The sequence below is a fragment of the Protopterus annectens genome, chromosome 5.part0, assembly GCF_019279795.1.
Source record: "Protopterus annectens isolate FY-2018-M chromosome 5.part0, PAN1.0, whole genome shotgun sequence".
Classification (NCBI taxonomy): Eukaryota; Metazoa; Chordata; order Ceratodontiformes; family Protopteridae; genus Protopterus; species Protopterus annectens.
Genome location: NC_056735.1, coordinates 1,633,178,307 through 1,633,322,485, shown reverse-complemented (window position 1 = coordinate 1,633,322,485; position 144,179 = coordinate 1,633,178,307).

Below are 144,179 nucleotides of genomic sequence, written 5' to 3'. Positions count from 1 at the left end.
AAGCATGACAATATTCATAATCTCAAGAATAATTAAGAATTTTATTGCCAGATATTTTCAATTAATCCTGTGCTGCTTACTCATTTTTCTGTAACCAGACATAGCTTGTCTTCGTCTAGGCTACCAGTTTTCAGATAAGCTGATATTGTCATTTATATAAATATATTAACTCTTTAAGCACTGCATTATATTAACTCTTTAACCACTGCATTATAGATGGTGAAGTATGCTGGTTTACCTGTTTATTTATGGTATGCAAATCTGTGAGATGTAAACTAACCACATGGACATTACATACATTCAACTCTCAGGCAATCTATGATCTCTGAATCAGTGCTGTACAGACCATCTTTTAAATGCTAGGCCATACTGTCATCTTGTGGCCATATGTGGAACTTCATCACTTCAGCCTAAATCACATGTAAACTTTTTCTACCAGGGTCGTCAGTCCCTCTGTTTAGGTGGCCTGCAGCAATATTAATGTCAGTATACCTTAGTGAACAGTTACCTTTGTATAACACGTACAAGTTTGATTGTAATAGTTTGTTTGCTTGTTACACTGCATCTTAACTATGATGTTCCTCTGATTTCAAGCACTAAATAAAGAGCATTCTATCATCCCATCTGTTCACTCTCTTCATAAGCAGTCTTCTATCATGCATACTAAAGACAGTGATAATTCTGTACACAGAAGACATAGTCATCTGTTGATCAGATACTTCTCACACTAATATCAACTGCAAAACAACTTTAATTCAGATACTTCTCACGCTAATATCAACTGCAAAACAACTTTAATTCCCTCTGTCACTAGCTTTTAAATGTATTCTCAATACCTAGATCATAGGGGCACAACAAAAACTTACCCCTATCCAACAGGATTGGCCAATCATCCATAATATATAGAAGAGATAGAAACTACCCCTCACTTTAAATTCTAAACCTCAAATTTCCAACACCATATCAATATAACAAAAGCCAAAATAAAGTGTCTTTTCTTCTGGACTAAAACAATATTGCGCTTCCTTAAAGGCCATCAGTAAAGGGGTATTACTAATTCGGCTTGAATATGGTCAGTCCCTAATAGTCTCAACATCTAAGGAAAAATAAGTCCAACATCCAAATTTCAGCCACACATATATATGCAGATTTATCACCCTAGTCTCTCAAAAGCATGGCAGAGTCCTAAGTAAAGCCAAGGACTGCCTGTAAAACAAAGATCTAAATAAACTTTTCCTACCCTCTCCATGTCCAATCTCAATACACACACACACACACACACACACACACACACACACACGTACATGCACACGCACACACACACACAACTCCCATCTGCAATCAAAATCTACCTTCTGCTCAAAGTTAACCTTAAAAAAAATCAATATATATATATATATATATATATATATATATATATATATATATATATATATATATATATATATATATATATATATATATATATATATATATATATATATATATATAAAAGAAATTATGATTCTAATATATATATATATATATATATATATATATATATATATATATATATATATATATATATGCAAATCACTTCAGAGTAACAACTGTCTACTTCCAATAGACATTATAATATTATCTAGGCCAGTGATGGCGAACCTATGACATGCATGTCAAAGGTGAAGTGCCACAACGTTTTGGATGACACAGCAGGGTTCACCAATACCCAAGTTACCAAAGAAACTGAATGAACTAAAATACAAGAAATATATGACCCTGCACTTATCTATTAAAACATAGCAACAAAAAAGTAATTAATTGATGTAATCAAATCGAATGCATATTTTTTTCAGTTCAATTCAAAATTACTGTTAAAAGTAGGGTCATTTTTGGTGCATTGTTTTAAGCCCAATTATCAGTGCACATATTGTTTTCTCTATTGTAAGTCACTGACTTTTCTTTTACCTTTATAAAACATAGCAGCACACATGATTGGACAGTATTTTTTAAAAATAAATGAATATGTAAAGAATTGTTTCTTTTTTGTTCTGAGGGGTTGACATGCCAGCATAGTCAAGGTAGGCATTTTCTGAGTTTTTGACACGCCAAGCCCAAAAGGTTTGCCATCACTTACCTATGCTCTCTACTGTACTAACTGCTATTCCACTACAGTTGTTACATCTTATTGAATTCTAACATGTGAATATCTCTTCAATGCAACATTTGCATCTAATGTCATTTTACCTCTTGCTGTACTAGCATGTTTTTCACATTTCTGTATCTCCTAAATTGTAAAATATATGTGTAAGGATGATTTACCGTTAGCTGTACAAAGATATTTTCTCTTCAGCCTTTGTATTGCATTTTTGTAATTGTCTCCCATGCTGAGCCTGACAATGCATTGTCCAGGATGACTAGTGTTCTACCCGCAAGGCAACAAAAAATAAAACAAATAAATTGAGGAAATACTGCAGCCGTACCCTGTAAGTCCCTTTCAGTTCACAAACATATGAATGAAAATAATTTCCCAGTCTGTACTTCTGCTGATTTACACTTCAGGCAGCTGCATTTACCCAGTAAAGCACTCAGGGTTAAGGTTGCAGTGGTATTTAGCACCATCCTGTGAATCTGTGCCTGTCCCCGATCTCATCAGAGTACCATGGTGTATAATAATTAACTTTTATTCACGTTTTTGTTGATGTGAGTGGGCTGCACCAAGTGCCCCTTTAAATGAGTATACTTTAGTAATATATGCTATACAGATCTTTTATTAATACAGATATGTTAGTTTCATTGTTCAAATATTTGCAGAAATCTGAGTCTGTATGTCTGTTTTACATATTTTTTCAAACAGCAGATGTAAGTGCAAGAATACACATATTACAAAACATTCTAGATCTCATTACATCCGATTTATGCTTCTAGGTGCATCAGCAGTTAACTCCTACTGACGCCTATAGGCATCAAATATTGCTTGTTCATATTTGCATCAATAATTCCAAAATCATGCTATGTACAGGCTTTTAAAATATTCTATCTTAAAGCAAATTCAACTGCATTAATATCTGACTTCTGACTAGTACAGGTAACGAGATATTAATTGTTGTTTTTATGATATTAATTTATATATATATAATTTTCATATTTTTCTAAATATTTCAACAACCAAGTAACACATACAGAACTCCTTAGTCTCACATGAAAGCTCTCAGCTAGATGAATAAAACGCTGCTGACAGTATGTGTGTAACTTGAGTGGTTGCTGAGATATTGTAATTTGTTTACAAAATATTACAAATGTAATAGTTACTTTGTTTACTGTGACTTATACAATTCAGTTTAATACCTAGAACCTAAATAATACTACCATTATAAAAATAGTTTGTGTTGAAAGGTTTGCCATTTATACTTCTTTCATAACCCCTATGGTTTCAGACATATGAACATTTCTTTGAAATGTGAAGACATAATTTGATCCTGTCAAAGGACCTACACTCTGCCTATTGGAATTGCAGTGCAAACTTCCTGAGCTCCATTGGAGTGAATGAGATATTCTTCACATTCATGAGACTGGAAGTAAATGCATCACATATACATGGCTTTTATTAATCTATGTAAGTTATATTATTTACAATGAAAGTGGTTCGCCTGATGTGAACATCTGTTTGAAAATTTATTTTCTGTGACCTTGGAGTACAGTGACTGTTCCTTTGTGTTGAGAGAAGTCAGTTGATGTTGTTTGGGCATCTTATGAGGTTGTCCACTGAATGCCTCTCATGGAAGGTGTACCAGACATTGCTCATTGAAAAGAGGTCTCACTACAGACCCAGGACATCTTGGCAAGATTTTTATATCTTAGTTTACTTGGAAACACCTAGGGAATATTACAGAGCAAGATAAAGACTGCTGAGGGGATAAGAATGTAAGTTCACAGTGCACCCTCTGTCCCAAAGGAAATAGTTAATATCCTACATTATAAACTTAGTGCAAATGTTACTCAACCCACAGTTACAGCTATTCCACAGGTTCCACAATCCCAGCTATTATGGAACAAGTACTTGCTGCTCTCTTAAAAGCTAAGAATGCCTCATTCATGGTTCCTGATAATATACAAGATTGTCTGGTTATCAGTAATAAATATGGCCTATCTGAACTCCTACTTAACCTGTTTAATTTAAGCTTCTCCACTGGTTACATCCCTGAAGGATAGAAAACAGCCATTGTTATGCTATTACACAAGAGTGGCCCAACAACAGACCCTGTTAACTATAGACCTATTAGTTTTACTATCCCCAAATGTAAAGCTATGAAGCAAATTATTTCAAATACATTAATCTGGACATTAAAAATCTCTTTTTTTTTCCCAAAATCTCTTTATTTCACTTTTCTTTTTTCAAATAATAACAACAATACGGTAACTCAAAAACACAAATAAACAATACAAATACCTATCTAAAGAAAACAGACAACAATCTCATTCCGAGAAAATTATACACACACACACACACACACATATATATATATATATATATATATATATATATATATATATATATATATATATATATGGGTCTACTTCTTTTGACCTAACTTTCATTTGCCTGACACTCATTTGCCTGAGACCAAACGAGTGAAATTTCATTTGCCTGACACTTCATTTGCCTGACACTTCATTTGACCGACAAGTATTATTAGCAAGAAAATGGAATATGCCCCCTTCCCCACTGCAGTGCGACCCTGGAGTTATAATATATAGTAAGGGGGGGTGTGGGGGGCACAGCCCCCCGCAACGGGGGGTGTGGGGGGTGAAGCCCCCCCACTTACTTTTCTGTTACTAAGCAATATTACATCAAAAGTTAACAATATCATATGAAATGAAATGAAGTGGGGGGCTTCGCCCCCCACACCCCCCCCCTAACTATATATTCTAACTCCAGGATCGCACTGCAGTGGGGAAGGGGGCATATTCCATTTTCTTGCTAATAATACTTGTCGGTCAAATGAAGTGTCAGGCAAATGAAATTTCACTCATTTGCTCTCAGGCAAATGAGTGTCAGGCAAATGAAAGTTAGGTCAAAAGAAGTAGACCCATATATATATATATATATATATATATATATATATATATATATGTGTGTATAATTTTCTCGGAATGAGATTGTTGTCTGTTTTCTTTAGATAGGTATTTGTATTGTTTATTTGTGTTTTTGAGTTACCGTATTGTTGTTATTATTTGAAAAAAGAAAAGTGAAATAAAGAGATTTTGGGAAAAAAAAGAGATTTTTAATGTCCAGATTAATGTATTTGAAATAATTTGTTTCATAGCTTTACATTTGGGGATAGTAAAACTAATAGGTCTATAGTTAACAGGGTCTGTTGTTGGGCCACTCTTGTGTAATAGCATAACAATGGCTGTTTTCTATCCTTCAGGGATGTAACCAGTGGAGAAGCTTAAATTAAACAGGTTAAGTAGGAGTTCAGATAGGCCATATTTATTACTGATAACCAGACAATCTTGTATATTATCAGGAACCATGAATGAGGCATTCTTAGCTTTTAAGACAGCAGCAAGTACTTGTTCCATAATAGCTGGGATTGTGGAACCTGTGGAATAGCTGTAACTGTGGGTTGAGTAACATTTGCACTAAGTTTATAATGTAGGATATTAACTATTTCCTTTGGGACAGAGGGTGCACTGCAAATGAAGTGTCAGGCAAATGAAATTTCAGTCAAATGGGGTCAGGCAAATGAGTGTCAGGCAAATGAAAGTTAGGTCAAAAGAAGTAGACCCATATATACATATATATATATACATATATATATATATATATATATATATATATATATATATATATATATATATATATATATATACATATATACACAAGAAGTCACTACATCGTCAAGTAAAGTATGAGAATTCTTATGTTCATTTGGTCTCATAAGGGATAGTTAGAGTGGGGATAGTCTATATATAAAGTAAAAATAGAAATGTAACCATTTATTTGTATGTTTAGGGAAAATATCTAGTTACACATATACTAACAAAAGGGAGAAGATGCAAGAAAGACTGGTTATACAACATTCATTTTTTATTTAAAGGTTAGCTTTTCATGACAATTTGTAAGCAAATTTTATTTGTCAAGAATTGTATCTAGCAAGTAACCCCAATATTTTTGGTAATAGTGTTTGTTTTTTGTTTTTAAATAAATTAATTTGTGAGATGATATATATTTGATAGCAAGATTGCTAAAATTTTCCCATGTAATTGGTGACATGACATTCCAATTCTTTGTAATAAAGAATTTAATAAGGGCACATATCGTAATAAAGACATGTTTTAATATTTTTGGAAGTTGATTGATATTAATGTACAATATAGCTGTCTCCCAAGTAAGGGTTGATTTTTCATATCCCATCTTCTCTAATCTTACTCTCAAGGAACACCATAAGTTGTGTATCTTAGTACAGTTCCACATGACATGTAAAATATCAGCTGTTTGATCTGGACAATGGGGACATATAAGCGAAAAGTTAGGATTGAATTTATTTAATTTAGATAAGGTATAATATAGATTGTTATTTACCATAATTTGTGTATATAACAGCTTCTTGAAAGGAATGAATTTGATTGTATTTTCAATGGCTAGTTTCTTATTTTCTTCAGTCAGTGATTGATTTTTCGTTTGCCAATAGTTTGAAAATAATAAAGAATTCTGATGTTTTGCACTCATTACAATTTTATAAGTCCTAGAAATTGTTTTCCCTTTAATCGCAAGATTTTCAAGTATTAATTTAACTAAATCTATGTTCTGTAAGTCAATGTGTATTTGTGAGAATTTAGCATTTATAAGATGATGAAGTTGGTTAAGGATAATACTATATTTCATAGGAAGTTTGAGTTCAAGTCTCATTTGCCCCGTGTTAGAGTCTTTCCATTGGTATATATCCCATATTGTGTAGTCTTTTATCAGGGGGTAGTTTGTTAGATTTACTGGTTTATTATTTATTAGTAAATTAGGATTTAGGTGTAACGGTTGTATAAGGGCAAAAGCGTCAGCTAATTGCAATGATTTAAATAGTTTCTGTGTTGTAAGAATCATGTTTTTAATTAGTGGGTGTAAATTCTTGGTGTATATGCTAGCCTGGTTTAAATTCAAGAATGGTAAGGATTTGATATTACAGCCAACAAATCTCTTAACCTTGGACTCTCACCAATGTGATTTTGTCAAAGGAAGGTCCTGCCTCTTTAACCTAATTAATTCCTTTGAAAGATAACAGAAGTAATGCAGAGCAGTTGTGAGGTACATACAGCATATCTGGGTCTGCCAAGGCCTTTGATATTATTCCCCATGCCAGCATTACTGACAGACTTGTAAATCTGAATATAAAGCCTTACTTTGCGCAGTGAATAGCAAACTGATTGTCTGTATAGAACCCATGTGGTTAGAGTAGCAGGTGCCACTTGTGAAATCAAAAAAGTTACCAGTGGTGTACCACAAGGCTCACTGTTGGGCTTTCTCATAGATGGCATCTATTTTTCAGACCTTTAGGGTAACACTTCTGGACAACAGTTATCTAAGTTTGCAGACAACTGTAAATTGGGTGTTGTTATTCAATCTTCCACTGACTCATAAGTGTTTCAACATGGATTAGGCCATGTTAACACTCAATACTAGGACAATGGCCTCAAATTAAATGTGAAAAAATGTAGCATAACTAATTTTGGTAAACAAAGCTTTTTCACATACCATATAGTTGATAAACCCCTCCAATCAGACACTGCTCTAAGGGATTTAAGCAATTTTGCTGATAATTCTTCATCATTTAACTATCATGTCTCCAGAGTCATTTGGAAAGCCTTCTACCTGGTTCTTCTAATTTCCAAAGGCATCTCTACTAGATCCACAGAAGTCTTAACTTCCCTTTATTGATATCTCATCAGACCCATTTTGAATACAATGCACCTTTTGGCACATATTTGTCTAAATATATCACTCAACTTGAAAGACCTCAGAGATTCATAACTAAGAAGATTAGTGGCCTCAAAAATCTTAGTTATTAGGACAGACTGGCATCTCTATCTCTCTTTATTCTGTCTCTTATAGACTCCTCTAGGGAGATCTGTGTCTAGCCTTTTGAGCCATTAAACATTCAACCCTGTTTGAATTCCTATTCGTTCACAGGTCAAATAGTACCTCAAATACCTGATCAAAGGAACTAAATCTTCATCAACAGATCAATAAGACATGTTGACACAATAGAATCATATCCCAACATATCCTTCACATCTGGAACCAAGCTTCCATTACATCTCAAACAGAATGGCATCCATGTCACCTTCAGTGTAAACCTAGATAATTAGATAGGCAGCCTTAAAATCTCAGTGGTCTATCTTGTCTTGACTTCCTTGAGGCAAAAACATTTTTGAATGGAGTTTTTTGGTTTGGTTTTTAATGGTCTACAGATTAATTGCCTAATATTTGTCTGTGAACTGTGTTTAACCTGCCACCAGCTGTGACTCTCACCAGAACAAGTGGTTAAAAAAAGGAATGTCTGGATGACTTGCGTGGGATCAGCTGGGGATCTCATAGGATGGAGAATGTTACTGGGCATAGAAGAATTTGATCTACCCTGCTCAAGTTGCCACCACTGCAATCAGACCTGGATCATGGTCAAATGTGGCCCTAAGCAGGGTAATGGACCAGCCCCCCCACCAGCCATTCCATTGTCCCATTACTTGGCTGCCTCTCACTAGTTACCATAAACACTGTTTAAACCTATCAGTGTGCATACTGTTTTCTTTTTTTACTTTTACAAAGATTCAATATTTGAATTTCATTTAAAACTTGTATTTCAAATTTTATAGGACAAACATTGGTGACCTTTTGCTAAACAAAACAAAACAAAATACAACACTCTGACACCGAGAACAGATTTAACATGGACAACAATAAGTTTTTATTCCCTTGAAACTCAGAGTTATTGAAAATGCATCTGGCCAGTGGTAGAGTACCTTGTGCCCGGACTATTTTCAAACCATGGGCCTCTTCACACATTTATAGGACTATGCATAAATGGCATGTGTTCTGTGATTCTCCTTGTGTAATACAGCAACATTTGTTACAGTGTGTTTAAAATTGTAGTTTTGAACATTTTTTTCAGTAAGCAGTGGAATAAAATGTATGAAGCAATAATTGCAAAATTACTCATTTCAAAAATTTCGACTATAAAAGACCACTCAAAAGACTAACATCATAATTCACCACTATCAGTCAATATGCCCAGTCTCTGCTGAAGTAAAAGTCATCTGAATAATCCCACATTAAAATAATTATTGCTAATGCAGAAGTTGCTTTGGCAAACAACTTTGCATTTCAGTACTTCGTTTACAAATACAGTGCCTGCTGCCCTTGAAAAATAAATTGCCCATTTTAAATTGAAAAATTGGTGTACTGATGATATTGTTGTAACATTTCCTGAATTATCAGTTATGCAATAAGGAATGGCTGGCAAACAACAACAGGTTCATAGTTACTTGGCATGCAGTCCTGGAGACCATTAAGGAGCCTAGCCCAAATTCCCACTTGCTTCAAAGCACTTCCTGGCTAGGTGACTTGCTCAGTGTTACACAGCAGGTAAATGAAGGTAGAAAGATTCAAGCACTGCAGCCTTGCTAAAGGAAACAGCTCATTAACGAGTTTAAGTTTTAGTCCTCTGCACTAACTGCCAGCATAACAGTTTTGAACAAATGCTGAAATTCTTTACACTCCAAACTTGTAGAGTCTATCACAGTAATATGCAACCATGATTACATAATGGACAGATGTCAACCCTGTTGCTGGAGGCTGTAAAATAGATGCTGCAAAAATATATTACTAAAATGCAAAATGTTTAGACTGTATTACGCAATCCAGGGCTACTAATGGATGAATTCATTCTTTATTGCAATGAACAAAACAAAGCACTGAAAAGACAATGCAAATGCTGCAACAGCTTTTATTCAACAGCCCACAAGTCATACAAAAATCAGAAATATCACTACATCCGACATTGGGGGGGGGGGGCTTATATGTTTGCATTATACCTACATCTCATTTTTGACTTTCCTATATATTTTCTGTCATTAAGAGTAGCTGTCTGATCTGGCATCACTCAGTACTGACCTGACCAACTTGAATGGCTAATAATGCTATATTATTACAGAATACACTATCAGAGTCAATGTTACTAGATCATGGACAAATGGAGCCCTATGCATGGTAGTGAATTAGGCCCCCAGCAGCCATACTCAGCTGCCTCTCCCCAGTTATCATAAATAGTGTTCAAACCTGTTAGTGGACATACTGTTTTCTTCTTTACTTTCACAAGTATCACAAAGACATGGATTTCATTTAAAACGTTTATTTCAAGTTTTACAGGAAAAACACTGACATTATTTTCTAAAGAAAACAAAATGCTCTCACAGTGAAAACAGACAGCGTAGGAAATAGTCAACTTATTTTCCCTCAAAACTCACATTTAATGAAAATGCATCTGGGAACCCATTAAACTGCAAGAAACATGCTGGGATTCATACTCAAATATATATTGAAGTTCAATTATTGAATATGTAAAGGGTGCAGGAATTCAAAGGACAAATGTGTAATGCATTTGCTAATGGCCAAGGACAGCTCTCCCTTTTCAGGAGCAGCCCAGGAGTACAGTCTAGTGAAGTAATTTGGCAGAGTCATATGGAAGACAGATGATGGCTGAGGGAATCAAACCATATACTACAGGAAACAGCTCTTTAACACCTCATAGCTAAATGCTAGACCAGCAGATGTAAGATGTAACCCAAATACACTGCATTTCATGTCTGTGTGCCTACAAAAAACAAGCTAAATTAAAAATGTATTCATATATTAAACTCATAGGAGCATGCACTACCTACTACTGTTACTTTTTACGTACTTTAACCCCCCCCCCCCAAAAATTAAATATACCAATTCCAAGATCGCACTACAGTGGGAAGAAGTTATTTCCTAACCCCACTGTATCAAGCCCCCCTGCAGAAACATAGTAAAAAGTGTGTTTGGTAGTTTGGTGTTGTTATATGTGGAGGGGATGTTATTTTCATGTGATTTGTAGTGTTAGATGTTATGAAATTCGATGTTATGGGTTTTAGATGTTTTGGGTTTTAGATGTTCTGGTCTCAGTGTTATGAAATTAGATGTTATGAGTTTTAGATGTTTTGAAGGGGACCCATCAAACTCATAGACTTCATGCTGTCTGATTTACTCAAAGCTAAATAATAAACACAACTGTCAACGTGCAACAAAACAAGGAAACCAAGAACCATATCCAAACAATGTAGCTCATATGATGATGCTCCTATTTACTATTGCTCCTGTTTACTACAATCAATTCCTTACTTTACACCATAAGTACTCTGGTTTATAGATAGTTATTAGGTTTGCAGTCCAAGGGGGCCATTGAGGACCCTAACTCAAATTTCCAGGTACCCCAAACTATCAGGTTAAGTGACTTGCTCATGAACAGGGAATAAATATGACACAAAACTCAGAATGTTCTTCAAAACTGGGGACAGATAAGAGCAGTCTACTCTAAATCAATTAAATAATTTGTAGAACACAAGGTTTTGCATCAACATGAATTTTAGTTATCCTTAAATATTTGGGTTACTCCCACTAGGCTAGTGGACTCTTTCCAGGGAAGTCCTGATGTGGTATTCATACTACTAGGAGAAATTAGTCCAGGGCATCAGGGAGCTTCCCCTACTTGTCATTGTTGTGAGTGGGAACCATTTCGGAAGAGAACTTCCTGTTTCCATTTCAGGCACAAAGATGGCCTGGAGAAACAAGGAGGCAGATGGAGACAGAAGGGGATGATGGAATTGTTAAAGAAATGAAGTAGAAAGCAAATATTGAGGCCAGAGAATGTGTGCAGGATTCAGAGCAAATGTTTCAAAGAAACCTGTTTGATAGAGATGAGTCAGCAAATGATGGATGTATAACGACAACCCTCCAGTCTGGAGGGTTGCAGGATGATTTACTTAAAGAAATGGTGGTGCAAAATGAGCCAGAAAATAAAGGAGATGTTTCCTGGGGGACACTATGGAGAAAATACAAAAGGAAGATGCAGAGGCAATCCTGAAGAATAGTGGTGAGATGGAAAATAAAACGGATCCACTTTTAAATCTCGAAATACCAAAATCTCAAGTTTTGAGATACCAAACTCAAAACATCGAGATTTCGGTATCTCGAAACTTAAAAGTGTAAAAAAAAACTCACAGCTAAAATAATGTGTGTGCAGGGGGGAAAGGCCCCCTGAAGCCCCCCACACCCCCCTACTTAAATAGACCAACTCAGAGATTGCGCTACAGTGAAGAGAAGAGAACGGTAATTCTCCTGTTGCACTTACTGTTCTCTTCACGCTAGCGCAATCTCGGAGTTGGTATATTTAAGGAGGGGGTGTGGGGGTGCAGGGGGGTTTGCCCCCCTGAAAACACATTATTTTAGTTTTTTTTGGGGGGGTCCACTTTTAAGTTTCGAGATACCGAAATCTCAATATTTTGAGTTCGGTATCTCAAAACTCGAGATTTTGGTATTTCGAGATTTAAAAGTGGACCCAAAAAAATATATCCAGAGAACGTAAAAGAATGCAAATGTAGAGCAGCAGAAAAGAATTAAGAAGAAAATGAAAAACAGAAGTACATTGTAAAGATTCAAAGTAAAGGAGACAAAAAATGGACAAGTATGATGTGTGGGACAATTTAATAGCTTCTTTGGGTGTAAAAGCACATGAAGTAAGAGGATGTTTTCTTATTAACAAATTGGCATTTTGTGACATTATATGTGATACTTTTTTCTCAAAGGAATTTTTTTCTTGGAGAATATGAAAAAAGAAAGACTGTAACCCATGGAATCTTTATGTGATAAAGCATTTAACAAGGAAACAAAAAAGCAGACTCGTACAATTTTGAACAGCAGTAGAAAGAAAGACTTTGAAAGGACATTTGAAAGCTTTATTTAAAAAAGTACTAGACATTGCAAAAGTTGATGACCAAAAGGGTTTATGGACTGGTGGCTGAGAGTGAAACACTGTGCTAAAAATAGAAAGAAAAAAAATTATACATATACCAAGCATGATAAATGTGGAGGGGAATAGGGATGTTGTAAAATACTGGGAACATTCCAAAACATGTTTCTTTTGTGGAAAAGAAGGGTGTTTGATAAGTAACTGTGACAAAAGAAAATGTTATATTTGTGGGGAAATGGGACACGATGCAAAAAATGTGAATTGAAATATTATAAATATAATAAAATTGGACATTTATGGATGGATTGCAAAAATGAAAATAACAGTAAGCAAAAAGAAAATGAAGGGAACATTTTAGAAGTTGTAGAAATAGAAGAAATATTAGATGAGAAAAAATTATAAAGAGGATATAGAAGAAGGTTCTGAAATAAGTGATGAAGAGGACATAAACTGGGAAGTAGTAAACGGGGAAAAACATAACTACTGGTAAAAGGGTAAAAGACAGAAAAAGAAAATTTAAAGGGACAAGTACAAGAGAAAAAAAGAGAGGAAATGGATGAAAAAGAATATATACAGCTAAAGATTTGGGCTTGGTATAGTGGTTAAGGTGCTTGACTCACAGATAACAAGGTACAGTTTTTGATTATTACCTTTGGAAAGGAAACTGGTTAGGCTTAAAATGGCCTATTAAGAAACCCTAGTTTGTGTACAAGAGGCATTTTAATTTATAGGAAAAGTTGGAGTCAGCTACAGTAACTGATGTTATAAATATTTCCATCAATGAGCTTAAAGGAATGCGAAATTGAGTGTCCTGTTCACAGTGCAAGTTTATTTTTGTGGGCCAAACTTTAAAATTGAAAAACATTCATTTTGTGTTTAAAATGCATCAACTTTGTGATTGTAACTCTTCTAGAATTGGTTTGAGATGGAGTTGCAATATATATAAAAAGACATACACACCTCCAGAAAGGTCAAATAGTATGATGCAAAGGAAGCACTCCAGGTGCAGTTAACAATTGATAACACCCCTATTCAAATCATAGCTAGCTATAGTCTCCAACTTTGACTCAAGATGCCCACTCCACCTATCTTGACCTCTTTGAATCTATCAAGATTAAACCCTTTACCCTGATCCTGGGTGACTAACTATTCAGCCATAGATTGAAAGAAATACTCATGCCAAAACACAAATGCCCAGAGATTCCTTCATTTAGTCAATGCAAATGCCTTGGACCAGTTGGTCGACACCCCCAGAGGTGAAAATATCTTGGACTTGGTATTAACCAACATGAGTAACCACTGCAGCATCCCTACAGTGTCATCATTCCTGGTACGGTCTGACCACAAACCATCACTTTAAAAAGTCATCTCCCCCAACCCCCCCACCCCAACCCAGCTAGGGTCAAACAAAAAACTTCTCCAATGCTGATTATAACCTCCTGAGGGAAGGTATAAACAACTTAACAGCCCCCTCCCCCTCCATAGGAACTGGCACATATGTTCAAACCTACACCAAAGTACTATATGAGTATGTATATAGCTGCATGGAATCAGGAATACCCAACAGGATGAAATCATCCTCTTCAAGGAAGAGTAAACCTGTCTGGTAGACATCTGCAATAAATAAACTCTATAATAAAAGGAGAAAATTGCTGTCCAGGACCAAGAAGAAGCAGGTGCCTAATTAGAAGCAATCTCTCCTTATCCTGAACAAGCAAATAAGAGCACTAGTGAAATCCTTCAAAGCAAACTTTGAGTCCAAACTGGCCGCATCTACTAAAGACAATCATAAGGTCATCTTCATATATGTCTGCAATCTCAAGGGAAACACCCAGATCTGCTCAGAACTGGTGGTCAAGGACACCACATATACAAATGCTGTAAATATGGCCCCAACCTGCTGGCATACAGGTTCAGTGAAAACTTCACCCCTCTGTCCCCCCATCAGTAAAACAGGACATCCCCAGTACCTGCCCCCTCCCCTTACCTCTAGGGAGCAAGTCATCACTGCCCACTCAAAGGCAAAAATACAGCTTCCATGGGACCCAATAACATCTCGGGCTGCATCCTACATGAACTCAGGCAGGAACTTACAGCACCATTAGGCACCCTATTCAACCAAAGCCTGAGTACCAGTTTCATCCCAGCCAAGCGGAGGAGGCTACTCTCATTCCTATCTTTTGAACTATGCAGTTAAGTTGAATTCTTATATTAAAGACACTTTCCATTTTTTGGATAAAATAAAGAATGTTAAATGTGATGAAGAATATTACTGGATAGTTATAGATGTAAAAAGTCTCTATACAAGTATTACCCATGAGTTAGGTATGGAAGCTGTTAAATTTTTTTCTAGATGATAGTCCTGTTAGTAATTATGTGATGGAATTATTGTATTTTTTTGAAAAATACTTTTTTTGAGTTTAATAAGCTCATTTATTATCAAGTACAAGGTACTGTCATGGGTGCATCTTTTGCACTCATGTATGCTAACCTGTTCATGGGCCTTTTTGAAGTTGAGTTTTTGTATAGATTGAATTTTTTAATAGTTATGTTATTTTATATTGTAGATATATAGATGATTTGATTTTTTTTATGTAAGGTGGTGCTGAAATAGCCCCCCCAGTTTATAAGTGATTTAGACGCAAATTGCTTTCAGATAAAATTTGATGGCTTACAGACAGGAAAAATAGTTAACTATATAGATGTCACTTTGACTATTAGGAACAATAAGATAGTAAATCAAAAGAAGAGCACAGTGTTGCGGGTCCACGGATAATTTATTGTAGAAAACACATCCATAAATGAAACAAAACGTAATTAAAATCCACAATGGTAGACATCCAAAATGGTTAAGCGCTTTCATCAAATAAATTGACTTCCTCAGAACACAATGACTAATAAAGTTCAGTTTTAAATACATGAATTCTAATTAGTCAGAAATTCAAAATGACCAATCATGTTCAATGACAGCTCCCTCCTCATGAATAAATATTCCCTCCTCATAAATATGTTAAATACATAGTTGTTTAAAAAGAAAGAAAATAGCAGTCTCATCATAAAATACACACACATGAATATTTCATTTCAATAAAAAACTTGTAATGAAAATATACACTACAATACACTAAAATGTTACTACACTAAACCTGCCTTTTCTTTTAAAATAGGCATAATAGAGATATGTTCATTAAGCCCTGGGAGGGAATCAGCAGCCAGCCGCAGTTGCCACAATAATTCCTTTTTATACAAAACATTTTGCCAGTCCCCACCCCTGGCTTCAATGGTGACAAATTCTAATATACCAAACTTGTAAGACTGAAAATTACTACAGGTGACACTATGTTTAAAGAATGCACTAGTATCTTTTTCATTTTTGATATCATACAAGTGTTCGTATATCCTATTTTTCAGTTTTCTTTCCGTCTTACCTACATAAAAGGAAGAACAAGAGCTGCACTTAGCTATATATACAAGTTTAGTTGAATCACAGTTGCCACTCATTAAAAAAATATAGCTCTTGTTTTGATTGTCAAGAATAATAATATTATCTTTTAAAATATATCTACAATAGGAACATTTACCACAAGGTTTACTACCCCCCTCTCTTAACCCTGGTGTTGTTCAAAGTATAATCCTTCTCCAATATTGTCTTGATATTGGGTCCAACCTTGGTGGAAAAAATAGGTTGTTGGCCCAATATACGATATATTTCAGCATTGGTTCTAAAAATATTCCAGTTTTTTATTAAAGTTCCTTTTATGTAAGAATACAGGGGACTGTATTGCACCACACAGGCATGCTGGAAATCAGGTTTATCATGAACTTGGGTATCTTGACTTGTATCTTGACTAACAGGTTGGGATCCTAACCTACCCACACCAAGCAGTGGGGTATACACCTTGCCCCATTTATTTAAAACCTCTTCAAGAATAGGGTCAATAAAATGTACAGGATACCCTCTCTCTAAAAACATCTCCCTTAAATGCTGAAACTCTACTATAACATCATCTTTCCTAGTGGTCATTCTAACAACTCTTATAGCTTGACCCTTAATAATACTCTTTTTCTGATGTATAGGATGATGGCTGGTGTAGTGCAAGTAACTATTACAGAAAGTCTTTTTACGATAAATTTTAGAAATAAAATTATCATGCCCTTTAATGATTACAGTGTCCAAGAAGCTAATTTCTTGGGAATGAAACTGATAAGTGAATTTTAAATAATCTGTTGTTTGATTCAAATGCTGGACAAACTCAACAATCAATTCAGACCCACCACCCCACACAATAAAAATATCGTCCAGAAAGCGACCATAATATTTAATATTAGAAAAAAAATTATTATTATGAAAAAATATACTTATATTCCCAACCCAGAAGCACCAAGTTAGCATATTTATGAGGAGGGAATATTTATTCATGAGGAGGGAACTGTCATTGAACATGATTGGTCATTTTGAATTTCTGACTAATTAGAATTCATGTATTTAAAACTGAACTTTATTAGTCATTGTGTTCTGAGGAAGTCAATTTATTTGATGAAAGAGCTTAACCATTTTGGATGTCTACCATCGTGGATTTTAATTACGTTTTATTTCATTTGTGGATGTGTTTTCTACAATAAATTATCTGTGGTCCCGCAACACTGTGCTCTTCTTTTGATTTGGTTTGTTTTTGAGCACTTTCCACTACTTTTTGGATTTCGTTTTTTGTTTAGTGGTTGTTGCTATGGGGTCTCCGGAACCCTTCAGCTTCTCTCCAATAATGGATTCCAGCCAGTCTGAAATCTTATCCTTGAAGAAGGATGTGGCTGAACTAAAGGGTGAATTAACTAAGTTAATCGAGCTTTTTTCACAATATTCTAACAAAGATTCAGTTATTCTCCCTCCACATAACTCTAAAAATGGCAATGTTACAAGTAAGGATAATATACCTGTTTTAGAGCCTTGTGGATCACATTGCCACTTTAAGAATAGCGATGATGTCATCACGACGGTGCAAATACATCAAGAGGAACAACGAGGATGTCCCCCTTGCTATACTAACAGTGCTTTTGCATTGGAGGATGGCGTGGGACCAGGTCGTTCTAAAAAACCTAATAACAACAATTGTGTGGTTCATTTTGAGGGTGATATTTTGGCATCACCGGTTGAAGCTTCTAATAACAAACGGACTCGCTGTGCAGAGTGCTCCAATACAGGTACTGTTTGTGCTAAGGCTAATGACAATAATTTTTCTGACTTTAATTCTGGCGTTAACAATGCACTGCCAGGGTGTAGAGAACAATTTAATGGCAGTAAAAGAAGTGACTCTCGCTTTTGTAATGATGAAAATGCCATCAGAAACAAGAAGGAATGTTTCAGTAATTTATTTCAGAAACATTTTGTTTTTAATGATCCAAATTCAAAGAGGAGTACAGGTGTATTTGCACCTAGTACAAACAAACAGTTTGACTTTAATTCTATTAAAGACATGATATATAGTTTTGAAAAAAAGTTGTTTAAATTTAAGATGTGCCAAATGGAAGTTTGTTATTTAAATGAATATATTAAGCAAAAATTAGTTCCGCAAGGCCTGAGAGTTTTTAAATTTCCTTATGGTATATACTGTGATGCTGATATTGTGAGGGGTTTTACAGATATGTTTGATTGATGGGTTTTAGAATTGTTAGGTAAAACTGTTTCTTTATATGAGGGAATGGAACAAAAGTTAAATGATGAAGTGAATTTTTTACATGAACAAATTATATCTGATTTATTGTTTGACCAGTATGAAAGTTTGTTTTGTAAAATTATTTCCAGGGTGGACCAGAAATGTGATAATATTTTTAAAAAAAAGCTCCACAAACTGGATAGGGATATCAAACAGTATAAATTAGAACAAGTTTACCCAACTGATAAACTGTTTTTTTATGATAGAGAAAGTGGTAATGACAAGAGAGGTATGGGTAAAATGGGCTCTAATTTTACTCTTGAACCAAGTGGTGATGGTTTTGAGGAATTTGAGCCAGAATGTTTTGTTGACCCACAGGATTTTCCATTACCCAGACGCTCAGAAAGAATAGCAAATCGCAGACAAGGAGTATACAAAACTTACAGCAGGGCAGCCCAACAAACCTACGGACACAACAAATGGTAGATTCTGAGACTCAAATACAAAGTGTGGACAACATTTTATACAGTTTGGATGGGTTTAATATATATAACTATTCAGATGTACCTGTCACTAAGGATTTATTTTCATTATTTTCCAGAGGATTTAAATTTGTGCCAACTAAAATACCTGATATAGGTCAAGTGTTGGTGGATTTACAGATATATTTTAGAAAGTTAAATTTAAATATTATGTTTTCAGATAAAACTCATCTTGAGGTACCGAGTGTTACTGTGAAGAGAAGTAGTACCTTTAACCCCCCACTACATCCGTTAGTTACAACATATGAAAAACTAGTTAAGGAGGATTTATACAGAATATGGGGTGAAAAAAGAAGGGTGTTTGCCAATTTGAACCCCAAGGAGAAACAATTATTGGTTAGCTTGAGGGAGGACAAAAAGATCAGAATTATGACACCTGATAAAGGTGGGGGGGTGGTAATGTACAACCGTGAAGATTATACTAATGATATGCAAAATATTTTATTCCAGGTTGATAGCTATTCTCCATGTTCAAGGAATGAAATACACATTTCATATAGTAGACTGGATAGCTACTTATATGAATATCTTATGGATCAGAGAATAACTAGGGATGAGTATGATTTTTTGATGAATAAGTTTCCGAAAATTCCAGTAATATTCGGTATACCAAAGATACATACAAATTTGAACAAACCACCTTTTAGACCTATTGTGGCAGCAGCAGGCTCTAAAACCCACAATTTGGCGTTTTTTGTGGATAAGAAATTGAAACATGTCTTGAATAAATTTCCACACCTTTTAAGAGATTCCTGGGATTTTCTTGGACAGCTTAAGAAAGAACTATGGTCAGTGGACTGTGTCCTTTTGACTATAGATGTTCAGGACTTATTTTCTTGTATCCCAAAAGCAGAAGGTTTGTGTTTTTTTGAAGAGGCCCTATTTTGTCATTCTTTTTTGAGCTCAGATGAAGTACTGTTGGTATGTGAGCTTATGAATCTCATTTTGGAGAACAATTATTTATTTTTTGAAGGTGAATATTTTCAACAATTAAAAGGTGTTGCAATGGGTGCTGCGTGTGCACCCTTGTATGCTAACTTGGTGTTTCTGGGTTGGGAATATAAGTATATTTTTCAGAATAATATTTTTTTTTCTAATATTAAATATTATGGTCGCTTTCTGGACGATATTTTTATTGTGCGGGGTGGTGGGTCTGAATTGATTGTTGAGTTTGTCCAGCATTTGAATCAAACAACAGATTATTTAAAATTCACTTATCAGTTTCATTCCCAAGAAATTAGCTTCTTGGACACCGTAATCATTAAAGGGCATGATAATTTTATTTCTAAAATTTATCATAAAAAGACTTTCTGTAATAGTTACTTGCACTACACCAGCCATCATCCTATACATCAGAAAAAGAGTATTATTAAGGGTCAAGCTATAAGAGTTGTTAGAATGACCACTAGGAAAGATGATGTTATAGTAGAGTTTCAGCATTTAAGGGAGATGTTTTTAGAGAGAGGGTATCCTGTACATTTTATTGACCCTATTCTTGAAGAGGTTTTAAATAAATGGGGCAAGGTGTATACCCCACTGCTTGGTGTGGGTAGGTTAGGATCCCAACCTGTTAGTCAAGATACAAGTCAAGATACCCAAGTTCATGATAAACCTGATTTCCAGCATGCCTGTGTGGTGCAATACAGTCCCCTGTATTCTTACATAAAAGGAACTTTAATAAAAAACTGGAATATTTTTAGAACCAATGCTGAAATATATCGTATATTGGGCCAACAACCTATTTTTTCCACCAAGGTTGGACCCAATATCAAGACAATATTGGAGAAGGATTATACTTTGAACAACACCAGGGTTAAGAGAGGGGGGTAGTAAACCTTGTGGTAAATGTTCCTATTGTAGATATATTTTAAAAGATAATATTATTATTCTTGACAATCAAAACAAGAGCTATATTTTTTTAATGAGTGGCAACTGTGATTCAACTAAACTTGTATATATAGCTAAGTGCAGCTCTTGTTCTTCCTTTTATGTAGGTAAGACGGAAAGAAAACTGAAAAATAGGATATACGAACACTTGTATGATATCAAAAATGAAAAAGATACTAGTGCATTCTTTAAACATAGTGTCACCTGTAGTAATTTTCAGTCTTACAAGTTTGGTATATTAGAATTTGTCACCATTGAAGCCAGGGGTGGGGACTGGCAAAATGTTTTGTATAAAAAGGAATTATTGTGGCAACTGTGGCTGGCTGCTGATTCCCCTCCAGGGCTTAATGAACATATCTCTATTATGCCTATTTTAAAAGAAAAGGCAGGTTTAGTGTAGTAACATTTTAGTGTATTGTAGTGTATATTTTCATTACAAGTTTTTTATTGAAATGAAATATTCATGTGTGTGTATTTTATGATGAGACTGCTATTTTCTTTCTTTTTAAACAACTATGTATTTAACATATTTATGAGGAAGGAATATTTATTCATGAGGAGGGAGCTGTCATTGAACATGATTGGTCATTTTGAATTTCTGACTAATTAGAATTCATGTATTTAAAACTGAACTTTATTAGTCATTGTGTTCTGAGGAAGTCAATTTATTTGATGAAAGCGCTTAACCATTTTGGATGTCTACCATTGTGGATTTTAATTACCTTTTATTTCATTTGTGGATGTGTTTTCTACAATAAATTATCCGTGGACCTGCAACACTGTGCTCTTCTTTTGATTTGGTTTGTTTTTGAGCACTTTCCACTACTTTTTGGATAACAATAAGATAGTAACTAACATACACAGAGAGGGAATTGGAGATTATAATATTTTGGATAGAAGCAGTTGCCATTCACCACATACTTTGAAGGCACTACCTTATAATGAATTATTGAGTGTCCCAGGCTATGTAACGATGAAATGGGCCTAGAAAAGGAAATAATACAAACACATATTAACTTCAAGCAAAGGGGGTATGATGAAAATGCTATTTTAGATGCCCTTCATAAAATAATAGATACCAGCTTACTTCATAATAGGCCTTTAGTAAATAAGATAAATAATAATAGAGAATTTAATACTGTACAGGAGTGTAGAAAAGTCTATTTTGTTACTGTATATAATATCTTAAGTGAGAAAATTATTGATGCCATTAGATAGTATTGGCCCTACTTAATTAATACGGAATGGGTAAAAAATCTTTGTAGAACTGTAAATATCTCTTTCAAGAGAAGTAGAAATATCAAAGACATGGTGGTACAAAATGGATTTGTTTCACCTGGTGAAAAATGAAATCTGCAGGTTTTGGAATGTGGCACCTTCCCTTTTGGAAGGTGTTCGGTTTGCTACATTACCAAATATTTTGAAAAAATAAATGGTGTAAAATTCTGTTCCACTTCTGCTTTTTCGTGTATAACTAAGTCAGTGGTATATGCTTTGTCTTGCCCCTGTAACTTGTTTTATATAGGGGAGACTAAAAGAATATTCAAGTTACAGTTGCAAGAACATATTAGAGACATAAAAAACAATAATGCTATGAGCCCTACAGCTTTACATTTTTTTACTTGTCATAGCAGTGACTTTTCACTGTTAAAAGCTTGTATTTTGGAACATATATCAGAAACAGATAAAGTGTTAATAAAAAAGAAATTATTGTACAAAGAGACTTTATATATTTTAAAATTTAATACATTATCTCCAGCAGGTTTAAATAGTGAATGTAACTGGAGAGTGCTTCTTTAAAATGTATATATGATTATTTTAATTGATGGCTGATTAATTAGGTGATTGTGTGATTAATTGTATTTAAGTAAATATATTTGTGTGTGTGTGTGTGTGTGTGTGTGTGTGTGTGTGTGTGTGTGTGTGTGTGTGTGTGTGTGTGTGTGTGTGTGTATATATATATATATATATATATATATATATATATATATATATATATATATAGATGTATAGTGTGGCATATTTTGTAACTCCAAGAAGGCTGTGCCTAGGTGCCAGAGTGTTATTCAGTGTGAATAAACTATTTAATACAAGATTGGTGGCATCTTTTTTCTTGGCTTTGTAGTCCGGTGTGTTTTAACACTTGTTTGGTGTTTTTTTTATATAGCCACTGTCATCCCTTTGCACAAAGGTGGAGTGCCCACTGATCCAGGAAATTATAGACCTATCAGCCTAACTAGACTGATCTGCAAGGCCATGGAGTGGATTATCATGGACCTCATTAACAAGGACATTGGCAACCTCCAGACACTCGATCTTACACAGTTTGGTTTCATCAAGGGGAGGTCATGCTTGTTAACTTTTGTTGACTTCTTTAAGATAGTCACCAAGGCCATGGACAAGGGGAAGATGGTACACATCACCTACTTTGACCTGGCCAAAGCCTTTGATACTATTCCCCACTCAGGTATAATAGATAAACTCTCTCAACTAGGTACCAGTCCATATGTTACCAGATGGATAGGAAACTGGCTCACTGATAGAACCCACCTAGTCAAAATAGGGGAAGCCACCTCAAACAGTATACCCATAATGAGTGGTGTACACCAGGGATCAGTCTTGGGGCCTCTGCTGTTTGTGATATACTTTTCTGAGGTGCAAGCCAAAACTAGTGGGATATGGCTGACCAAGTTTGCAGATGACTGCAAGCTGGGTGCTGTCATCAATTCCCCTAGTGATGTGGACATCCTCCAAGAGGGTCTCACCCAAACAAATGACTGGTGCCAGAAACATGGCCTCAAACTGAATGCCAAAAAATGCATCATCATCCCCTTTGGGGAGAGTGTTCTCCCAAAAATTATCACCTTGATAATCAGGTCCTAAGCATGCAATCAGTTGTGAGGGACTTGGGCAACCAGGTTGATAGCAAACTGTCTTTTGACCACCATATTGCCTCAGCTGTACGGAAAGCTTTCTACATGGCCCACCTCATTAGTAAGGGTATCTCATCCAGAGATAAGGTGGTCATAACATCCCTGTATTCTTCCCTTATAACACCCATTATTGAGTACAATGCCCCTTTCAGCATGTACCTCACAAAGCACATGCAGCAGCTGGAGAGACCACAGAGGTTCCTCACCAGGAGAATCCAGGGCCTCAAACCTCTACCCTACACAGAAAGGCTAAAGGCCCTGTCCCTCTACTCAGTATCCTACAGACTCCTCAGAGGTGACCTCTGTCTGGCATATAAAGCAATCTCAGACCCCACCCTGATGAGACTGCTGCATATCCGCAAGTCATTCTCCACTCAAGTAACCTGCATGCGTGACCTCAACCTGGTCTGTGACATCAATAAGACTTGTTAGTGGGACAGATTTGTATCCCAGAGACTCCCCTTTTGTGGAACAGACTCCCTCTCCATGTCAAGCAGAGTACCTCATTAACCCTTTTTAAGTGCAACCTGGATAACTGGATGGGAAACAGAAAATACACCCCTGGGATTCCACCTGCATCCCTGCTGAACAGTGACACAGGGTGCTGACTTGTTGGAATATGGGCTAAATTCTTGTCTAGGCTTGTAAGGGCCTCAGGGCCAATAGCCTAGTAACTTACTATGATCCTATAGTCCTAAAGAATGCATACATGAACACATGCATGTGCTAATAATGCTTCATTTAAACATAAACAGGTTTATCCTAATAATAAAATGTTTTTATTTTTTGTACTGGAACAAGTCTTACCAAATGTTAGAGGAGGGGCTCTTGGTAAAGAGTGCATGGAGCTTCTCTGGCAGCTTAGATTAGAAGCTGACCAACCCCCTGGTTTAAATGATAAGATTTCACTTAATTGTGTTCTCAAAATTGGTGCAGCTAAATTGTAGTTGGAGGTTATGCCTTGTTTTTACTGGTTGTATCTTTACCCTTTTAGTTATATTTCAAAAATGTTTTTCTGTATATGCTTAGACTAGGTTTATGTTGATTTATTGCATTAATGATTTTATTGTCTAACTACTGTTACTTTCATTTTTCAAATGAGTGTTCCTGGATATGATTGGTTACTTAATGTCATGTGCCCTTTTGAATTTGCAGTGTTCAGATGAAGTCCTCTGTATAGAGATGAAAGCACTCAACATTTTATTTATTAAATTGTTCTATCCACATTTTTTGTGTGTACATTCAAGTTTATATGCATTAGCACAGCCTGTTTCACTTGGGAACTGCCTTGAGAGTTTCTGGTTCCTTGTTGTTTTCCTCACAGTTTCTCTCTGTTTCCCTATTAAGAAAGCTAGCACAGTAAATTATCTATGAACTTATGAAACCATGAATCAAAGGGAAAATGAAAATTTTAGAGTGATTTCTGTAAATGTCAATAGTATTAAGGATATAGTAAGAAAAATAGGAATTTTGGAGTGGTGTAATGCATGTGATACAGATGTAATTATATTAGAAGACACAATATTTTTAACAAATAAAGAAAGATTACAGAGAAACTATGGGGAGGAAAAATAATCTGGAATTTGGGAAATGACAGATGTTCTGGAATGGCTATATTCTGTAGAAATACAGTACAGATATTCGATGTAACTTTAGCAAAAATGGGAAAATGAACCATTGTAGATTGAAAATGAGAAGAATAAGTATATAGCAATATAACATCATATCCTTCAGTTTGGTTTCAAATCTGCAGCTGCCAGCTTAATTTCACCAGCTTTTCAAGTAACTACAAAATTTTCAAACCATCTACGGTAATCAGACTGGCCACCTGAGGCCACGTGAAATTAGTAAGAAATCGTTGTGCATTTACATACAGTATGGATGCCAGACAGGGTAGTAAACAAAGTTTAACTCTTAATATATCAGCATGACCAGATAACATTTTGGACAGACTATGTAAAACCTTATTAGGGCAAGTTGCCAGCCAGGAATTATGCAAATGGGTAGTAACATTTGACTGGTATTTTCAACAGAAAAACTTATGGTATGACAGTAAATGTTTATTGTGTAAGTCATATAAAATTGCTTTCTGTGTGCAATGTTACAAAAGTAATGGTAATTAACCAGATAAGGGTCATACACTTGCATTATTTCTAGATGTTAAACAGTTATGTCCTGTCACCACATATAAAATGTTAATTTCAAAGTTACAACAGCAGTCAAATCAGTTATTGACAAAATCTCCTGTACATCTTGTTATATCCTTTAGACAAAAGTGCAATAAAGCCACTGCTCAGCACAAAACAGATAAGGACAGGAACGTGGTTCATGGTGAATTGACAGAAAAATTTAATAAACTTCTAAGAGACAGACAGAGTGACTTCAGAGAGTTCAAAAATAATGTACAAAGACTTTTTCAGCAGTACATAAGAACTTTGGAGTCAACAGAATAGGTTACTATGAAATATCAGACAGCCCATGCAAAATTACAAGACAAAAAGAATCTGGTTAGTAAAGAGTTAAAGAAAAAACTTCCAGACTTTAAACAGCAATTAGCTACACTGACAGAAAATAATTTACAACACTCTACTCTACATTTAAAAAAAATGGTTATTTCAAAATCACCATTTCAAATAACAGAACAGTTCTAGTGCATAGAAATCAAATGAGAATAGTTAAAAGCAGTAAAGATCTGAAGTCACAAGACTGACATGCATGTATTTTCTCTTCACCTAAAGTACATCTGTTTAAAATGCACAAGAGCAAAAGGCAGACAACAGCAAATGTAAATAATGTAAATATAAGCATGTGTTAGTTAAGCCAATATCTCTTTTGTTTTTTTTACAATATTTTGTAATTGTATAATAGCACCAAAATAGTAGAGACTGCAGCAAAAACAGTATTCAAAAGCAATGTTACTAATATAAAGTTGTACTGGGTACATGATACTACAAACAAAGCTCAAGGTAATTTCTCTTGTCCAGAGGGACAAGCATGTCATATTAAAAATCTTTCCTTAGACCAGAGTGTCACTGTCTGGAAAACAACCAGAGGGTAGGCATACATTCAGTTCTCACAGTGTAAAGCAAATAAACAATACTGCAATAAAATGCCGCATACTACAGGGGAAGGGCACTCTTTCAATTTTACAATGACTGTGTAAACAGTACTGCAAAAAGGTCTAAAATAAAATTACAGAAAAAAATTATATTAGCCTGCATCAGTGATTCAGTAATTATTAAAAGACAACCTTGCTTTTTTAAATGTTTAATTAACAGGCTTCGGTTTAATACTTAGTTTGTAAACTGGACTTAGGGTACATTACAGTTCATCTATGTACAAATGCAAAAATATTCTGGGCAAGCAAAACTGATGCTGTATAGTAAATAGTTTAATATGTAAACAACATTCTTCAATGTATAAACCATGTTTTCTACAACACTCTCTAAATCTGTGTAAATAAACAATTTTGATGTCAAGTTTTAAACTGTTCACAGAAATTGCTCCTCAATTCATTTGTATGTATAGTAACAAATCAAAGCTTAACATTTATGACACATATGTGTTTATTTCAGAAAGCAAGACTGCAATGCCTTTGCAATAAAATCCACAAGCATTGTCAATAATTAATGTAAAATTTTCACTAAAATCATTGTATAGAGCATCACTGTATAGAGTCATAAATAAAACAAACAGTTAATTCAACAATTGAAAAGATTAATAAAACAATCCTAAGTCATACATTACAGCTCATAACTGGTGGGACATTTTTACAGGATGGTTTTTAAAAAGAAAAAAGTTTTTAAATTAGATAATTCATCCAATTCTAGTAGTAATGGTTGTTATCATTGTGCTAACCATTGTGTTTTAACTTGCTGTATCAAAAGAAAACTAAATGTTTTGTTTCCTAATGTGCTTTCGATAGATCATAATAAAAATAATGATCTGACCAAAGAATATATATCAATGTAAACTATGTGAACTGTTTTGTGTGTTTTAAAACAAAAAAGGAGAACTGTTTATATATATATATATATATATATATATATATATATATATATATATATATATATATATACACACATTTATAACAGTGCATATATACTTTTGTTTATTATAATATATGTGTAGTAAATATAATACTGCATGTACACTTCTGTTTGCTAGTTAGATGCATATACACTTCTGTTTGCTAGAATATATGTAGGAAAATATAGTCAGTTAGATGCATGTACATTTCTGTTTGCTAGCATATATACATTAAAGGGTTAAACTGCTCTTAGCTAAAAAGCAAGTAAAAAGGCATCCAGCTGTATGTAACATGAATGTTCAGTGTTTGATACGACTTCAAGAAAAAATTCTGATAAAGATAACTCCTAAATTCCTGAGACCCAGGTGCAAGAAATTAACAGCTTCCTACAGGGTTGGAGATAAGGATGACTTCCAAGATTGTCACATAATTCACCTTGAAACAGAACACACAGTAGCTTAACAACAGACTGCATGACATCAGGACAAATTCCAAATGTATCAACAAGAACAGACTGTTCTCATGGACAGGATCCGAATTGCACAAAAAAAAAGTGTATATAAGGACAGTAAAATTAAACGATGTCAGATCTGATTTCTTGTTAGATCTTTATACTGGAGAACATCATCTGTGCTGTCTTAAAAGCTTAATCTGAGGCATTAAAAGCTGTAAACAGTACAGTATTGTACGTGTCATCCGTTACATAGACAAGTTATTTTATTAGTAGTGCGCAAAGTTGATAATATAGTGCTAAAAAGGTTAATAGTCTGCAAAGCTGAGTGCATTAATCAGACTTTTATTGAAAGAAGGCACCAGCAAGCAGCAGCAGCACAGACATCTGCATTTTAATTTTTCAATGAAAACAATACAAAAGAGATTTGAAACTAAAATGTAAATTATTATGGAAGATAACATATATAGTATAAAGGGCAAGTGTCTTCAAGAATTATTAGAGAAATTGTGGATAATATTATGAACAGAAAAGAAGAAGCAAAAATCATGACAGGAAACTCTAATAAGGCATTTGACAAAACATGGACATGAAATCTTATGGGTAATAATGAAAGAATAAAAGTGAGAAGGTTAGGAAATTATGTATGTCAGCGTATAGTTATAATACAGTAAAAATACTTGTAAAGGGCTGGTTAAGCCAAGAGGTACATATGAATAGTGGTGTAAGACAGGGATATCCATTGAGTTATATACTCTTTGCATTAGTTATGAATGTAATAGCATGTGAAATAAATTACAAAATGAAGGAGGCAGGGTATATAATATCTGAAGGGTTAAGAATTCTAGTTCTATTAACATATACAAATGACCTTATAATAATTGCAGAAAACAAAATTTGGATAAAAGAAGTACTAATTTGCAAAAATGAGTGCCTAGAGATGATAGGGGTGGCTTTAAATAAAAAGAAAAGTAAAGGTTTAGGTGATGTAGTAAAAATTGTGGTATATATTTCACAATGAATGAAATGTCTGTGTTAGGTATACATTTTGGGAATAAAGATGTAAATAAAATTCAATGGGGAAAAAAACAATAGAAGAAATAAAGCAAACGTCTTTTCTGGAGAACATGTAACTTATCATTCAAAAAAGGCTTATTTAATAAATGCATTACTTATGGGGAAATACTTAGCAAGTGTATTTATGTTGCCAACACTATTTGAAAAGGAATTATTATATATATATATATATATATATATATATATATATATATATATATATATATATATTCATTTATATGGTGTTCTAGATTAAACCCAGTAAAAAGAGTTTTGTATGTAAATAAAGAATGAGATTTAGGGTTAATTAACCCATTGGTATATGCTGCTTCATTAAATTTGTACAAAGTGTTAAAGTGGATAAATGACAAAGATGAGAGATTAGTAGCAAAACTGTGTAACTATAGGTATGGTAAATTTTGGGGTACAGTAAAAAAGAGTAAAAGAGAAAAAAGTGTATAAATGGAGGAATAAAATGTTACAAAGAAAAATATTTTTGTAGAAAATAAAAACTGATGATACAGAAAAGATAGAATTGTAATGATAAAATATTACTATGTAAAACCATGGGAAAATCAAACAGATGAAAAAATAAAGCCATAAAAATAAGAAGCAAATGGTGTAATCAGACAGTAGAATTTCATTTTTTTGAGGAGACTGGTAATAGATAAATTGCCAATAAAAGGAAATATCCACAAAAGCACTGAGTTCCAAACGGCAGTAGTACTTCCAAAAGTTTATTCGGCCATAAAATATCACGTAACCATGTAAAAAAGTACTGACAAATACTAATAACTAAGATTGCAAACGTATAAAACAAAACTGTAAAAAACAAATAAATGTTAAGGGCTTTTTGTCGAGATCCTATCCGGACTTCTTCAGACAACAATATAATTTTAAAATCCAGTTTAAGTTACCTCTCCTTGTAAAACTAACCTAGCAGGTCATGTTATTCGCAGTTTGAAAAGTTTAAAGCTGTATTAACTTTTGCTCATGTGAACGCAATTGCAACATAAAATTATTTAACATACAGTAAAGTAGAATAAACTAACTGGCATAAGTCAGCCCATATTGTAAAACAGTTCCTTATAATAATATATACAGTGCCAATTGTCAATGGTTAATAATTATTAATTAGATCGGCAACCATTTACTATTGGAATTATTTTGAATGGTGTCTACTTTTAAATAAATGACATCTAGAAATTAAGCATGATATAGTTAATAAAGTACTTGGTTACTTATGTGCTTAGTGTTATACATTCAAAAGTCAATTTTAAATCCTAAGCCTTAGTACATACAATACTGTAAGTAATCCACTGTTTTCTTCATTGAATTCTAAATGACCTGTCTTCTTACATGCAAAACTACTACTATATTATAAAAATTCTAACAATCATCTAGTCTATTTAAACTAAAATGTGTAATAATCTTTGTATTTTACGTACATGATAGATGGATTAATAATGTGAGTGAACATGAAAGATAACCATGAAGAATAAAAGAGAAAAATATATATATATATATATATATACATAATACTGGTCTTAATTTACAGAAGAAAAAATGTTGTTAAACATTCCAATTCTCACTTTCACCAGTAAAAAAGGTGTCAATAGCATATTGTACTTACTTGTCTGTATGTTTTAAAACCTATAAACACTGATAGATAAACTATCCCTTTCATCTAAGTAAACTCTTGAGTTTCAGTACACATGCTATGGAACACATCTCGTTTAGTCCTGGTTCATTACTAGCTTCTAAACGCAGTTGCCAATTAAGTTCACTTCTTTCTAATAGTAGTTTAACTAAACTATCATCTATGTATTTTTTGTTATTATCTGTAACTTGACTTATGTGGGAGATGATCTTAAATTGTGTTCAACATATTGGTCACAATGTCTAGCTAAAGCATTGTCGGTTTTCCTCTTTTTAATTGCATATACATGTTCATAAATCCACAGGCTAGTAATAATACTGACTTAGTTAATGAAGGGAATTGCTCTCTGGTTGAAAAACTGAAATTATTTGACAAATTATTGAAAATTAAAAAACTACAATTAGAGCTCAACTACTTTAACAAATGAATAAAAGAGAAAATAGTACCAAAGGGGTTAAGATGCTGTTCGTAACCTACAGGCATGATTGAAGGATCAGAGTTCCACAAGGAATTAATAGAATTATTCAACAATCCAAGTTTAGACCTTTTAAAATGTATGGTGAAACATTATCAAATAACAGTTAACAAAATTACTTCAGAAACTTTAACTTTAGAAAGAGATATAAAAATAGACACAGCATTTAACCGTTATCAATATGACTATAATCGAACTTTCACTAGCATAGCGCAACAACTCGAGAAATTGAAAAATACTAAGATTAAAAAACTACAAAGAGACTTGAAAGCTTATGCAGAGGCTACTGCATACCCAAAACCTCCAAGCTCACAGAATTTTGTCAACTGGAACAAGGGTGAACAGCCCTCTGAACAAGGGCATTTAACTAGACCTGAACAACATACAGTACCAAATCCGAGGTTGGGTATATATCTGAATGAAGATGAGAATAACCGTGAAGATTACATTAATGCAGGTGTTTTTACTGATGTGCAGAATGAAGACACTACTAGGGGCCACAACTACCAAGGCCAACCCCTCCACAATACCACAATCAAAACCAGTGGCATCAACAACAACCACAACAACAAAAAATCTACAGAGGGGGGAGGGGGAACAACTGGAATTACAACCCACAATTTTCCCTCAAGAAGAGATACAACACCCGCAGCAACAAGAGGAACTAACATTTCCACCATGTAAAATAGTACTTAATCGTGAAGGAGACTTTAAAATTTATAACTATACAGAATGTCATATTGATGAGACTCTAGTTGAACTGTTTTCAAAGGGACTTACATTTGTACCAACTAATAAGTGTAACCTTGCAGAACTTTTAATAGACTTTAAATTATTTATACGTAAGTTGAACTTGACTGTATTGATGGGGAATTCCTCATACAGTAACAACGAATTAAGAGTAGCCAGTACATTTAACCCACCATGTAACCCTATTATCAATATGTTTGTGTTCTTATGTGAACATGAATTCAGGCAGATAGTGGTTAACAATAAAAAACAAAGAAATAATGAGAATATAACTACAAAAGAATGGCATTTGTTAACATTGTTTTGGAGCCTCCCAATCGGGTTTATGAAACCAGATAAGGGAGGGGACCTAGTAGTCATGTACAAAGAAGATTACAACAGGAAAATGGTTTTGGTTTTAGAAAAGGAAACATATGAAGAAGTGAGTTTAAACCAATTAAATACAGCATACAATAGAATTAAAATGTTTATTAGTGACCTATTCATTGATGGGTTAATAGATGTACACTTAAGCCATTACCTAACTGTGTTGTCCCCTAAATTGCCACAGGTGTTTGGCATACCTAAAACTCACAAGGGGTTGATTGACCCACCATTGAGAGCTTTGGTAAATGCTAGACAGTCCTATCACATACCCTTGTGCGAAAGTTGTAGATTTGATATTGAAGAAATACGTGGACAAAGAGAAACAAATTTGTAAAGACTCGTGGTCTTTTTTAGACTAAATTAAAACATTGACATAAAATGAAGAATTCAACTTTCTTACACTTGATGAATGTGATTTATATTCATCTATACCCCAAGATTTAGGTATAGAATGGGTTACTGAGTTTATAAAAATCAAAGGGGCAACTGAAAATGACACTAGGTTTGTAGAACAACTGTTAGACATTATTTTGAAAAACAACTACATCTCATTTAATAATAGACTGTTCCTCCAGAAAATTGGAGTAGCTATGGGGTCCCCAGTAGGAGCAAGTTTTTCTAATTTGGTGATGGCCTACTGGGAATCCAACTTTATTTTTCAAAGCCAATGAAAAGAGAAAATTGTATTTTACAAAAGATTCCTGGACGATATCTTCATGATAATTAATGGAGACAGTACTAAAGCTGATAGGTTAGTAGAATTATTCACTTCAACAAGTATGTTCTTGAAGTTTACTAAAAACTTTCAAGAATACAAGATTCACATTTAGACATAGAACTATGTAAAAACAGACAAGAAGGCAGATATACTGCAAAAATTTACAGAACGAATACACATTCAAATTCTTTTTTACACTTTACCAGTTCTCATCCCTTACACCAGAAAAAAATCAGTTGTGAAGGGACAACTGGTACGTGCAGCTAGAATGATAAGTACAGAAAAAGATTTTGAGGAAGAATGTGAGCTACTGTATGAAATGTTTACACATAGAGGTTATCCTACATGGTTCTTATTAAATATCTTTCACAAAGTGAAAGTAAAAAGGAATTCAGGGATTTACAAACTGATTTTAGATAACTGTATGGTAACACTAATCAATATTACTAACACCAAAGTAAGAGACATAGTACAGGAAGAGAGGCTGCCTACAACATCCTTTGAACAACCACGAACTCTAGTAAAAACTTTTCCCTTTCATTCATTTTTACATACAGCCCTGCAGCAGTAGACATTCAAAAGACAGTAAGAAAATATTGGTATTACCTGTCAATAGACAAGGACATATTTAATAAGATAGGTGAATTCCCTATTATTACCTTTAGACGTGGTTTTAACATGAAAAATTTACTAGAAACATCTTACAAACCTAAAAAGAACAATGCAGGCACACACAAATGTGGAGCATGTAAATACTGTAGCTATATAGATAGTGGGAAATGTTTCATTATTAGAAAGGAAAATTTTCACATTCGAGAAACATATAGTTGTAACACTAGGTCAGTCGTATATTTGGCCCAATGTCAACAATGTCCAGCATTCTATGTCTGTAAAACTGGTCGTCGACTGAGAGATGGGATTTATGAACATGTATATGCAATTAAAAAGAGGAAAACCGACAATGCTTTAGCTAGACATTGTGACCAATATGTTGAACACAATTTTAAATTTAAGATCATCTCCCACATAAGTCAAGTTACAGATAATAACAAAAAATACATAGATGATAGTTTAGTTAAACTACTATTAGAAAGAAGTGAACTTAATTGGCAACTGCGTTTAGAAGCAAGTAATGAACCAGGACTAAATGAGATGTGTTCCATAGCATGTGTACTGAAACTCAAGAGTTTACTTAGATGAAAGGAATAGTTTATCTATCAGTGTTTATAGGTTTTAAAACATACAGACAAGTAAGTACAATATGCTATTGACACCTTTTTTTACTGGTGAAAGTGAGAATTGGAATGTTTAACAACATTTTTTTCTTCTGTAAATTAAGTCCAGTATTATGTATATATATATTTTTCTCTTTTATTCTTCATGGTTATCTTTCATGTTCACTCACATTATTAATCCATCTATCATGTAGATAAAATACAAAGATTATTACATATTTTAGTTTAAACAGACTAGATGATTGTTAGAATTTTTATAATATAGTAGTAGTTTTGCATGTAAGAAGACAGGTCATTTAGAATTCAATGAAGAAAACAGTGGATTACTTACAGTATTGTACGTACTAAGGCTTAGGATTTAAAATTGACTTTTGAATGTATAACACTAAGCACATAAGTAACCAAGTACTTTATTATCATGCTTAATTTCTAGATGTCATTTATTTAAAAGTGGACACCATTCGAAATAATTCCAATAGTAAATGGTTGCCGATCTAATTAATAATTATTAACCATTGACAATTGGCACTGTATATATTATTATAAGGAACTGATTTACAATATGGGCTAACTTATGCCAGTTAGTCTATTCTACTTTACTGTATGTTAAATAATTTTATGTTGCAATTGCGCTCACATGAGCGAAAGTTAATACAGATTTAAACTTTTGAAACTGTGAATAACGTGACCTGATAAGTCAGTTTTACAAGGAGAGGTTACTTAAACTGGATTTTAAAATTATATTGTTGTCTGAAGAAGTCCGGATAGGATCCAGATGAAAAGCACTTAACGTTTATATGTTTTTTACAGTTTTGTTTTATACGTTTGCAGTCTTAGTTATTAGTACTTGTCAGTACTTTTTTACATGGTTATGTGATATTTTATGGTAGAATAAACTTTTGGAAGTACTACTGCCGTTTGGAACTCAGTGCTTTTATGGATTTTCTCTGTCGGAGTTTCGTTTATTGGTGCTAGTTAATAAAAGGAAATATGCTATATAAAAAGAAAAGTGATAGAATATGTTACATTGCCAAGAAGAAGAGATGACTGAGCATGTGTTTTTGAATTGTAAAATAGGAAAAAGTTATGGGGAAAACTTTGTAAAGAAGCTTGTTTTGAAGATATAATAGAAGTGGATAAAATAAACATGGATATGAGGATATTATAAGAATAAGTTAAATGAGTAGATAATATTTTATTTTATGTTATATGGGTTATACGGAATAAAAGAATAAACAAAATTATGTTTAATGGTGTATGGATTTTAGCAACAATATTAAGTAAAATCAGATGGTGCTTATGGAAAAAGGACAGGGGGTCTAATAGGGATGAAAGCTTAACATGATTGTAAAGAAAATTATGAATATGTGTAAACAGATTTTATATTTATATATTTGTACATATGTAAATATTTGTAAAAATGTAAATATTTTATAATTAAAAGTTATTTTTCTATATAAATAAAGGACCCCTACCCTACTCTTTTCAATAAGTTCTGTGGGATCTTTTACATCCACCTGAGCTACCATTAACACAAGCAGATGGGACCTCAGTTTAACATCTCAGCCAAAGTATAAAATACTCAGGAGTACAGCAGTACAGTGTCAGCAATTGATTTACCAGGTGTGGGAATATCATCCACAGATTTCAAAATGTTGTGCTATCTGTTGCACCACTGAGACTGACTATGAACCACAAAATTATGAAACTATGTGATTGACATAGACAGACTTTAATCCTCAGTAATTTACAAAGAAAAAATAACATTAAAAGAGGCCTGGAAGTTCATGTAGAGGATTAAGGCACTTACCTTTCAGTAGTTTTAAAGCTACATAAGCAATAGTAGATGTAAGTTGGAGCACTACATTGAGTAATATGTAAACTAAATGGAACATTTTTTTTTTATTTTAAGCCAGGCCAGGCTCCCCAGCCAGGGCCTTAGGCAGCTGCCTAAGTTGCCTTGTGCTGGATCCGGCCCTGGCTGCAACTCACCACGACAAAAAAAGTTAAAATTGCTAGATGGTTAGATAAAGGTTCTTTTTAATGTGGTTATACAACTGAATACATTTTTTATTTTTGTTATTACTAGGACTAGAGCTTGAAAACATGGTAGCAATTACCTCTCTTGCATTCCAAAAACATGAGTTCAGTTTATTTTGCACTTCAGTTATTAAAATGTACATTTTACAGAGTTTAGCTTAGAGCACCTAGCCATAAGCTGGGAGCTTGTGAAAGATCCATCATTCTCCCAGCTAGAGCCTTTTTAAAAAATGACAAAACCCTATATATACATGCCAAGATCACTCAAAGGGTCAGTCAAAGTGCTGATTCCCAGTATTTTAGTAAGAATTATATAATGAAAAGTCTACTATCACGTTAGTTGCTTAGCCAAAAAGATTGTGCATCTCCTTCCTGAACACTGTTTGATTCAGAGATGCTAACTAAAATGCTAATAATATGCAAAATGGAAAAAATGTTCATTAAATTAAAAAGAAAAAAACTTGATCAGCTAAATAACTTCCAGTGATAGTTGTGGGTTTTAATTTCTCCAATTCAAGAGGCATGTACTGACCACAGTTTTAAATAGATGATAGGAGGAAAAACACATTTACTAATAACACTATATGTACAGAAGATCATCAGAACAGCTGTGCTAATTGTTCATTTTAATAACTGAAGTACAAACTCAGGACCTGAAAAGTGGAGTGGATTAAAAAAGTGTTATGACTGGGTCTAGATAAGGGAAAGAGAGGAAAGTCTTTTGGTGGATCTTCTCTTTCATTAGGAGTGACAATTATTTGATCATTGTGTAAGCAGCAGGCGATGATTGCTTAATTGGAACTATGGGTTGGCAAAATAGTTAAGGTGTTTACCTCACAGACAAGAGTTATAGAATTTATTTTTTTATTTAAGTGTTATTGGCTAGGCTCAAAATGGTCCACAAGGGTAACTAGCCTAGTACTTACCTATGAACCTATACATGCTTGGCAACTGCATCTGCATCCTACTGTGGGAAGAATTAATGCAAAATCAGTCACTGTCTGAAAAGAGGAAGCAGGAACTAGTTTAGTCAATCTGGATAAAGTATAATCTAGTAAAACACACCCTGCACAGCAACATCTAGTACTGTTTCTTCTCATGCAAAGTACACTGCACAGATCAAACCAATGACACTAGCTGTGTAGAGTTAAATAAATCTCTCTACATGTCTCCTATACAACTACTTTAATGATCCTTTTTCCTCCTTCTCTTACCCCCCTTTCTCTTTTCAGCTTCCAACTTCCCGTCACTTATTTCTCATTACATATTCCTATACATATTATAACTTCTCTTTCTTATTACTACTAATACTCTGAAATCTTTTCTCTGTTGTATATTACAATTATGACCCACTACACTATGCCTTAAGTCTGACATTTAAATATATGTTCAGTTAATATGCTGTGTGCTGTTCCACATATATGACAGCTGTCTTCTATTTGCCTAATTATATTGACAACACATTCCACCATAAGATGTAGAACATTGTGTATAGCATGTAAGTGTAGTTTCTAGTTTGAGTGTTCTTTCTGTTGGAGTAAGGATGTTTATCTCATCTATTTTATAACTAATTTTAGCCACTGAAAGCATTTTTTTTATTTAAGTTTCTTATTTACACTCTGTTAATGCAACAGTTCCTGGTTATCTAGTCTGGCAGCTAGTGCAGAGGGCTAAGGCAATGAGCTGTTAATGGGCTACTTCCTTTAATCCAGGGTTTGATTCCTTCAACCTCCATGGGCTTACTGTGAGTCTTAGCAAATCACTTAATCAGACAATGCTCTGGGGAGAGTGGGCTGGCTCAAAATGGTCTTCTAGCTGCATTCCTACAAACAATCTATTATTATTATAAGTGATTTGGAGTTTGTAGTTCACTGCATTTCATGTAATTTGTATTCTATCTGTGTAAACTGTTTTCTGCTTCAGCTTCTGGATTGTGACTGAAAAGGGTAGTTGGACTAGGCAATGCACCCAGTTAACGAACCAAAATAAATAAATAAACAATGGTCAAAGGAAGACATTAGCAATTATATGCTCAGAAAGTCTGACTAGTAGCTCCATGTTTCAGGATGCCTGCATAATTCTCACATGGAAGATTATTGAAAACTACTTTGAAACAAACCTGAAATTTATCTCTATACAGTAAAAAAGCAACTGAGCTGAAAAATATGATCCATTGTGGCATGTATTCATACTCAGGAGGTCAATTGCACATATTACTTGTTATTTTTTATTTTTAATTTTTTTTACTTTTATATTTTGAGATGTGGCTAACCATCTTTATCTATGAGTTTTACATGGATTTACACAAAGTCACTGCACTGCTGTTATTACAGACATGCGCTTAACCTACAATCTTTGTGTATGTTAGAATCCCAGCAGGAAAAGTTAATATTTACAGTGCTACATTTAACAAGGGCACTAATTCGATTGATGGCTGCATCTAGTTCAAAGGAAAATGAAAGTGAATGGATTAGTAAACTCAGATGTCAATAGGTCTCCAGTGGAACAGTTCACATACACAAGAATGTTACATAAATACTGAGAAACAGTTGGCTGATACTGCCATTTTAACCCTTTTTTCCACTTAGTTCATTAAAAAGTTTTCTGTGTGGCTCAGTGAGATATGGATTATATTTTATTCAACCACTGTTTTGTAACTTAACAAAATCTGCTCATAAGTCCAGTAATTAGCTATTGTGAAAACAAAATGCAGTTCATTTATAAAATGGAATATCTGATGGCTTTTGAGAAACAGTGTTTTATATACAGCTAAGGCAAAGTTCAAGGACAAGCTACCAAGTCCAGGATGAGGTGCCCAAAACAAAACCAATAAATGAAAAAAGCACCAGCAAGCCGTAACCACCTTAAAACATTTAATGTGTTCCACAGCAAGCAAAGCACAACACAGCACACAATGATAACGCTGAAACTACAACCAGTTCGTTTTCGTCTCCAACTTCATCAGAAAAATGCTGATAGTCCAAACCACATATGGTTTGAAATATTGCTCAACAAGATTGATTTTACTTGATTTTTCTTACATTCATTTATTCATTTTTAACATGCATTCATTTTTTTTATATCCGTTTATTTACAAAAGGTTTTGAAAGTGTGTTTTTAGATATTTAAAAGTGTTTTAAACAGGGAAAAGTTGTATTTATTATGCTTGTACTTACTATGCCTGTTTTTAAGGTATGTTTAGGAAAGAGTTAAAATTGAATTCAATGTCACATAATTTTAAGTTTTGGCAGTGTGCAAAGGTATAAATGGGGAGGAGTTTGGAAAACATTAAATGTTTTAAGGTGGTTACGGCTTGCTGGTGCTTTTTTCATGTTTAAAAGTTCAGGGCCAAGCTAACTTATTGCATCTCAGCCACATATAACAGGAAAATCTGAATGCTTTTAAGTGCTGCAGACTCTCTGAGTAGGTGTACGTAAATGTAACCCAGTACCTCCAGTCGGGTTTAGTTCCAGGGCTATATACTGCAAAACATAATGCAGGAAGATACATCAAAGTACTTTGCATTAGCAGCATACATTACAAAACCTGAACCAGACACATACGGCATGACAGTGCATGATGTGACAATATTGTGCACAAACGGCATATCTAATGAATGATCATTATAATAATTTGCAAAAACAATCACTTGCAAGCTGCTTGTAGCAGGTCTCATTATCAGCAAATGCAAAACCACAAAATGGGTTCAAGTGGGAAAAAATGGTAAAGGGGCTTGGGGAAAATCATTATTTGTACAAATGCATGTACTGCAACCAGGGTATGCAATACAAGCATTAGTGTAAATTTTAATCAATGATGTCTTTCTAATGTAGTGAGGCTTACAGTGGATATAAAAAGTGTATACACCCCTGTTAAAATGCCAGGTTTTTGTGATATAAAAAATTTAGACCATAATAAATCATTTCAAAACTTTTCTCACCTTTAATGTGACCTAGAACCTGTACAATTCAATTGAAAAACAAACAAATCTGTTAGGGGAAAAATAAAAAAGTGTACAATAAGCTGGTTGCCAAAGTGTGCACACCCTTAAACTAATACTTAGTTAAAGCACCTTTTGATTTAATTACAGCATTCAGTCTTCTTGAGTAGGAGTCTATCAGCATGGCACATTTTGACTTGGCAATATTTGCCCACTCCTCCTTGCAAAAGTGCTCCAAATCTGTCAGATTGTGAGGGCATTTCTTGTGCGCAGCCCTCTTCAGGTCACCCCACAGATTTTCTATTGGATTTAGGTCTGGAGTCTAGCTGGGCCATTCCAAAACTTTAATTTTCTTCTGCTGAAGCTATTCTTTTGTTGATTTGGATGTATGCTTGGGGTCATTGTCATGTTGAAAGGGGAAATTCCTCTTCATCTTCAGCTTTCTAGCAGACGCCTGAAGGTTTTGGGCCATCAGTGACTGGTATTTGTAACTGTTCATAATTCCCTTCACCTTGACTAAAGCCCCAGTTCCAGTTGAAGAAAAGCACAACCCTAAAGCATGATACTACCACCACCATGCTTCACCGTGGGGATGGTATTCTTTTGGTAATGCAAAGTGTTGCTTTGCACCAAACATACCTTTTGGAATTGTGGCCAAAAAGTTCAACCTTGGTCTAATCAGACCATAACACATTTTCCCACATGCTTTTGGGAGACAATGTATTGTTTTGCAAATTTTAGCCAGGCATGGATGTTTTTCTGTGTAAGAAAAGGCTTCTGTCTTGCAACCCCACCCCATAGCCCAGACATATGGAGAGTACAGGAGACTGTTGTCATATGTAGTACACAACCAGTCCTTGCCAGAAATTCCTGCAGCTCCTTCAGTGTTGCTTTAGGTCTCTTGGCAGCCTCCCTGAACAGTTTTCATCTTGTCTTTTCATCAATTTTGGAGGGACGTCCAGTTCTTTGCAACGTCACTGTTGTCCCATATTTTCTCCACTTTTTGATGACTGTCTTCACTGTGTTCCATGGTATATCCAATGCTGTGGAAATTTTTTTGTACCCTTCTCCTGACATCTTTCAACAATGAGATCTCTTTGATGCTTTGTAAGCTCTCTGTGAACCATGGGTTTTGCTATAGCAGGAAACTGAGTAAATGTCAGGAAAATCCTACTAGGATATCTGAACTTTATTTAGGGTTAATCACGGTCTCTTTATGGCAGGTGTGTACCCAAGAAGACTGAATGCTGTAATTAAATCAAAAAGTGCATCAAAAAAGTATTAGTTTAAGGGTGTGCACACTTATGCAACCAACTTATTGTACGTTTTTTTATTTTTTATATTTTTCCCCTAACAGATTTGTTTGTTTTTCAATTGAATTGTACAGGTTCTAAGTCACATTAAAGGTGGGTAAAGTTTTGAAATGATTTATTGTGGTCTCTTTTTTATATCACAAAAACCTGACATTTTAACAGGGGTGTTTACACTTTTTATATCCACTGTATTTTGTGGTTCCCAGCTGACATGCTGCTTCTGACATCTCTTTGTTTTTTAATAACTCTCTCTCTATGACACATTGTTACATTGTTTATTTGCCCACTATGTTTTGCTCTCTATTCGTCTTGTTCATTGATTATAATTTGATCGCTATTTTGCCAACTGTGATGTGATAACTTACTCACTCACTCACTCATTCACTCGGGCACACTAATTTATAGCCATTACTAGGGTAGCATGATGACCCGCGGTGGTGGTGCTGTGGTAGCGTTGTCGCCTCACAGTAAGACGCTGTTCAGTTTGATTCTCAGCTAGAGCGTCTTCTGCGTGGAGACATGCGTGAATGGGTGTACCTTCGTTGAAGGTTGTGCGTCAGGCCTGGCAAGCCGGTACGTAAAAATCAACTGCCAATCATTAGCAGACCGGAGTTCCGCTGTGGCGACCCCTAACCGGGAAAAGCCAAAAGACAAACAAACTAGGGTAACATGATAGGCATTGCTGTCCCAGGTGCAGGCTGTTAGAAGGGTGCAATCAGCAGTTGCCATTCAGGAATAAGTGTCAAATCGTCATTCATTTAAGAATCCTGAGGTAACATAGCTTTTTAAATTAATGCACCTAGTGTGTTAGTAACTGTAGCAAGGATCTTTGCTACAGTGTTTCAGATCACCTTATTTATTTCTGTTTCACAGCTCTCTGGATAAAAGTCCTTAGTTGTGCTTTCCTGCAGTAAACACCTTTACCAGAACCTTTGCTTTTTGGCCCAAATAACTATAACTCTCTCCGTGCTTAGCTCCAAATTTTCATAACTCATTTTAATGTTCAACTGTTCTTTAAATATGATCCCTGCACTAATAATATATTTAAGCTGTAACTAAAAGAATTCCTCTCTGACTCTTGACTTTTCACTTGTTACTCTCCTGGCTGAAATTTCAGTTCCTTCTTGTCTAATACCTGTATACATCCTATCTCTGCGTTTCCTAAAAACTTCAGTTCCTGCTTGTCTAATACCTGTATACATCCCAGCTCTCCTTTTCCTTAAAACTTCAGCTCCTTCTTGTCTAATACCTGTATACATCCCAGCTCTCCTTTTCCTTAAAACTTCAGTTCCTTCTTGTCTAATACCTGTATACATCCTAGCTCTCCTTTTCCTTAAAATGTCAGTTCCTGCTCGTCTAATACCTATATACATCCTAGCTCTCCTTATCCTTAAAACTTCAGTTCCTTCTTGTCTAATACCTGTATACATCCTAGCTCTCCTTTTCCTTAAAACTTCAGCTCCTTCTTGTCTAATACCTGTATACATCCTGGCTCTCCTTTTCCTTAAAACTTCAGTTCCTTGTTGTCTAATACCTGTATACATCCTAGCTCTCCTTTTCCTTAAAACTTCAGTTCCTGCTTGTCTAATACTTATATACATCCTGGCTCTCCTTTTCCTTAAAACTTCAGTTCCTGCTTGTCTAATACCTGCATACATCCTAGCTCTCCTTTTCCGTAAAACTTCAGTTCCTGCTTGTCTAATACCTACATAAATCCTAGCTCTCCTTTTCCGTAAAACTTCAGTTCCTGCTTGTCTAATACCTGTATACATCCTAGCTTTCCGTTTCCTTAAAACTTCAGTTCCTTCTTGTCTAATACCTATATACATCCTGGCTCTCCTTTTCCTTAAAACTTCAGTTCCTGCTTGTCTAATACCTGCATACATCCTAGCTCTCCTTTTCCGTAAAAATTCCTCCTGAGGATTATTCTTTTGGTGAAACTTTGCATGATATGAGGGTGCATTTTCACTGGGAAGGGCAGGAATTTTCTGAATCCAAGAAAAGGCTTAGGGATTTTCTTCTTCTCCCACAGCATAGGCCTCTGGCTATTCCCCCTGTATTGGACATTGTAGATGATGTTTTTTCGGAAGCTTCTCTCTCTCCTGATTCTTTTCCCCCTGCTCTGGTCAAACCGGATAGGTATTATAGGGTTCCAGATTCTCACAAGTTTCTTTTTAAGAATCTTTCACCTAATCTGGAAACAGTTTCTCAGGGTCCTAAGGGTGTTAAAGCGGCCTCTGCTAGAAATCCTATTCCCTCTGACCGAGAGTCCAGGGCTTTGGAGAGATGGGGGAAAAAAGTTTATACTTCTGCTACATTGTCTATTAGGGTTTTGAACTGTCAATTTCATATGCTGAAGTATCAGCAATACCTTTTGTCTGTATTTAAACAAAAGATGTCAGCTGTTTCTATTGGTGCGGATAATCAGGAGTTACAGGATTTATTGCATGCTATTGAACAGGTGGGTAAGCACACCCTGCATTGTGGTTTTGATTCTTTGGAAGCTTCTTGTAGGGCTGCAACAACAGGCGCAGTTATTAGAAGACATGCTTGGTTAAAGGAACAAAGCTTGCCGGATCAGGTTAAAGCCAAACTTTTGGATGCCCCTTTGCAGTACAATGTTCTGTTTGGGTCCAAAGCTGAAGAGGTATTAAAGAAAATGGAGGACAAAGCCAAATCTATGCAGACGGTTAAGGATTTTCTACAGGTGCAACCTCCTAGATTTAGCAGACATTGGCCAGCTAAACCTTGGTCCTTTCCGGGCTCAGACAGGTCTCAGAGAGGCAGATTCAGGCATTCCAGAGGTAGGGGACAGGCACAGACCCATTTTAGGAATAGGCAGTGGAGTGCACCCTCTCCCAAGGGAGGTGAAGATAAGTCTCAACCCTACCGAAAACAGTCTTTATGACTCTCCCTTTCTGGTTCCAGGGGCTCCTCTCCTGGAAGCACCTTTGAGAGGAAGGATTTCTCTTTTTTATCAAAATTGGAGCCACATAACCCGGGACAAATGGGTTCTGGACATAGTCTCAAGATGTTACAGATTTCATTTCCACACCTTGCCAAAACTGAATGGTTGGCCAGATCTGCCAAATCATCAGTGGGCAGAGGCACAATGGCAGGTTCAGTCCCTCCTGGCTATGAGGGCCATAGAATTGGTACCACATTTAGAAATAGGGCAAGGTTTTTATTCCAGACTTTTCCTGGTTCCCAGGAAGGAAAATTCGTGGAGATCAATCCTGGACCTATCTGTACTAAACACCTTCCTAGATATACCATAATTCAAGATGCTCACTCTGCAGCAGCTGCTGCCTATGTTGGGCAGGAACACTTGGATGGTGACTTTGGACTTAAAAGATGCTTACCTGCATATTCCTAGAAGGCAAGAGTGCAGAAGGTATCTGTGTTTCAAAGCGGGCTTGAAGCATTACCAGTTCTCTCTGCTGCCCTTTGGCTTATCTACTGTGCCCAGGGTTTTTACAAAGTGCCTGACACCAGTAATGGCATTTTGCAGACAGAAGGGGATTCAAATATACCCTTATCTGGATGACTGTCTTATTCAAGTGGACGACAAAGACTCTCTACTTTGGCATCTAGCTTTTGTGCAGCATCTTCTTCAGTACCTCGGTTTCACAGTGAATCTAAAGAAATCAAATCTAGTACCCACACAAAAGATTACTTTCCTGGGTGCTCTTCTGAGTACTACAACCCAGATGGCTTCCTTGACACCAGACAAAAAGGTGCAACTGGCTTCTTCTTTCTGACACCTGGCTTCAATGAAACAGCTGACTGCAAGAAAAATTCTGCAGGCTTTGGGTTACATGGCTTCCTACTTTCTACTAATACCATATGCAAGACTGCATATGAGGAAACTGCAGTGGTACCTCAAGAGTGTATGGTCTCAGCATTACCAGTTTGGAAACAGTGATCACGATTTTGCCTTGTCTCCAGCAAGAGTTTCTTTGGTGGGCCGAAGCCTGTCTACAGAACAAGGGTAAGCCTTTTTGTCCTCCACCGACCAACCAAGTCCTGACAACGGATGCTTCAGATTATGCCTGGGGAGCCCACATGCATGGGAGATGTCTTCAGGGTGTTTGGACAAAGGAGCAAACACACCTGCACATAAATTTGAAGGAGATGCTAGCTGTACAGAATTCCCTGATAGCCTTCAGGGACCTTCTTCTACCAGGACAATTGTTGATACAGACAGACAACACTACAGTGATGTGGTACATAAACAGGCAGGGGGGCTCTCACTCTTATCCCCTGTGCAGATTAGCCATGACTCTATGGTACACTGCTCTAACCTGCAGTGTCGACTTACAAGCACAATTCCTGCCAGGAAAAGACAACACTCTGGCAGACACATTGAGCAGACACATTTTGGATCCACACGAATGGATGTTGGATGTTCGGATATTCAGGATGATTATAAAGGCATGGGGATGTCTGGACATAGATCTCTTTGTATCCCCTCAGAATCATCAACTTCCAACATTCTGCACCAGGACCTACCACAAACTAGCATGGCAAGTGGATGCCCTCTCGTTCAGTTGGAAATACCTCTCAGTATATGCTTTTCCTCCTTTTCCTCTTCTACCTCGGGTACTTCTGAAGATAAAACAGGACAGACCGCAAATGATTTTACTGGCTCCCAATTGGCCTCAACAATTCTGGTATTCCACTCTGATGAACCTGGTTCAGGAGCCTCCCTGGATTCTGCCTCAAATCCCTCATTTACTGTCTCAACGGAATGGTTGGATACTGCACAGTCATGTCAAAACTCTGAATCTAGCTGTCTGGTGGATCCAGGGTCTGTAAACACCTCTACCCTTTCCAAACAGGTAATGGATTTAATCCTTGAAGCTAGATGGCCCAGCACTAGAAAATCTTATGTGGGTAAATGGAAAAGATTTTGCTCCTGGAATCAAGTCCAGGGTGGTGATTCTGCTGTTCTGAACATTCCTCTGATTTTACAGTGTCTGACAGAGTTGATACATATGGGCCTATCTTTTTTTATCTGTTAAGCTTCATGCTTCTGCTATTTCTGCACATTACGATACGGATCCTCCGATTTTTTCTCATCCATTACTTAAACAATTTCTTAGAGGGGCTAAGAATATTCGGCCCCCTATGAGGACTCCTGTTCCCACTTGGGATCTTAACTGTGTTTTGGAGAAATTAACCTTGTCTCCTTTTGAACCTGCAGCTTCCACGGATTTGAAATTTTTGTCTTGGAAAACTGATTTTCTTTTAGCTATTACCTCTGCTAGAAGAATTTCGGAATTGCATGCACTCATGGCTGTGGAACTCTTCCTTATTTTTCATCAGGACAGGGTATCTCTATGGACTAATCCCACCTTTATGCCCAAGGTGGTTTCGGCAGTGGTCTTGAATCAGTCTGTTCATTTGCCTACCTTTTATCCTAATCCTCAAAGTGAGGAAGAAAGTCTTTTGCACTCTTTAGATGTGTACAGTCAGCTTCGTTTATACCTGGACAGGACCAAGATATTCCGGAAATCTGATCAGTTGTTTGTCGCTTATGCTCCTACTGTTCAAGGGAAAGCAATCACTAAGCAAACTATTTCCAAGTGGATTGCCCATTGCATCAAGTTCTGTTACTCTTATCATGGCAATCCAGTTCCTGTTAATGTTAGGACTCATTCTACCCAGGCTACTGCTACTTCAGCAGCTTTTCATTGTGGGGTTCCTACCAAGGATATTTTGGAGGATGCTACTTGGAGTTCTGTACAAACTTTTTCTAAGCATTACAACCTCCCTCTCTATTCTAAATCCAGGGCCAATTTTGCTTCTGCGGTTTTGCAAGGTTTTGGGACCACTCCCTCTGTTTCTCCTCCAGCCACCCTTTCTTAGCTTTGGGACTCAACCCTACAGTCATGACTGCAACAGTGAACCACGAAGGACATAGTACAGTTGTGTACTCTTAACATAAATGTAGATGTTCAAGTGTGTTCACTGTTGCAGTCTGGGTTACCCTCCCTCCTACCCACCCTTTTGTTTTTTCTTTGAGTATTATGTTATGAGGTATTTTGGCTGATGAGGTTTTGGGCATGGTTTCGTTTTTAGCCTTTTCTTTCTGGGCACCTGACATCTGGGGCAAGGAAAAACTGGGGAAATGGTGTCAGCTGAGGTCATTATACCTTCTGGCGCATTGATGTCAGGATAAAAGCGACCTCAGCTGATGCCAGATCCAGACTTTGGGACTCTGGCCGATCGGGGGATGCTGCTGGCAGGAAGAACCATACAGTCATGACTGCAACAGTGAACACACTTGAACATCTACATTTATGGTAAGAGTACACAACTGTACTTTCCTTCTTGTCTAATACCTGCATACATCCTAGTTGTCCTTTTCCTTAAAACTTCAGTTCCTTCTTGTCTAATACGTGTATACATCCCAGCTCTCCTTTTCCTTAAAATGTTAGTTCCTTCTTGTCTAATACCTGTATACATCCTAGCTCTCCTTTTCCTTAAAACTTCAGTTCCTGCTTGTCTAATACCTGTATACATCCTAGCTCTCCTTTTCCTTAAAAGTTCAGTTCCTGCTTGTCTAATACCTGTACACATCCTAGCTCTCCTTTTCCTTAAAACTTCAGTTCCTTCTTGTCTAATACCTGTATACATCCCGGCTCTCCTTTTCCTTAAAAGTTCAGTTCCTGCTTGTCTAATACCTGTATACATCCTAGCTCTCCTTTTCCTTAAAACTTCAATTCCTTCTTGTCTAATACCTGTATACATCCTAGCTCTCCTTTTCCTTAAAATTTCAGCTCCTTCTTGTCTAATACCTGTATACATCCTAGCTCTCCTTTTCGTAAAAACGTCAGTTCCTGCTTGTCTAATACCTGTATACATCCTAGCTCTCCTTTTCCTTAAAACTTCAGTTCCTGCTTGTCTAATACCTGTATACATCCTAGCTCTCCTTTTCCTTAAAACGTCAGTTCCTGCTTGTCTAATACCTGTATACATCCTAGCTCTCCTTTTCCTTAAAACTTCAGTTCCTTCTTGACTTATACATATATACATCCTAGCTCTCCTTTTCCTTAAAACTTCATTTCATTCTTGTCTAATACATGTATACATCCTAGCTCTCCTTTTCCTTAAAACTTCAGTTCCTGCTTGTCTAATACCTGTATACATCCTAGCTCTCCTTTTCCTTAAAACTTCAGTTCCTTCTTGTCTAATACCTGTATACATCCTGGCTCTCCTTTTCCTTAAAACTTCAGTTCCTTCTTGTCTAATAGCAACACACCAAACAGCCAATGCCTTTCTTCACTTTATTTAGACCTGGTACCTCGGCAGTTCGCCTTCAAGGATCACATTTGCTTGCTACAAACAATTGGTTTATATAGCACATATCCAAACAATTAAGCAATAATTCAATTGATATAACATTCCTTATTTAAAGTGACCTTGTCAATAACAATATTCTACACATATAGAAAATACAAACAAAAATAATTACCCTAAATTCATTTTAAATAGAAAACTCATTTAAAAGATAGAATTCATTTTATATACCAAAATATTATACATATTAATCAAAAAAAATTAATGTATAAACACACACACATCTATATACATATATACACATGTTTTTTATTTATTATTATATTTTTAATGTTGTTTTTAACTAATATTTCTGTATATTGTTACTTGTTTTTCTATCTCAAAACGTATTTTCTTGAATGTTAAGAAATGGTTAATGTTTAAAAAAAACATGTGTATATATGTATATAGATGTGTGTGTGTTTATACATTAATTTTTTTTGATTAATATGTATAATATTTTGGTATATAAAATGAATTCTATCTTTTAAATGAGTTTTCTATTTAAAATGAATTTAGGGTAATTATTTTTGTTTGTATTTTCTATATGTGTAGAATATTGTTATTGACAAGGTCACTTTAAATAAGGAATGTTATATCAATTGAATTATTGCTTAATTGTTTGGATATGTGCTATATAAACCAATTGTTTGTAGCAAGCAAATGTGATCCTTGAAGGCGAACTGCCGAGGTACCAGGTCTAAATAAAGTGAAGAAAGGCATTGGCTGTTTGGTGTGTTGCTGTTAACATTTCGCTGTTGCTGTGTGTTTTTGTCCATTTTTCCAAGCCGTGCTGATCTTGAGGTTAAGTTGAAAGAGAATTTTGTTTGGAGAATCCAAGCAATTTTGCCTTTATTTCCATCATGTCACACAATGGGAATATAGAGCGGAATTCTACTATGGAGACTCTTTCATTTTTGGAGATGGTGTCGGAACGTGAAAGGAAGTTCATTGATAATGATCCTTGGAATTTGAGAGGTAATGTGGAGGCTGATGGTCGTTTTAGCACCTTGAACAAGTTAATGGCTAAAGAATCCGCTCTTTATTATGACACTAGATTGTTAGAAAAGTATTTGAGTCTAAATGTTACACCCAGGGGGCTCCGAATTGATAAATTACCGGCTGCCCCGTTTTCAGATGAAGAATCTGATTTACTTGAAGAGTGGAAGCAAACATCTCTTCAATGTACTCTGGGTTGGTTGCGTACGCTTGTAAAACGCAACAACAGAACTCATGAGAAATTAAAACAAGAAATTTCAACCTTGCAAAATGAACTGTTGGTTGAAGTAAGTTATAGAGCTCAAATGCTTGAAATCAGTGAGAAAATAAGTAAATTAGAAGCAGATGTTGTGCTTAAAAAACGTGCAAAATTAGTCCGGGACTTAAAGGACTATGATAGCGGCATTATTTTCAGCTGGCAACGTGAGTCGGGACGTAACCAATCGAGAGGGAGAAGCTGGACGAGAGGTTTTAAACGAAGGAACATGTCAGCTTCCGCTTCATCGGCTGAACGCCACACCATAAACAAGAATGTTTCTTTTGCCAGGACTGAGAACAATAGCCGGGTCCAGAATAGAGAAGTCTCTGAAGACATAATTGAAGCTTCCAATTCCAATTCCACCAAAGCTGTGAACTTTCAAAATGATGGTCGGAACAAGGGAAAGAACGGAAGAAATGGTCGCAAGGGTCGTTATAAATGAACGTTTGTCAGTAGAAAATGTATGTATGACTAATTTTGATACACTACGATGCATTAACTTGTCTGATTTATATTTAGATAATGATATGCTTAGTGTGTTAAATAAAGGGAGCAAATTTGTTCCAACCTTTTTTCCGACATATGCTGACATTTATTTGGAAGTTAAGGCTTTCATTCGGAAACTGTTACTTAGGGTGTATTTTAGTAAATGTGTTAAAAAGAAAACACCTAATGTAGAACATTTTGAACAAGTTGAACAAAATGAGGAAATAGAGTTGGATGAAAGCCTTATGAATGTTTCAATATATGATTATGAACATGATGAAAGTCCTCTAGAAGAGAATATTGAAATGTCAGTCAGCTGCCTAATTGAAAATGAATGTAATGAAAACTACAGAACTGGGTATGGCAAATTAGAAATGCCAAAATTTAAGAACGTTAAAAGCAATTTTACTCCTGCCATTGTTGTACCAGCTATAATATTGTTTCATAAGGTGATTTTGAAAGAAATTGAAGTGTCATTTAAGGAATTTTGTAGGGAAAACAAACAATTCAATCTCAGCAGGCAAGAATGGTTAGCCTTAAAAAATCTAAGGGACATAAAAGATCAGTACATTTTCAAATGTGCAGATAAAGGGGGAAACTGGGTAATTCTAAGCAAATTAAATTATTGTAATATGGTTTACAAATTGCTTATGAATGTTGAAGAATATAAAAAACTTGATCATGACCCACTTAAAATGTATAACGAAGGTTTATTGTTTCTATTGGAAAAGGGAGAACGATTAGGTTTCTTTTCACATGGTGATGTTAAGAAGATGTATATTAAAGAACCGAATCCCCCTATATTATATGCCCTGCCAAAAGTTCACAAAGATATGGTTAACCCTCCCGGGAGACCCATAGTCTCGGGAATAGGTTCATACATGGAGAATGTTAATATTTTTTTGGATTCCCAATTAAAGATTCATTTAACTAAAGTTAGTGCCCATATTAGTAATACTTTTGATTTAATCAATGCTATTTCTAAGTTGAGATGGAATTCCGAGTACTATTGGGTAACCATTGACGTCAAGTCACTGTATACTAATATAGACAAGAGATGGGGATTAGAAGCTATTAATAAAATGTTGGGTGAAGGACCCAGAACCAATTTTTTGGTCTTACTGTTAGAATATTGTTTGATGCATAATTATTTTATGTTTAATAAAGAATATTTTTTACAGACCAAGGGAACAGCTATGGGGGCAGCTTTTGCCCCCACATATGCTGTCATATACATGGATTTTTTTGAAAAAAGTTTCATTTATCCCACTGAATTTTTTAAGAATAGGGTAGTTTTATACAAGCGTTTTATTGATGATTTAATTTTTGTTTGTAAAGGGGAAATGCATGAATTTTATGATTTTTTTGAAAGTTTGAATAACAATACACATGGTCTTTCTTTCTCTTATGACATTAATAGGAATGAAATCAATTATTTGGATTTGACTTTGTTTATAAGAGAGAATGTTATTGAATTCAGACCTTACAGGAAAAGCACTTCAGTCAACATGTTTTTGCATGCTTCAAGCATGCATCCCCCTCATTTGTTAAACGCACTACCCTTTGGAGAATTCAAGAGAATTTATTCCCACACTAGTATACAGGAAGATGTTGATGATGAATTAAATTATGTCTTTTTGAGATTAAGGGATAGAGGATATGATGCACTTCTTTTAAACAAAACAATGGCAAAGGTAATAAACAATGGGAAGGACAAAGACACCATAACATTTAAAGATAATACCTGTAGACCTTCACTGACAGAGAAGAATGTAGAAAAATTATTTTTTGTTACCAAGTATACTTCATTCTCTGATAGATTAGTTGGTATAGTTAGAAGGTTTTGGTATTTGGTAAGTGAGGATGACAACATAGGTGAGTTATTTCCCCATTATGTTACCTTTTCTTTTCAAAAAGGGAAAAATTTGAAAAATATTTTGAACCACAACTGTTGTAATGATGGAATTACACGGTTGGTTAAAACAGGTACATTTAAGTGTAACTCTTGTAGTCTTTGTGATAAGGTTGTTAATATTAATTCCATTAATGGCATTACACATACCCCCAAACATTATTTTAGTTGTAAATCTATTGGGGTAGTATATGCCTTAACCTGCAGTTGTGCCAATATTTGGTATATTGGCCAGACCAAGAGGATGGTCAGAGTCAGAATCTTAGAGCATCTAAAAGATATTAGGAATTTGAACCTACTCAGTCCAGTAGCTAAACATTTTGTGGACATTCATGAGGGCAACAGTGATAGTCTAAGGTTTGGAGTCTTGGGTAGACCATATGTACGTATTGGTGATAATATCACCAATAAATTATTAGAATTAGAGACTAAATTGATTCTTAAGTTTAATACCATAAGGCCATATGGCTTGAATTTAGAATTGGGGATATGATGGATTTATGAAATATAAATATAAACATTAACCATTTCTTAACATTCAAGAAAATACGTTTTGAGATAGAAAAACAAGTAACAATATACAGAAATATTAGTTAAAAACAACATTAAAAATATAATAATAAATAAAAAACATGTGTATATATGTATATAGATGTGTGTGTGTTTATACATTAATTTTTTTTGATTAATATGTATAATATTTTGGTATATAAAATGAATTCTATCTTTTAAATGAGTTTTCTATTTAAAATGAATTTAGGGTAATTATTTTTGTTTGTATTTTCTATATGTGTAGAATATTGTTATTGACAAGGTCACTTTAAATAAGGAATGTTATATCAATTGAATTATTGCTTAATTGTTTGGATATGTGCTATATAAACCAATTGTTTGTAGCAAGCAAATGTGATCCTTGAAGGCGAACTGCCGAGGTACCAGGTCTAAATAAAGTGAAGAAAGGCATTGGCTGTTTGGTGTGTTGCTGTTAACATTTCGCTGTTGCTGTGTGTTTTTGTCCTTCTTGTCTAATACCTGTATACATCCTGGCTCTCCTTTTCCTTAAAACTTCAGTTACTTCTTGTCTAATACCTGTATACATCCTAGCTCTCCTTTTCCTTAAAACGTCAGTTCCTGCTTGTCTAATACCTGTATACATCCTGGCTCTCCTTTTCCTTAAAACTTCAGTTCCTTCTTGTCTAATACCTGTATACATCCTAGCTCTCCTTTTCCTTAAAACTTCAGTTCCTTCTTGTCTAATACCTGTATACATCCTGGCTCTCCTTTTCATTAAAACTTCAGTTCCTGCTTGTCTAATACCTGTATACATCCTGGCTCTCCTTTTCCTTAAAACTTCAGTTCCTTCTTGTCTAATACCTGTATACATCCCAACTCTCCTTTTCCTTAAAACTTCATTTCCTTCTTGTCTAATACCTGTATACATCCTAGCTCTCCTTTTCCTTAAAACTTCAGTTCCTGCTTGTCTAATACCTGTATACATCCCAGCTCTCCTTTTCCTTAAAACTTCAGTTCCTGCTTGTCTAATACCTGTATACATCCCGGCTCTCCTTTTCCTTAAAACTTCAGTTCCTGCTTGTCTAATACTTGTATACATCCCAGCTCTCCTTTTCCTTAAAACTTCAGTTCCTGCTTGTCTAATACCTGTATACATCCTAGCTCTCCTTATCCTTAAAACTTCAGTTCCTTCTTGTCTCATCCCTGTATACATCCTAGCTCTTCTTTTCCTTAAAACTTCAGTTCCTTATTGTCTAATACCTGTATACATCCTAGCTCTCCTTTTCCTTAAAACTTCAGTTCCTTCTTTTCTAATACCTGTATACATCCTAGCTCTCCTTTTCCTTAAAACTTCAGTTCCTGCTTGTCTAATACCTGTATACATCCCGGCTCTCCTTTTCCTTAAAACTTCAGTTCCTTATTGTCTAATACCTGTATACATCCTAGCTCTCCTTTTCCTTAAAACTTCAGTTCCTGCTTGTCTAATACCCGTATACATCCTACCTCTCCTTTTCCTTAAAACTTCAGTTCCTGCTTGCCTAACACCTGTATACATCCCAGCTCTCCTTTTCCTTAAACCATCAGTTCTTGCTTGTCTAATACCTGTGTACATCCTAGCTCTCCTTTTCCTTAAAACTTCAGTTCCTGCTTGTCTAATACCTGTATACATCCTAGCTCTCCTTTTCCTTAAAATGTCAGTTCCTTCTTGTCTAATACCTGTACACATCCTGGCTCTCCGTTTCCTTAAAACTTCAGTTCCTTCTTGTCTAATACCTTTATACATCCTAGCTCTCCTTTTCCTTAAAACTACAGTTACTGCTTGTCTAATACCTGTATACATCCTACCTCTCCTTTTCCTTAAAACTTCAGTTCCTTGTTGTCTAATACCTGTATACATCCTAGCTCTCCTTTTCCTTAAAACTTCAGTTCCTTCTTGTCTAATACCTGTATACATCCTGGCTCTCCTTTTCCTTAAAACTTCAGTTCCTGCTTATCTAATACCTGTATACATCCTACCTCTCCTTTTCCTTAAAACTTCAGTTCCTTGTTGTCTAATACCTGTATACATCCTAGCTCTCCTTTTCCTTAAAACTTCAGTTCCTTCTTGTCTAATACCTGTATACATCCTGGCTCTCCTTTTCCTTAAAACTTCAGTTCCTGCTTGTCTAATACCTGTATACATCCTAGCTCTCCTTTTCCTTAAAACTTCAGTTCCTGCTTGTCTAATACCTGTATACATCCCAGCTCTCCTTTTCCTTAAAACTTCAGTTCCTGCTTGTCTAATACCTGTATACATCCCAGCTCTCCTTTTCCTTAAAACTTCAGTTCCTTTTCGTCTAATACCTGTATACATCCTAGCTCTCCGTTTCCTTAAAACTTCAGTTCCTTTTCGTCTAATACCTGTATACATCCCAGCTCTCCTTTTCCTTAAAACTTCAGTTCTTGCTTGTCTAATACCTGTATACATCCTAGCTCTCCTTTTCCTTAAAACTTCAGTTCCTTCTTGTCTAATACCTGTATACATCCCGGCTCTCCTTTTCCTTAAAACTTCAGTTCCTGCTTGTCTAATACCTGTATACATCCTGGCTCTCCTTTTCCTTAAAACTTCAGTTCCTGCTTGTCTAATACCTGTATACATCCTAGCTCTCCTTTTCCTTAAAACTTCAGTTCCTGCTTGTCTAATACCTTTATACATCCTAGCTCTCCTTTTCCTTAAAACTTCAGTTCCTGCTTGTCTAATACCTGTATACATCCTAGCTCTCCTTTTCCTTAAAACTTCAGTTCCTGCTTGTCTAATACCTGTATACATCCTAGCTCTCCTTTTCCTTAAAACTTCAGTTCCTGCTTGTCTAATACCTGTATACATCCCAGCTCTCCTTTTCCTTAAAACTTCAGTTCCTGCTTGTCTAATACCTGTATACATCCCAGCTCTCCTTTTCCTTAAAACTTCAGTTCCTTTTCGTCTAATACCTGTATACATCCTAGCTCTCCGTTTCCTTAAAACTTCAGTTCCTTTTCGTCTAATACCTGTATACATCCCAGCTCTCCTTTTCCTTAAAACTTCAGTTCTTGCTTGTCTAATACCTGTATACATCCTAGCTCTCCTTTTCCTTAAAACTTCAGTTCCTTCTTGTCTAATACCTGTATACATCCCGGCTCTCCTTTTCCTTAAAACTTCAGTTCCTGCTTGTCTAATACCTGTATACATCCTGGCTCTCCTTTTCCTTAAAACTTCAGTTCCTGCTTGTCTAATACCTGTATACATCCTAGCTCTCCTTTTCCTTAAAACTTCAGTTCCTGCTTGTCTAATACCTTTATACATCCTAGCTCTCCTTTTCCTTAAAACTTCAGTTCCTGCTTGTCTAATACCTGTATACATCCTAGCTCTCCTTTTCCTTAAAACTTCAGTTCCTGCTTGTCTAATCCCTGTATACATCCTAGCTGTCCTTTTCCTTGTGTTTATTTCTCTTACTCTAAATCTTGCTTTTACTCATTATTTCTCCTGCCTCCCATATCTACTCCACTTATTACCTCTAACAAATACTTTTTCTTCACTCGTCTCACTCTTCATCGCCTCTTCCTTAACCACTGTTTGAATTTTCCACTCTGACATTTATTTATGAGTAACTCACTCGCACTTATAACATGTCAACACATTTCAGTGCTACATAATATTGTATTTATCTTGTTTTACAGATGGTATATATGTATTATTCCCCATTTCCTATGTGTTTTAATATTTGTATTAATCTGCATATTCACAGTATAGTGTAATATGATGTCACTTTTCACTTATGCATATGTATTTTCTGTAATTTTATTTGTGGGACTTTTCTCCCTGGGCCTTCACTGAGAATGGATAAAATTATCCAGCTGGACTTTCATAGGTTCATAGGTGTGTACTAGGCTAATGAGCCTGGAGCCTTTACACGCCTACCCTTAAGATTACCCTGGTATCGTGCCACCTGACATTAGTTCCCAGTGCATCTGTCAAGTAGAGTCACTGGAGTGATCCCCGGGGTGAATTTTCTATTTCTCATCCACTCATCAAGATTTCTCTTGAAGAGGGCCAGTGTGGTGCTCTGTTTGATATGTATGGGAAGTCTATTCCATAGCATGGGCAGTCTCTGGGTTATGAACCTGTCCCTCCCAGCATGTTCTGATGATTGTGATATTGAGGTTGCGGTCTCTGAAGCGTGTTGTGTGGATGGATTGGGATTTCTTTAGATGTAACATTTCTAACAGAGCTGGGTCAGACATGACTTTGTAAGTCAAGCAGAGATTGCCTCTAAGTAGGTGATATGAGACACAGAATAGTTGGAGTTTTTTGAGTCTGTCCATACAGGACAACTGTTTAAGGCCTAGGATCATCTTTGTGAGGTACTGTTGCGGCCTCTCCAGTTGTTGCAGGTGTCTAGTGAGGTACATGCCAAATGGGGCATTGTACTCTATGATTGGCCTAATGAGGGAAGAGTAGAGGGAGACAATAACCTCTTTCTTCCTGGATGCAAAACCCTTAGTAGTGAGATGTGCCTCATAGAAGAACTTTCTGACCACAGTTGCAATGTGGTGGTCAAAACAAAGGTTGCTTTCAACCTGTGTTCCCAGATCGAAGCAAAACAAATCAAATCAAATAAAAAACAATTCAAATGTCAATAAATAAATAAATAAAAATAACAACCCAGACATTATACGAATCATAAAAGTCCTGGGTTTCAGCACATACCTACCTCTTAGGCAATCATTTCCAGGTTACAACTAAACTTTTAATGACAAACCTGGTAAAAGAGTAAGGGGGAAACCTTAATACAAATGAAAAACAGTCTAAACATTTCAGTTAAAACTCTAAGCATTTCTGTAATAGAAAATCACCCTAAATGGTGATCAATAACCATTCATCTAGAAAATTCACATAACCTCCTTCTGGTCATAACTTACCTGCCACCTCCAAGTAATTGTGACCAGTTCAAAAATATCTTAGACAAAATATTGCATTTTAATGTAATCCTCTGTGACCCCACCAAATGGTCATATTAAACTACCTTTATAACCTAGCATATTAAAGAATTCACAAGACTCAACCACAAAAGAGGTTGCTACTCACTCCTTGATCTTGTCATTACCAACATCCCCTGTTTCATCTCATTCACTTCTATACTTTCCCCTTATGGCACTGGCCACTGTCCCATCACTTTTACATGCATTGCACCCCCTAGAAAACCACTCCTTGAAATGATTACCTTTAGGCCCATAACCTTCATAATACAAAAGAATTAAATCTAGAACTCTCCAAACTAAACAGGATGCCAATTATTAGAAATCCAGACCACAAAACTGTAGAAGAGGGACAAGCACATCTTTTTTATCTACTGCAAAACAAACACTTCCCTCAAATCATATTATCTCACAGAAACTAAACAAAACCTGTGGCTTACACAACAACTAAAGGCATTTTACAAAACTACAACTGCAGCCTGGATGCATTTTAAATTATCCCCCCTTATAAGAAAAAAAAATCACATCATCACTTAAGAAACCTAGCCAAACAAGCAACTTGAAGACACTTATAAACAGTTAGCAATACTTCAGAATAACCAAAAAGCAGTTCCAGGAATTTGTCAGTGAAGTCATTAAGGCAAGCTTCTTAAAAAAAGTAAATAAACACGAATCAGGATGAAGTATCCTCTTTAAAAAGAAACAAGAATCCAAAAGTCATGTAAAGAGGACACACCAGGACAATTGAAGCCAACCAAAATCCAAAAGATAGACTTTTATTAGGACATATATATAAGAAATAAGTGAGCGCTTTCACGTCTCCTGGACGCTTCATCAGACTTAATTAAACATCACCACAACACATCCTTAAATAATAGTAGGAAAGCTCCTATTGGAGAACTGACACAGTACTTAATAAAGAAGATAGTTGATTGGTAATTTCACAAAATAGATAAAACGCTCTACTATTAATAGGTATTATACAACTTACATAGTGAACATTAAAAAATATGTAAAAAATATATATGTTAAAAAATACAAAAGTACCTATGCATATAAAAACTTATAACAAAAGCATATAAGTATAGGAATAAGGAAATGCACATACTAATAAAACACTTGAAAGACTTTAAAACTATAAAAACTAATCATATTACCTATATTTAAAAACTAATCCTATTACTTATGTTTAAAAGGTCTGTCTGCCAAGAAAGGTCTCAGGGAAATTTTATCATTGAGACCATGTCCTCTATCTGCTGCTAGCTTAAGTATCCATTTAATTTCTCTCTTCTCTACATTATTACGTGTACAGCCTAGTCTCTCTGTCCTATAAATATGTTCCAACACTAGAAAACTAAATGTATGTGTACTGTCTCTATGTAGCACATGGTGGGCTAGTGCATTAGTCTCATCTTCCTTATTAATGGCATAAATATGTTCCCTAATGCGTTCCCTAAGACTTCTAGTGGTCATGCCTGCATAAAAACATTGACATTTCTTACATTGACCTAAGTAAACCACATTTCTAGTTTTACAATCAGCATATTTATTGAACTCATATCTTTTACCCATGTCTGGATGTATGAATTCATTAGAATTCTTGATGTAACTGCACTGATTACAGGTACGACATGCTTGTGTACCTTTCCTTTGTGATGTCAAGCCATCATGTCTATTATGGTCGTAGCATAATAACCTCTTCAAGGACTTAGTATTCTTATAACTAAATGAAGGTTTGTCTCCTACTATTCTCATAATATCTTCATCAAGTTGTAGAATATTCCAATGTTTTTTAATAGTGTCCACTATAGAAGAGTTCATAGGTTCATAGGTTCATAGGTTCGTACTAGGCTATCTGCCCTAGGGCATTTATAAGCCTAGCCAGAGTGTATGTGGCTTACACCACCCCTTAGGATGAGAATACTACACCATTTTAGGGTTTAGTTTACTATGCCTCTGTCTAGTAGTGACACAGAGATGACCCCCGGGGGAAACCTACGATGTTGGTATATGATATTTATTTTTATTTTATTTTATTTTATTTTACATTTGTTGACCGGGCTAGTCTAGCTGGATACATGTCCTTTTTCAGTAGAGGCCCGGGGAGAAAAGCTCCAACATAATGACATGACATCTATACAAACAACACGCAATGAGGAAGGATATTGCTAACCTTCTTTTACTATTACTAACCTGGTTACTACTAGTCCTAGCTGAGGACATAGTCCTATGTATATATGGTTTGTCCTTACCATCACGCTCTATGTTGAGTAGTCCACTAAGTTCTCTCTTATGATAGCCTCTATCTGTAAACTCATCTTCCATATTCTCAATAGCTTCTGTAAACACTAAATCCTCACTAGTAATTCTTGAAAAGCGTGCTGCTTGATTCTTAATAACACTCTTATACACATGTGGAGGATGCATGCTATCTCTGTGAAGTATATTATTTCTCCTACAAGGCTTACAAAAGACTTCAGTTGTAAGTCTCCCTTTATATTTTCTTATTAGCACATCTAAGAACTCAATTCTAGTCAGAGATGTAGTATTGGTCAATTCTAAAAATGTAGTGGTGCTATTGACATATGTAATAAACTCTTGTAGAGTGGCAAGATCCCCTCCCCAAATCAAAAACACATCATCCACAAATCTCATATAATATCTAATATATTTGGAGTAGATTTCATGTTCTAAAACATAAGTAGATACCCAATATGCTAAAACTAAATTAGCATATGAATTGGCACATGATGTGCCCATCGCTACACCTTTAACTTGAAGATAATAACTATTATGTGATGTAAAAACATTTTTGGAGAGGACCAAATCCAACAGCATGGTAATCATAATAACCTTGTTATTAGACATCCCTTTTTGTAATAAAAACAATCTCAAATATTCAATACCTACATCATTAGGTATACTCGTAAATAGAGCTGTTACATCAAGCGTAACCAGATAATCTGAGTCCTTTATCTCAGCAGTTTTGTTATGACAGGCTAAAGTCTCTAAAAAGTGTTGTGTATCACGAAGTATAAACATAGTTTCATCTACTATTGGCCTAAGTTGTTTCTCTAGGAATATAGAAATAGTCTCTGTGAGCCAACCTCTTCCTGAGACTATCGGTCTGAGTGGAGGGCTATTCAAATTCTTATGAATCTTCGGAAGACCTCTGAATATTGGAACTAAAGGTTTCTCAATTAAAAAATAATGATATAAATTCTCATCTATTATATAACATATCAACATATCATAAAGGTTAGCGTGCATTGTTTTAATGAGCTTATCTAAATCCACAGAATCAAGTTTAGCATAGGTACTAGAATCAGACAATAATTCAAGAATTTTGTTATCATAATAAATCTTGTCTAAAACTACTGTGGCTCCTCCCTTGTTGGCAGATCTAATGACAATATCTGTATTGTTCTTTAAAGTATTTAGAGATAATCTCTCTTCCTTCGTTAAATAAAAAAATTCAGGTTTGGTAATATTATTCTCAAAACATAGCAAAAAATCATTCATACAAGCTTTCTCAAAGCTATCTAATAAAGGATGTGAAGGTGGTATATACACAGAAGGTTTTTTAAAAACAATATTCATAGCATGAGTTTCATCATTCTTAAATTGTAGTGCTAAAGCAACATTCCTAGTAAACTGCTTAATATCAACAATAAGCTCACTGACATCCACACTCTGAGAGGGGATGAATGAAAGACCTCTATTCAAAACAGATAGCTCATGTTTCGTTAAAGTATATGTTGAAATATTAATTATTAAGTCCGCTGGATTGGTTTCAATAACTTGCGTTGAAACTCTAACTGACCTTCTGAAGTTTTCCGTTTCCTTCCTTTGTACTGAGGACTCCAATTGGGTTTGTTCTCCACTCAAAAAGGTAGTGGAAAATGGAGGTTATTAATGTCTTTCCCTGTGTCACAGGGATTATTTCCAACATGTCCCACCGTTCTTCTATGAACTACTTGTTCGTTGTTCCCTGAGTTGTCTTTAGATTGACGTATTATAGGCGAAAACAAAGGTGAGTGAGATAGCTGTTCCACGCTGCGCATTTCTGTTGCTGCTACAGTATCCAAACCGGAAGTGGAGGGAGGCAATAGGGTGGAGCGCTCGACTGTAGGATTGCTGATGGTATCACTGGTAACATCACTATACGACCGAGTGGATGCCCTTGGCCATTGGAAGACATTCCCATTAGAAAAATCTGAGCAGTCACGTTCAAGTGTCTTCTTTTTCAATAATAACAGCTTATTGTCTAAAGCTGTCATAGTTACAGTGATATCAGAGTGGAAGTTATTAAGTTGAGCATCAGTTAACGTAGATAAAAGTTGTTCTTCAAGCACTAGCGCCTCTTGTAGTAAGGTCTGCTCATTACGTTGATACTGCTCAATTAATAATCTCATATAGCTATAGCTGGTCTCTAAATTTAGCTGCTGCCACTTAGTCAGTAGATATGGAAAAGCTGAACAAAAAGTGGGCATTTTAAGAACATGAAGTCCTCTAGGGACTATTTTAAATCTCAGACAGGCTTCCATGTGTCTCTCCTGCCATTGAATATTCTTAATTTTGGTTAGAACATCTTCCAACTTACGCATTGTTTGTAAAGTCTCTATATGTATCACAGAGTCTTTCTGTTTGGAAAATGTCTGAGTAAGTTCTATATAAGAAAGTCTCAAGAGGGGATTTTCTTCCAAACTCAATAATTGTTTACAATCAAATTTCCTTCGTATTTCCATTACCTCAGTTGTTGCATTGGTTCCTTCTGTCATGTCCCTGTCATGTAAAAAATCCAACTATTAAAAAAAGTAAATAAACACGAATCAGGATGAAGTATCCTCTTTAAAAGCTTCTTAAAAACCCATTAATAAAGAATACTATACCTAGCTCTTCAGGGACCCCCTCACCAAGAGACTTCATACTCTAACCCACTCCCTTCTCTAGTCCACCCCCTATAGCCAGATTCGGTCAGTCTTGTGACTTACGTTCCCAATTCTAATTCATGGGATTAAAAAACACATTGAGAAACTTACTGATGAAATCCCTACTGATGCTCCCTCAGGTGCAGATGGGCTGTCACCATGGATCATCTCCTATGCAAGGATCACATATTTAATGTGCACCAAAACCTCTGCACTCTTTGTCTAACAAACAGTGTAATGCCTATTATACCGAAACATGTGATACTAAAGTCCATCCCCAGAACTTCAAAACTTCTCCTTCTTCTTCTTCTCTCTTTCAGCTCTTCCCATTAGGGTTCACCACAGCAGATCATCTGTTTCCATTTCTTCCTGTCCTGTGCATCTTGCTCTGTCACACCAACCACCTGCATGTCCTCTCTCACCACATCCATAAACCTTATCTTAGTCCTTCCTCTTTTCCTCTTACCTGGTAGCTCCTTCCTTAGCATCTTTTTCCAATATACCCAGCATCCCTCCTCAGCGGATGTCTAAACCAATGCAATCTCACCTCTCTAGCTTTGTCTCCAAACAGTCTAACCTGAGCTGACCCTCTACATATATACTGATTCCTAATTCTGTCCATCCTAGTCACACCCAGTGCAAATCTTAACATCTTTAACTCTGCCAGAACTTCAAAACTAGATTCTTTAAATGATTTCAGACCTACTACCTTCCTCAGTTAAAACTGGAGGCATAACTAGAGCAGGGCAAAGGGGAAAGTTGCCCTGAGTGCAAGGTGTTAGGGGGCGCAATTGGTAATTGCCAATGGCATGGTTTTACAGTACCAGCATATGAATGCTGCTACTATATTTGCAGTCATCATTGAAGGGCTTCTTATGTGGTGTTCTAAATTAGTAAGCCATTTGCACTTTTGTTTTTTTTTTTTGCTTGTTTGTTTGTTTGTTTTTTTAATTTGGCCCACTTTTTTTTTTTTTTTTTGGTCTTCTGTGTTGAGCTCAGGAGGGATAGGGAAACTACAGTGGGCACTAGATAAACTATCTATGGCTTTGGTTAAGATCCTCAAAAAATTAGTATACTCTCAATTACAAGAATACATCCAAAAGTGAATTCCAATCTGGTGAACAACATGGTTTCTGGGCAGAAAGAAAGACAATGAGCTCCTTATATACCATAACAGTTGACATCTTGCTCAACATGGATAAAGGCAACATAACAGGATCAATATATATTGAAAAAGCCAAAGTTTGTAGATCACTGTCTACTGCTTAAGCATCTCATCACAGAAGGAAAAAGTGATCAGAAATGTCTTTAGTTTACAGATTTCCTAAGCAACAGAAGTTTTAACTTTAAAAAAGTTACAAAGCATGATGGCAAGTTTAAAAGTAAATCCCAATGGGAGAACTGTAGCATCAACAAACTCTATAACAAAACAAGCCACCTGTGCATTTGCAAAAGATTATTGCTTCAATATAAAAGGGATTTGAAACTGATAAGTAAGTGCCTAAAGCTTACCATTAGAAAATTCTAGGCTGGCTATGAACATAGGGTTGCAACCAATTCAAATGACAGCAGGCCTTCTTCAGCAAATATTAGGAAGTTTGGAAGTAACCGACAATTTTGTGATGAAATTATTTCTAAAGGTGCTTCCTTCTCAGACCCAGAGCTGCCCTAGGTGAAATGGAGTTCTAAACAAAGGGCTCCACGCCATGCTCCCTCATCCTACTGGTCCTCTCCATACCACCGACAGAGCTCCTACCCACCCCATTTTCTTCCATCATACCCTCCTCACACCATCCAGATTACCTTTTTTCCTCATTTTTTATAAATTGTCTTACTGTTCAGCTTTTCCCTCCATCCTTTAAACATATCCTAACTGGACAAGACTAAAGTATAATAAGTGGGAAGAAAATAAATGAGCTATGCCTGGTATCTGGGACCCACTGGACCCCATGCACTGTTGGGATGTCATTTAGGACAAAAGCAATCACCATTGCTGCCTGGATGATAGCCCCTCTGGAGAGCCCTGACTACTGTTGGGAATACTCAGTGCGGAGAAACTTTTGAGCTCAAGACCAACAGGGGAGGCTCAATTCTCATCAGTCATGGAGGTTAACAACATACAGGAAAACTATATCAACAGTAGCATTACAGAAAGGCAATAAAATGTTCTGAAGTGTATTTTAAAACGTCTTCTAACTTTTTGATTCATTTCCCTTCCATCATTTGAACACATACTAACTGCAATAACTGTAGAGGGAATAAATGAGTGAAGCCATGGGTCTGGAGGCCATTAGGATTTCAGAAGCCATGGAGCTCTAAATGCTCTGAAGTCCAGTGGAGCTTTTTACAACAACTTGATCTAATGATGGCCTAAAAAAATCATAACTACAGAAAGGAATTCAGTTGTATTTGATGACATCTAAGTCAGATATTTTCGTCCTTATAAAGTCTCCCTTTATTTCCAAAAAATATAACCACTTTTTTGACTGTAATCTCCTTGGATGTTTGTAATAAAAATAACGACGCCCCCCAAATTGTTTTCATGTTTTTTTCTCACAAAGTAGACAGATACAGAAAGGAATTCCAAAGTGCTTCATATAAGTCCACATTAGTCCTACAAAGCTGCATCCACTGCCCATGATATTTGGCTGAATGCCAGGACACACACAAAAAAAGACATTGAAAAAATTACTGATGAAACCACTCATCCAACCCTGGCTACAGCATTTCTGCCAATAATCTCTAACTGATCTTTTTACACATGCTGTCCTATCCAGCTCTGTTCTAGGCTTCCACTTCTTGCTATCCCACCTGTTACATATGGAGAAAATTGTGCCTTGCATACAAAGCACTTCATGATAAAGGTTTGAGACTGCTGATGGATCTAAAGATCACAGGAAGCTATGTTCCCATATGTGATGGCATGGGAGAGAAACTGTGTTTAACATGTTATATTAAAATATACTGTATATCATGACTACACCCACCTTTCCATTTCTTTTCCATTGTCAGTCTCTCTGTCAATCACTCTGACTCTTTCACACTTCTTATCCCTGTCTCTTTCTCATTCATTCTCCCCTACTACTCCTCCAACTACCCCATATCCTTCATCCTCTACTGCCAATGCCCCTTCATCTTACCTATCTACTGTTATCTCATCTTCTCTACTATCAGACCTTCTACTCATGCTTTTCTTCATTATTTTTTGCTTATACCCTCCTCCTCCTCCTCTATCTTTGGTTCCTGCTCTAGTGACATCCTACCTCATTGCTCTTCTATCTTCAGCTATTACATGTTAACATGTCTTTGACTTATGTACAATAATATAACTTCTAAAGTAAATGATAAATATCTTTACTATTTTTCTCAAAACTACCTACAAAGCAATGCTTAAAATATTTAAATTTTATCGTTGATCATTATAAATATCTATTTTATGTGGAGCTTTCCTCCCCGGATCTCCACTGAAAAAGGGACTTGTGCCCAGTCTGACTTTCCTGGAAAACAAAAGACAATACATAAACGACTATATCTGCACTTTTTAATTTCTTAATTCAGACAGTAAAACATTTATGAGCTAAAATATTTTAAGCTTCTAGGAGCAAACAGCAATATGTGAAATCTTGTTAGTTAGTCATTTTGCTATTCTTCTGTTTGTGTGGGAAAGATCTAGGTCATGGGAAGTAAAGCATAAGATATATATATATATATATATATATATATATATATATATATATATATATATATAAAATTTATAATAGCATATAATATTTTCAACAAGAGAAATGTTTACAGGTAGTCCAACTGGAAGACATTGTTCTGTTCACATATATATATAAGTGCTGCCTGAAATTGCCTATCTAGTACTTTAGCACTTTACCAGTGTAAATGCTCAGTGATGTTTAAGTTAGAGTTAGCCAAATTATTTCACCAGGATTAGTTATTTATTTTGTCCTTTTAAGTATTATGTTTATTTCACTTTTTGTTTTCTTTTTACCTTTCAGTTTATTGTTACTTTTTAGCTGCAGATCAACAGTGGCAGAGTAACTGGTGGTGTGCTCCAAAGGCATATCTAGGGTGGTGACAGTACTATCTGGCAATGATGAAAGCAGTGATGAAATGGGGAGTTCTAGCAGCATTCCCTGGAAAATGTGTGTGTGTGTGTGTGTGTGTGTGTGTGTGTGTGTGTGTGTGTGTGTGTGTGTGTGTGTGTGTGTGTGTGTGTGTGTGTGTGTGTAGGTAGATTGTCTTTGAAAAATTCTTAAGAATTTGAGCTTAATGGTGGCAGGTATACTTTGGGGGATGACTGGAGGGGACAGTAAGCTCAAAAATTCTTAAGAATTTTTCAAAGACAATCTACCCCTTAGTAAGTGATGGTATAAGAAGTTTCAATGCCCCCTCGGACACACATAACACAGACTCTTATGCAGAGATGTACATCAATGCCCTGTATAATCACTTAAGCACTTGTATAGAATTGGCTGTACCTGACTGGATTAGAACCAGGTCTTGCCAAAAAAACAAGCCACCATGGTAACTGGTCTTATAATTACATCAGATGAGACTGATTTATGGTTTGATCTTACCAGGGAGGACATCACATGGGGGGGGGGTTCAATGCTCTCCCATGTTAGTGAGTACTATGTCAAGGACATCTGATCCTCTTATGGGTATGCTGACTAGCTGTTCCAGAGCATTTGCATTGACAAAGTCCAAGAACTTCTGATCGAGCATGTTTATGATCATGTATGTTTCCCAGTTGAAGGTAGGATAATTAAAATCACCCATGAGTAAGGTGTTTGGATGTATGGCAAGTGACTCCAGTAAGTCCAAGGTATGCAGTATGCTTTTCCTGTTTCATGGTGGGAGACCTATAACTAGCTATGATGTAGTAGGGGGCTTTGCCTATAGTTAATTGGACATAGAATAGCTCAAGAGAGTCATATTGTTTGACCAGTCGCGAGGTGTACTTATCCTTAATGAAGATGTATACACCTCCTCCTTTGGTTCTTCCATGCTCAGCTGTGGTCTGAACGTATGGAAGGCATTGTAGCCGTGCATGGCTGGGGTGCTTTCCACATATTTGAACCATCTCTCAGTGACTGCACAGACATCAACATCTTTCAAAATGAGGACTGCTTCCAGCATTAAGCAGCAGTAACTTGAGTTTATCTACAGAGGATTTTGTTATGTTGGGATGTTGGTTATTTTGACACTGCCTAACTAAAAAAGGCACAGTAGGTTTGGCTAATGCCTTTGCCAGTATCCGAAAGCCTAGAGAAAACATGTGCAGACCATCTCTGGCAAAGCACCATTCTTCCCAGGCTTACAGACATTGGATCCCCTTGGGCTGACACCAGAAACTAAGTCAATTATTAAAGTCAGTCATTTTTGTTTGTATTGTGGCATCATCCTTGGAGAAGGTAGGAAGTTCCATAAGGCTAGGTTTATACCTGCCTGTGACACATAATCTGAGAGCTTAGTCATGTCTCTCTTCAGATACTCAAGTGAGGTACGTCTCAAGTCATTCACCCTTACATGAACTATGACAGAGTCATACCGATACTTCTGGTTGAGTGACTTGAGTGCTTGAGTGACTTGATGGATCTTGGCAGCTGACAGGCAACTAACCGTAACCTGCTCCTTATCAAGTCTGGTAAGGGAAACATCCGTGTGTCTCACAATAGAGTCACCTATGACAAATACATCAGGTTTTGTGGTGTTACACCTTATGGGTTTATTTGTTGAGACACTGGTGTGTGTGTTATTATGTGTTGTCATTGTTTTTTGCATTGTTATGTGTGTAAGTGTTTTCTATTTGGGAGCCCTCTGATCTTTTGGTAAGTGAGTATCTTTGCATATGTGAGTTTATGTGTCATGTCCTTATTTAGTGTGGAAAGTGTGTGTGTGTGTGCTGACAATCTATTTGGCATTAGATTTGTCCTTATGTGAGAGTTTCTCCTCCAATTTCATAGTGTAACTACATCTCTCACATAAAGTGTTTGTTTCAGGAGTAAATGGTTGTCAGTATACATGAGAGAATTGCTACATTGCCTCAGGATGCCTATATCTACCAGGCTGGACAGAAAGATGATGGGAAACTGCCTGTCCATGATAGCAAGCTGCTACTATATGCTTTATTAGGGAAGGGAATGGGTTAATTTGACAGGAGTGTGCTGGTAGCCCCCGAGACTACAAGAGGGACCTATACTTTGTGTAGGCTAAGGTTGATCAATTATGCAGCGCTGTTCAGTGTGTAACTGGATTCTCCTCAAGCAGCAAAAAAGCTTGGAGGGGTTTCACTGACAGCTGTTCTAGGCTTTTGGATCTATACAGGGCAATGCTGACTGCATCTGAGTGAACAGCAGCACTACTCAAACAAGAGGCTTAAATAGGAGCAAAGAGACATAAGTTTTAAGCTAATTACCAATCGGAAAGCACACAATAACCCTTTCACCAGCAATTCCCAACTTAAACAAGTTAGATCAGCACACTTCTGCCACAAGGGTGCAGAAAAATACTTTCCTAACAGCCAGTTTGGAGCCCAAGTGTAACAAGACCACACAAACTACCTATAGCAGCCTACAACTAACAGATACAATGTAATACAGTGCAATTAACTACTTAAGCCAGCAGTAGACAGTACAGATTTTTTTTGCTAAAAAATGCAAAAATAACAGCAAATAGCTTAAGAAGCTGCTAAAGTACAGTCATAGTATATAAGAGTAGTGCAAAAAAAACTTAGTTTTGCCTTTTCAGTAGTGGATTGCTCCAGGTGAAAGCAAATTCTCAGCAATCAGTGGCAAAGTCACCAAACAATGAGCAGCTCTGAGTATCTATGCCAAAGCCCACACAAATGCAAAGCTTAAATACAAGCAAAGAGAAATAAGTTTTAAGCAAACTACCAGTAAGGAAAGCACACAATAAGCCTTCTACCAACAATCCCCAACTCAGGCAAGTTAGATCTGCACACGTCTGCCACAAGGGTACAGAAAAAACACCTTCTTAATGTAGAATAGTTGGTTTAGAGCCCAAGTGTAACAAGGCCACACAAACTACCTACAACTTTGACACCATCCTCCACTCTGGAATCATAGATAATCTTACTAAGCTGGGCATTAATCCCTACATCACTCAATGGGTTACCAACTGGCTTACTAACAGAACCCACACTGTAAAAGTAGCTGACTCCAAATCCAGCTCCAGACAAGTGACAAGTGGAGTACCTCAGGGTTCAGTCCCGGGACCTCTCTTGTTTGGCATCTACTTCTCTGATGTACAGGCCAACACTAAGGGACTCTGGCTAACAAAGTCTGCAGATGACTACAAACTGGGAGACATTATTGAATCCCCAAATGATGCGGATACTCTAAAAAAGGGCCTTACAGAAACAGATGCTTGGTGCCAGAGCCATGGGCTCAAGCTCAATGCCAAGAAATGTATAGTTATCCCCTTTGGGAAAAAACATGTACCCAAGAATTATCACATAGGTGGCATTACACTAAACACCGATAGTGTGATAAGAGACTTAGGGACACAGGTGGACAGTGGTCTCACCTTCAATAACCACATCGCCACAACAGTCAGGAAATCCTTCTATGTGGCATACCCAGGGGTGGCTCGTGCTATCGGACTGCAGGACTGCAGCCGTCCCACCTAGAAATAAAAGAAATAAAAAAATGTGAAACATAAAATTAAAAAATATATATTTTTTAACGAGTACCGGAACTGCCACGCATGTGCAGACACACTCAGACTGCCCCGCAGATGGCCAGGAATCTGTGTGAACTCTGACTGCCTGAGTCAGCAGTCCAGATACAGAGAAGGTATTTTCTGCCCTGCAGATGCCCAGGAATCTGTGCGGTAGACGACCACACAGAACAGAGGAGCTCCGGACTGCTTGATTCGCAGACAGGACCAATAAGGAGAGAGGTGAGCAGGGATTTGAGCGTAGGACCAATCAGGAGAGAGGTAAGTTGAGTTCTATGCTCTTGCAGGGAAGCATTAAGTCAAGCGCAGGTTTGCTGCTTCGAGACAATGGAGTTGGACCTTGTGTGGAGGTTTACTGCTTCGAGTGATTCCGGACCTTGTGTGTGGAGGTTTGCTGCTTCCGGACCCATTTACAGGTAATGGAGATGTGTGTGAAATGCCCCTGTTAACACACAGTGGTGGGTAAAATGCCACTGTTAACACATAGTGGTGGGTAGAGATACTCAGGCTTAAAGCCTGTACCTTAGATGCAGGTGGCAAGGACCCGAATTCCCTACCCACTACTATTTGTAAAAAGTTGCAGATTTTGCCTCATATTTGTTCTGTTCCTCATAAAATCTGTGGTTTCTGTATCTTCATTTTTCCTTGCAAAGGTTTGTGGTGCACTGGTAGCATTGTTGCCTCACAGCTACAGGTTCCCTGGTTTGATTCTTGGCTGGGTTGCCTTCTGTGTGGAGTCTGTATGTCCTCCCATCCCTTACAAAGATGTGTCTGGAGTGTTTCTCCCTTCTCTGCTGAAAATTGGCTTTGTTTTGTTCCAAGTCAGACTAGTTTCCTGGTTAACAAATGTTTAAAAATAACAGGCATTTGAATTTCAGACTTCATATTCTTCAGAAAGTACATGGTAAAACAAAACCTTTTATTCTAGCAATTGTCTAAGTTTATAACATGGATATTTTAAATTTGCCCATATTTTTGGGACTCTATTCCCCCATTATTGGCCTTGTCCAGGTGCTAAGGTTGAGAGCTATGGAGAGAACTGAATTCACTGAATATGTTTGGCAGCTGTATTCCCACATTATTGGCTTTTTTTCAGGTGTTTTTGCTAAAAGGTTGACAGCTATGGTGAGAACTGAATTCACTAAATGGTAGCCATTTAAGTTTGTCTTCCTCTCTTTCAGCTGATTTGCTATAGTGGTATGTTTCTCTGACTGTTTTGCAAAGGGTCTCCTGGGTTCAAGACATGGCAGTGAAATGTGTGGTGGTAACACAGCATTTTATTCTAGCAACTTTCCAACATTATACAAGCAATGTTTAAAATGTGCCCCTGGTTTTTGGCCTTTTGTCCCCCCTTCAATAAATTTTGTCTTTTTCCAGATTTCTTGTGCTGCAAAGTTTAGAGATACAGCTGAGTGTCGAGTAGATTTTACAAGGAGCTGAGAGCTGCAGGGGAACAAAAGTTTATTGCTGCTAATGGCAAGTCTGCTTGCATTGTTAATAGTACAACAGGTAGTGTACTTGCTTTTGATGCACAGGGCTGTGGGTTCTACTCCCACAGTAGGTAGATGCATTGCTGATACTGTACTGTGTTGTAAAGGGGGTGGATGCTGCAGTCCTTTTTGGCAAAGATACCTAGTAACTATGAACCTGTTATCAGTTTGCTATCCATTCCCTATTGCGGTATTACTAGCTTATCATATTTTTAATGCATGTAACACAGGCAATTTATTCTTCAAGGGCAACAGGCACTTTATTTGTAGATGAAACAATGACATATAAAGTTGTTTGCTAGCAGCAACCTCTTAATTAGTTACAGATTTCTTTAATGTGGATTTTACTACTGCATATTTACTGATACTAGTGGACTATGGAAGGTTGATTAGACTTTTTATGATGGAAATGTTCTGAATTGGGCAGTTTTGTCATTGGTGCATGCATTTTGTTTCATTGTTTACTGGAAAAATGTTCAAAACAATAAATTTAAAATGCCCTCTAACAACTGTACTGTATTGTACAATGAATATAATGTAATACAGTCAGGAAGGCGTATCAAAGAGCATGTGTATGTTTCGTGTTCAAGGGGCCTATGATTTTGAAAACAGCCCAGAGTTAATCTTTATCTGCCACTGGCAAAATGTATTTTCTTTTAATGTGGGTTTCAATGCTGTTTCAATGCATGTGAGTTTCAAGGGCAGAAAAGTTTTAATGCTAAGTCTATTTTCATTGTGAGACTGCATTGCTTTGTTTAAAATATATCTATTAGGGTTTGTGCTGTAAAATGCAAAATAAAACTTTCAAATGAAATCTAAATCATTGCAGAAGTAAAGCAGTATGCACATTACAGTGTTTATGGTAAACGGGGCAAAATAACCAAGGAATGGGACATTGGAATGGCTGCAGGGGGGAGGCTCCATTCGACCATGATTTTGTGTGGGGGGGGGGTAGCAAACTCAGATAGCCCTGGTAGTTGTCCATATTTTTGCAGAATGAATAGATATTTGCTTCTTATTTTTGGTTTGTTCCTCATAAAATTTGTGGTTTTCTAGCAAATCATTTAGGAATGAAGTCACTAAATGACAGACATTGGGTTTCAGACGTCATAACATTCAGAAAAATGCATCCTAATGCAAGACCTGTTATTCTATCAACTATCTTAAGTTTATACAAGAGCAATTTTTAGTAGTGTTTGTATGTTCCCCCAATATATTTGGCCTTGTCCAGATTTCCTGCATTAAGAGGTTGAGAGGTACGTGTAAATCGCTTTGTAGAATTAGGAATATCCTAACCTCTCAACTGTCCCCAATTATGGCTCAAAATGTAGCTCTACCCTAATAATCCCTCCTCAAAATGGCAATTTTGGAAGAAAACATGGAGGGTTTACAATTATATATAACTGTAATGATCAGCGTTATAGATTACTTTTATTTCAGAAATGCATGTAGATGCTCTTATTTTGTTAGCTGCTCAAGTTAACAGTGTTAATATTAAAAAGGTGTCCCTTTTTTGACAGGTTCCCAGCTGTACTGTGTGGCAACTTTATATTTTTGCATCACATTTTTGGTCTGTTTTTCATAAAATTGTGGTTTTCTGGCAAATTAGTGGTAAATCATTAAAGACTGAAGTTAGAAAATAATGGCAGACATTTGAGTTTCAGATTGCATACCCTTCAGAAAATTCATACTAATGCAAGACCTACTACTGTTCTATTATCTAAGATAATAAGAGCAATATTTAAAAATTGTCCTTATTTTTGGGCCTGTGTCCCACTTCTAGTTCTATGTATGGCTTTGTCCAGATGTCTTGCTCTGAAGTTGAGAGGTATGAGTGTCAGAGCCATCACTTTCAGCCAGAGACATTTCAAATTGCAACATACTTGTTGCACCCCACTCCCCATTGTAGTGGCTTTGGATGTGTCCAAGGAAGGCAAGGAGCAGTTATGCAGTGTAAGTGTGCAGAGTATTCCCTCCATCCAAGGTAGACTGCAAGTATGACTGTGGCTTTTCATCTGTCCTTGATTTTGCAGAATGTTCTGGTTTTCTGTCAGATTTTTATACTGTTGATTTATGCTTCTTATTATTCAGGAAATGCATGCTGTCACAGTGCCCTGTTGCTCTGTTTAAGTAGCAATGATTTAATGACCATCAGGTAAGCTTGTTGGAGATTGTAAGATGCAAGTAAGCTTTAATAAGCATACTGTTAAAGAATTACCAGCATTGAAAGCCTTTTTGTTGTTGCCATGCAGAGAATATTTACATAACTAGATAGTGTATAAGCCTTGGGTATTGAAATGCATATGACAGTATTTGTAATAAAAGGACAGGATTACAGTATTTTCATAAGCTCATTACATTTATTGGAGACTTGCAGTCATCTTTTGTTGGAGATTTGCAGTCATCTTTGCAGGCTTACCCATAAACTAAACAGAATGCCAATCTATCATGTGTGGTCCATAACTTGTGCAGGAATCCTTTAAGCAATTTATCTTGAGCTTGTTTCATGTTTGCTGTTCATTTATTACTTTGATCATGTCTTCCCCATGAAACAAGTAGATAGTTGTGTCAGGCAGCAGGTCTTTTTTGGATAAGAAACATTTTTACAAGTAGGGGTATCACAGAGATTGCTACTTTCAGTATGTTACTTGGTAATTTTATAAAGCTGAATATAAATTATAATTAGAACTGCAGTGCAAGGAGTAGTGGTTTGAGTTGAGTGCTGCTTGTTTTTTTATACTTGATTTTGACTGGCATTCCAGTAATGTATTTAAAAAGTAATTTATTTTTTCATATCTCACAACCTGTTTCCATCTGGATATTAAGTAAGTTGTCATGTAGCCAATGCATCGAAATATTTTTTTCTTCTACACTTCATTTTGTCTTGATTGGACTCTCATAATGACTGTTTGGCACCCAGGGCAGCGTATTTAATTAAAGTTCCATCTGTAGTGGTTTTGAGCATAGCCCCACCCCTTTCTAATTGGCCACACCCCTTCCCATTGGCACCACCCATTCAGCTGTCTCCTGCAGCCTTCCTTTAATTTGAAGTCACCAGCCGCCACTGGGCACACCTCATCACTAAGGGCTTTTCATCCAAAAAAAAGGAGGTCATTGTCCTACTGTACTCATCCCTCATTAGACCCATTTTAGAATACAACGCCTCATTTGGTATGTACCTCTCAAGACATCTGCAACAACAGGAAAGGCCGCAGAAATACCTCACTAAAAGAATCACAGACCTAAACAAGATGCCCTATGCTGACCGCCTTAAAAAACTCCAACTATACTCTGTCGCATATTGTCTACTCTGAGGCGATCTCTGCTTAACATACAAGGCCATGTCAAAATCAGAGCTGTTGGACATGCTACACTTAGAACCACACGCTCCAGGGATCTAAATCTTGTCATCACAATAAACAAAACATGCTAGAGGGATAGGTTCCTGACCCAGAGACTCCCCAGACTCTGGAATAGACTGCCCATACATGTCAAGCAGAGTGCCTCTTTGGCCCTCTTCAAAAGGAACCTTGATGACTGGATGGGAGAAAAGAAATTCATCCTGGGGATCACATCAGTCACCCTGCTAGACAGGGGTCCAGGGAAGTAAATAGTGTGGGAAGAAATAGCCAGGGAATTGTTATAGCTAGGCTTGTATAGGCCCTAGGGCCAATAGCCTAGTACCAACCTATGAACCTATGAACAGCCCTACAACTAACAGATACAATGTAATACAGTGCAATTAACTGCTTAAAGCAGCAGCAGACAGTATATTTTTTAATGCAGGCTTAAAATATTTTCAGCAAAAGACAAAGGCCCAGAAATTCACTGTGTATTTAATTATCACTCAAGAGACAATTAACCAATGAAAAATATGTGAAATATGCAGCCTAGATAATTTAGGTGTCTATCTCTTGCATAGAGCAAAGACACCAAGCAGATTTCTTAAAACAGAAAACAAAATGGAGCAGATAAAACAGAAAACACCTCTGTCAGTCACAGACAAAAAATATAGCTTTTCTTTCCTCATCCAGCAGAGAATCACCAGCAGTGCTTTACTATATGCAGGCTTGAAATCTTTTTAGTAAAAGTTTTGAAGGTGGTGAGTTATAAATCTGTCCCTCCACTATTTTGCATTTATCTGTTTTTGAATACTTAGATCCTAAGTTCTAGTACTGGTAGAGCCATTGGATGTGTGGAAATCCAGAAGGTCCAATATAATTAGTTCTCTTATGGAAAATGAGACAGACATCTCCCCTCAAAGGGTCACTGAATAAATAGATAGATCTCCCAACCTCTCTTGATAGCTAGAGGCTTTAGGCATGTGATCTTTTTGGTGAGGAACCTTTGAGGTCTTTCTAATTGTTTGATATATGTAATGAGATATATCATGAAGGGGATATGGTACTCAGTAAGTGGTTCAATTAATGCTGAGTTTACCTCTTTAGACCTTAAAGACATTCTTTTTGCAATTAGCTGTACTAAATAAAAGGGTTCCTGGCAAACATTCTCACATGATGTTTAAAAGAAGGAATTATCAACCCAAGTTCCTTGGTTACTGACTAAGTTTTCATTTTGCAATGATGTGTTATCTATACAGTATGATGAGGGCAGGAGTCTGCCTGCTAAAACTGACAATACTATTTTTTAGCATTTAAGTTTCAGCCCATTTTAGCACACCAAAAGTTTACCAGAGAGAGAGTTCATGCTGGAAGGTTTGGGTGTCGGTGAGTAACATGACAACAACCCCCAATTTGCAATCTTCATGCAAACTTTGTTAGCCAGAGGTCTTGGCTTTTTGCTTAGAGATCTGAGAAGTAAAGTCCAAAGAGGAGAGGCCCCAGAACTAAGCCCTGAGGGACACTGCTGGTCACTTTCATACATTCTGATGAGGTTCCTGCAACTCACACTGAGTGGATTATGTCTTTCATCTAGTATGTTGTCCGTCTTACCAAACAGGGGTTGATTTTAACTAATATAGCCACTGTATAATGCCAGTATGTGAATGGTGTTGCAGGTCTTGGCCAGGTCAAGATACCCCCCCCCCCATCTACAGACTCTGTAGTCCTTTTGAAGAAATGTATCAGATTCTGTATACAGGATCTACACATAAAGAAAAGGCTAAACTGTTGAGGTCAAGTTAAATAAGATTCTTGATATTATAATTTATGAAGTCATTTACAGTATATTTCATGGCTTTGTAGATTAGGCTTTTAAGACTAATAGGTCTGTAACTCCCTGACATGGTTATAAGGAAACTCTTACAGAAGAGCATCCAAATGCAATGCACCAGTCATCAGGGACTAAACCAGAAGCTAAACATTAGTTAAAGAGTTTATGAAGTGGGTCTGTAAGGGTATGTTTAACACAGTTAATTAAGTAACCATGTATATTGTCAGTTTCCATAGAGGAAGTATTTTTGGTCTTGGTCAGCAAATGATCTTTAAAAATAATTGGGGGAGTAAGGGTTTTAGGTATTTTAGGGCTAAAGACAGAAGTCTTGGGGATGACGTTAGCACTGAATTTGTTTTTAAGGATGTTGGCAATGTCTATTGGGTCAGAATAGTAGGTGTAATTTTGATTAAGCTCATAGCAATACAGGGTATTGTTTATTAGTTTTGTAAAATAGCCAGAGAAGGATTTATAATTATCCTTGGATTCAGAGACCAGCCTAAGTTCATTGGCTCCCTTAGTGGACCAGAGTTTTCATTTTTTTTCCTTTAAAATGATAAGTTCCATGAGAAAAATGTTTTTTGACCTGATATTTAATTTAAGGAGATTCTTTCTTTTTATATAATTTATTTATACTAGACCATCAGTGTGGTTTATGTTTGAATTTCCCATGATTCTTTGTTCTGGCAGGGACTGCTAGCTCTACACATTTTTAAATGGGCATAAAATTCCTTAGTGAAGCTTGCTGCTTTAGCAAGTTCGGGGTGGTGCAGTCAAAAGACAGTTTTGATATTTCATCATAGAGGAGGTTGGGGCTGGCACATTTATGATCTTTAAATTCAGTGGGATTTGTTGTAAGGGCTTTAGGGAGTTTTAAGGAGAAGTTCAAAAGTTTGTGGTCAGACTTCATTGGGGAAGGAGATACCAGAAGAGTAGTTTGTAAAAAAAAAAAAAAAGATTAAGAATGTTGTGTCCTCTAGTAGTATGTTTAACAACTGCTCAAGGTAGCTTTTGTTTATTAAGTCTAGGAATTTTTGTACATAACCTACATTGGGGAGTAAGTGTCCCAGCTTGTTGAAGGATAGTTAAAGTCACTCAAAATAATGCAATTTTCATTAAAAGGGAGATACGTTTGAATAGTAAAGAATCCTGCGTGGTCATCAGGGTACAAATAATATCCTCTGTAACAAGCTATTAGTCAATAATTAATCGTATCTCTTTCCTTGTTGCCATACTGGCTACTGAGGATCAATCTCTGCCTCAGGTACAGAGCCTCAACAGACCCTGTCTTGTGAGACCTACTGCACATTCACAAGTGCAACGGAGGCATAAACACCTGCTTAAGAGATCTGAATTTATTTTCAACATGTTGGAAGGATTAATATTTATTACAAAGATTACAACTTCTATGGAATTGTCGTTCTCTCCATAGACAGCAAAGTACTTCTCTTACACTATTCAGATGTAATCTGAATGAATGAATGAATGAATGAATGAATGAATGAATGAATGACCACAAATTTACCCCTGGTTTAGCAACCTTGCCCCTTGTAGATAAGGACAAATGTAAATGTTCTGCTTGTTTGTGGTTATTTCACATATATAGGCTAAAAACTTCATGGGACTACTTTTCTAAAGATCCTCACAAATCATTATCCTAGTAAATATCTATGAACCTATCTACAGTGGTCTGTAGTCCAATGAGTTCAGTCTGTGGGTCCCCAGGGATCTATTCCACCACAGCTGCCATCAGATCTGAAAATATGAAAAGCTCACAACACAAGCACAGAGGGGAGTGCTGTCTTTATATTTAAACCAAGTCTCATTAGCTGCCCAGACATGGATGCTTTCCAAATGCAGAACTGCCTCAAGATTAAGCAATTTATTTCTTTATACTTCTGGCACTGAGGAGAAATTAGAGACCAGTTGGCATAATGGTTAAGGTCTTTGCCTCCCATACACAAGCTGCAATATTCAATCCTAACCTCCGGCCAATGCCTGTTTGGAATTTGCATATTCTCTCTTTGTCTCTGTGGGGTTCCTCCCACCACTGAAAAGCATGCTGAGTGATTCCATCTCAAACTCACTAAACAATAGAGCTGTGGGCAGCAGCACAGACTCTAAATGGTACCCCACAGGGGGAAGAGTTATACATAACAACCACTTTGGGCATCGACTGTGGTGCACAGTATCCTCAAGATAGGAAAACACAGATTATAACCTGCATGCCATGGCAGGGTGAGCCACTCAATGGTGTAAAATATGTCTCTAGGTGATTTGATCATGTTGACTAATGTCACTAAATGGGCAGGGGTATTTGCTGTTGATAACCCAACCCACGCCACTGACCCATACTAATGGGAGGAGGGGTGTGTGTTCCCCTAAGGACCAGTGTGTGCCCACCATAAAGCCCAGCAGCCCTGAGTCAGTAGTTACTGACCTGCTGGTGTCCAGTTGCCCAGCCTGGGTTACCTGGGATAGCTCTGATGAGCGAAAGCCTGACGTAAAACCAATCAACCTGCCAAACATGAACTAAGAATTGCTACACTCAGTGTAGGTTCAGTGACAGGATGCAGCTTGAAAGTGGATGACACAATGGTACAGAGGAGACTGGACATCTTATATATACAACAGACAAGATGGAAGGGCAGTGCAGCAAAGCAAATTGGCTTGGGATCCAATGTCTACTACTCAGGAGAAGGAGGCTAGAAATGGTGTGGGAATTGTGGTGAGAGAGAGGCTTCTGAAGGTAGTGAAGGATGTCATCAGAATTAGTGACAGAGTCATGGCAATCAGACTCCAGTGTAAAGACTAGGTAATATTTATAATCTCAGCCTATGCCTCACAGCAGGGTTGTGATAGTGAGGAAAAGAGTGCATTCATAAAGCAGTTGCAGGACCTACAAGATAAAGCAGGACAACATGAGTTGGTGTTGATAATGGGTGACTTGAATGCATATATCTGGACAGACAGAACAGGATATGAGGACTATCTGGGTCCAGATGGGTGGGGCAACAGGAATAAAGAAGGAGACTTAATGTCCGGCAAATGGCTTGACAGTAGTCAATGCATGGCTCAGAAAGAGACACACAAGATCACACATAAGACTGGCCAACATGCAACTCAGGTAAGCTTCCTCCTAGTAAGGAAAGGGCATTGGGATAAAATCATTGATTGCAAAGTTATCCCCAGTGAAACTATCATCCCACAGCATAGATCACTGATTGCCACAATCAGCTGCAAGCTACGGTCAGAGAATGATCTAAGGTCAACAGAGACCAGGCTGAAGACCTGGAAGTTGAGTGGAGAGAAAGTACAACAGTTCAAGGGGTTACTCAGGGCTCTAGCACCCCAAGAAGAAGAGGAAATAGGTGGACTTGAAGAAGAATGGGAGCGCCTCAAAACAGCATGTGTGAGGACTACAGAACAAATATGTGGCTCAGACACATAAGAAAAGATGGTAGTATTTAGTCCGGGTCTAAATAAGCCACCCAATTTTATTATCCACATGTTTTCCATTTGATTAAGTTTCTGATGCCATCCAGCTTTGAAACCCCCTGTGTAATGTTATCCTATCTATAATTACAAATTTGAAAACTGCAGATGGATGCTCTATGGTATGTTTAAAGAGGGCATTAGCAACGCGTTTAAAAGATGACTAAATACTTTGGAATAGCTTATACTTTATGATTATACCAATGTTTGTTTCATGAACATTAATACAGGATATATCTCAGTGGATATTTTCTACATGCACTATAAGGTTTTCCATATATAATATTAAGTCATATTTATTATGATTTATTGAAATAAATACATTTAAATATAGGATACATTTTAGTGGATATTTTCCATATGTACTATAAGGTTTTCCTTATATAATACTAAGTCATACTTATCATGATTTATTGAAACAACAACTGAGATATGTTGGGAAGGATATTATTCTTTTCCTTATTTATTATTTATATGTATTATACTGTTATATATTTTGTCTGTCTCAGAGTTGTTGTTTTTTCTTTATATATATTTTTTGTATCTCAAAATGGTATGTGTCCTCTAAATTATGGTGCATGCCCCTTTAAATGGGTACTATAAATATGGTACTTATGTGGTGGTGAGTTCTTTAACTGTTTCAACATGTAGTATTGATAAAGGCTTTATGATAGCCGAAACCGGTTTGCTTTTATAGTGGTGTATTGCCATTATATGCAGTATGTTTGTTAAATAAACATATTTCTGTCTATGAGCGATTCTTACGTGCTAGCTCGTTCTTTTGGATTTAAACTGTTCGATGCCCCTGTTCAGCATGATGTTTTATTTGGATCCAAGGCTGAGGAGGTTATTAAAAAGATGGAAAAAAAAGCAAAATCTATGCAGACTGTTAAAGATTTCTTACAGGTTCAGCCTCCTAGATTTTCTAGAAATTGGCCCTCCAAAAATTGGTCTTTTCCCACGTCTGACAGGCCTCAAAGGGGAAGATATAGACGCTCCAGAGGTCGGGCGCAGGCTAAGGCCTCTTACAGGTCCAGACAGTGGACTGCTTCTTCACCTAGGAGGGGAGAAGATAGACCTCAATCACAAAGGAAGCAGACCCAATGACTCTCTTGGTTGGGCTACAGGTCCTCCTTGCCTGGAAACCCCTCTCGGAGGAAAACTTTCTCTTTTCTACCAAAATTGGACTCATATTACCCAGGACAAATGGGTTTTAGATGTGATTTTAAGAGGCTACAAATTCCACTTTCATACTTTGCCAAGGTCTTCCGGTTGGCCAGATCTGCCAAAACATCAATGGTCAGAGGCCTTAAATCAAGTGGACGCTTTATTGGCCATGAGAGCCATAGAACCTGTTCCACTTCCAGAGATGGGAAAAGGTTTTTACTCAAGACTATTTCTGGTCCCAAGAAAACAAAACTCATGGAGACCTATTCTGGACCTCTCAGTATTAAATACCTTTCTGGAGATTCCAAAATTCAAGATGCTTACTCTGCAACAACTTCTTCCCATGCTCTCCCAGGATGCTTGGATGGTGACATTGGACTTGAAGGAAGCCTACTTACACATTCCCATCAGATAGGAACACAGAAAATACCTCAGATTCAAGGCAGGCTCGAGATACTTTCAATTCTCTGTACTGCCCTTTGGCTTATCTACTGCGCCCACAGTCTTTACCAAGTGTCTGGCTCCAGTAGTAGCTTACTGCAGAATCTAAGGGATTCAAATTTACCCCTATCTGGACGACTGCCTTATTCAGGCGGACAGCAAGGATCTTTTACTTCAACATCTGCAGTTTGTTCAGCGTCTTCTCCTACTACTGGGATTTTCAGTGAACATAAAAAAGTCACATTTGATCCCCTCTCAACAAATGATCTTCTTGGGAGCTCTTCTAAACACAAGCTTGCAAAGAGCCTTCCTTACTCCAGAAAAACAAGTACAACTGGCATCAATTTTCAAGACCTTGGCTACTTTAACTCAGCTCACTGTAAGGAAATTCCTGCAGGCATTGGGCTACATGGCTTCTTGCATCCGGCAAGGCTTCATATGAGAAAACTTCAATGGTACCTAAAGAGTGTATGGTCACAGCATCACCACAGTCTGGATACAATGATACCTCTGATTCCCTGCCTCCAAAAAATGTTCCTTTGGTGATCCAGGACTTGTGCTTTAAACGAAGGGAATCCCTTTCGTCTGCCTCCTCCTTCTCAGATCATAACCACAGACGCTTCGGATTATGCTTGGGGAACTCATTTTCTAGACAATTGCCAGCAGGGCTCTTGGACAAAGAAGCAACTTCCCTGGCACATCAACTTGAAGGAAATGTTGGCAGTCCAAAATGCTCTTCTAGCCTTCCAGAATCTTTTGCAACCAGGACATCTCCTGATTCGGATAGACAATACCACAGTCATGTGGTACATAAACAAGCAAGGGGGCTCTCACTCTTACCCCCTTTGCAGACTAGCCATGAGTCTATGGGACACGGCTCTAACTCTGAATCTGCATCTTCAAGCTCAATTCATTCCAGGAAAACAGAATCTCTTAGCAGACAGCTTAAGCAGAAATCTTTTGGATCCTCACGAATGCATGCTGGACCCCAACTTATTCAACAGGATTACGGCAGTTTGGGGTTGTCCTCGGATAGATCTGTTTGCATCCCATCTCAATCATCAGTTGCCTCTCTTTTGCACCAGGTCCTTCTACAAAACAGCTTGGAAAGTGGATGCCCTGTCTTTCAGCTGGAGGAATCTTTCGGGATATGCTTTCCCTCCTCTTCCTCTTCTGCCTCGGGTGTTACTGAAAATAAAACAGGACAAACCCAGGATAATCATTCTGATAGCTCCAAATTGGCCTCGGCAGTTTTGGTATCCAACTTTAAGACACCTGTTCTTGGAACCTCCATGGATTCTGCCTCTGTCTCCTTTGCTTCTGTCCCAGCATCAAGGTCAGATGCTACACTCTCATATCAAGACTCTATGCCTGGCAGCTTGGCTCTTCAAGGGCCTTTGATTCCTTCTGCTCTTCCCAAACAAGTTTTGGATGTTCTCTTAGAAGCTAGGCGGCCTAGCACTAGAAAATCTTATGCTTCTAAATGGAAAAGATTTTGTATTTGGATGTGGGATCGAGGTTCTGATCCTTTTTTCCCTGATATTTCCTCCATTTTACTTTACCTCTCAGACCTTTTGCTTAAAGGCCTCTCCTTTTCTTCCATCAAAATCCATGCTTCTGCTATCTCGGCTCATTTCAGCACTGATCCTCCCATCTTTTTTCACCAGCTGGTGAGACAATTCTTGAGAGGGGCTAAGAATTTAAGACTACCCAGGACTCCTCCTGTTCCTGCTTGGGATCTTAATTATGTTTTGGAGAAACTTACTTTACCTCCCTTTGAGCCTGCTGCTGCTTCGGATATCAAGTTCCTGTCCTGGAAGACAGCTATCTTATTAGCACTTGACTTCTGCCAGAAGGGTGTCAGAGTTGCAAGCTCTCATGGCTGTGGAACCATACCTTATTTTCCACCAAGACAGAGTTGCCTTGAGGACCAATCCTACTTTTTTGCCTAAGGTGATTTCTAAAGTGGCTTTAAATCAGATTATTCACCTTCCTACTTTCTTTCCAAATCCTCAAAACAAAGGGGAAGGGATTTTGCATTCATTGGACGTACACAGACAACTACGATTTTACCTGGACAAAACTAAAGATTTCAGAAAATCTGATCAGTTGCTTATCTCTTATGCCTCCAGCTCTCTAGGCAAGGCTATTTCAAAACAAACTATTTCCAAATGGATTGCTCATGGGATAAGGTTTTGTTACTCTCACTTTGGGAAACAGATTCCAGGTACTGTTAGAAGTCATTCTACTAGAGCAGCTGCCACTTCAGCAGCTTTTCTCAGAGGAGTTCCTACCAAGGACATTTTGGAAGCTGCCACTTGGAGTTCAGTGCATACTTTTTCTAAGCACTATAATCTCCCTTTATACTCTAAGTCTAGGGCAGGTTTTGCCTCTGCTGTCTTGCAGGGTCTTCTGGCTGCCCCTTCTTCTGCCTAACCTCCTCCCTCCTACACAGCTTTGGGATTCCACCCTACAGTTATGACTGCAACAGTGAAACACGAAGAACATAGTACAGTTGTGTACACCTACCATAAATGTAGGTGTTCGAGTGTCTTCACTGTTGCAGTCGGTGTTTCCCTTCCACCAATCCCCTCTTATTTTTTGCTTGTTCTATCTTCCTCTTCCTTTGTGGTGTATTTGTGTTTTTTTTTGGGACACCTTTTGGTTATTTTGGGGGCTTCTGGCATCTGGGGCAAGAAAGGCTGGAGAAGATGGCGTCGGCTGTCAGCTTTATACCTCTGCGTTCTGACGTCAGGGTACTTGCTGGTACAGCCGACGCCGGACCCAGACTTTGGAATTCTGGCCGACCTCGGGCTGCCTGCTGGCAGGAACACCCTACAGTTATGACTGCAACAGTGAAGACACTCGAACATCTACATTTATGGTAGGTGTACACAACTGTACTTTACTGCTTAGTAAGTGCACTGCTTGGATGCCTGTAAATACAAAATTTAGGGAACCTGAAAGAAAATCATACAGAAAAGGTGAAGAAAAAACACTCTATGGGAAGAATCCTACAGCTGTTTAGCAAAAATCAGTACAAGCTTCAGCTTTACTACAAGAGATGGCTCCCAAAATCAAATGTATTCAGAAGTGTTTAAAATAAATTAGACACTAAAGGACTATATCAGCTCAAATAACAAAAGGCTGAAAAAATAGAGGAAGCTTTAACTAGCTATTCAGATAACTGATAAAAATGCAAAAATCAGAGGTTGAAATGAAAAGGATGACTGAGTATGAAGTTTCTCAAGAAAAGCTTTTTCAAAAAATGGTGGAATTAGAAGACAGAGTGCACAGAGAAAACCTGAGATTTTCTGCTATACCAGAGAAACTAGAAGGAACAGACTATTTGATGAGAGCACAAATAAGCAAACAGAATAAGAATAAGTCATAAGAAAACAGCTAAGGCCTACATTAGTAAAATTGCAATCATACCAGCAGAAAGAGTTGATTTTGACTAAACTGTGGAAGGAAAAAGTATTAAAAATTGGAAACAGCAGAGTGTTTGTGGAAAATGATAATTCACTGTACACCAGGCAGAAGAGAAGCAAATGTATCCCGGCAAGCATGGAATGCTGTGAGGTGGGTATAAGATTCAAGCTGACATACCCAGCTGTCTTCAGAATATACTTCATGATGGATCAAAGACAATTTTTGATGCAGAACAGGCTAAGGAGGAAAGAAAAAAAAGTTTATCCAAAAATAAGTGAGTCAGCAAACAGAAGGGGGGGGGGTCTGCTTCTCATTCTTCTGACAATAAAGCTCATAGAGAGACTTTGCCAGTGAAACCCTTTCCAAAGTTCCAAAGAAAAGTGCTTGAGAGACAGAAAAAAGCACAGGAGTTAACCGGAAATATCAGGAGTACCTTGAACTTGAACCAGAGTTTGCTGTTGGAGCTTCCACTCAGAGTGGATGCAACTGAATGCACAAAGGATTGGAATCCCCAAACTGCACTTGCCAAATAAAAAAAAACAAAAAATACTTTCAATGTTTTTGCAGGGAGGCAAGCCCCCCCCCCCTGCATCCCTCAAACTTATAGCTATACCAATTCCGCAGTCATATCAACTCAACAAAGTTAGAAATTTCCCCCAAAATGGAATCATTGCTTGTACAGCTTGCCAGCAGTTTTCAGTGGGTTGCACCTCAAGTGACTGAAGCTGAACCATTCAATCTTCATCCACCAGTGGACTAATGACTTTTGGGAGATGGGAATGAACAGGAAGAAGACCAGCAACACTAAAATTAATGAATACATGTGATATTATAAAGCATCAATCACATTTGGAAATATGGCTTAACAAGAAAAGGTGACTGAGAAAGAATTGACTTTTGTTGACTTTATTAAACTTGTGGGTTGACTGTAAAGCATACAATATACCCACCTTTCTGTCATTAATGTTGAGAAGAACAATAAAAGAGAAAAAAGTAACTGCAAGTACAGCCATTTTGTTCTTTTAAGTAATTGTCTATAACAGTTAATGATATAAACTGTATGTTACCTAGCAATGCAGTTTTGTATATGATGTAGTCAGGGGTATTTTAAATATTGGAGAAGTCTTTTCAGTGACTGTTGTATGAGTGAAAGACATTAAAGTAAATAAGTGCTTTATTTGTAAGAAAGTATAACAAGAAAGAAAGGCTGGACAGAAGCAATTTTAAGTTAATATGCTGTGATTTTCAGCTGGTAAGGTGGGGAGGGATGTAAAATTGCACTGAGTATTCATATGCAGAATTAAGATAATTTCTATTATTTTTACAAGGGTGGATGTCAAAAGTGATGCATTTGGCTTAAGCTATAAACAAATATTTTTGTAAGCAAGTAGGCTTGAAAAATATGACAACATTATGAAAGCCATAAAAGTTCTGTTTTTTGCATCTGCAGAAATAATAGCTTTTTACATTAGCAAATTTTCTCCGTGGGAGTCATGAAGTCTGCCACTGAAGGCAGTTGTACATTCTGTTCTGAGTGAAATTTACAAAGATTACTTCAAGACTTGTTAGCTCTTTTTTCTCATTGCTGATTACTTTACGTGCTGAGGGAAATGCAGTCTAGGAATACAGTGGCAAGCAGTTTAGTGAAAAATAAAGTTTGAAATTATGGGAAGTTAATAAGAGATAGCAGCCTCAGTAGCAGCCTTAATACTTTAATACATTTAACAGAACAATGTACAGTTTAGTTTTATTTAGAGATAGCCAGTGCATTTTTTCTTAGGGCTAAAAGTTTGTGTTTTCTGAAAGCATGCAAACAGTTTTTCATATTTGAGAGGGGGAATAGAAATAAGAAAAGAATAGGCAGCATTTAGTGTAAGTGAGAACAAGGACTTTAACATGCAAACAATTAACATTAACTAGTGCAACCTAGACAATTGGATGAGAAACCAGAAATTCATCTCTGATTTGGCACCTATGTCTCTAATGGATACAGGTAACCTGTAAATGGCTCCTCTCCCAACCCCCTGCTTAGACTTATCAAAGGTATCAGAACTTGTCAGAGATTTGGGATGCATGGCTAGACTTAAAAAGGCCCTTGTGGTTGTTAGCCTACTAAACACCTATTAGCCTATGCACTTTATCATGGGTTACCATAATGTTAGATTAGGTAATGCCTGCAGATGCAGCTGTTGATATGGGGCAGTTGTGCTTTTCTGGAGAGTTTAACTTAATTTTTTAGAGATGTGTATAGCTTTATGTGTTTGTTTTAATTTAATAGAGGATGGGGTGTTCTGAAAATATAATTCATTTTTGTTTGTGGGTTTTCATTAAAACAAAAAGTCTTGAAAATGTGACACAACTTCAAATGGAGATGAGAAGAAACAACTTCTCACTGTATAAAAGATCAGTCTGCCATATATTACTACATGCATATGAGACAAATGTTGGAAATTCACATTCAAAACATTGTCATGTATAATAGGTGGAAACAATAGCTTTTGTCATAATGGATATGCTATCTATATTATCTTGGAATGTAAATGGCCTTACAGATATAGACAAAAAGGAAACAATACTTAATTATATTAAGAAATGCAGTGTGCAAATAACAATGCTGCAGGAGTTGCATTTGGAAAGAAATGAGCATGTGAATTTGACAAAGAAACAATTTCAGGATGGATATTCAGCAGAATATCAGGACAAAGGAAAAGGGGTATAATAATACTGATAGATAGAGGGGCTCCAGCAGTGATAAAAAAGGGAAAATGATAAGTTTATGGCAGCAGTTGGCAAGGGAGGAGGAGGATTACATTGGCTATCTTCTACCAAAAACTGCTATTATGGAGCTTAAACATTTTTTGGCAGAAAATTACAAATCAAGTTCCAATCCCTACCTATCAGAATATTTCTTACAGGTGGGGACTGGAACTTGATTTGCAATAGAGAGAATATATCATGGGGACCTAGGAAGGAACATATAACAAAAAATAGTAGATTTTAGAAAGAATTTCTGAACATATTTGGTATAGAAGTTTTAGTAGTAGGACTGCAGATGTAATTTACATATTATTCACCAAGGTACCATAACTGGACTAGACTGGATAGTAATATTTCAGAGGAACATATCTCTTTAATTGAAAGCTTCAGTACACATCCAATAACTATTTCAGATCATGCAGCAATAAAAATAAGATATAAATGCTGGGTAATGAAGTAAAAATGACAGACTAGCATTTCCCACCTTCCTAGAAATTTAAAGAATGAGTAGTGGAAACTATGTGAGAGTTATTAGGGAAGATAGACATTTCTTTAGAAGTGATTGCTAGTGAGTGGGACAATGAAAATGAAGTTTAAAAATGGGGTAGAGATAAAACAGGGAGATGTATGGTTAAGAAGTAATAGGAATTATTTAGAGAGGCATCTCACAGAACAAGAAGACATGCAAATGCTGAATGCTAAAGAGAAAATAAGCAAGTATTTAGATGACATGTATGAGTTTAAAAAGATTGGTGTTGGTATTTTTTGATAACAACTCCAGAGCACAAAAACTTTTACCACAATGACTTAGTCAACAGAAAGCAGAAAGGGTTGTCACCAAACTTTGGGAGCTTATAACAAGAAAAATAACCAGAGATCCTGTAGAGGTAGTATAGATATTTTGGAAATTTTATGAAAATTTGTATAAAGCAGACAAACATGGAAATCAAAAAAGAGCACAAATGGAAATATTTGTGGAAGCCTTAATTATGCCAAGGCTAGAGGCAGATGAGACTGAACAACTATCAGTTAAGGTAGGAAGAGATTGGATAAAAATGGTGATGTACAATTAGTCTTTAGGAAGGTCTCCAAGAATGGATGATATCCTTGTGAAAGTGTGGAAGATAGGAGGGAAGAAAGTGATAAAGATCTGGAAGATTTTGTTTAACTGTATTTTAAAGGGAGGGGAAGCACCAATATCTTGGAAGAAAGCTGTGGTGATTCTGTTAGCTAAAGACGGTAAAGACCTATGCAACACAGCTTCATATAAACTCATTTCAATTTTAAACCATAATTATAAAGTGTGTATGTCTATACTAGCTAAAAGAATATAAAAAGTGTTCCCAAAACAGATAGATATGGATCAATGTGGGTTTTGAAGGGGAGGCAAATATTTTACTACATTAATAGAACGATGGTGTTCTAGAGTGAGCAAAATTTAAGAAAATACAGCTGTATTTGGCAGTTCTTGATGCAGAGAAAGCATTTGGCACAGTAAGCTGGGATTTTATGAGCAGGACAATAGAAGCATTTGCATTCCCTGTTACAATAATAAGGTTAATTAGGAGGATATATCAAGGATCAAGGGCAAATAGTTTATGATGTAAAATGCTTGCCACTAGGATTGTGTTGGTGTGGTTTATTTTCATTTATATAAATGTATGATTGCCTATGTAGTAAGCGATGGTTTAATGAAGATGTTTCTTATTTAAAACAAAGGCAAGAAGTGAATCATTTATGTAATATTGCTTAGGTTATATGATACATAGCAATATATGAGAAGTATAATGTTTGTTATGTTAATATAGTTTGATTAATTTTATATGAATGTAAATTTGTCTATGTCAGAAGTGATAATTTATTAAAGGTGTTCGAAAAAAAAGGATCAAGGGCAAGAATTAAAGTGGGAGGGATCCTCTCTGATAAGTTGTGTTTGAACAGAGGAACCAGGTAGAGGTGTCCTCTTTCTCTGTTGTTATTTCCTTTGCATTTAAATCCATTGGCAAAGAAAATAAGGAACTCAGAAATTCAAGGATGTAATCAATATAGTAATCAATAAAAGTTGGCCTTATTTTCAGATGATGTCATTTTTTACAAGATAAATCCAGAAAAGGACATCTCAGTGTTCCTGAACATTTTGAGATATTTTCAAGTATTTTCAGGATACAAAATAAATGAATATAAAATGAAGGGTATAGCCATAGGCTATAGCCATAAATTATGTACCCACACATAAATTAGTTCAGCAATACTAATATTTATGGGACATGATAAAATGAATTATTTAGGAGTGTGGATTTAAAAAGCTTCTTTTATGGAAGCTAAGGATATGTGGAAAGAGACTAAATAAAAGATAATACAGAAATTGAGAAAGTGGAAGCTGTTGTTTATGGATATGGATAGTAAGATACAAGCCGTGAAAATATTTTTAGTCCCTTTAGTTTTACATATAGGTCATGCATACTTTTATCAACCAGAGGAGAAATTATGACCAATAATTAGTAAGGAGTTGAAGGAATTTATCTGGGAGGGGAAGAGGGCAAGACTTAAGTGGAATACATTGATCCTTCCAATAGAACAAGGTGGTTTAGGATTATCTGATATGAATGGTACACATTTAAGGCTCATATACATAACATAAGCAGAAGGTTATAATTCAAAGTGGAAAGGAATGATGGTGAAGCACTGGGGAAGTTCAAGAAGTAAATAGAGAGTGCGTGGGATTTTGGATTCAGATCCTTAAGGAGAATAATAAAAAACATACAAAATATTGTATTTATAAACTAACAGAATGTATTCTAAGAATTAAGCCAACATGAGAATGGAGAGAGGAGATTTTGCCAATGGGGTTGGCTGCTAATAGGGATACAGAAAATAGGTAAGAGGGGGATGGAATTTACTGGTGAAATCTGTCAAAGGAAACAAGGTATTGGGAGCAAATAATTAGAGAAGGAAAAGTGATCAAGTGGAATAAGGCCAAGAAGACATTTGGAGTGCAGGCTAGAGATTGCCTACCCTACTAAGGATTGATATAAGAGTATAGGCAAAGAGAAAGGAATAGGGGAATCCTAAGTGAAAGAACTGCTTTGCTAGATTTTTTAATTGAATCAGGAACAGAAACTACTGTTAAAAAGGGGATAATTAGGTATATAAAGTATTGCACAATAACTACAAGAATCAATCAGAGGAGGTTAGAAAAAGTTGGGAAGCAAGACTGAATAAGCAATTTACAAGGGCACAACAGGAGGGCATATGTATGGCTCGCAAGTATACAACAAAGTGCAGAAGGTTTAGGATTTTTGCTTGCGAGTGTTTGCGTAGTTATTTTTTTATCCCAAGCAGGCTTCAAAAAAATTTTCTTCAAGTAAATAGCAAATACTGAGGTGTGATGAGGAAGAAAGCGGTAACTGGGAACAGATGTTATGGGAGTGTAATAAGTTGCCAGGTTCTAAAAATTCCCTACAGAATACTCAGCCAGAAATACTGAGTGAGCAAATGGCTGAAACTAAGGAACTGATTCTGAATTGGCTAGACATAGGAAGACCTTAAGTGTAATTCTGTTGGCTGACAAAAAAAAAAAAACAATTACTAGAAAATGGAAATCAAAGGATACACTGACTATATTTAAAATATTGAATATTGTAAAAGAGATAAAAAAATAAGAAGATGGATCTTTAGAAAAGGGAAGGAGCAAATCCCTCAATTCCTGCATTCCCTTAAGGGAATATTACTCTGCATGTATTGTTCCCACAGATTCCATTTACTGTTATTTTATTTTCTGGGAAAATCTTATTGCTATTTCTGTAAATGGGCTTGTATTTTATTTCATTTGTGAAATTATATGTTTTTTCCATACATTGCATTACTTAAAGAAGGCAGCAGAAGGAGCCTATAAGTCTGTCTAGCATGCCTGATGTTGCAGTTAGCCTAAGGAAGCTACCCTCTTCCTTTCTCAGGCTCGCCTGCAGTTCTTTGATTATTTCCCAGTAAGGAGCTCTAATTCTGAAAATTAAATATCACTTTGAGTTTCAATACAATATACTTTGTCAGCAAGCAGTTGGATTTTCAGTTTTCTTCCCCTTTTATGCACTGTGATGTGACCATGGAGTTGGTATATATTATTTAGGGAGGGTGGGGCAGAGTCCCCCAAATGCAGGTGTGGGGGGGCTTATCTCCTGTGAAAAAATATTTATGTTTTTTTTAATTTTTTGACTCAATATTTTCAGTATCTATTTTCAGTAAATGTTGAGTTGAAAAACTATGCTTCAATCACAGATAGGTAAACCTTCTCATCCATCCAGGTATTTTACGTTTTTTTTTTTCTTAATGGCGTCCCTTGCCCTAGCCCTACTACCTAATGTGGTAGTTGATTCCACTGTTCAATACCCTTTCAGTCAAAAAGTACTTTCTCCTGTCTAGGTTAAATTATTTATCCTTGATCTGGTGGTTGTGCCCCCTATTCCTTGTTCCATCCTTTTTTTTTCAATGTAATTTCTTCACATTTCCCCTTTAGTGCCTTATAAATAGAAACAGCTCAAAAGTATGAGGCAAAATATGGACATTCTGCAACATTATGGACAGTTAAGCTGTATGACAATGGGCTTGTGCTTCAGCAGTGTTAGGCAAAAAAAAAACAAGGAGAGTGCAACCAAAAATATCCCCTTGAAATCAACACAAGCACTTTAATTGAAAATGGAAACATTTTAAAACTGTAAGATTAATAATAAAGAAGAAACAACACAACTAACTACAACTGCATCAGACACAACAGTATACCTACAATAGCCATATAGATGGCACTTTGAACAGTAAAATATATGCTAAAAAACAAGCAGTGTAAATAAACTATATTACATTTAAAAATAGTCACTGAGATATGCCAGAATCCTGTGTCTCCTTTCATTTGTACATCACATCATCATTTTAAGTGGGCAAATGTCCAGCAATTTCAGCAACATCACCAGAAGTGGGATCTGTGTCAGGGAATTCCCTGCACTTATGTCAGTGAATAATTCACCTCCCTTCCTGTAGTGACAAATACTGTCTGCACAGTGGTTACAGTAAAGGGAAGCAGAACATAAAGGACAAGGTGCTGACTGTGCAGGTGATGTTTGATAAGCTTTGTGTCTACAATGGAACCTGTCATCTGTGGATGCCAACATATATTTATTTGCTGTCAACATTACAATCACAGATTTGCAGATATTTTTTTTAAATATAGAGGATGACTAGATAAAACATACTTCTGCTCGCAGTCATCCAGAAGTACTCTGAATTGTGGCATATTATTCTCAAAAAAAGACACAGTAATACTACTTAGCAATGCTTTTGTTAACTGCCACTATAAGTTTGTTTGTCTTGTGGCTTTTTCCCAGTAAGGGGTCGCCACAGCGGAACTCCGGTCCACTAATGATTGTCAGTAGATTTTTACGAAACACCGAGGTGCCAGCTCGACGTCCAACCTTCAATGAAGGCACGCCCATTTATGCACACATGTCTTTTGAATGCTACCCAACTGTGGGGAGGACATGCAAACTCCACACAGAAGGCATTCCCAAGCCACGCCGAGCATCGAACGGGAGAACCTCTTGCTGTTTAACCTCTTGCTGTGATGTATGCTTCATAATGGCATTAGATTGTGGCACAGTAGAGTTATTCCCTTTAAATCATGTATAAATGTCCTGAAATTGCTGTCTGTTGAATGGTGGACCACTGTCGGTGTGGACCATGTGTGTGATGCCAAAAAAAAGAGAAAACTTTTCCTAGAATGGTAATGCATACTGTAGCTAAAACGGTATTCACAGTTTCAATTACTCAATAGTCGGTGTATGAATATCCAAGAATAAGGAGGCAACCATTGGCTGGTAATTGCTCATGAGAATCAGCAATGAGTTTAGCCATGGTGGAACCCCCATAAAAGTATTTTGACTGCTGGACTAACAGTACGAGAGGTGTTAGGCTGACACCCAAGCCAGTATTGGAGATGTGCTACAACCTGGTGGCACATATCTGGGAATCCTAGCATTCTCTTTAGAAGTGTTTGGTCTTGTCTATGCCTAACAACCTTCATTAGGCACTTGTAGTACTACTGATTGAGTCCAGCAGTGTAGGAAAGATCAGTTGTTGAGCATTTAATATAAAGTTGCTATCATGAGACATAGTCATTTCTGAACTAAAAAAATAACTTAGTCTTCAGCTACTTTGCTTGCTCTGCTGTAGCCCTTAGAAGATAGTGATAGTGGGTGCCTGGATATGATGTAAGATGGACTGCCCTTTCCCCTTATTTAAATGAATAGTGGGGACATAACATTATAGTCATAAACCATGTCTTTTTCTCTTACCAGGCAGTTTGTCCAATAATTGTTCCAAATAATTTCAAAAGGAAGTGTTCACTGTTCCAGACAGTGGTCAATGGTTAATTTTCAGTTTGAGAATAAGGAACTTCAGTTTTAGATGTTTCACTTTCATGTGTTGCTTCCTACCCACTACATCTCACATTTGTAAGGCACAGGTGACACAAGTCATTATTTGCAGGTATCATTCCAAGGTGATTGCATCAAGGTCAACTGGAATAGCTTACTTTACTAGTTCATTGTCTTTAGATGGCTTAAAATAGGCCATGGTAACAATAGAGGTCAAGCATTGCTTAAATCCATGAAGGGCATCTTAGTGCAGTTGTATCCATTACGGCTGCATGGCTTTTTTCATGAGTGTCCAGAGAGCTTCGGTAATTGCAGTAAAGTTAAAAACAAAGAAGATATAACAATTTGCCATGCACAGAAGGATGTAGACAGCTGCTTAATAAGCAAAATGGGTGCACTGAGTAAGGCACAGGGCTTCTTCAGGTCTAGAAAGATGCAATTTGCAGAGAAGACAAATCCAAAGAAGTCAAGCTTGGGATTTAAAAAATCACATTTGCTTCTGCTAAGTGTGAGTCCAAAATTCTGGAGGCACTAAACCCAGGAAAAAGTGCTGAATCATGGCTATCTATAATCATACCACTAACCTTTTTGACACTAAATGCCTTGGTGGGCTTGCTGGGTAGCATTTGAAAGATGCCAGCTGCTAAACTTACACCAGAGTTAAAGTGAGTGAAGCAACATGGTTCAAGATAAGTTGTAAAGGTCCAGGTGCAGTTTCAGTTTGATGGTATCCTGTGAAGGTTCAGCTTAGAAAACAATGTGGCACCATTTATGTCATGAATTATACCATCCATTGTGGGAGCTATGTAGTATTTCCTTGAAACTGCCATATTATTATACACACATCACCACATATTCTGACTTTATCAGGGTATTAGGATTTTGGCAACATCACTATTGGTGATACCAACAATGTTGTTTCCATTCATTAAGAGTTCAACTTCCATTTTGGCAAGAATATGTAAGGGCATTCTACCATGTGAATGGTAAACTGTGGATAGTAAACTGGCTGTACAGTTAAGTCTGTATATAGGTTAACTTGATATTTGTGAGACTAAACTATTGTCCTAAAATATATCCTCATATTCCTGAAGTCAGTTATCAAAGGTCTTCTTTGAGATATAAGATCAGGAAGCAGCATTTAAAACTGAACTTGAAACTGACTGTAAAAATACTGATAAGCCCAGATGGTAAATAGTACTGTACCTAAAAGGATCCATTATTTCTCCTCCAAACCTCCAAGCTTGATAATGCAACTTCTCAGCTGTAGTTCCATTAAAATGTATGGCTGGAATACACAAAAGATCTACATTTGTGTATGTAACACTGTGCTCTTTTTATGCAATTACAACAAAAAGCATGTTTTGCATGAGACAACCCTCCATTCTTCCATGCTGTAGTTGTATCCCCATACCCCCTTACTTTAATATTATCACTCTGAGGTCATTGCAATCAGTAAAATACAATGCAAAACTGTCTTACTTGTTCTGAACGACGTTGCATCTCACAGTGCAGAGACCATGCATTTCTCAAGGGAAAAGAAACCACATGCCCCTGTATTCAGCAAGCATACAGATATGAGACATTATACTCTAAAGCAATAAAACTTCAGCAAACAATATCCAAGAATATAGGTGTTCAACAATGAAATGATACCCTAGTTAAGAAGAGAATGTCCAGTTCCTTTCACTTCAGAATGTTATCAGTTACAGTACTGAACTGGGTGGAGAGTTGACACTGAAAATGCCACAAGGAGGAAGTGTTTCTGAAGATTGTAGAATGCATTTAGTATAAATAATAAATAAATAGTAAAGTATAAATAAATCAGTAAATGTGTGCATGTATGTATGTATTTATTTATTTATTATATATTAAGCTATTATATCTCTGAGACACTACTCCACTGTATGATTTCTTGTTACTAAGTGTAACTGCCAAAATACGTGTTACTAAGTGATCTTGTTAGTTTTATTACTAACTTGAACTGTGATAATGTGTTACTATGTGATTTATTACTATCATTTCTCTGATTGTTTCACTATTGTATAAAATACTGACTGCTATGTTGTTATTATGCAGAGCTTTTCTCCCCAGGCCTCTGCTAAAAATGACCAAACTTGCCCAGTCAGACATCCCCAGTAAACAAATGTTAAATATTTATCAACAAAATGGGTTGTGGTGATATCTGAAAAGTTTCTTCACGTATAAAATAACTGTGGTATCAGAGCAGACAACAGCAAATAGCTTTAAGCCTTGCAGTAGTATGGTAGTTTGACGTTTTGGCTGCCCAGTACCTTAATGCTGTGAAAAAATTAGGACATTTTACTGTTGAAGGAATCTACAACTGCAGACTAAGTGTACCATACAATGTGGATATGAGGGCAACTCTTTCACTACGTGTAGTATTCAGGTTGGTTATTCTACTGTGTGTTGTTGAACAATGCCACTAAATGCCACTTAGAAAAATAGTTTAGTTTTCCAGAGGCACTACATTGTTTCTCTTTGACAGCATAAACAGACCAGTGAGGGAACTGATGACCATAGTTGCAGCATAATTAAGTATTTGGTTGAAAAGGTTATGAAGCTGAATTGATCTTTGGCAAATGATGCCTTCTTCTGTGCAGAGGGGATTTGAAGACATTGATTACATAGATGGTAGATAGCACCTTTGTTTAGTACATGCATTATTTATATCTTTCATACTTGGGACTCTGCTATGGTTATCCAAGGTTTACAGAGACAACCCAGGTTATAAGGCACCTTTGTCCTGAGCTTAGAAGAGATGTAGTTTTGGATAATATTATCTTTAATGTCCTTATCTTGGCTAGCAAAATAACAGTTCATCACAATTTTTCTCATTCTGGTGTTAACAGAATTCAGGGATTCTGTATGCTCTTGAGTTTTGTTGCATGTTTTTCTATTACTTTTTAAACATGTTTATTAAATCATCACATTTTAAGTTGTAATATAGGTTCACATGCATTAATAGAAAAGAAAACAAACCATAATTAAGGCCACTTGGCATAGCATGGTCCCAGAGAGTTTGTTTAGTGTGACAATAGCACAATATTTCATGCTAAACTGCAAGTAGAAGCAGCTGGCTCTATTTCAGATATATGGGCCTGAATCTGTAGCTCCATCTATCCTCTTGTTAATGCAGCCCTGGTCATGATGACCAATGATACTAATTTCATTGCCAGCATATCCCACTAACTACAAAAAAGAGCATCCATATACTGTCAACTTGCTTTCTGATACTGAGATAGCAAAAGCAAATCAATTTACATTAGCATGAGTTTTGAGCATCTTCATATGCAGTAAACATTTGGAACTTTCTATGAAAACACTAGAATCAAAATGCAGCATAGTAGCAATGCACAAGAGTAAATGCTCACCAATCAGAAACAGCAGAGAAAGACTGCTTATTAAGCAATAACCAATGACTGGGTGTGGGTATATTGAGGATTTTCCCACGGTTGGCGTGGTTTGATCACAAGGGTAAAGCTCAAGTGATTAAACAAAGCCAACTGTGGGTAAATCCTCATAAACCCACATCCATGAGTCAGTTATTGCTATTATACAATGACACTATTTAAGAAAGAAATGACTCTTTTCTTAAATAATGCCTTTGTATAACAGCACCGTGGTGTTCCTCCACATAGTTTCTGCATTCTTCCGCATTTGTTGATTTATTGTGCATGCATATGGGACTTAACCTCCCATGCTTGCACAGTACATCCGTGCTGTGGAAAATAAGCACTAGAGAAAGGAAGAGATTTGTTGCTTTTTTTTTTTTTAATTTCAAAATCTGGACAGTTTAGCAGTACAAGAGAGACAGTGCAGAAATACATACTCTCAAAATCCAAAAATGAGTTTAAGTACGTAAGTTTACGATAAATGGTTGACTCAAAACACATATCCCTCTTGTTAATGCGGATAGTGAGATGCAAAAAGTTAGCTGAACTACCCTGAATATCCATGGTAAACTTTAAAACCTCAGTGGTAGAATGCAAGTCCTCGTAGAATTCTTCTAACTTCTCCTCACTGTCCTTCCAAAAGAAAATCATATAATCTAAAAAGCATCTGTATCGGACCCCGGACTCCCAAAAGCAAGAAGTGACAACATGGTTCAACTCCCAGTAAGAGAGTACAGCATTAGCAAAACCTGGGGCACATATCGCTCCCATAGCTACTCCTTTCTTTTGTCTAAACAGTTGGTTCTCAAAAGTCATATAGTTGTTTTCCAACACCACAGTCATAAATACCCTATGGGTATATGCCTTGTTCTGTCCATACCCCCATAAAAAAACAAGTACTCATAAAACCATTCAAAAGTCTTGTATATCAACTGTAACCATTATCAAATTCTCATCAAATAAATCATTAGAGATTCTAGTTAAAAAATCCCAGGAGTTCTTTAAGATAAACGAGTTACTAGCAAAAATACCCTTGGTACAACTGACAATATATTTGGCCAAAAAGAAAGTCTTAGAAGCCTTAGCATTAACAATTGGAGGCATTGGGGGATCAGTGAGGCTTTTGTGAATTTTAGGGATATCAAAGATAGTGGGGATAGTTGGTTTCCAAACCATGACCTAATTAAGCTCCTCCCTGGTAATCTGTTGGTTAAGCAACATTTTCTCTAGCATAAGGTCAGAGTTCCTATATGCTATATTTAACTGGTTGACTGAAACCTCCTCATATACATCAGTATATAATAAATCCAACATCCTATTCACATAATCATTAACATCCATGACCACTAGTCCCCCACTTTTATCTGGTTTCATCACTCTTATTTGCTTGTTCCTAGAAATGCTGTGTAATAAGGCCCTCTCATCTTTACTAAGATTCAAGTCAGTGGGTGAACTAGCAGATGACTTTAAATAGGCCCTAATGTCATTTTCAAAAAACTTCTCAAAAAGTGACACAATCGGGCATGACGGGGGGGTTAAACACACTAGCTTTTCTAATAATATTACCAGTTTCCTGTCTTAATGCATTCTTAAAATAAAAATCACAGTTAAGCTTCCTCAAGAAAACTATAAATTGTATAAGAAACTCATCCACTCTGGCCTTACAGGTAGGTATGAAAGTAACACTTCTTTGTTATATGATGTTTAACTGTTAGCCTAGAGGGTTTTCTCTGTACTTTAAGTGCTAGTCACAAAGTTTGAGAATTCATTTTATGCTTACTTTCTGAGTGACTTGGTTGGCTACAATCACCTGCATTAGAAGTTGAAGTTAAGTGCAAACTTGCAGTACTGTGTTTTATTCTTCTGTTAAGTGCAAACTTGCAGTTTTAAAAGTACTGTATTCTGTTTTTTTTCTGTTACCTAATTGTTTCACTGAATAGTGTGTTGTGTGTCTCTCTGCTGTAAGAGGGGGTGGTGATATTCACACTTCTTTGTTATCTGATATTTAACTGTTAGCCTAGAGAGTTTCCTCTGTACTTTAAGTGCTAGCCACAAAGTTTGAGAATTCATTTTATGCTCAATTTCTGAGTGACTTGGCTGGCTACAATCACATGCATTAGAAGCTAAAGTTAAGTGCAAACTTGCAGTACTGTGTTTTATTCTTCTGTTAAGTGCACACTTGCAGTTTTAAAAGTACTGTATTTTATTTTTTCTGTTACCTAATTGTTTCACTGAATAGTGTGCTGTGTGTCTCTCTGCTGTAAGAGGGGGTGGTGATATTCACACTTCTTTGTTATCTGATATTTAACTGTTACCCTAGAGGGTTTCCTCTGTACTTTAAGTGCTAGCCACAAAGTTTGAGAATTCATTTTATGCTCAATTTCTGAGTGACTTGGTTGGCTACAATCACCTACACTAGAAGCTGAAGTTAAGTGCAAACTTGCAGTACTGCGTTTTATTCTTCTGTTAAGTGCAAACTTGCAGTTTTAAAAGTACTGTATTTTATTTTTTTCTGTTACCTAATTGTTTCACTGAATAGCGTGCTGTGTGTCTCTCTGCTGTAAGAGGGGGTGGTGGTCTTCTCACTTCTTTGTTATCTGATATTTAACTGTTAACCTAGAGGGTTTTCTCTGTAATTTTAGTGCTAGCCACAAAGTTTGAGAATTCATTTTATGCTCAATTTATGAGTGACGTCATTGGCTACAATCACCTGCATTAGAATCTGAAGTTAAAAACAAACTTCCAGTACTGTGTTTTATTCTTCTGTTAAGTGCAAACTTGCAGTTTTAATAGTGCATTTTATTTCTTCTGTTACATAATTGTTTCACTGAATAGTGTGCTGTGTGTCTCTGCTGTAAGAGGGGATGGTGGTCTTCTCACTTCTTTGTTATCTGATATTTAACTGTTAACCTAGAGGGTTTCCTCTGTACTTTTAGTGCTAGCCACAAAGTTTGAGAATTCTTTTATGCTCAATTTCTGAGTGACTTGATTGGCTACAACCACCTGCATTAGAAGCTGAAGTTAATTGCAAACTTGCAGTACTGTGTTTTATTCTTCTGTTAAGTGCAAAAAAGTACTGTATTTTATTTTCTCTGTTACCTAATTGTTTCACTGAATAGTGTGATGTGTGTCTCTCTGCTGGTCTTCTTACTTCTTTGTTATCTGATGTTTAACTGTTAGTCTAGAGGGTTTCTTCTGTACTTTAAGTGTTAGCCACAAAGTTTGAGAATTCATTTTATGCTCAATTCCTGAGTGACTTGGTTGGCTACAATCACCTGCATTAGAAGCTGAAGATAAGTGCAAACTTGCAGTACTGTGTTTTATTCTTCTGTTAAATGCACACTTGCAGTTTTAAAAGTACTGTATTTTATTTTTTCTATTACCTAATTGTTTCACTGAATAGTGTGCTGTGTGTCACTCTGCTGGTCTTTTCACTTCTTTGTTATCTGATATTTAACTGTTAGCCAGGAGGGTTTCCACAAAGTTTGAGAATTCATTTTATGCTCAATTTCTGAGTGATTTGGTTGGCTACAATCACCTGCACTAGAAGCTGAAGTTAAGTGCAAACTTGCAATACTGTGTTTTATTATTCTGTTAAGTGCAAACTTGCAGTTTTAAAAGTACTGCATTTTTTCTGTTACCTAATTGTTTCACTGAATAGTGTGCTGTGTGTCTCTCTGCTGTAAGAGGGGGTGGTGGTCTTCTCACTTCTTTATCTGATATTTAACTGTTAGCCTTGAAGGTTTCCTCTGTACTTTAAGTGCTAGCCACAAAGTTTGAGAATTCATTTTATGCTCAATTTCTGAGTGACTTAGTTGGCTACAATCACCTGCATTAGAAGCTGAAGTTAAGTGCAAACTTGCAATACTGTGTTTTATTCTTCTGTTAAGTGTAAACTTGCAGTTTTAAAAGTACTGTATTCTGTTTTTTTTCTGTTACCTAATTGTTTCACTGAATAGTGTGTTGTGTGTCTCTCTGCTGTAAGAGGGGGTGGTGGTCTTCACACTTCTTTGTTATGTGATATTTAACTATTAGCCTAGACGGTTTCCTCTGTACTTTAAGTGCTAGCCACAAAGTTTGAAAATTCATTTTATGCTCAATTTTTGAGTGACTTGGTTGGCTACAATCACCTGCACTAGAAGCTGAAGTTAAGTGCAAACTTGCAGTACTGTATTTTATTCTTCTGTAAACTGCAAACTTGCAGTTTTAAAAGTACTGCATTTTATTTTTTTCTGTTACCTAATTGTTTCACTGAATAGTGTGCTGTGTGTCTCTGCTGTAAGAGGGAGTGGTGGTCTTCTCACATCTTTGTTAACTGATATTTAACTGTTAGCCTAGGTTTCCTCTGTACTTTAAGTGATAGCCGCAAAGTTTGAGAATTCATTTTATGCTCAATTTCTGAGTGACTTGATTGGCTACAATCACCTGCATTAGAAGCTGAAGTTAATTGCAAACTTGCAGTACTGTGTTTTATTCTTCTGTTAAGTGCACACTTGCAGTTTTAAAAGTACTGTATTTTATTTTTTCTGTTACCTAATTGTTTCACTGAATAGTGTGCTGTGGGTCTCTGCTGTAAGAGGGGGTGGTGGTCTTCTCACTTTTTTGTTATCTGATATTTAACATTTAGCCTAGAGGGTTTCCTCTGTATTTTAAGTGCTAGCCACAAAGTTTGAGAATTCATTTTATGCTCAATTTCTGAGTAACTTGATTGGCTACAATCACCTGCATTAGAAGCTGAAGTTAATTGCAGACTTGCAGTACTGTGTTTTATTCTTCTGTTAAGTGCAAACGTGCAGTTTCAAAAGTACTGTATTTTATATTTTCTGTTACCTAATTGTTTCACTGAATAGTGTGCTGTGTGTCACTCTGCTGGTCTTCTCACTTCTTTGTTATCTGATATTTAACTGTTAGCCAGGAGGGTTTCCACAAAGTTTGAGAATTCATTTTATGCTCAATTTCTGAGTTACTTGATTGGCTACAATCACCTGCATTAAAAGCTGAAGTTTGTTGCAAACTTGCAGTACTATGATTTATTCTTCTGTTACGTGCAAACTTGCAGTTTTAAAATTACTGCATTTTATTTTTTCTGTTACCTAATTGTTTCACTGAATAGTGTGCTGTGTGTCTCTCTGCTGTAAGAGGGGGTGGTGGTCTTCTCACTTCTTTATCTGATATTTAACTGTTAGCCTCAAGGGTTTCCTCTGTACTTTAAGTGCTAGCATCAAAGTTTGGGAATTCATTTTATGCTCAATTTCTGAGTGACTTGGTTGGCTACAATCACCTGCACTAGAAGCTCAGGTTAGGTGCAAACTTGCAGTACTGTATTTTATTCTTCTGCTAAGTGCAAACTTGCAGTTTTAAAAGTACTGCATTTTATTTTTTTCTGTTACCTAATTGTTTCACTGAATAGCGTGCTGTGTGTCTCTGCTGTAAGAAGGAGTGGTGGTCTTCTCACATCTTTGTTAACTGATATTTAACTGTTAGCCTAGAGGGTTTCCTCTGTACTTTAAGTGCTAGCCACAACGTTTGAGAATTAATTTTATGCTCAACTTCTGAGTGACTCGATTGGCTGCAATCACCTGCATTAGAAGCTGAAGTTAATTGCAGACTTGCAGTACTGTGTTTTATTCATCTGTTAAATGCAAACTTGCAGTTTTAAAAGTACTGTATTTTATTTTTTCTGTTACCTAATTGTTTCACTGAATAGTGTGCTCTGTGTCTCTCTGCTGTAAAAGGGGGTGGTAGTCTTCTCACTTCTTTGTTATCTGATATTTAACTGTTAGCTTAGAGGGTTTCCTCTGTACTTTATGTCTAATGTAACAAAGGCTACACTATTGAGTGTCCCCCACATCCTTCAAACACTCATAAAGGTCCAGCAAAAATTGCTTAGAGTCATTCAAAACAGTTGAGTTCAAATTAATCGCAGGATGAAAAAACTTCTTTATATACAGTGAAAAGGGGTTCAGTAACCGGTTTTATGAGAATAGGACACCTACCATGAATAAACGATTGAGACATAACCTTACATTTAAGGAAAGAAAGCCCTACAAGCTTTGCATAATAACAATATTTTAGTAATACGTCCTGCGGATAAAGGGGGCCTAATTGTTGCTATGGATAGGATTTTTTATGAAGAGTCCATGCAAAATATGTTGAAGGATACTGTATCTTATAATAGAATTTCGACAAATGATGTACATAGGATTATTCAAACCATGAGGAATGACATGGTAGACATTAAGACAGCCACTCTTATTACCGATTAAGTGTTTGACTTTATGATTGTTGATAATACATTAATCCCTATTATTCAGGGGTTACCCAAAATACATAAGCACCCCATTAATCCTCCCATGAGGCCTATTTTTGCAGGAGGAGGTTGGGTTACTGAACCCCTCTCACTGTATATAGAGAAGTTTTTACATCATGTGATTAATTTGAACTCAACTGTTTTGAAGGACTCTAAGCAATTTTTGGTGGACCTTTATGAGTGTTTGAAGGATGTGGAGGACACTCATAGTGTAGCCTTCATTACATTAGACATACAATCTTTGTTTACTGTGATACCCAATGAATTGGGTATACAGTTTGTGCAGAAGTACTTAAATACACATAGTGAATATTTGGCTTCACAGGTTGATTTAATCTGTTTCTTTTTAGAAACAGTACTTAACAACAATGTCTTCATGTTTGGAGATGAGATTTATTTACAGAAACATGGCGTAGCTATGGGCACTTCTTGTGCCAATAGCTACGCCAATATGTTTCTAGCCCAATGGGAGGAAGATATGTTATTCCCTCGAGTTGAGTTTAAAGAGCATGTATTATTTTACAAGCATTTTGTAGATGACCTGTTTATTTTGTGGAAAGGGTCATACCAAGAATTTGTCAGCTTCTCTGAGGTTATGAACAGTTTAATAGAATGTTTAAAATTTACATACCAGTATTCTTATAATTTCATAGAATATTTGGATGTATATGTCGAGAAGCTGGAACAAGGGATAATTAATACAGGAATTTTTCGCAAGACCTGTCATAGAAATGCTTTTCTCTTTAGGTCTAGCATGCATCCAGGCTACGTCTTTAAAAACCTTATTAGAGGACAAGTTATGAGAGCCTCTAGGATGAATCCCTCAGAGACTGGGTTTCATTTGGAGCTAGCTAATATTGAAAAGAGTTTGTTAGATAGAAGGTACACTCAAACAGAATTAGAAAGACAATGGGAAGATCTGGCTCACTTGAGGGAGACCAAAGCTAAACCATATTTCAGTCCATCTAACCCCTCTGAAAGTTTAAGGAGTGATGGTAGAATTAGTGTTACTAAGATCCCACTATATTATACCAGTGACACGGGGTTTGTTACGAAATTGTTCCAACAACATTGGCCAATTTTGTTGGTCAATGATGCTATTGGTAAGATAGTAGGTAGTGTGCCCAGGTTCAGGTTTAAAAATCATAAGAGTTTGAAGAGATTTTTATGCACTAGTCAAAGGGGTATGGAAAAGATAGGTTTTGGTTACACTGAACAATGTGGTTCTTGCAACTTTTGTAGTTATATAAATACCATAGAGGTCTTCCATCATCCAGATTTAGATAAAGATTTTAGGTTTAGAGGTGTTCACAATTGCATGACCCCCCCATGTGGTATACCTAGTGAAATGTGAATCCTGCGGGGCATTCTATGTAGGAAAAACTAATAGAGTATTACATGATAGAATGAGGGAACACTTGTTCCTAACAATGCCCTGTCAAAACATGTCACTGAGCAAGGAGTACATCACACTTTCAGATTTAGGGTTGTGGAGGCAATTGAACCAAGTATAAGGGAGGGAGATGTTAGAACATATACAGAATACAGGGAAACATGCTGGATTATCATTTTAAAAGCAGACAGGGGTAAGGGCTTAAATGAGAGGGCATCTATTAAGCCCGTCCTAAAGAGGAGGAGGTTGCACAAATAGTTTAGTTGTTGTTTTTTAAAATGTCTTAAAAATGTTTGTACTCTCATGTTCATGACATCTTTAGTGTTAAGAATCATATTGTATTGATATGGATGCATTGAATTAAGGTCTTGTACAGCCTTATTTTTATATTATATATATATTTTTTATATTTGTTGTACATAGATGTGTAAATTGTAGGTTTACCTTGGGTATATAGCTTTAATGGAAGTTAATTGAATGATTGATATTGATTGTCTTGGTTCCTATATATATATATGCCTTTTTTCTTATGTATTGTTTGGTCTGAAGAAGCTCCTAAGTGAAAGCGCTTACCATCATCAATAAACATGTGTTTTATACATTGAATTTTTATTTTTATTTTTATATTTATGGACTTTTGCTTGCTATTGCAGTTGTGATAAGAGACGTTTTAGCCTTGGCAGCTCCGTGTTCAGTTACCTGATATTATTAATTGACTTTTTGAATTTGTATCACGGAGCTCTTATTCCAAGGTCTGCCGGTCATTTTGTTATTTATTATAGTTCTTACATTTCTTATTTTTAATAACTAAAATATCATTCTCTATCTTGGTTAATAAAGCATTGTTATTTTCAAGTTTAGAATTAAACAACAAATGATTCTGTATGTTTCAATCAAGCTTGTCAGTGTTCACCTTTAAAATAGTTATTTGTCTATTGTAGTCCTTAACAAGGACTTCTAAAAGTTCACATCTATGACAACTAAAGAGACAAATCAACTCACTATGCAGGCTGGAATCCTTCACTAATCCTTAGGGATATTTCCATGAACGTAAACCTTTAGGAAAGATTTGCAGCCACAAACACTCTCTCAAATAGTTGCTCTCAAGTTGCAGTTTCCTATATTTACAAATGAGGTTAGAAAACACCTCTATCTGTTTATCTAGCGAACAATAGTCTGAAACCCCTGAGTTAGGTTCCCAGTGGAAGCTTACATCCAAAGATTCACTGACATTGCGGTAACCCGCCCTGCCAGAAACAGCACCAACAACGTTGTTACCAGGAACAGGAAGTGCCTCCTTGTTGGGAGGAAGCATGTATCTATGGTCACAACCAGCTCTCGATCTCTGTGCTGGGGTAATGTCATCCAAGCTAACACCTGTGAGGTAGATATGGGAACATCACCACTTTGTCTAGCTTCCATACTCAAGCTGAGGGGGTGTGATAGTCTTTGTGTAAGTTCTCCAACCAATAATGTAATATTCCCTATAGATGCGGCAAGTTGATTTTGTAAAGCATGTAAATCCTCAAAGCTGCCACAAACCGATTTGGCTTTAGCTTCACCTTCCATACCACAAACCAATAAAAGTCACAAACAATAAGAACATGAACCAAGAAAAATAATAAAGGTGAAGACTTCGAAAGCTCTCAGTAAACTGAACTTCTTAGCTCTGAAGTCTTCACCTTTATTTTTTTTTTCAGTGATTTATAGGAAAACCACAAATTTTATGAGGAATAGCCCAAAAATATGAGGCAAAAATCTAGATAGCTGAGATGTATGCCTCTGTACCATATACTAATAGAAGAAAGTCTGGCCACCCAATGATGCTTCAGTAACTGGACTTTTTGTTAGAATATGCTCGATTTACAACAGGCACGCTGGTGAAGCTGACCAATCAGCATGCACGTTTTTTAATAGTAATGAGCCATCATTGTATAATTAATATTAACTGTGTGCACTTTAGATGAACAAGAAACAGCTCACAATCACTCACAGATTTTTCCTTCAACAGCCTCAGACGATAAGTTTTAAGGAAGATTCCCTTTGGATATAAGAACTTGATCAGAAACACTTCACCATTTTGACAGTTCTCTGTTGTCCTGGCTGTTCTTCTTCCTTACTCTGCCCATCCTCTTCAACCTGTTATTACTTAATTCATTCCTGACATGCTCTGCACTATCCTGCAGTTTTCTGTGCTTGATTGCAATAGTTTTTATTAGACTGTGGAACTCTGCATTGGGCTGTGCTTGGAAGAATGCTATCCCATGCTGCTGCTACCAGCTTCTTGTATCAGGCTCACAATCCTTGTTGGTTTTCTGACTTAACACTGAGAAGCACAGTTTGTCTGCATGTATTCTGTGCAGTAGTTTTTTTTCCCTAGCCTAAGCCCAGTTTCTTTCTCCTCTGCAACATTCTCTCTGTGTTGCTACACTGTTACTGCTGTACTTCTCCCTGGATGGGCTGTGTAAAACTTTCTCACCCTGTTGCTCTGCCTAAACTGGAGAACATCGATGTCTGTGCAGTGACAGAAACCTGGTTCAAGGCTCCTGAGAGCACCCCAGCACTATCAGGTTTTACCTCTTATCATGCGTTCCGGCCCCAAAATCCAGACAATACCAAGAAAGGAGGGGGGGTATCCATATTCATCAAAGACACCCACACCTCAAGACTGGTGGCAACGCACGATGCATCGGAGACCATCCAGGTGCAATTAACCATAGGCAAGACTGCTCTGCAAATTGTAGCATGTTACAGGCCACCCTCACAAACTCAGGAAACTCACATGGCCTTCCTGAAAACACTAGAGAGGGATAAATGTATCACCAAACACCATCATACTAGGTGACTTCAATTACCCTAATATAGACTGGGAACACTACTCAAGCCCAAACACCCTAGCCCAAAAGTTCCTGGAATTCATAAACTCAAATGCCATGGAACAACTAGTCACCATCCCCACAAGAGGAGAAAACATACTTGATCTCATCATCACGAACATGGGAGCACAATGTTCAACACCGGAAGTATACCCCTCACTGGTGAGATCAGATCACAAACTAATCTCGCTGGAGGTCCTCATCCCACCCCACCTGAAATAAAAAGGACCACAGTAAAGAACTTCTCGAAAGCCGACTTCACACTTCTAAAGACTAGTGTGGTCTCCTTTAAGGCCACCGAGCCGACGGAAAACAGTACTCAAGCCGCTGAATCACTTACAAATGCCTTCTACCAGCACCTGCAGGACTGCATGGATAAGGCAATCCCAAGCAAAACAAAGACTCTTTGTACCAAAGGCAAGCGTCCACTCTGGTGGACCCCAGCCATAAACAAAGTCTACAACAAAAGGAGGAAGCTACTACAAGATAGAGCAAAATCCTTAAAAGGTAAGACACCCTTGATCACTATAAGTCAAAAACTAAGAGCTCTCATAAAATCATCCAAAGCAAATTTTGAGAGAAAAATAGCTAAAGACTCAAAAGACAATCATAAGGCCTTCTTTAGCTATGTTAGAAACCTGGGAGGAAACTCCCAGATATGCTCAGAACTAGTTCAAAATGATGTGAAGATTACTGATCCTACAGACATTGCCAACATACTGGCTGACAGGTTCAGTGCAAACTTCTCACCCCTCCCTCCCAACAAAAGAGATATCTATACCAAGCGATTGCACCCCCCCACACATCTCCAACGCCCAAGTGAGAACTGCTCTCTCCACAGCAAAAAACACAGCATCCATGGGACCTGATGGTGTCCCGGCTGTGTGCTCCACGAACTCAACGAGGAATTAAACCCACAGCTAGGACAGCTGTTTAATCATAGTCTTACCTCTGGATACGTACCCAGGGAGTGGCGCACTGCAACTGTGGTCCCACTTCACAAAGGCGGTGCCTCCACCGACCCTGGAAATTACCGGCCCATTAGCTTGACAAGCCTTATCTGCAAAGCCATGGAGAGGATCATAATGGACCTCATAAATAAAGACATAGGGAATTTGCAGACTTTGGATCCATCCCAGTTTGGCTTTGTCAAAGGCAGATCATGCCTTCTAAACTTGGTTGACTTTTTGAAACAGTCACCAAAGCCATTGATGAGGAAAGGCAGTCCATACAGCCTACCTCGATCTGGCGAAGGCCTTTGATACAATACCCCACTCGGGTATCATTGAAAAACTCATCAGCTTAAATGTTAACCCATACATCACAAGATGGGTTGCAAACTGGCTGAGTGACAGAACCCACAGGGTCAGAGTTGCTGGCGCCATGTCAGACTCAAAGCCTGTCACAAGTGGTGTACCACAGGGCTCAGTCCTGGGCCCACTCTTGTTTGGCATCTACTTTTCCGAAGTACAAGCAAACACAGGAGGGTTATGGCTGACAAAGTTTGCAGATGACTGCAAACTGGCGCCATAGTAGAAAACACATCTGACACAGATATCCTTCAGAAGGGTCTCACAGAAGCGGATAACTGGTGCCAGAGCCATGGCCTAAAGTTAAATGCCAAAAATGCATAGTCATACCCTTCGGGAAAAACAAGGTTACCCCTAGCTACCAAATAGGTGGCAATCCACTGAGTACAGAAGAAGTTATCAGGGACCTGGGGACCCAGGTTGATAGTAGTCTGTCATTCGACACCCATGTAGCTAAAGTAGTTAGGAAGACCTTCTACATTGCCCACCTTATCATGAAGGGATTCTCATCTAGATCAAGGGAGGTCATAGTCTCCCTATACTCATCACTCATCAGACCAATGATTGAGTACAATGCCCCATTCGGAATGTATCTGACCCGACACTTGCAGCAGCTGGAGAGGCCACAAAAGTTCCTCACCAAAAGGATAAAGGGTCTCAAACATCTGTCCTATGCTGCCCGACTGAAAGAACTCCAGCTCTATTCAGTCGCTTACGCTTGCTCAGAGGTGACCTTTGCCTAACATACAAGGCCATGTCAAACCCAGATTTGATGAATATGCTTCACCTCAAAAATCTAGATCCATCAGAGCCACAAGGGCGGGAGACTTAAACCTCGACACGGCTATTAATAGGACGTGCTGGAGGGATAGATTCATCACCCAAAGACTCCCTATGCTGTGGAATAAAATCCCGGTATATGTGAGGCAGAGCACCTCGCTGGCCTTGTTCAAGAGAAATCTTGACCAATGGATGGGAGATCGCAGATATACCCCAGGGATTACCTCAGTGTCACTGCTCAACAGAGGCACAGCAAAATAATGGGTATAGTTCCCCATACTAAAGGGGTGGCGTAAGCCACAAAACTATGGGCTAGGCTTGTAAATGCCCTCGGGCAGATAGCCTAGTATGAACCTATGAACCTATGAACCTATGAACCTATAAACTGGCTGCCTCCTTCTGCAGTCAATCAGTCTTGCTAACATGCTCATCCACCTGTATGGAAGCTCTGCTGCCTTTCTAGCTTAGCACTGAACATATCTATTTCTATTTCCTCTGTTCTCCTGTTCACATACTAGGAACGGCAGTGCTGCTAGTTTAGCAGATGATCTCCTCTGCAGTTGCTTTCTCTACTTTACTGTGTTGCTGCTTTCCTTGTCTTATTTCACCCATCCTGCCCATGTTGCCCCTTCTCCTTCTCTCTCTCTCTCTCTCTCTCTCTCTCTCTCTCTCTCTCTCTATCTTCCCCTGTCCTGCTGTGCTGGCCTCCATTCTGCTGCTTTCCAGTCAATTTTGTGCCGGCGCATGCTACTCTGGTTAGTATAGTCAAAAGTGGTTCAATCAGGCAAATTCATGGTTATTTGTAGCCTAAACAGGATGTAAAGTCACTGATCTCTGGGTCTCCCAATTGTCTAGAAGAGTCTGACTTCTGGTAGGTAATTTTCCAGTACAGGAATCTCCTTATTGGCTTGATTTCATATTCATGATTTATCTAGAGCTGTTCACACCTCCTGGGTTCTATTCCCAGGCACAAAGTGGTTTATAATCAAAGTCTGAACTTACCCCACTTTCAGAAGATCTGGTCTAATGCGCTTGCAGGTAATACAACCTGTCTCACGTTTTTCTCTGGGAGGCTAAGATCTCACAGTACAAAGTCATGCCTACATCTCAAGGAAAAATAATCCTCTCGTGTTCAACAAATAAACAGTAATGCAACATGATGCTCTTGATTATAAGGATTGAGTAAAGGAAATCTGAGAAGTATAGCACTGACCAATAAAAGGTCACTTTAGCTAAGTAGAGAGCGACCAGTTCCTTTACACACAACAGAACTCAGTCATTGTAATACTGAAGTGGGCATTAAGATGTCACTGAAAACACCACAAAGAGGAAGAAGTTCTAAAATGTCTGCTGACTTATAATAGTAAGCGTGGCTTTTGTTTCATTTACAATTACAGTTTTCATTTACAACAGTAAGTGTAAAACCAAATATGACAAGAAAAGGTAACTCGGAGCCTTGCTACAACTCAGAAGTTTGTGTGTGGCCAGTGGTTTGTGGCTGTGTAAAAAACATAGAGCTCTTCACCACAGAAGGAATCCATAGGTGCAGACTTGGTGTGCCTTTAAATGTGATGTGAAGACAAAACGTTCATATTGTGATTATTCTGCTAAGTCTTGACGAACTACAACACTTAGTTTTCCTGTATGGCTTTATTTACAGGGAATTCCTTAATGGCTCGCTCCTTATCCTTCCTTTGCCTAGAACTGCACCCACCTCTCCTGGGGTTCTGTTCCCTGGCACTCAGTGGCTTAAAATACCAACCTGAATTTCTCCAACTTTCAATGGATCTGTGTTTCAGGCATTTTCAAATAATTTGATCCTGGAATTTACCATCTAAAAGGAGCTCTATTCTCTAGGCTGCCCAGACTGCACTCATACACAGATCTTTAGTTCTGAAAAGACAATTAGAAGCTGTATGACTCTTTTATTTTAGTGCCAAACCTGTATCTTCCTAGAAGTGTGTTTTTCCTAGCTTAACTTAACAAATCTTTGATCACAAGAACACACTCATAAAAATACGACCTCATTTAAATACACAGGCCTATGGCTTGACCCATCTCTAAACTTCTCTTTTTCTTTCTCCATTTTGGCAATACAAGAAAAAGGGTTAACTCCCTATTACTTTGGGCCAATAACCCTCCCACACACTCACACACACACACACACACACACACACACACACACACACACACACATACACACACGCACACACACAAACACTTCTTACCAAAGCAACCAGAACAGGGAAAAGCATTATTCTATCTCAACTGGATTATGGACTTCCCCTTTTTGCATCTGCATCAAAATGAAAATCCATACAAATTCAAATAATCACCAATACAATATGTAGAATAATCACACACTCATCCATTGATTATAAGTAAAATAGATAGTTGAATTGCAATAATAAGATTAGAACTATTCAAACTGCTAAACAATCAAATGTTCTCTCCCTTAGTAACAAAACTAATAAAAAAAAAAACACTCTCCTACAGCATCTGAAGCCAGAACCACCTATATTACAACCCTTCAAAACAGAGCTCCATTGCATGGATCATTGCTTTGCATACTTGACCCATAGACTATGGGGCTATATCCCTTCCCAAATCTAAGATACTTCATTCTTCTAAAAATTCCAAACTCAGACAAATGCTAGTATCTCTCTTCTAACTACATCACCTAATTTCCCCTTCCTTTCTTCCGCTATTTTCATATACTATATTCAAATCCGATTTGAAACCCTCACACCACTTCACCTCATTTATTAGTCATACCTCTTAACTACTGATGCATCTATACATTTCCAAACTTCTTATATTTTGAATGTCATATGAGGCAACTTGTTTTGATCTTATTCTAAATATTGTATACTACTTCCTGTTTTGTTGTTAAGTATGTTATAGAACTGTAATGCAATCTCTTTACAGTCTTTTTTTTTGCTAAAACATAACTCTGTCTTCTCATACTTGGGCTAATACTTAGGCTGATCATTTAATGTCAGTGCTGTAACCTGATTAGTAAATTTAAATAAATACATACATTTGCTAGAATCCCTGGTTAGCATCAAGTATAGAGAAATACTCTGCAGAAGTCATTTTTGCTACTACTTCTTCTATTGCCTGAAGCAAAAGTTTTCTTTTGACCAATATATACAAATCTTTGGGAATTTATACCCTTAACCTGTCTTGTTTCTAACTACTGTCACCATTTTGTTTACCTATTCAGTAAGTCTAGTTTGTTTAACTATGACTCCCATGCTATGACTCCAATAGTTTCCATGCACTTTAACCCTTGCTTGCGTCTTGCTTTGAGTGCAACAGGAACTCTTCTGGTATTATTGACTGCACATATTAAATAGAAATCTTAATATGATCTTCATCTCATCGACAACACAAGCCATCAAACAAATCAGAATATTCTTGCAAAATATTAACAGCAATCTTTAATGGCCTTGCAGTATTCAGTATTCTGTGCCTTAAGATTCTGCATCTGCAGTGAAGCACTAACAGAAACATTTTCTTGTTTCTGACAGTCACATCAGTATTAATATCATCAAAACATTCATTTTGCAGTAAAATTATGCATTCTAGTATCAGAAATAGTGCATGTCTCTGGCTGTAATGCAGAAAATTATTTTTACTCAGACATTCATATTTGATGCCTCTGAAGTCAGTCTTTGAAATGTGTCAGACACATAAGTAAATATGCACACATTCTGCATCTGTGCCTTTTCAACAATATAAAAATCCCTGGTCTGATTTGTCATAGTGCTGATCTTACTGATGTTTTTGTGTCATAAAATATATATTCTGTATATCAACAACATGAATTCTTCTAATTGTACCAATATGTTCACAAGCATCATGTCCCAAACATTTAGGTTGATTTAACTTAGCTAAGCCTGAAAATTCCCAGAATATATTAGAAAACTACTAGGTTGTGTTTGAAAGTGGACCACTGTGATCAGTGCTCTACACCAATCAATAAATTCAATAAAAATGAAAGTAAAATAAAATTACATAACCTAAAAGATTTTTTTTACATCTTAAATTTGCACTCAGTCAACCCAGACTTGAGCTAAAGGCTTTAATGTCTGGTCAGAGCATAACAAAAGCAATCATGTACACCTCAGCAGTTTTCAGTTATCATTCAGATATCTAAATGTAGATTTAGACAAGATATTACATCCAGCTGTTATGCCCTTGATGAGCCATAGGCATAGGTAAACTAAGATGTTCCTTAGGTTGCCTCTCAGGCAGAGGTGCTTTTCCTGTTAGCAGCAATAGCTGTATTGCCCTACAAAGAAAGTGCAGTGCTTAGGTTTCAGGCTGTTTGCCTGGTTAGCCCACAGAAGGTGAGACCAAACAGAAAGCCCAGAAACGTTGAACAATGGAGAGTAATGCAAACAGTTTAAGGAGCCTATAGCTGTTGGGACCATATGAGTCTGCAAGAGAATGCTGTGGTTGGAGTGCAGCTCAAGGAGAATGGACTGCTTTATTCAAGTAAGCTTCTTTTTCAAAACTGGCAGTGGATTTTGTAGAAATAATTTGCATTTGTGTGAATCAAGTGGAATATTTTATGCTGTGTCTGGCTTACTGCATAAGTGAAACAAAGATTAAATAAATTGCCATTGCTGTCATATTTCTATGTATTTTATTGCAATCATACATTTGAGCTACATACAAAGTCCCTATAATTGCTGTGTGTGTGTCGGGGGGGGGGGTTGTCTGTGGATGAAATGATTGACCTTGGACCACTGTTGTTTGGTTAACTTAATCAATCATTATTCTGGCATTGCATGACTAATTTGTATTTGTGACAAGCAAGTGGAAATATGTTACTGTGGATGGCTACAGTAGCGTTGTTTGAAATATGGTTAAAACAAATAACTGGTATTTTTATTGCAGTTAGTCATTTGAGGTATTCATAGTTAAAATGGATACAATTGCTGGGTATGGGGGGCTGTCTGTGGTTTAAAATGATTTACTCTGTTGTCATTTCCTTTATCTTAAATAGACCATATTCTGGTATTGCAGGACTACTGTGTATTTTTATGAAATAAATTGGCACACTGTACTGTGGCTCCATTTACATGTAGCACAGCTGAAATACATTACCATTGACATTGTTTTTGTAATTACTCAGAAACCTGAGGTGTATATAATCGACAAAGTAGGTATAACTTCTGGATACAGTAGCTGTCTGTAAGTGACTGTCCCTATTTTTGTTTGTTTATGTTAAACAGACATTCATCTGGTTTTGCAGGACTGGTGTGCATTTCTCTGTGCAGTCAAAACAGTTCAGAATGACCCTAAGTATAGGGAATGGAATTTTATTGTATTTCCTATAATGTATACTCAGGGTATGTTTTTGTCATCTACTTCTGAAGGAACTCATTTAGCTATAGATAATGATCTAAAGTACTGGTATCAGTTGATATCTGATAATAAAGTTAAAAATCTAGATTTCTTAAAACAAGAATTTGATCTAAGAGAAACTTGCTGGTTAGAGGTTCAGACCTTTAGACAACATCTCATTAATAAAATAGATTTAATGTCTATAACTGTTAAAGAATCTATTCCAACACTGATTGATTACTTGATATTAAATTTACAACATAAAGTTTCTGATAAAGGTAAACTTTCATACATACATAAAGTTATCAGACAAGAAACTTTTTACAGTGTAGATTCATACTGGAATTATTTCACTTCTATTAATGGGGACCCACCAAATCAACAAGATAAACAATATATATTGGAATCTGCTTATAGAACTACGTCTTCCATTGTCTGGAGACTTTATACATGGAAATTTTTACATAGATCTTTTTATACACCTTTGATGATGAATAAAATAAATAATAAAGATAATCTATGTAAGAGATGTAATGTAGAAATTAATGCTGACTGGGCTCATATGTTTTATGACTGTATAAAATTGAAAGAATACTGGAAGTCAATTAATGAATTTTTGCAGGCTCTTTTTACAGATAATTTCATTATTTCTAAATCTCTTATATTATTCAACACACCTGTACCTCAAAGTGTTAAAAGGTTAAGCTTCCCTTGTTATGGTCTATTCTAGCAGTGGCTAGGAAAATAATAACTAGAAATTGGATTTCAGATACACCTCCTTCGTTCAATGAATTTAAAAATGTTATGAATATAGTGTGCCATATGGAAATAAACACAATTAGGACTAGAACAAATAGAAAAACATCTTATTTTATTGTATGGGATAATTTACAAAATTTGTTAAAAAAATTTTAATTTCAATAGCATGGTATTTTAGTTTAATTAATTGATCTGATTGTAGTGGATGTCTTTGTAAATACTTTAGTTGTTTTGTTGAATATTATAATAATACCTGTTTTTAATTACTTGTATAAAATTGTTATGATATTTCTCTTATATGTTAAAACAATAAACCTGTTTTGAAAAAAAAAAAAAAAACAGTTTGGAATGCTTTGGTGGGGCCATTTATTTAAATAGCAATCAGCCATCTGAGGTATGTGTATATGATCAATAAAGTACTTGTACTTGATGGGCATGGTGGCTATTTGTGGAAAGAAGTGATTTAGCCCTACACTTGTTCTATCATTTTAAAATGTCACTGAATTGTCTTGACAGGAGAAGTATGACACAGTGAATTGCATTTGCTAAAAATCAGTATAAGAAGATCACTATTATGACTTACGCATCTGTGTGTGTGTATATGCACGTGTGTGTGTGTGTGTGTGTGTGTGTGTGTGTGTGTGTGTGTGTGTGTGTGTGTGTGTGTGTGTGTATGTGTGTATGTGCTGCATTAGCCATGATTTCTTTCACTTTCCTTCACAAACAACAGCTCTATTATGTACAATAAGAACTTGTCTTTGATGGTCTGGGCAAGTTACATGTGACAGCAACTGATTATTGGCACAGAGGTGCAGGGTGCAGCATTACCATCTCATAGCACTTGGTTCTCTAGTTGAGTTCTTGACTCTTTTTATTTCTGTGTGAAGTCTGTACATTCTCCATTTCTCTGCTTGGGTTTTATCTTGGTGATATGGTTACTCCTGAATCCAAAGACATGCTGTAGGTGAAATGACATTTCTCCAATTTGCCTATAGGCAAGTGTACAATGTCTATGTGTATCTTGTGATAGAGCTAAATTGTTGGTGCAGTGTGTGTGTGTGTGTGTGTGTGTGTGTGTGTGTTTATGAAAATGTATGGAAAACTACTATCATAGCTTTTATAGTTTATCTGTGGTCACTCACAATTCTGGGGGCACATGCATAGTTGCTGTTATTTCTACATACATACACATACACATACATATCTCTCTCTCTCTTTCTATCATCATCATCATCATCTTCTTTCAGCTGATGTCCTTCAAGGATGCATCTGCAGTCATAACATATGGGTTGTCCTGCCTCAGGCAGCCCTTCGGTCGGCCGGATTCCAAAGTCTGGGTCTGGCCTCGGCTGATGTCGCACTTTCCCCGACGTCAGAGTGTCTGGGGTATAAAAGCATCAGCCGATGCCATTTTCCTCAGTCTTTCTTGCCGCGTGGTGCCCGAAGCAGAAGCTGTTCGCAAGTGCCAGTCGGTCAGATCCAGAGATTTCAGCTACCGAAGACTTCGAAAAAAGCTAAGTACCCCGTTGGGGACTCTTTCTTGCCTCAGCCGATGTCAGACAAAGTAAATAATTGTTTAACTTGTGGGAAACAAATACCGCATAAGGATTTCCATTCTTACTGCCTTCCTTGCTTAGGCCCAGACCACGACGTATCAGCTTGTTTAGCCTGTGCCTCCTTCAACCGACGGACTCTTAGACGTCGGTCGGAGTTTGCAGAGGAGTTTTTTGGAACCGATTTTGCTTATAAAATGCCGTCGGAGACTCCGACTACGCATATGGTCAAAAAACGCAAGGAAAAGGACCGACACTCGCGGCCCGCGGTTTCGGCTGAAACCACGGCTAGGCCTACTGCGAGTGTCTCGGTTTCGGCTGAAACCGAGTCCACGGCTATTCCTACTACTGAAACCGTTCCTCCGACCACCGAGGCCAGAGAGGCCCCGGCTGAGTCGGCTTCAGAACTCCCTACCGAAGCTAGTGTTCAGGATTTGTCCGACACCATACCTTTGGACATTTCTACTCCTGCACGTGGGGCAGCTAGGCCCCCAGCTTCTATGTCTATTAAGGCCTTCTCCAGGGCTAAAGCTGCCAAACTTTCAAAAGCTTTGCCTGCCAAATCTACAATCCAGAGGCCTTCCTCTAGTTCTCAGATCCTCAGTCTTGCTGAGGACCTTATCTCCTTAATTAGGGGTTCCCAACCTCACCCAGACAGGGCCTCCCAACCTCCTCCAGACAAAAGGCCCAGGACTGACCCCTCTGAACCTCACTCCTCAGATTACTCCCCAGATGGATCTGATTTGTCAGACCACCAGGAAGGGGCCTACTCGCCTTATGAGGATTCAGATGCAGAAGAATCTATCCCTTCAGCCTCCCCCCCTGAAGAATTTTCCTTTAGGGAGACTTTACACTCCATGAGAGAACACTTTCAATGGCAGGGTCAGGATTTCTCTGATTCTAGAAAAAGATTAAGGACCTTTTTGCATTTGCCCCAGCATAGGCCCTTAGCTATACCTCCGGTTCTCACTGTAATTGATGATGTGTACAATGATGTCAGTACTGCACCTGATTCACTTCCTCCGGCCCCCGCCAAACCTGACAGATATTACAGGGTCCCGGATTCTCACTTCCACCTGTATAAAGCCCATGCTGCAGACCCAGAAACTATTTCTCAGGGCCCTAAAGGGGTTGCAGCCGCTACTGCCAAAAATCCCCTACCCTCTGAAAGAGAGCCTAGAGCATTAGAGAGATGGGGAAAAAAGGTTTATACATCTGCTACTCTTTCTGCCAGGGCATTAAACTGTCAATTCCATATGATACAGTACCAAGAATTTTTGTTAGATCAGCTAAATAAGAAGCTTTCTTCACCTGAACCCTTAGACTGTAAATCCCTTCAGGATTTGGTAAACAACTCACAGCAGGTCAGTAATCATTTCTTAAAATGTGGCTATGATGCACTGGAGGCTTCATTTAGATCAGCTATGACTGGGGCAGTAATTCGTAGGCATGCCTGGCTGAAGGAGCAATCTTTGCCAGACCATGTCAAGGCTAAACTCCTCGATGCTCCAATGGAGAAACAGCATTTATTTGGCTCCCCTGCACAGGAGATTCTAAAGAAGGTTGAAGAAAAAGCAAAATCTGTGCAAACAGTTAAAGATTTCCTGCAAGTTCAACCTCCGAGGTTCAGTAGAAACTGGCCTACGAAGAATTGGTCCTTTCCAGACTCCTCCAGAGCACAGAGAGGCAGAAACAGGCGCCCTAGAGGCAGAGGTCAATCCAAGGGCCCCTACAGAGGCCGTCAGTGGCAGCCTGCCAACCAGAGGAGTAGTGCAACAGCTACAACTACTACCACTACTACAGGACAGACACAATGACTTGACTCTGATTCCGCCTACCAGGGATCAACTGGAAGCACCCTTGGGCGGAAAGCTGGCTTTATTCTCGAAAAACTGGCATTGCATTACAAAGGATACATGGACATTGCAAATAATAGACAAAGGATACAGGTTTCACTTCCATACTTTGCCAAAAAGAGGCGGAATGCCAAACCTTCCACCAAACCAGAAGGCAGAGGCTTTAAGACAAATCAGCAAGTTACTTCAGATGAAAGCTATAGAAAGGGTACCATCTAGAGAACAAGGCCAAGGATTTTACTCCAGACTATTCCTTGTGCCAAGAAAAGAAAACCAATGGAGGCCTATACTCGACCTGTTGCACTGAACACTTATCTCATTGTGCCAAAATTCAAAATGCTGACCCTACAGCAACTTCTTCCCATGTTGGGCAAGGAGTCTTGGCTGGTGACTCTAGATCTCAAGGAGGCATACCTGCACGTCCCTATCCGACCAGATTGCAGAAGGCACCTCAGATTTCCTGCAGGATCAGAGCATTATCAATTCTCAGCATTGCCCTTTGGCTTATCTACTGTGCCCAGAGTATTCACGAAATGCCTGGCATCAGTAATTGCACACTGCAGACTTCAGGGAATTCAAATTTATCCATACCTGGATGACTGCCTAATACAAGTGGACAACAAGAAAAAATTGTTAAAGGACTTGGCTTATGCCATACACCTGTTACAAACCTTGGGATACACAGTCAATATCCAAAAGTCAAGACTAGTACCATCCCAAAGGATAACCTTTTTGGGGGCGGATCTGGACACAATCACTCAGATGGCTTTTCTCACAGAAGAAAAACAAAAACAACTTCCAGATTACTTCATGACTCTGACAAGACAAACTCAGCTTACTGCAAGGAAAGTCCTGCAGGCCCTGGGTTACATGGCATCTTGCATAATTTTAATTCCACAGGCCAGGTTGCATATGAGGAAATTACAATGGTACTTAAGGAATGTATGGTCTCAACACAGTCACAGTCTAGAAACCATGATTCAAATCATTCCATGCCTTCAAAAGGAATTCCTGTGGTGGGCTCAGGCCTGCCAGTCCAACAGAGGGTTGCCTTTCAACAAACCAAAAACAAGGCAGACCATCACCACGGACGCCTCAGACCGAGGATGGGGAGCACACATGGAGGACAAACGTATTCAAGGCCTATGGCCTCAAGGGCAACTAAGCATGCACATAAACCAAAAGGAAATGCTGGCAGTAAGGCATGCAATCGAGGCATTCAGACCCTTCCTCCAGCAAGGGCATCTCTTAATACGGACAGACAACACCACGGTCATGTGGTACATAAACAAACAGGGAGGCACACATTCCTACCCTCTATGCCGGATGGCTATGAATCTGTGGAACCTATGCCTGAATCTCAATATCCAGTTGCAGGCCAAATTCGTACCAGGAAAAGAGAATACTCTAGCAGACAGCTTAAGCAGAACTACCATGGATGCACACGAATGGATGCTGCATCCAGACATCTTCAAACTCATAACAAAGAAATGGGGAATCCCAGAGATAGATCTGTTCGCCTCCCCACTCAACCACCAACTGAAGAAATTCTGCTCAAGGACATACCACCCACAAGCCTGGAGGGTGGACTCTCTCTCTTTCAGCTGGAATGCCCTAACAGTATATGCCTTTCCACCTCTCCCATTGATGTACAAGGTTCTACTGAAGATCAGGGAGGAACAGCCAAAAGTCATACTAATAGCTCCGGACTGGCCAAGACAACATTGGTACCCGCTATTGAGAAGCATGTCTCAGGCAAACTCATGGCCTCTTCTTCTAACGCAGAACAATTTCAAGACCCTGCATCCCAACTTGAAAACATTGCAGCTAACTGCCTGGAAGATTCCTTAAAGCCCAACCAAACAGTTTTATCTCAGAGGGTGAAGGATATTATTCTGGAGGCTCGCAGACCTTCCACCAGAAAGACATACTCAGCTAAATGGAAGAGATTTCTCATTTGGAGCGCATCAAAGAGCACAGATGTCACAGTGGCAAACCTAGCACACATCCTAGAATACCTAGCAGAATTGCTCCACAATGGCCTGTCTTATTCATCCATTAAGATTCATGCTTCAGCAATCTCAGCAGAATACAATATGGATCCACCTATCTTCTCACACTCTCTTCTCAGACAATTTTTGAGAAGGATCAAAAATGTTAAACCTCCAAGAAGACCCCCCTTACCTGCATGGGATCTCAATTTTGTGCTGGAAAAACTGACACTACCTCCTTTTGAACCAGCAGCTTCAGCAGACCTCCAGTTTTTATCTTGGAAAACTGCATTCCTTCTGGCAATCACTTCAGCAAGAAGAGTATCTGAGTTACAGGCATTAATGGCAGTGCAGCCTTTTCTTATTTTTCACCAGGATAGAGTGTCACTGAGAACCAATCCTACTTTCATGCCAAAGGTGGTATCTAGGGTATCCTTGAACCAAGCTATTCACTTGCCTACGTTCTTCCCTAACCCACAGAACAAAGGGGAAAAACTTTTGCACACCTTGGATATACACAGACAACTATGCTACTATTTGGACAGAACTAAAACTAACAGAAAAACTGACCAGCTTTTTGTAGCATATGCAACTGGGGTGCAAGGAAGAGCAATTTCCAAACAGACAATTTCAAAATGGATAGGAAATTGCATTCGTTTTTGCTACTCCTTTCATGGAAAGACAGTTCCTGAAAATATCAGGCCTCACTCCACAAGGGCCACAGCCACCACTACAGCTTTCCTATGAGGGGTGGCTACCAAGGACATTTTAGAAGCTGCTACTTGGAGCTCCATGCATACATTTGCCAAGCATTACAATCTACCTTTATACTCCAGATCCCAAGCAGGGTTTGCAACTGCAGTACTGCAGGGGATCTTAACTACACCATAATTCTCTTAGTACCTCCTCCCCCAGATTGGCTATGGTATTCTACCCATATGTTATGACTGCAGATGCATCCTTGAAGGACATAGTACAGTTTTGTACCTACCATAAATGTAGATGTCCGATAGGTATGCATCTGCAGTCAGGATTACCCACCCTCCTTCCCCTCTGTGGTATTCCTAGGGTGCTTACCCCTCTTTCAGCTAGCTGGGGGAATCTATTATGGTGTATTTGTTTGTTTGTTTATATATGCATATAATTTGCAAATGTTTGGAACTTTTCAGCTTATATCCAAATTTAGCCTTCCTAGAGGGCACCTGGCATCTGGGGCAAGAAAAACTGAGGAAAATGGCGTCGGCTGATGCTTTTATACCCCAGACACTCTGACGTCGGGGAAAGTGCGACATCAGCCGAGGCCAGACCCAGACTTTGGAATCTGGCCGACCGAAGGGCTGCCTGAGGCAGGACAACCCATATGTTATGACTGCAGATGCATACCTATCGGACATCTACATTTATGGTAGGTACAAAACTGTACTTTCCCGTTAGGGGTCGCCACAGCAGATCACCTGTTTCCATTTCTTCCTGTCCTCTGCATCGTGCTCTGTCACACCAACCACCTGCATGTCCTCCCTCACCACATCCATAAACCTTATTTTAGGCCTTCCTCTTTTCCTGTTACCTGGCAGCTTCATCCTTAGCATCTTTTTCCCAATATACTCAGCATCCCTCCTCAGCACATGTCCAAACCAACATAATCGTGCCTCTCTGGCTTTGTCTCCAAACCTTCCAACCTGAGCTGACCCTCTAATATACTTATTCTTAATCCTGTCCACCCTCATCACACCCAGTGCAAATCTTAACATCTTTAATTTTGCCACATCCAGCTCAAAATCCTGCCTTTTTGTCAATGCCACTGTCTCCAACCCATATAACATAGCTGGTCTTACTACCCTCTTGTAGACCTTCCCTTTCACTCTTACAGGTACTCGTCTGTCACAAATCACTCCTGACACTCTTCTCCACCCACTCCATCCTGCCTGTACTCTCTTCTTCACCTCTCTTCCACACTCACCGTTACTCTGAACTATTGACCCCAAGTATTTAAACTCATCCACCTTCGCCACCTCTACTCCTTGCATCCTCAACATTCCTCTATCCTCCCTCTCATTCACACACATATATTCTGTCTTAGTCCTGCTGAACTTCATTCCTCTTCTCTCTAGAGCATATCTCCATCTCTCCAGGGTCTCCTCCACCTGTTCCCTACTCTCACTACAGATCACAATGTCATCTGCAAACATCATAGTCCACGGGGACTCCTGTCTGATCTCATCTGTCAACCTGTCCATCACCATTGCAAATAAGAAAGGGCTCAGAGCTGATCCTTGATGTAACCCCACCTCCACCTTAAACGCATCCGTCACTCCCACCACAGACCTCACTGCTGTCACACTACCCTTGTACATATCCTGTACCACTCTTACATACTTTTCTGACACTCCTGACTTCCTCATACAATACCACAACTCCTCTCTAGGCACCCTGTCATATGATTTCTCTAGGTCTACAAAAACACAATGCAACTCCTTCCAACATTCTCTGTACTTCTCCATCAACACTCTCAGAGCAAAGATCGCATCTGTAGTGCTCTTTCCTGGCATGAAACCATACTGTTGATCACTAATCATCACGTCCCTTCTTAACCTTGCTTCCACTACTCTTTCCCATAACTTCATGCTGTGACTGATCAGTTTTATCCCTCTGTAGTTACTACAGCTCTGCACATCACCCTTATTCTTAAAAATCGGTACCAAAACACTTTTTCTCCATTCCTCAGGCATCCTCTCACTTTCCAAGATTTCATTAAACAATTTGGTTAAAAACTCCACTGCCATTTCACCTAAACACCTCCATGCTTCCACAGGTATGTCATCTGGGCCAACAGCATTTCCATTCTTCATTCTCTTCATAGCTATCCTTACTTCCTCCTTGCTAATCCACTGTACTTCATGATTTACTATCCCTACATCATCCAACCTTCTCTCCCTCTCATTCTCTTCATTCATCAACCCCTCAAAGTACTCTTTCCATCTCCTCAACACACTCTCCTCACTTGTGAGTATGTTTCCCTCATTATCCTTTATCACCTATACCTGCTGCACATCTTTCCTAGCTTGGTCCCTCTGTCTTGCCAATCGGTACAGGTCCTTATATATATATATATATATATATATATATATATATATATATATATATATATGTGTGTGTGTGTGTCCAGCATGTCTCTTTTACATTTCCCCAAAAGACCCCCCCCCCCTGCTTAATTCAGCTGGATCTGCTCAGCAGCAGGCACAGAAAGCTGGTATGGATGGAGTATTTCTGGTTAGCAGTAAAACAAAAAAAAGCAGCTAACAAGTAGTAATCTTAAAAAATGAGGCATAAAATGTATCATAGTACATCTAGTGACCCTCAAAGCTTTTGGAATCCCTGTGACTCTAGACTATAGACACATATATATATATATATACACACACACATGCATGCTATATGTGTATTTTTGGCACAAATTTAATAGAGGTGCCCCCACCTCAACTACTGCCCCAGGCCCTGCCTACTCTAAAACTAGCCATGCTCAAAGGTGTGCACAGAAAGTCATTATAATTTGCGTGAGAGATGTTTTTTTTCACTTTCCTTGTTATCAGACATTAGATATGTATACAAGTGGCTATAATTTGGATGTAGGACTAAGGAGGCATTCTATGTGCATATATGTCTAACAGCAACAAACTGAAATATGTTAGTGGCGCTATTTGTTCTTTCACTGTCTTCCTGGTCTAATATTAGAGGGGTTCACAGAAGATTGCTGACTTTTGAGGAACGGGATAGTCAGATATGTTGTGATGAGTTATCTTATGTGTAACAGAAACAACTTGAAATGACTGTGGTTATTTCTTCTTTCACTTTCATTCAAATTAAAGACCAAAAGGGTACACACAGGTTGACAATCTGTTTTTTTTTTTTTTTTTTTTTTTAAGAAATAGAGAGTTAGGCAGTATTCCCAGATAATGAATTATGTATCATTACAAGTATTTGTCTTCTCAGCTTATTGGAACTATTATTTTGTGAGCTTTGAACATTAAGCCTTCGATAAAACTTATTTCTACATTAAAAGAAAAAAAAAATTAGATAGAATTTCTTTCCTTACTCGTGATTTTTGTTCAGGCTGTCATCAGATCAAACGGTTGGGGGAAAAGCTCTAATATGCACCTTAGAGCATCTAGAATCATGTGGCTTTGGCCCCCAGACCCTGAATAATTCAGTTATTTCCTCCACAGTTATTGCAGTGCAAGATAGGCCAATTTGGAAAGATGGAGAGAAATGCTTAAGAGTAAACAGAGTTTGAAAAGGAATTTCTTTCCTTACACATGATTTTTCTTCAAGCCTTCACTGGATCAAAAAGATGGGAGAAAAAGCTCAAAACTGCAACTGCAGAGTATCTAGTATCCAATGTTTTTGGGGGTGGGACACCTATGTTTAATTCATTTATTTACTACCCAGTTATTACAGTGCATTTTTGGCCAATTAGGGTATATTGAAAGGATGTCAGGGAAGCAACTGAAGACTAAGATAAAGTAGGGAAAAAAAAACAAGAAGTAATCTGTCTGAATGGTATTTGGAGGCCATGATGAGGAGGGGAAATTGGGGGACCTTACAAGGCACAGTCATGAAGTCCTTTGGCTAGAGCTTCATTTCATATAAGACCAGTTGTGCCTATAGATAATTTAAATTCCACAGGCTTGCCTTTAATCATCATCTTTTTATCCAATAATTCTGTTTGTTATTGCTAGTAGTAACAACTTTCACATTTTCAGTTCTATCAGTTCTGTAATTTCCATTAGTACTAGCAAAGTTTAAGATTTGTACAATGTTCACTGTAAGCATTACTATAGTGTCAGTAATCATTTACTGGTTTGTTTTATTTCACTTATTAACAGACATGCAGAATGAATATGAATTCTACAAAGCCTGCAAGCTCTTTTAAATGCTTTTCAGGGAGCTTTTCACATATGAAGCCTCAGGGATTACACAGGGCATCTGCCTGCTTGTTTGTTACTGTGTGCCATCATGCCTGCCATGGAATGGAAAGCATCTTTAGATTTATTTTTATTGTTTGAAGCAATTTTAAATATTGCTTTAGTCTGTGACTCACTCACAGCATTACTTGTGCATACTTCTAGCTCCTTGGTTATATGTTCAAACTGAATATTTATGCCATTTTTATTGATGTATCTGTTTCTGTAACAGTCTGTCTATGATCCCATACACAGTTCTATCTCTGACTAAATTTTACTTAAGTCACCAAAGACACTGTGCTCGCTCCACTCTGTGTTTATGAACAGATTTCATGCTCATTCTGATACTTTGATTTCTAGTAAAGAACAAATGCCTTACAGATCGTGAAGTCTTCTTTGGCTCACAGTATGCTTTAAATGCATGTTTTTAAATGACTATATATTTTTTTCTCCTCTGACAGGCTGGAAGTGTTAAAAACTTTGACTTCTTCCTCCCCGTGACATGAGTTAACACTGCATACCAAATATGTTCTGGTCTACCTGTAAGTCCACTTGCAGCGAAACAAAGCTAAAAAAATTTAGAGCTTCTGGTTTTCAGAGGATTTCATGCATGTTTAAAGCTGTTGGTGGTTGTATGTATGTTCTCTTAAGCCTGAAAATAATACTATAGCAAACACTTTGGTAGTCTAAAGCCATGAAAGTGATTTTTTTTAAGTGTCAGTGTGTATTTTAACTTTAGTTAATGAAAATACACTTATTTTAGTTAAACATCCATAAGTCTAAAAATAAACTGTTTAGCCATCTTGCCAGATTGTAAAGCTTTTATACTATTCTGAATGAGCTCACTCATTACTTCAGAACAGACTTGAAATATGCAGCCTCTAGTACTAAACAAGTGACAATGTAACAGAACATTACTCTGACACCATATCACATCTATAATGCAAAACAGGTGTGACGGTGCACCCCTCTTTATCCTGGGCTGGCGATCAAGGAGCCCTAATCCTCACCACCGACACTGGTAAGAGGCAGTCAATAAGAACAGGAATAAGATTTACACAGTATTGTATTTCAAATGCAGCTGTCTGCATTCAACACAGTTTCCCCCAACAGCACACAGGGAACATGCTCCACTGGGACTGGACTCTCTGACTCTCCAAATCCCAAATAAGACCTACCTTGCAGCACTGTGTCCCATTTCCAAGTATCTGGCACACACACTTGACTATCTGATTTTTCACACAAACACACACACACACACACACACACACACACACACACACACACACACACACACACACACACACACACACACACACACACACACACACACTCACACACACCTGGGAAAGGCTGACACAGATTCACCAGCTATATCCCCTCTCTGCCACCAGCCAAATAGTCTAAGGCTTTTACAAGAGGTAACCAATTATACTGTGTCAAATTAATACAGATATAAATGGTGGGTTGTGACCAAAGCAGTAAAGCTTCTCTGAGTGGCGACAGTGACACTGAAATAAGCACAGGTACTCTCAAGATATTAAAAATATTTACTAAAACACCACCCACAATAAAAAGATATAAAACATTTAATAAGGGATAACAAAAATAAAAAACAGGAAAATACTTGATATTTAGTTACAATAAACATCAGAGTTTTCAGTCACAGGAAATATAAAAATAATACAGTTGGATAGAATCTCACATGCAGAAGAAAGAAGTAATACTAAACTAATCTCACTGTACTTTTCCTAACTGAACTAAAGAGAAATTGTCCCTAGTTAACTCACTTAATATTGCAAGGCAAGATGCACTGCTGAGATGCTCACTTCCACAAGGCAAGATGAGATACTCCACACACTGAACTGTACAACCAACTACTAAACTACTATTACTGAACTGTGATAACTGACATAGATCTTTTATATCAGATTCCAAAGAAAAACAAAAACAAACTACTGCTGTCAGAGTTCCGTCCTTCAGCTGATTATGGAATGACATCACATCTAGTCACCTGACTCTGGCACAGTTCACATTCAGAGCTCTGTTAAGATTTGGTTGCTGCATGTTTAACATAAGCAACTTTTACAAATACATTTTTATTACAAGCATCTGTACAAATTAATGTAACAGTTAAATGACGCAATACTATTTACAAAATTTTACCCAGCCATACTGGCATATGCTACAAATGCACTGTTTTCCTTCTCCTGGTACAGCTGGCAATATCTCACAATGGCACATCTCTCCCCCCTTTGAAGACTCAAGCTAATTATTCAAGTGACCCTAGAAAAACATTGCTTGAGAAAAATGGGCTTGTGGGGAACACATCAACCTATACCCTGTCTTGAGAATCCATCTGCGTTGGCATTTCTGGACTGGTTAATACAGGGGGGTCCTCCCAAAGCCCCTTTAAGCTTTTGGAATGCCTGCTCACAGGATGGGGTCCACACAGCCTTATCTGGCCTGTTTTTCCTTGTCAGGTCTGTGAGGGGAGCAGCTATTGTACCATAATTGGGAACACACTTTATATAGTACCTTGCTGTCCCCAAGAATGTTCTCACTTCCTTTTTGGTAACAGGGATAGGACACCTGAATAGCTTCCACCTTACCAAGTTCTGGTCTGATCTTACCACTCCCCACTCTATGTCTCAGGTAAAAGACCTCTGCCATACCCACCTGACGCTTACTAGACTTAATGGTCAACCCTACCCTTTGCAGTTTGCCCAGGATCTCCTGACATGCTGAGGCTTCATTATGTTAACAAAGTACAATTTGTTCCCCTGGCTCCTGTCTATCAGGTTTACCATGTAATTGACATTACTGACTTTCCTTACCACTTCAAAGAGTTCCTCTCAAGGTGCCTGCAGCTTATTGTGTCTGAGAGGAATGAGCACCATAACCTGCTCTCCAGCAGCATACTCTTGGGCTTGAGCAGTCCTGTCATACCAGAACTTTTTTTTACTGTTGGGCTTCTGCTAGATTGTCTTGGGCCAAGTCCATGAGCTCCCTTAACCTTGTCCTGGGATTTAGGACATATGCCACAACTGATTCGTTGTGGGATTCACACTCACCCACTCATTCATCACAAATCAAGTCTAAAGCCGGCCTCACCCTATGCCCATACAGTAATTCAAAGGATGAAACACCTGTGGATTCCTGGGGTACCTTTCTGTAAGCAAACAGTTGATGGGGAAAATATTTGTCTCACTCACTCTTAAACTGATCTGCAAATGGCCATAGCATGATCTTTAGTGTAGAGTTTAACCTCTCCACAAGACCATTAGTCTGGGGTTGGTAGGGGATGGTCTTTAGGTGCTTCACCCCACAACCCTTCCACAGACAAGCCAGTAGGTCTGACATAAAATTGCCACCTCTCTCAGTCAATATTTCTCTTGGGAAACATACCCTGCTGAAAATCTTCAACAAAGCATTTGCCACCTTTTTTGTCTCAATGGAGGACAGAGCCACCACCTCAGGGTATCTGGAAGCATAATCTACTACCACCAAGATATACTTTTTCTGTATGGAACTTGGGGTACTCAGAGGGACCACAATATCCATAGCTACCCTCTGAAATGGCTCCTCAGTCACAGGCAAAGGCATCCATGCAGCTTTGACCTTGTCTCCTGGCTTGATTACTTTTTGGCACTGCTCACAGGTCCTGCAGTACCATGTTACACCCTTTGCAATCCAAGGCCTATAAAAGTTCTGCATAATATGATTCTAGGTATGCTTTATACCCATATCACCTGCAAAAGGGATATCATGTGCTATGGCTAGAAGTACCAGAAGGTAGGCTCTAGACACTACCAACTGCTGTATTACTTCACCCTCTAGCCCTCTTCAGCGGTCCACTCTCTGTACAGTAACACTTTGTTCCATTATACAGACTTCCCCTTTTTTTTGAGAATCAAGTGCCTCCTAGCTACCTCCCTCAAGCCTCTTAGTGTCAGATCTGCGAGCTGAGCCTGTCTCAGCTCTACTTTTGTGACCCTTCCTAGCTCCCTTTCCTTTGAACATTCTGTGTGTAAACAGGGAAATACTCAAGATTTTAAAGCTTATTTACATTTCACAACTAGACATGCTGGCATACAATGCAACTTGACTTGAGAATATGCACAAATCTCCTGCCAGACATGCTAACACAGATGACAATGTTTTCAGTTTCTTCACAATTATCATTCATTACATTTCATAAATTGCCCAATTCCTGACATCCCTTAAATATAAATCCAGCTCTTGACCATTATTGTTTTCACAAATTCCACTTATACCTTTGTAATTTGCTCCCTCCTTTTTCTAAAGATCCCACCTCCAGTTCTTTTATCTCCTTAGTAATATTCAGTACTTCCGTTATAGTTGCCTTAGATTTTTATTTCTATTTTATAGTAATTGTTTTTTTTTTTTTTTTTGCAGCCAGTTACATTAAACTTAGAATGGCCTTACTATGTTTAGACAGTTTAGATCTAGTGTTCTAGCTCAAAAGAATAATTTATTTAGTTACAACCATTTGCTCCTCCAACATTTCTGGCAAAGTACTCTGTCATGAGTTTGTAAAATGTGTCAACTCATAACACTACCAAAAACATGCTACCAATTACTTCTATCTTTCCCTTCATACTTCCATTTGTTTCTGTGAAGTCCCCACTCTAGGCCAGTAATCAAGGAGCCTGAATCCTCATTACTGACACTGGAGAAGGATATTCACTTGGAATACAAATATATAAACTCAGTATTTCCAGATGCAGACCTCTCTGCATCAAACACAATCTCCCTTAAGAGCACACAGGGAACATACTCAGCCCGGGGTCTGGCTTTCTCTATCTGTGTCCCTCCAGGTCCCCAGTAAGACTCCTCACTGCCACAGCTGTAGAGTTAGGTCCTCAGCCAAGTCTCCAAGGCAAGTTCTCCAGCACCCTCTCTGTGAAACTAGTGCTTTGTGTCCCTGCTCCAAGTAGCTGACATACACACTCTTTGAGATTTAATTTTCACACACAAATACCTGGGAAAGGCTGGCACAGATTACCCAATCTACCAACTTTGCCCAGACTATAAGATAAATTCACTGCCACCAGTCAGTTACTATAAGGTTCTTAAAAGGGTATCCAATTATTCTGAGTGAAGTTAATATTAATACAAATGGTAATGATGACCAAACAGCAAGATTTTCAGAAGTGGCCAGAGTTATCACCAAATAAATATATGCAAATAATCTCAGAACTTAAATATTTTTCTAAAAGGACCAGCCACAGTGAGAAGTTTAAATATATTTAATAATAAATAATAAAATAACAAGAAAATAGTAAGTAACTATTTACAGTAAACACCAGAATTTCAATCACAGGAAGTATTAAAAATAACACAGCTGAAAAGATTCACACAGTTACAGAAAACAGTACTGAACTATTCTCATTATATTTTCCTGACTAATCTAAGGAGCACTAGTCCCTGATCATTTACTACCACAAGGCAAGATGAATTGGATGAGTGGTCTTCCTCCATTGTCAGGTTCCAAGAGCAGAATACTCCTGAGACTTCAGTCTCCTCTAATATGAAAACATTATTTCTGTGCAGAATGACATCCCATACATTGGTCATCTAACTTCCTAGCTCCCATGCAATCCCTATTGCTAGAAGCTGTCAGGATTTAGCACCTATGTGTTACCATTCACACAAATATAGCTTTTCTCAGATCAGCTGTGCTCCTGGAAATCATGAAATAATTTCAAACCTCTAGCCTTCCAGAGTAGCAATTAGCTTCCCACTAGAGACAATAAAGAAGGCTTACTAATGCTTGGTTTCCCAGACATTTTGTTTCTGGCTGCAACCAGAACTGTAAGATACAATCTTTATGGTCTAATTTAATTTCAACTATTTTTCAAAGTTTACTGAAGCTGGAATATGACTAACCTCTTCTCATCCAATATCCTCTATTACAATATATACATTTAAACAGTTACAACAATGCGTGTACATTTCTTTGCTTTCCATCAGGGCACAATGTTGATACAACAGAAACAACTTTACAAATACATTTTCAGCACAAGCATCTGTACAAATCAGTTTGATATTCAAATAACATATAATTCTTTACTAAATTCCAGATAGCTGTGCTGGCATACAGTGGATATAAAAAGTATACACAGCCCAGTTAAAATGCCAGGTTTTTGTGATATAAAACAATGAGACCACAATAAATCATTTCAAAACTTTTCCCACATTCAATGTGACCTATAACCTATACAATTCAATTGAAAAACAAACAAATTTCCATAGCATTGGATATACCATGGAACACAGTAAAGACAGTCATCAAAAAGTGGAGAAAATATGGGACAACAGTAACGTTGCAAAGAACTGGATGTCCCTCCAAAATTGATGAAAAGACAAGACAAAAACTGATCAGGGAGGCTGCCAAGAGACCTACAGCAACACTGAAGGAGCTGCATGATTTTCTGGCAAGTACTGTTTGTGTACTACATGTGACAACAATCTCTCTTATTCTCCATATGTCTGGCCTATGGGGTAGGGTTGCAAGACGGAAGCCTTTTCTTACACAGAAAAACACCCAGGCCCAGCTAAAATTTGCAAAACAATACAGCAAGTCTCCCAAAAGCACGTGGGAAATGTGTTATGGTCTGATGAAACCAAGGTTTGACTTTTTGGCCACAATTCCAAAAGGTACATTTGGCAAAATTACAAAACATCGCATCACCAAATGAACACCATCCCCATGGCGAAGCATGGTGGCTGTAGTATCATGCTTTGGGTTGATTTTCTTCAGCTGGAACTGGGGCTTTAGTCAAAGTGGAGGGAATTATGAACACTTCCAAATACCAGTTGCTTTTGGCCCAACACCTTCAGGCATCTGCTAGAAAGCTGAAGATGAAGAGGAATTTCACCTTTCAACATGACAATGATCCCAAGTATACATCCAAATCAACAAAAGAATAGCTTCACCAGAAGAAAATTAAAGTTTTGGAATGGCCCAGCCAGAGCCCAGACCTAAATCCAATAGAAAATCTGTGGGGTGACCTGAAGAGGGCTGTGCACAAGAGATTCCCTCGCAATGTGAATGATCTGGAGCCCTTTTGCAAGCAAGAGTGGGCAAATATTGCCAAGTCAAGATGTGCCATGCAGATAGAATCCTACCCAAGAAGACTGAATGCTGTAATTAAATCAAAAGGTGCTTCAACAACGTATTAGTTTAAGGGTGTACACACTTATGCAACCAGCTTATTGTACGTTTTTTATTTTTTATATCTTTTCCCCTAACAAATTTGTTTGTTTTTCAATTGAATTGTACAGGTTATAGGTCACATTAAAGATGGAAAAGTTTTGAAATGATTTATTATGGTCTCATTTTTTTATATCACAAAAACTTGGCATTTTAATAGGGGTGTGTACACTTTTTATATAGATTCATAGGTTCATAGGTTGATACTAGGCTATCTGCCCTAGGGCATTTATAAGCCTAGCCAGAATGTGTTTGGCTTTCGCCACCCTTTTGGATTTAGTAGACTGTGCCTTTGAATAGTAGGTCACAGAAGATAGCCCTTTTACGGTTAGTTTATTGTGCCTCTGTCTAGCAGGGACCCAGAAGAGATCCCAGGGGTAAACTTATGATCTCCCATCCACTCGTCAAGATTTCTCTTGGAGGGGGTCAGTGAGGGGCTCTGTATAACTTGGACTGGGATTTTGTTCCAGAGTGAGGGGAACCTCTGGGATATGAATCTGTCCCTCCAGCATGTCCTATTTATTTCTGTTCTGAGGTTTATAAGTCCCTGGAGCATGTAGCTCTAAGGGATTTGGATTTCCTAAGGTAGAGCATGTCCATTAATTCTGGGTTGGACATGGCTTTATACGTCAGGCACAGATCACCTCTGAGTAGGCGGTAAGCAACTGAGTAGAGCTGGAGTTTCTTTAGCAGAACTGCATAGGGCATCTGTTTGAGTCCCTTGATCCTCTTGGTGAGGTACTTTTGGGGGTCTTTCCAGTTACTGCAGGTGTCGGGTAAGGTACATCCCAAATGGGGCATTGTATTCAATTATGGGCCTGATGAGTGATGAGTAGAGGGGCAGAATGACCTCTCTTGATCTAGATGTGAAACCTTTCGTGATAAGGTGGGCTATATAGAAGGTCTTTCTAACCACTTTGGCAACATGATTGTCAAAGGAGAGATTACCATCTACTTGGGTCCCCAAATCCCTAATTACTTCTTCTGTACTTAATGGATTACCACCTATGTGGTAATTTGTGGGCACTTTGTTTTTCCCAAAGGGGATGACTATGCATTTTTTGGCATTTAGCTTTAGGCCATGGCTCTGGCACCAGTTATCCGTCTCTGTGAGACCCTTTTGGAGGATGCTTGTGTCAGCCAGAGAGTCGATTATGGCACCCAGTTTGCAGTCATCTGCGAATCTGGTCAGCCATAGTCCTCCCGTGTTAGCCTGTACCTCAGAGAAATATATACCGAACAAGAGAGGTCCCAGGACTGAGCCTTGTGGGACGCCACTTGTAACTGGTTTAGAGTCTGACATGGCACCTGCAATTCTGACCATGTGGGTTCTATCCCTGAGCCAGTTTGCAACCCATCTTGTGACATAGGGGTTGATATTTAAGCTTGTGAGCTTATTTATGATGCCCGAGTGGGGTATTGTGTCAAAGGCTTTTGCGAGGTCCAGGTAGGCTGTGTGGACTACCTTCCCTTCGTCTATGGCCCTAGTAACTGTTTCAAAGAAGTCGACCAGGTTCAAGAGGCAAGATCTGCCCTTAACAAAGCCGAATTGGGTATGTTACACAGCCACTGCTCTACTTTTCCTGGCATGGCTGGCAATACCTCCTATTGTCACAGTTTCTACCTGAAAAACAAATCTTTGGATTCTGCTTGAGGTATAAAAATGCCTACACAAACACCTCCAAGCAAAAATCCTAAACCTTTGGGCTTTGTAGTATATTTGAGAGCCGTATGGATGTCCTCCCATTCATTCTTTGTAAATTGCCCATTCAGTCTCACTTCCCAGTTTTTTTCTTATAGTTATCATACAATATTTTATATGCCTTTAGTGTCCCTTAACATCAGCTTCTCTTCCAGACTCAACTAAAAACTCTTCCACAGCTGGTCTTTCACTTAATGCCCCCCTGATCCCCTTTCTTTGCCCATCCTCTGATATTAGTCCTAGGCAGGGAAGGAATCTCTACCCTGCAGTCTAAGTTTCTGCCTGACCTCATATGACCCCATTACCTTCCCATCTCTAGGTATTTGCACCCAATACATTGGTTCCTTTGCTAATTTTCTCCAGTAAATTGTAGCATCCTCTTGCCTACTTTCTACATCCCTGCTTGCAGTCATCCCTATTGGCAACATTTTCTTTCTCCATTCCCATGTTTGCTTAGTTCTTAGAATAAATATTTTCTGCTACATCATGAATGTAATATTATATATGGTTGTTGTTCTCCTTAAGGACCTGTATATAAAAAAACCTCTCTTCTTACTTCTTGAACATCCCCCATTTCATCATCATCTGTTTCTATTTTGATTTATAACCTTCTGCTTATAATAAGTATATGAGCCTTAACTGCCTAGACCTAAAGTACCCCTTCAAATCAGATAATTCTAAACCACTTTGTTATATAGGGAGAATCAACTTATTCCACTTAGCTCTTGGTCTCTTCCCCTCCCAAGTAAATTCCTTCAATTCTTTATTAATTACCATCCACATGTTCTCCTCTGGTTGAAAAATTATGCCTAACCTGTGTATAAAACTAAGGGAACTGAAAACATTTTCTGTGCTTGAATATTACCAACCATATCCATAATCAAGAGATTCTGGTTTCTCAATGTTTGTATTAGCTTGTGTTTATCCCGCATATCTTTAACTGCCATAACAGAATCATTTTTAATCCATACACTTAAATACTTCTTATCATGTCCCCACAAATATGGGTATTGCTGAGACAATTAATGTATGAGTACATAGTTTTCAGCTATAGCCTTTTAAGCAAGTAACAAAGAACAAAAAAAGGATACTCCAGCCTTGTTCCAGTTTCAAACACAGTTTGTTGGAGAGGAATCCTCCCACTTTAATTCTTTCTTCTAACTCTTTTCATATCCTTATAATTAACCCTATTATTCTATCGGGAAATGCAAAGGCTAGCATTGCCCTACTGATAAAATCTTAGAGGACTCTATCAAATGCTTTCTCTGTATCACGACCAGCCAATGTTCTTACTTTCCACTTCCCTCTAGGTCATCATTGTTCTACTAATGTTGTTAAACTTTAGCCTCCCCTCCACAAAATCACACTGATCCATATCTCTCAAATTTGGCAACACCCTTATCATTCTTTTAGTAGAAACATAAATATTTTGTAGTGCATGGAGGGCTGTGATTATGCTAAAAAATGGTTAAATTATGCCCTGGTTCAACTCTAATCTAGCACTAGACCAAATCTTAACAATGTTTAGGGTGCTTAACAATTGAAAACATCACCTATGCACTGTTCTTGAGTCTGCACTAAAACCAGACAGGGCATATCAGAAAACAGCAGCAGCAGAACATAGAATAGCTTCATTTCAACTCCTGTTTCTGCCTGCTATCTGCTACAGTACATTCACTCCTTTGACTCAGGCTGCTTTTCCTACACAGAGAATACGTAAGGATGTCAGCCACTTCCCCACTGCTATACAGCAGATAATTCTCCATGCACTACAAAGAATTATGATCAGGTCTCTGATTATAAAGGATTATAATGTGCTCTTGACTTGAATGCCAAGATTTAACTCAAGAGCTTGAATTTCTTGGCATCTATGTCTTGAACACATAATAATCTAGTTATGGTTGAAGACCTGATCATACTCCTCTATATAATCATAGTTTAATATTGAAATAGATCTATATGAAGCTGGGTTTGAAGGGTCTTTAACCTCTTTGGGTAATATAACCACCACAGATTTCTTCTAAACTGCTGGTACCCCCCCCCCCCTTTTAAAATACTGTTAAACAAAACCCACTTTCTTTCCTTCCAACGTCCAAACTTCCTCATTCAGCATCTGTTCCTGGAGATTTCCCTGAAGATTAACTATACATCATAATTTTATCTCATCTCTTTCTGTCTTTGTTATTAATTGTTGCACCTCATCTTCCCCTAACCTTGACATAATTAAGTTTTCCATAAATATTTCAATGTGTGCCTTTTCTTGGTTTCTACTTTCATCTACTTTATACATATGTTTATAACATTTCTGAAATATCTCAAATACCTCTGCAGGATCTCTGGTAATTTTTCTTGTCATAGACTTCATAAGTTTGGCAACAACCCTCTCTAACGTTTGTTGCCTAAGTTGTTGTGCCAAAAGTTTTTGTGCTCTGAAGCTGTTAATCAAAAGTAGTCACTAACAGCAACCTTTCTGGACTCATGCATATTATCCAAATATTATTTTATTCTCCCTTTAGCACTCTGCATTAGTTTCTCTTCTTGTACTTTGATATTCCCCTTTTTATGCAATATTTTAACCTTTGTCAACCCTTCAAAATAATTTATATTACTACTTTCCCATATATCTTTCTCATTTATTTCTACCCTGTTTAAGCTCCATATTACAAAACACACAAAAATATGTTATAAACTGACACACACCCTTGAAGGAAAAGACATGTAAAAGACTGTATTAAATATATAACATATAAAATCTGTACAAGATCGAATAAATAGATGGTAAAAATATCTCTCATTGTAATATAAAAACATAGATAAAATGGTGTTTAAAAATACATAAATAGTGAATAAATAATTATTTAAAACAGTATTATCTTTCTAGGGCTTTTAATTTTAAAAGAGAGCTGATAGAAATGTGTTCATTTAAGCCTGGCCAACTAGATGCATTAAGACACAGTTGCCAGTAATACAGTCTTTTACATGTCTTTTCCTTTAAGGGAGTATGTCAGTTTAAATAATGTATTAATTGTTTAATGATTTTTTTTACCCAGTTTTTCTTTACTGTATAAATAGATTGCGTGATTAAATATATTATCTGATGAAGTTCTGAAGTGGTCAGGACGAAAGCGCTTATCATTCGTTTTATTCTTTTCAATAAACTCCAGTATTGGTTTTATTGAAGTTGGCCTGAATAGGTGCATTTATTTACTGTGGAGTGGTTCATCCTTCTGTTCCTGCTTGGCATTTTTGTGTTTTGCAACAGTTTTTTTTCTTCTTGTCTTTTTTAAGCTCCTTAGTAATTTTATTCCACCCACTAACTATCCTTTCTGATGAAATTTCTGTCTTCTGTAATTACTCCCAAGTTACATTACCCTACATCTTGACCTTAGTTTTTATTGGTGCATGATCTGAAACAGTTATTGGATATGTATAGAATCTTTCAAGAACATACAGATGCTCCTGTGAGATATAATTTCTATTCAGTATAGCCCATTTATTGTACCTTGGTGAATAATATGTAAATTATTTTCAAGTTCTTACTACTGAATTCACGTCTTCCATAACAAATATTTTTATAACTTTCTTCAGAAATGTACCTTCTTTTGTTATATTTTCTTTTCTAGATCCCCCTGATACACACTTACTACTGTAAACAAGTTCCAGTTCCCTGCTGAAAGCTGTTTTTTTTTCTTCTAAAATGTTTTTAAGTTCCATTATAGCAGTTTTTGGTGGAATATAAATATATATTATTCATTTTTGTCCTGCCAGTAGCCGCTTACTACCTCAGATAGTCTTTTTCCCCTCTTCTATCACTATATGAGTCCTTCTTGCAATCAGTATTATTACTCCCACTTTCCTTTGTTCTTGATATTCTACTGAATATCCATCCTAAAATCCTTTATTTGTCAAATTCATGTGCTCATGTTTATCCAAACATGTATCCACAGCATTGTTATATGCACCATACATTCCCTAATATGACGCAGTAAAGATTGCTTTTTGTCTATACCTGAAAAGTCATTTACAATCCATGATAAAATAGACAGAATAGTCATTGATAGAAAGCTATTATTCACATCTATTATATATGTCAGATCTTTGAAATATATATTTCCAACTTTTGACTTATATGCATACAACGACATGCATCTGGAGCCTTTCTCCCCAGGCCTCCTCTGAAAACTGGCTTCATTCCAAGTCGGACTTTCCCAGTCAACAAAATGTTAAATAAATAAAATTAATTCATATTTGACAGGATAATCTCTTTATACAGTTGCTTTTTCTCATCTAAATTTGAACCTATGTCACATTTTTTAGGACTTTGTTAAATGTACATTTTCAGAACTCTCTTCCCCCTTAACTTGGAACAAACACATACAACTATGCACATTTTCAACAAATGAAGTTTATCTCTCCAGATAAAAGCAGTTGTCCCAAATCATCAACTGTACCCACGGGTATTAACTAAACTATGTTAAGGTTACCCATGCTAAAGTACATGTTACAGCCTGTGTTTTGCTTACACTGATTACTATCTGTTCTTTTATTATCACTATACCCCTCCCAGATATCAAAACAGCTTCCATGATCTAAGTAAACATTAACTTTTAATCCTAAGAAAAAGTGGACTGACCATCTTTAATCAAATAAACTAAACTGTTCACAGTTATATTAAATGCATTAAAGTACTAAGGCTACTGAGGAGGCAGCTACTTACATAACTTATTCACCTTCCACAGCTTCAAACTCAGCAAGGAGTGGTCAGAGCTCTCAAGGTTAATTGCTTACATTTGCAGACAGCTCTTTTTCAAGAAAAAGCAAAAGTAAGCTTGCAGATTTGTCTCCCACTGCCAGCATCCACTAGTGGAAAAACTAGCTAACACAGACTTTGCAAATGCAAGAAATGTACTATTTCCCATGCCTTTCTTCATTTTGTCACATTTGTCAAGCCTATTTGTTTAAAAAATCTTATCCAGACCTAGGACATTACTCTATCCATTCATCTCTGTAGAATCAGGAGAATTATTATCTAAAATCTACATATAATATGATCAACACACTTTTGACAACCCATCTCCACACTAGCAGCCCAAGATCATAAAAGTATATTAACTTTAACTGGCTTTTCTCCAGCCTTTCATATCTTTTTACAGTGTAACGCTTGTTTGTCTTACAACTAAGAAAAATGCTTGCTTTAATGTCTTTAACATATACAGTAGTCACTGATAAGACTCCTCCATCTCACATTTAAAATATCCCAACTGTACACTATACAAAATTCCTTTACAATATAACTATTTACATTATGACTTTTTATACAAATAATAAGAACAAAAACTGTTTTACTTACAGTTACTTCTTCATTCCCTTTGGTGTTCTTCTAAACGTCAGTGATATAAAGTGGATGTACACTTTACACGTCACCCAACAATTTAACACAGTTAACAAAATTCCAGTCTTTCTCAACTACATTTTCCTGCAAAGCCATATTTCACATTAATTCCTATATCCACTGGGACTGATGCTTTATAGCCTCCCATTTATTCACTAATTTCAAGGTTGATGGTCTTATTCCTGATCAACTCCAAACACCAGTCTCTGGTTTTGTTAACGTCCAAAGTACTCCCAATTTTTATAGTCAGTTCCTATGCTTGTTTTCTGTCTCTCAAGCATTCCCTTCAGAAAAATAGAAAAGGTTTCACTGGCAAAGTCCCCCTATGGGCTTTGTTATTTTAAGAAGAATGAGAAACAGAGTCCCCTTCTTCTTGTTGGCTCACTCTTTACTGGTAAAACTTTTTTATTTCATCCTTAGTCTGTTTTGTATCAATAAAATGTATACAGCCCTCCAGGAAGAGTATTCTGAATACAGATGGATACAGCAGCTTGAATCTCACACTTGCCCCTCATCATTCCCTGATCTGCTTTGTATACAGTCAATAATCATTTTCCAGACACACTGTGTACTGCCTTTCATTTTTAATACTTTTCACTTCTCCTACAGTTTTATCAGGAGCACCTCTTTCTGCTTGTATGATTGTATCTTTACTATTATAGGTATTGGCTGATTTCTTATGGGCAGATGTGGAGCATACACACAATATGCCCTGCCAATTAAGAGATCTTGCTGTGGAACACCAGTCAAATTACATATTTGTACTTTCATAAAACTAATGCAGAGTGTTCCTTCTGGTTTCCTGGGTAAAGCAGAAAATCTCAAGTTTTCCCTGCATGCTATGTCTTCTAACTCTTCTTTTTTAGAAACAGCTCTTCTTGAGAAGCCTCATACTCAGTCTTTTCTTCATGTCATCCACTGATTTTGCAGTTTTATCTGAATATCTAGTTAAAACTTTTTTCTAGCCTTTTCTTATTTGACTTGATACATTCCTTCAATGTTCCATTTATTTTAAACACATCTGAGTGCATTTGATTTATCTTTCCTCTAAATTACTGGAAGTCATCTCTTGTACCGAAGCTGAAAACTGAACCTGTTTTTGCTGAACAGCTGCAAGATTCTTCCCAGCCAGAGTTTTTTTTTCTATTTTTCTGGTTGATTTTCTCTCCAGATTCTTTGCTGGCCTCCAGGTAGCCAGTAACCACATTTTCCGCAAATTGGTGCTTAATGTTCTGCATATTCAGTCAGTTAGGTCAAGACTTAGCCACTTGAGCTGTCACAGTTTCTGTTTTCACATTGGAAGAGCTCAAATCAATCTGTTGATCAGTGTGCAGCCATTTTGGAGGTCTCCTTCATGCAGAGGTATGCATACCATTACTCTTTGCTACAGACTCTGTGACTGAAAACCTCATTTGACATACAGCTCCCACTAATCCTAGTTCTCTTGAAGGAATATACTGTTATCGGTATTACTTCATGTATCAGTCAGGTTGCTGGAAAGCCAGATGGGATGGAATAACTGAGCACAGCTTTATCTTTCCTTGGTGAGAGAAAAAGGCAGAGCTGTACAGACACAACTGAGTATCCTGGTGGCAGAGGACTGGCAAATAACTGGTAAAAACTGTGGCCAGAAACTGTGACTGATCAACATAAATGTCATTTTCAGGTAAGCAGAGCTGACGTGAATA